Source organism: Melospiza georgiana, chromosome 13, assembly GCF_028018845.1.
Source record: "Melospiza georgiana isolate bMelGeo1 chromosome 13, bMelGeo1.pri, whole genome shotgun sequence".
In the NCBI taxonomy this organism is placed as follows: Eukaryota; Metazoa; Chordata; class Aves; order Passeriformes; family Passerellidae; genus Melospiza; species Melospiza georgiana.
The window spans coordinates 12,406,923-12,514,486 of NC_080442.1; the positions used below are offsets into that span (position 1 = coordinate 12,406,923).

At 41.5% G+C, this 107,564-nt stretch overlaps 1 protein-coding gene across 3 annotated transcripts; it reads right to left on the reverse strand.

The window, feature by feature from the left end:
• Positions 1-4,681: 4,681 nt before the first annotated feature.
• On the reverse strand, positions 4,682-101,057 carry ARNT2 (aryl hydrocarbon receptor nuclear translocator 2). 3 transcript variants are annotated; one of them, XM_058033298.1, is made up of 20 exons: positions 100,917-101,057; positions 76,382-76,493; positions 70,736-70,783; positions 67,702-67,746; positions 64,959-65,172; positions 62,908-63,121; positions 45,789-45,891; positions 43,762-43,827; positions 43,299-43,384; positions 36,197-36,273; positions 34,147-34,281; positions 33,284-33,358; positions 29,185-29,336; positions 23,319-23,391; positions 23,038-23,161; positions 19,484-19,583; positions 16,795-16,933; positions 14,186-14,351; positions 11,546-11,682; positions 4,682-9,222 (listed from the first exon to the last, which is right to left on the reverse strand). In XM_058033298.1, exons 1-20 carry the CDS (start codon positions 100,945-100,947, stop codon positions 9,124-9,126), a joined length of 2,196 nt encoding a protein of 731 aa, XP_057889281.1. In that variant the 5' UTR covers positions 100,948-101,057; the 3' UTR covers positions 4,682-9,123. The 3 variants fall into 3 exon arrangements, with proteins under 3 accessions (XP_057889281.1, XP_057889282.1, XP_057889283.1); XM_058033299.1 differs by lacking the exon at positions 100,917-101,057 and adding an exon at positions 82,436-82,609; XM_058033300.1 differs by lacking the exon at positions 67,702-67,746.
• Between the last annotated feature and the right edge of the window lie 6,507 nt (positions 101,058-107,564).

A 107,564-nucleotide genomic window follows, 5' to 3' on the forward strand; every position in this document is an offset into this window, starting at 1 on the left:
CTGCACACTCACAGCTGTGCCTGCAAAGCCTGCTGTGACCTGTGTGATTCAGCCATCAGACCTTCTCCTCCTCCACTGCCCAGCTCTGAGTCTGGTGAGGAAACAGAGGAAGCTGGGAACCATTTCAGTGGCATTTCTGGGCATAGGTGAGAAAAGTACCACTTTTACCTCAATTTCATAGGTGACAGGGAATCAACAAATCTGACAAGCAGCATTTAGTTTCTCAGAGAAACATTTTCTCTTCTGGATGTCAGACTTAAACAACAAAAAAATTTGTGCCTTCAGGGTATCTTTAACACAATTTTAGAACCTCCTGGAAGTCAGAGCTATTAATGGACTTGTTGCTGGAAGCTCAGCTCCAGTGTTTTAAATTCTCTCGATGGGAGAACAAGTACAAAACCAAGAGGAAAACAGGAATCTGTTATCTGATATTCCCACCCCTGCTCATAAAATTCTCTTTTTCAATGCTGGAGTCTTGGCTGGTGTTAAAGAGAGTCTTGTAAAATTGCCTTGACACCTTATCAACATTAGTACAAAAATCCACCCACCCTTCATGACACGGTGGTGCAAGGGACAAAATGGGGATTTTACAAACCTGTCAAAGGAAATCTGCTTCCAGGACTCGACAGTTCTGCAATGAAGTGTTGTGTATCTATAGTGATCTATAAATATCAAACATTACCTTTCACTGAATTCAGGTTTTTGCCTTTTAGTAGCCTTATTTATATAATTGACACTTGCTTCAGTGGGTTTGCTCCAGTATTTCATTACCAGCTGATATATCCAGGTCAGCCTTGGCAGGTTATTGCAGAACCCCACTCCCTCAGCAGGATCTGAAAATTTAGGTCAATTCACATAACTTTGATGAACCTTTAGAACTAAAATGATTAAAGTGACAACTTCCATTGATTCCCTGCTGAGGTCTCCGACCTTAAATCACAGAGGTCACAAAAAATATGTGAAGAATCTAAATAAACTCCTATTCAGAACTCCATTAGATTAAGCATCTCTGTGCAGTGGGGGGGGATCAATATGGCTTAAAGGAAGTGCACAATGCTTTATAGTTTCTCAATAATTAAAACTTCTCATCGGAATTTCACAAATTTCACTGAATACTTTTTTTTCTCAACCTCACCAAATGAGTTTTTAAACAGGCAAAGATAAGCATTTCAAGTTACCAAAGTATCAATTCTGCAAATTTTTCACAGAACTGCTACCATCTACTTTCAGGATTTCATAGATTAATATTGTTCAGTCAGAGGGCTTGGTAGTTTTCCGTGCCATATCAGAATGGATGTAAACATTCAGTGCTTGAGCTTTGTGGGTACAATGACAAAGATCCCTTCCTACATCACCAAATAAATCATCAGGCAGGAACTTCTCCTGACTACACAGGACAACCACGATGACACATGGGCTTGGTATTGAAGAGGCCATGACTCCTTGACACTGCACAAAATCACTGTCCCAGCCCAGCCCTTCTTTCACTATAGCATCATTTTTTCCATTTTGGAACAGAAGCTGAGCAGTCACACACTGGAGAGCACTGGGAGGAGGCCCAGGAATGCAATCCCACCTCTGCAAGCTGTGCCAAGGGGACACTGGGGAGGTGACAAGCTGGTGTTTCCAGGTACCTCTTAAGCAGGGGAGCTCCATGTCATTCCCATTTCCCAGAGCAGAGCATGCTGCAGCAAGCTGACTCCATCTGTCCCCACATCCAGGGACCAGCCTGAATTACCTTAACCAGCTCCAAATTTTCAGAATACTCTGCACTCTCTCGGTGCCTGGAGAAGGCAGCAGCAGGTAACTAAGCAGAAGAAGGATGGCACACATGCATTAACAGTCCCATTTTAAAATGAAATATAATTTAAATCAGCAGCACCAGCACTGTACAGTGTTGCCTCCTGATGACTTTTGCTCCAGATTATGTGAACCAGAAACAATGTAACATTTGTTTGAGTGTGATTTACATGAAGGAAGTTATCCCACAGCATTTACAATACCTCTGTGAGTCAGGCTTTGGTGTCCTTGGTCTGTCACATGCAGGAGGTGCTGAGGAGAGAGAAGGGCTGCTCCTGGAACAATTCCACTGGACAAACTCCTTCATTGAGTGGGCAGTATTATTACCCACCATCTGCCCCCTTGCACATGCCCTGCAGTGATTGCAGTGGGTTGTGTTTACAAGTGCCAGGGCAGTATCTTCTCTTGTGTGTTCTTTTAGCAAATTGGAGGCCTCAGACAACAAAGCAAACACCAACTCAGGTCTTCAAAATCCTTGCTCCTCAGTGGCAATGGGTCTGTCAGGCCAGTAATCCCAGTGCTAAATGGAAAATAACTATCCTGTGATTTTATTTGGTAGACTGAAGCCGCTTCCCATCGGGGAACTGCACTGAGCTCCCAGGGCAGGGCCATTAGCCCCAGCACAGCCAGGGATGGGCAGCAACTGGGGAGGCTCTGAGAGACACCCAAAACATGTTTGGGATGACAGAGTGCACCAAAGTAGCTCAACCTTGCACTGCTTCTTGTTTTCAAAAATGTTCCAAGTATTTAAAACTTCATCTTCCTAACTGGAAAGAGGTGCTTGCTATTTTTAACAGGCAGCAGCAGGACACCAAATGTTGGGGGATCTCTAACAAGGGGTGTGTGACTGGGGAAAGCTCCAAATCCACAATGGGGCTGTCCCCTGTCCCCAGGCTCTGTCTGCACAGCTGTCACTGCATTGGTGTGGGTACAGCCCTTACACTTCTGTCTGCAAAAGCCATGGCAATGCATTTCTGCACTTCTGCACTGTCCAGGGTGAGCCTAGCAGTGACATTTTTTTCAACTGGGTCCCAAATGGCACATTTTGTATATCAGTATTTAGTGCCAGTCTATAATTAGAAGATAATTTTTTCCAGAGCTAATGAAAAGATGCCCTAGCAACCCCTGGATATGATCCCAAGTCCATTAATACAGCTCAAGTGATTCCATTTCATTTTATGTGGGACAGACCACAAAGTTTGAAGAGAGATGCTGCCAAGTATTTTCAAGCAGGAATATGCTGAAACTTGGTAAAAAAGGATGGAAGAATTCATCCTGTATCTGTCCCTGTTATATACAACTTGGAGAGAAACAGGAAAAATTAAATGAGTAATACCTCCTGAACTACGATGGCATTTTGATCGAAATAAGGCTAAGAAATAGCTCTGATGGAAAAATAAAGAAAAATATATTTCTATCACCATAACGAAGACTCAACCTGTTGTAATGATTCCTTAGTGCCAGCTGATAGAGGCAAAGATGGTGAGTGTAGCAATACAATGAGCTTTAGCTGCATTTTATCCCTGCATGCAGCCTGGATGGATTTCTGCCATGGTGTCCTGCTGAGACCATCAGTGACCATCAGCCACCAAGCACGAGGCTCCATTCCACACCCAGCATCTCCAAACCCAGATTCCACACCAGAATCAGCACCTCCCAGCACTCCACACCCAGCTGTCACCACAGAAGTACACTTGATTTGGCACGTGAGAGCACAGCTAAGGATGACCCACACGAAGGGAGTGCTACGAGGGATCTCAGAACAGCCCAACCTCACTGTACCCTGCCTGGCATGGGTGCAACACCATTCTGTGTGTGCCTTTCTGTTTGGATAATGTTCTTCAAAAGCAACTACAAGCCTATTAAACTGCACCAAAAAGCAGTTTAAAGAGCTGCCAGGATGAAAGCGGCTGCACTTCCAAATGGGGCTCAAGGTCTGGCACATGCCTGCTCATCAGAGATGCCCTCACCAGCACCTGAGCAAATGCCAGGAGAACATCACTTCGTTGAAAACTCAATTTTCACAGCAAAACAGCACAAATGGCCCATTTTCACTGAGCAACCTGTGTCTCTGGGATGAACACAGTGAGCAGAGCCCAGCAGAGCAGGAGGGGCTGGTGGCTGCCTCAGATTAATGCCATCCCAGTGCCCCAGTTCCCTGCCAGGTCCCAGCAGAGCCCTAAAAATGGAGTATGAGCTGTGGAAACACCACCTACCCCAAGCCAGGAATGCAGGCCCTGGAGCACAGTGTCCTCAGCTCCTGCCATGGCACAGTCACCAGGTTCCTGGGTTCATGAGCAAGGTGAGTCCTGCTCACAAAGCATCAAGTAAACAAAGAAATAACAATATAAATGCAATGAGGACCCACAGTGAAAGGCAAATGTGCCTTACATAGGCAATCTGAAAAGGTCACCAGAATGTTTGTGGCAAGGATACAAGTATTTTTTTACTCTGAACAATGAGACCAAAAGGTAGACAAGGAAACCACTGCGATACCACCCCAGGGAGTGAATAAATACTGCCCCAGACCATGAATTAGCTCCAAACCAATTGTGCTCTAATGAAATCCTCTACAATACAGCCACCAATTCACACACCTCAGCATCATCAGTAGAACAGGCTGTTAATTAATGTTTTTCTGGAACACTTTTAAAAGTTGAGCTCTCAAACTATCATTCCTCTCCTGCTCCCTCTGGACAGCCTTTACAAGGCAGATAAAAGAGGAACATCCTGTCCCCAACCACACAGCACTGGAGGAGATTTCAAAGACAAAGATCAATGCCTCATCTTCTGATTTTTGGCATGGATCTTATAATTCAGGGTTATTTCTCACGTGACAATTCTCAAAAGCACATTTTACTTATTTACAGAAAGACAGGAATTAACAACAACTCATGACATTTTTATTTTAATGAAATTTAAAAAGGCAGTTATTAGTTATACATACACACAACTGATTCTGTACTTGTTAGTCATAAATATAGAACATTCAGAAGTACAAAATACACTTTATCCACAGCACAATTTCACATCAATATGAAGAGTTTAAACAGATACGTAACCAAGTGCCTAACAATGACAGAAGCCCATTTTTGGAGTTGTTTCCCTTTTTTTTTCCTTTCCCTTTCTTTTTAAAAGACCATTAATCTACACAAAGTAATCAGTGCCACAGTCATCAGTTTCATGAAATGCACTCTGGTTTAGAGTAGGAGAAGTCTGACCTTTTAAAGACAATTAGATGCCATCACCTTTTCTTTGCTCCATTATCAGCAACAAGCCCAAGCCCACATTCTCTTCTTCTCACAGTTAACAACTGTGAAAAATGGGGCTCTGGCAAAAATCACCTGAAGCCAAACTTGAGCACTGCCAAGAAAAGTGAAAATATCTGAACTAGAAATTAGTCCACTCGATACCTTGCAAACAAAGAGCAACAGCAGTATGACACCAATAAGGCATTAATGACAAAATGGCTGTATTATTCTTGAAAAAAGAGTACACCTATGTATAAAAATATATGTCATAGCAATTGGGTAAATCCAACACTATTTAACACTGTGCCAAAAGTAATTAAGAGTTAAAAAGGCAGTTCTGCAAGAAGTATTTACAGTTTCATACTGTACTTCAAAAGAAAAGAAAAGGCAACAAAGCTACAAATGGAACTATCTGGTTAAAGCATCACTGTAGTACTGCCAGTAGCACTTGTACAAGTAATGTGATGGAGTCTTGGATTGTTCTGAATAAATGAATATAAATATTTTAGTATCTAAAACTGTCTCAGTCTACATGTCTGCTCCTTGAAATAACTCACCCAGACCATCACTATTTGCAGTTTCCTGCTCCATGACTTTAAAACCCAAAAGATTCAGTTTCAAGAAACACTGTGTTTGCAACAGTTCAATCAGAAATCTCAGCTTTATTTCCAGCTTAGAAAAAAACCCACAAAAGGAATGAGAAATCCACCACCTATGAAATTCTGGAAATTGGAAGCCAAAGTGCCAACAAAGCTACACTGAGAGCACGTAATAAAAACATCAGCATTCCCAATGCACCTTGTAACTGCAGCTACAGAGTAAGCTAAGTAAGGAAACACAAGATACAGCACAGCCAAGGCTACACAGCTCTGTCAGCCACAGCACTGGGGGCTCTTGGGGAGGAGCAGGCAGGAAGGACACAGAGGGGCAGGGCAGAGCCTCACCTGCAGCATGAGCAAAGCCTCTCTTGCAGCAAAGCCTGTCCTGCAGCAAAGCCTCACCTGCAGCATGAGCAAAGCCTCTCTTGCAGCAAAGCCTCTCTTGCAGCAAAGCCTGTCCTGCAGCATGAGCAAAGCCTCACCTGCAGCAGTTCTGCCTCAGAAGCACCAGACTGCCAAACTCAAGGATTGCTCCCTCCTCGTGGCTGGGAATGGCAGCCCAACACCTCCCAGCTGGGCTGGGGGAGATGGGGGGCCAGGAATGGCAGAGGAGCAGGGCAAGGGTGGAAATGCCAAGAGTAAAGAGCTGGCTTGGGATGGCACAACAGAAACAGCTGACAGGGAAGACCCAAAGCTGGCACTGCCCACACTGCCCTGGACAGAGCAGCCATCACCTTCCCCATGCAGGAAGGAGCCCACAAGGTGAGGAGCAGTCCATGCTCTGATCCCTCAGGTGTACTGACGTCAAAAAAAACAACAAGAAAAAGAGAAATGTGCTTAAATTTCTTCTAACAGTGCACTTTGAACTGCAAAACCAAAATCTGTACATGGGAAGCCTTCTTCAGTAGTAAAAAACCCACAGCACACTGAGGAAGTTATCATTGCTGATGTCAGGAGAAAGAAAATGACTTTTAAAACCTTATTTTTAAATTGAATTCAGGAAGTAAAATAAACTATAAATATACTCAGAGCAGTTTGCTGGGTAAAATAAAACACAGGAACAGCACTTTTTAGCTGAATTCATTATTCACTTTATGGAAAAATTTATAAAAACTTCAGAAGAACTGACATTTATCATGTCAAGCACCTTCTGTGGAGAGACACAAACTGCTCACCTACTGCTCCCTCCCTCATAGGCAGCCACTTTCAAAACCCTGCACAGACAATGAGCACCTCACTACTGGTGCAGCACCCAGACACCTCTTAGAGACACCAGTGAACTTTACAGCAGAACTTCCTTTGCCTCTCCAATTCCATGAGCAGTATGAGGGGAAAGGGGGATGGCTCCAAGAGAATAAATATCCATGTATTTAAAAGCAAAGTGCATAAGCACATGGCTTGCTCACCTAAGATGGTATTTCCAGACCTCTCGGGGAGAAGAGATAGGAAGATTTTTGTTTGTTCTCAGTGTGATTTGGTGAGGCAAGTGCAGACCAGGAGATCTGAGGCCTCTCCAGTACCTCATCTAGAGATATACAAAACTGTCCTAAAAATAAAAGACTCCCTAGCCCCACTTGCACATAGGGTAAGAGACTGGTCCCAGATTTAGTGACAGAAATAGAAAGGAGGACTCTTCCTAGCTACTGAACACGACATGCAGATCTGGGAGAAGGCTGGGACAGCCCCAGCAGTGCCAGCCCTGTCCCAGGCCAGGCTCACCTGAACCCTGCCTGGCCAGAGCAGGGCCTGCCTGCCCCCCAGGACCTCACCCCAAAATATGGACTGTGGTGATGAGCACCCTGTCCCCACTCAGACACACCCCACAGTTTGAGAGGGGCTATGAGAAGGCAGAGCTCAATCCTGTGGAGTCTAAGAATGGCTGCACACACTGAGATCTTCTGGATGGGGGCTGCTCTTCCCTGAATGTCCAAAAGCTGAGGGAAGCTGCCCCTTCCTCCTCTGCACCCAACCTCAGAGGTTATGAACAATCTGCATGCAGGAACTTGGGGCTTTGTGAGTGATTCTTTGTGCTCCCATTCCAGAAGAAATGATCAGGATAAAATCCTGACAATCCAACCTCTGTAACTCATCATGCACATGAAATACTGAACAAAAAGATTCCTACCACATGTCTCATGAAGATATATGGCAGGTGACTCGCCCAAGAGGAAGGTGATTAACTTACCTCTGTGGAAAAGCATACAGCATTCAGAGCAGTCAAGAGTCCTCAACAAACCTGGTATGCTGAAAATGCCATTTTTAACAGAACAGGGTTAACAGAAGCATTTGCTTGGGAATCCAAGCAAAAATTCAAGTTATCACTGTGTATGCAGTGGACAATAGTCCAATCAATATCTATTACCAACTCACTTTAAAAAAATTATGCACTACAAAAGCATCTCACTGCTTGCAGCAAATGAGCTTGAACAATTTCCTAGTAACAGGCCACCACCTTCCACAGTTAAAATGTGAGGTTTCACAGTATAAAAAGTACTTCACAGAAAGGAAATGCAGCTAATATAGAAAATGCAATCTCAATGTGTTTACAGTCATCTTTTAAGAGGCAATATTTTTGGGAAAGCAAGAACAATAATAATTAAAGCAGCCAGTGAGAAATGTACAAGGTTATAGGCCTCAATTCAGTGCAAAACCAGACTAATAGCTTATGTAAGTAAATGTTTGTTCTGAATAGAGAACCACCTGAATTAAAAGTAAGAACACCTATGTGAAGTGATGGAGACCCCCACGATATTCAAACCCTTCACATACATCATCAACCTTTCCAGTACACTCCAGAATGGACCCTTTGTAAAGGCAAAAGAAATCAGTACAGGAAATCACTTCATACAGCACAAGATATACATAAAGTACCAAAATGTACACACATTCAAGTTTAAGTTAGAAAAGGCAGAGCTGAATCTTCTGGTAGAGAGAGGCCTACATTATGTTGCTTAATCTCAACATTTAAAGTGACCTAAAACCTACAAGAACCAAAGAAAACAGAATATTGTGTCTGCTTCCAGAAACTTAAGCTTAAAGCAAGGCATCGAAATTGAGCGGTAGGCACTGTAATGAGACATGACCTTACCTTTTCTCTGTTAGTCTTTGTTATTTTGTTATCTATTGAAAAATTACCATTCAAAGGAAATATTATGCATCATTCACATTCAAATATTTGAGACTCAGAGATTTTTTTTTAAAAAAAACAAGCAAAATTTTTATCTCTGAGGTAGATGACAATAAAATAAAAAAAAAAATGGAGCTGTCAATGAACACTAACAAGTGCTGGAGCTCCTCTGTTGGCACTGGTGCACCCCAAGGAGGAGAGAGCAAGCCCTACACCACTATCTGAAATGTGAGAAATGTGTCTTCTGGTTTAGTAGCTTCTACAGAAATGCAACACAGAAAAAGCAGCGCCAAAATTACACTGAAATGGCCTTGGAGTAGAAGAACTTCCATTTCTGCTTTGCAAGCTACTCGGAAAATGGTGGAAACATGCCCAGGTCAGCAAAATCTTCAATGTTGTAATTGCCAGTACCCTGTGTGGGATCCCCAGGCATCGGCAGCATGTCCTGCACGATAAGGAAAAATCAAAGTGAGGTCTCACTTGCCAACACATTATCCAGACACAAACTGTTTCCTGTTCATCTTCCCAGTGTAAAACCAGAAAAGGCCAAGTTTACATAAATAAGGTGAAAACCAGACCTGTGCAGAGGGCTGGGCTAAGGTTTATGTGCTACTTATGGTTTGCTGGAGTGTTTCTGAACAAGAGGTGGAACTTAAGCAGGGCAGAAGTTTTGCTCTTTTGAAATAAAACACATTTTCCTCCCACACTGAAACAGCTCCTCTTGGAATGGGAGCTACACATGGAGAGAAGCAAACTCTCTGGTTTCACTGCATGGGGAGTGTGCAATATCTCACACACTGGAGCTGCAGCTGTGTCAGGATGGGTTTGGGCAAGGTCTCACTTCCCACCAGCACTCTCTAGGTGAACGCTGCTCTGTGGAACACTCAGGACTAACATCACCCCAGCTAACAAGGTGCCCAAGCAGCTTTCATGGATGTACAGAGGCAGGAACTTCTCAGGAGTAATGGGATTTCGTGGTAATTGCTCTCACGTGTCTTGAGCCAAGTGAGGTCTCTGCAGGAGGCTTCAAAAAACACTCAACCTTTCCTCTCAGCTGGAGACTGCAGCCACAGGGAGAAGATATCCCTTGCTGGGAAAACCAGAGTTTACACTTGCTTTTCCTGTCAGTCTGTACAATAATAAACTCTTACCACAAAGCCAAGTCTTGCCAGGGATGGCTCAGTATCCTCACAATAAAACAAAACCAAAAAGCAAGTAAGAAAGCTCAAGGGATCTGCTCTGTGAAAGAACTGAGAGCTGCTGCGTACTGGGAAGTTCCTCCAAAATAAAAACTGATTAAAATCCATCCAAAATCTTCATAGCATCCTTGCCAATGTGGTGAGAGAGACTCTGAACATAGCTAGCAGTGTCTGAGCTGCCAGGGTCACCTTCGTCTTCTGACCAAAACTTGGACTCTTTTTGATGTTTTCCCACACTATCTCCCAGCCAAGGGGAAGCTGTAGCTGCTCCCTCCTGTCTCCATTTCCATCTCTGAAGGCATTTCTGCTGCTGGGGCCTCTGTGGCCAAGTCTCCTCAGGCACAGATCCAGCAAGGTCTCCTCTTGAGTCTGCCTCTCTCCCTAAGCCCAGCTAACCCAGGGCTGGCTTTGGGCACAAGCCAGGCAACTTCTTGGAGGCCTTTAAACTCATCCAAGTTTCTTATCCCATCCAGCTATTTCCCTAATGTCCTCCAAACACATGGTCACCTCCAAAGCTCTGCAGATGAGCCCAGCTCTCCTTTTATCCCATGGTCTTCCTTTCCACTAATTTCATGAGAAGTTTGTTAAGAAACAAGCAAGACGCTGCTTGGAGCCCCATGTCTCTTCTGGCCATCAAACCGTGCTGCCATCAGCTCCACTGGAATTACCCTGAATATCCCCTTGGATAGCAATTAACCTCTGCTAACACAAAGAAATGCCACAGACCAATCTTGCCTGGGCCCTGGGCTAAGAGCACACAGACAGGCAGCTATTCCAGATGAAGGGCTGTTGTTTGATCTTGTGTGAAAGCAATGGTTCATCCACACAGGAATATTCTCACAGCTCTTCTGCAGCGTTCTTGCACACGAGCCCAGTCTTGCAGGTGGATTTACTTTCCAAAAGACAAGGAGGTGTCCCACTTCTAAACCTTGCTTGGGGCTTGAACTGTCTTTCCTGCATTTATCTGCATTGTTTTCTTGTAAACTGTCTTCTTCATCTAATTTAAAAACCAGTTATACAAGGACAGATATGTTATTTGTCAACTTATGAAGTCCTACTCCATAGTAGGACTATGCTATCTGTAGTCAAGACTCAGAATTATAGTTAATTAGATAGCTGAAGATGATTGTTTACCCCCTGTCTGATATCTGACTGGGTTTAACCTTAAAAAAATATTGTACACTATCGTCTGTGCATTATCAGACTCCTTTCCTGCTTAAAGTGTCAAAGAGAATGACAGTGATATCTAATTGAACTTGAGATGTCAGAGGCAGGCACCAGGATAAGAAAGACACTCCACTTGGGAATACTTCATGGGTTCACTGCAAAAGATGGAAGCCCAAAGTATAGGGTGCAAAGAGAATGGAAAGCAGCATTCTACATCAGCAAAGATGCTGCTGTGAGGCAGAAACACAAACCACTCCAATAGCTAAGGACAGCTGGGAGCAGTGCAGGGCTGTGGCAGCACAGAGCAGCAGGGAAGGGCTGCAGGCCCTGCTGCACCTGCTCCTCAAGGGCCACAGCTCTAACTCAGACTGAGAGGTGATGAGAGGGACCCTCACTGCTCACCTGGAACACCTCGGTCTGGTTGGGCTGTGGGTGGGAGTGCTGCTCGCTGCTCTGCTGGTTGTGGTGCTGGCTCTGCCACTGCGACCACACCTCGGACGGTCTGCCCTGGAACTGCCCGCTGCTCTGGCCACCTTCAGCTGCAAGAAAAGGCACAAGTCAGGGAGCAGCTCCTCCAAAACACCTGCCTGCTCTGGGGCAGCATCCGTCACTGCTGGATTTGCAAAGGAGCCTTGGAGAAAGGCCCTGGGTGGCACCAGCCCTGCCAGGAGGAAGCTGGAGGGAGTTCCAGCCCCAGAGCAAAGCTCAGGGCCATGGCTGCACAGCCAAGAACTGCCCAGGGCAAAATGCACAGTGAGCCAGGCACTGCAAGACAATTTTCAAGCATCCCCCATCATTTTTTAATCAATAATAAGGAGTATTTTTCATTTAACTTAAAAACCAAACTTCACCATCTGAATGCTGTTTCTCTTCAAAACACTGAATTCTTGTGGAGCAGTGGCTGCACAGTTTGGTACTCATCTAAGAAGCATGTAAGCAGATCCAGGATTTTTTTAAGCAGATGTAGAAACAGTATGATCAACAGACAACAGACTTGCTGATTAAATACAGGCATTGCTGGACTGTCCTGTCCTCCAGTGATACATCTGCAAAGGGATTTACTTAATATGCAATTCATAACAAATTATTATTCTGTCAATATGGTGATACTTTGCTAAAAGTCTCAGGCCATTTACATTTGACAGAGTAGCATGAATAGTAAGGCTTCATTGTAAATACACTTTAAATGATGATTTCAAGGAGATTAGTTTCTTCTAAATGGTCCACCAGAAAAAAAGCATCTTGCCACACATTAATTTGGTTACCTATTACACATACATTTTTAATGAGTACAGTAACACTTAATCTGGACTCATTTTACCCTGCATTCCTACAGACTGCCACTGAATTATAATATTTTTGCATAATTTTCCATTCCTTAGTTACAGTATCTCCTTCTAAGAACTAGCATTTTAGAAAGCTTGCCACCAGGCTTATGCTTTTCCTCCAAATAGTTCTTCCTCTTTTTTCTTGTTAATGTTCTTCTCTATAAGTGCTCCAGCTATTTTTGCCTGTTTCCCTCTTACAGCAGAGTATCAAGCTGTGCATGTCTGGTTCTTCCTGATCACCAGCATCCTCTGCCAAGGGTGCCAAATTTCCTGTGCCAAACTTCCACACCTGTGCTATGCCAAGACTTTGATAGCCAGGCTCAGTTATGTCAAATCAGCCACTACTCACAGTTATGACTTCAGAAAATACAGACACACATATTTAACCCAATCCCTTTGGCCACCAGCTAAGCCATGCAAAACAGATAAATGGAAGGTTTTACAGGAAAGTAAACAGGCTGCAGTGATGCATTTCTATCACATCCCAAGTAGATGATTACACTTCTTCCCTCACTGACATTACCACAACCAGTAATTCAGCTGACTCTAAAACCCCTGCAGACATTTCAAGAGCCAAAATAAAATTCATCTAAGTTCCCCTTTAAAAGCAAGCTGCAAGTTTGTTTTGTTTTACTTCCCCTCAGAACAACACATTGAAATTAAGTGAGTGAAGCAAATGATGCATCTTTTCAGCAGAGCAGCTCCTGCCAGCCGGCGCTCGAAGCCGCTCGTCCCCGTCAGGGCTGGGTTATTAATAGCACCCAAACTGATGTAGGTCACGAGATGTTTCTCATTAAGTGAAAGGGTTCTTGCCAAGTAGCTTAAGCCTGAAATACAAGGCTGTCTCATAAACAAATGTACAATGCCTGGTGGAAATGGAAATGGAGGGAGGAATAAGCTGTGTGGGAAGAGCTCCATCCCAATGTCCTTTTTCTAGGCACAGGTCTGTGCCAGGTCTGTTCCTCAGGGACAGGAGCACACAACACACACCAGCACACTGCCACCTGTGCCTTTTGGGATTGCACATTATAATCACCCTCGGACATTTTTCATGGAATCCATGATATATTTTACTCTTGATTATTCTTCTGGAGGAGCGCAGAAACTTGTCAAGGGGTTACCTACTGGGTCACGGTCTGAAAGCCACCAAATTAGCACATAATGGGAAAAGAAAACCATTTCAAAACATGGCACCTACTCTGATTAGGTTGGTAGCACTGGGGGTACAAAATAAGTCCCATTTTCAGCCAAACTACAACGTGCAATCTCAGTGCAAGGGGATACCACTATGACGAAGATAAAAAATGAAAAAAAAGCAAATTGAACCAGTTGACCACAATTGAGGAGGATGGTTACTAGTCATATAAACAAATTTTGAATCTTTCAAGACACAGTTTACTGGCGAAAAAAAAAGTTCCCTCCTACCATAAAATGACAATATTCTGAAGTGAGTTGGATGTGGAGGAGATGGAGCATGGAGAGAACAAGTCAGTTCTCTCTCTCTCTCTACTCGGCAGCAGAAAGAAAAACCCTTTCACAATGTGGGCTTCCTGACTGACCCACCAAAAGAACAACAAAAAACAATTTTTACTGATTACATATTGGAAGATGATTAACCATTAATAAAAGATGATAACCATTAATGAAGTCAATGGTTAATGCTGAAGAGTTTAATTTCTACATGCATTTCTGCGTTACACCATTTAAAACTCACCAAAGCCTGCCCCTCGGTTTGCTAAGCTGGAGTAGGCATTCCCACTTGGAGAAGAGGTGGCTGGGCTGGACAGGGGGCTGTAGGATGATGGGTCAGCTGGGTAGGTGTGACTTGTTCCAATGCCAAAGGGAGATGACTGAGCCTTGCCAGACTGAGATGGAATTTGCTGAGGAACAAAGTGTAAAAGAAGAAAAAAGTTTTATTGGGGAACAGCACAGCAGAATCACTTTTTACAACATAAAGCAAAGACTAAACAAACTTTGCGGATATCAACAGGAATGTTTCCCCTGTCTCAGCTGTATTTCACTTCTGTCCAAGCCAGGTTACTGCTGCAGAAGGAATACAACAGACTATAAACCAACACCTACAGCTCTCCTGCTGATTACCTCACAGGTACTCTGTATCACAGCTATTTGGAAAACCAGGATTTCTTTTACTGCTATTATGAGGATTAATCTCAAACTCAACAGGTATGAAGAGTTCATCTTTATTTTCCAGGTGTGTTGATTTTGCAGTGCCACAGTGAAATCAGTTATCTGCATGGACACATGCAGGTCTCAGATGACCACAGTCTCCAGTGCTTGGGACTAAAGGGCCAAAGAAGTTTCAAAGCTAATGAGCTGCTTTCTCTCCCTGCCTATGAAATACAGGCAGCAGTTACTTTGCCTTGTAAAGGGTGAATCACCAAGTCCTGGTAGAAGGGAAGAAACAGTCTAACACTGCTTTAATTGGGCAGCTAAGTTAATTCAGAGGGACTAAAATCCAGCTTACTGTCATTTCACCTACATAATGGTTCTGTCAGAGGATCTCCCAGAATGTTACACAAGTGGTTAAACACTGCAGAGGCTGCTTTGAGACATGTACAACTGGTGCACTGGGACTAAAGGGAGTGAAGTGTTCCCTCCAAAGTCATGGGGCACAGACAGAATCTGACTATAAACCATTTTCCACATGATGAGTAAGTCCAGCAGTCCCAAGAAAAACTCACTGCCTAACCAAGCCCACAAACAAAAACTGAAGGTGATTACATCTCTGGGTATCTGTAATGATGAGCACTGTTACTGGCAATCAATGCATGAAAAGGAAGCTGCTCTTCCCTGGAAGAGAGGGACAGGGAGCACAATGAAGCCCTCACAATCCCAGAGGGAAAGGTCAGTGACCTGCTACACTCCTCAGACACACACAGCTCCATGGGTTGGGCAGCATCCACGCAAGGGCACTGAGGAAGCTGGCAGAAGTGCCCACTGAGCCCCTTCCCATCACTCCTCAGCAGGAAAAAATCCTTCACCAAAAGGGCTGTCAAGAACAGGAAGAGGCTGCCCAAGGAAGAGACTGAGTCACCATCCCTGGAGGGGTTTAAAAGATGTGTAAATGTAGCACCTGGGGATGTGGGTTAGTGGTGAAATTGGGAGCAGTGGGTTAACGGTTGGACTTCACCATAAAGGTCTTTTCCAAACTTAATGATTCTATGACTTTTGGGCAAATGCAGGGGAGCTGGGGGAGCAAAAGAGATCCCAACAGGCATATAACATGTGGAAGATGCTATTAAGTCTTCAGTTCAGTTCCAAGCTAAGAAATTGTATACTTCTGAAGGTTTCCACAATGGCAGTGAGAGCTCAGCATGTCACTTTTGCAAGGCTTAGCTACATCTTACTTTATTTAGGATGCAGAATTAATTCCAATTTCCTTACACTCACATCCAAACTCGGTTGACTTGGACAGAATTTGTACAGTAAGAGGGATGAGTAATTTGTTTTAGTCATTTTCAGCACCATCCATATCATTTGAAGAAATGTTGTGACTGGATTTCATTAACCAGGTGTGACAGAGAACCATGACGCTCTGGGGGCTGGGAATAATCAGTGATTAATGTGTAAACAATTCACTTATTGGAAATTCATTTAGTGATCACTCCAGCATGCCATTCCAGCCTGCCAAACAATGAGAACTCAAGAGGGATTAAGAGCAGCATTATTAAGACCAAATTAATCTAATATTATTTGTCTTTTGATAGAGTTTTGAACCATTTTTAACAGTTACACAGAACAAGAGGTGATTTTTGGGCTAAAGCATAGTGCATCTGATGGAGGTATGTGCTGTTTCCTCCAGCACACAGCAGTGTGAGCTACACTGGGCAGTGCTGCAGTGCTAAGAGAAGGACACCAGGCTGAGCAGCCTCTGCTCCCAGTCCATGCCTGGGTTTGCACCTGCCCCTTCTGCCCACCCTGATAATGGTAGGTAACACTGCAAGGTGTTAGTTTAATAGTGGGTGCAAGGTCCTGGCCCAAACAGATTAAATTCACAGGTTTAATACTACAGCAGAAGATCTGTCCTTCTTCCTTCATCCAGTGCACACATAAAACAAATGCAGGACAAGAACTTCCAGTGGGGTTTGGGTCAGTGCAGCCCCTGCCACCTCAGTGACCACCACCCCAAACCAAGAGCAGTTACACACAGGTAACACAGGTACACACACAGGTGTGGCTCACCTCCGCCCCAACCACAAATTAATGACCCTGAAACCATAAATGGGTTTACTAACACTTCTGTAAAAAGCACAGAGATGCAAATCCTCAATGCCCATGGAAATAAAGGACTAGAATGAGTACCTGTCCTGGAAATGGAGGGCGGTTTCCCGTCCAGGCCACCTGGCCCTGGTTGAGCTGCCGCGATATCTGAGTCAGGTTCTGCCCCGTTGAGGACGAGGACTGGATGTCGTTCACACCAGGCACATGCACCACAGATGAACTAAGGGTTCAAACACACACAGAGCCTCATTTGTAGGGCCTGTTCCCAATGCACAGATTGTATCTCGGATAAAGAAATACTGACAATACATTAAAGATAATTATTCAATCTGTCTTGGTAAGAAAAATGAGTGAGAATCGTCACAAAAGTATGAAACGTACTGGCATTCTAAATGTCAGTCCTAATAGACACAGCAGGCAAAATTATTTTGAATTAGACTTCAGTAATCTCTTGGAAAGGGCTTCTAAGAATAAATACAGTCCCACACATGGTGCATACACACTTAGCCTCACACCACTTTAACATTTAATGCATTAAAAATCCGGCTTGCAGAGAGTACTGCAGGTACTTCATCACAAATTTGGGCTACAAGTCAACAGTATTTAAGCATTTCCTTAAATGCCATTCTAAATGAAGATGAGCACAAAAGATGATACTTATAAGACGCTTCCTTATTTGTTTCCTGCCTAGGAAATGAAGAATTATGTGCTACATATTAAAAATAAGGGCTTTTAATTCCATTTTTCACCAACTGATGCTAAAGAAGAACAGGCAGTTATATACCCAAGCAAAACAATAATCAAGACAGGAAGTTAAACTCATTTAGTAAATTTGGAACACTAATAATAATAAAAAATGTATTTTTAAGGAACTTTTTTATATGTTAGCTGTTTCCTACTTACTGAATTTCACTACAAAGAAATACCAGAAATTAATTATAAGAAAAATTATATATGAAGCAAGTGCTCCACTTCACCATTTTATTTTCATGGAAGTCTTGAGCAATGGAATCTACACAACTACACATTGTGACTGTACTTTTATATATAAAACCACATTTTTTTACATGTCATATATAAATGAATAGAAATGAAGACAGCACACAAAACCACTTTTGTGGATCCACTGAAACAGCTTGTTCTTTTCTCCAATCCCATCCCTATTGTTTATTTTCACAATCTTACAGAGAGAGAAGAACGCAGATTGGGAAAAGAAGTAAACAAGGCTGAGCAGAGAGAAAAGCAGGGATCTGAATCCTTGGAAAAGGCTGACAGAATCCCTCCCAGAGTGCAAGCAGAACGTGGCAGGCATGTGAATATGGGAGTTGTTATTCTGAATTTCTTACTGCCTAAAAGCAAAGTGTATGTTCAGAAATTCTTTGTAGAGTTTTCTAATTTCTAAAAAAAATCTGTTTTATTTTTATTTTGTACTATCACAGAGTCTCCAAAGAGGGAAATGTAGACCAGAAAGTTCATCTAAATCTGGCTGGAGCACACAGCAGCTGCTGGGGAGGGCTGGCCCTACTGCCAACACCTCTCAGCTGGCCTGGCAAGCCCCATCACCTAAGGAGCTTGGGCTGTATCTGGAACTGCACTTTGAAAGCAGATTTCTGCAGAGCAGTGCCTAGAGGCTGCTCAGGCCCAGTGACTGAATGTACCAGGCTGGAGATTATACAGAGGACAGTGCACTGAGGGTGGAAGTGCTGGCAGAAATGCAAGCCATTACTTGGTGTAACAGAATAGCAGTAGGAGAAAGGCTACAGTTAAACATCAGGAATTAGCAAAGGAAATGAACAGAACACAAGCCAAACCCCCAGATGGCAAGTCAGTCACCCAGTAATACACAATATCCAATTAAAAGACATTTTAATTTACTCTCATATCTCTCCAGGTTATACTTGATTTTAATTTGACAAAACACACTCACAGGGATCTTACTTCTCTTCAGTGAGATTATTAGCAATTATGACTTTAGGAGCACATTGATTTAAATAAAATCAGTGTTTGCCAATGTTTTCCAGTTCGAGGAACTGGCAGGTTCTGAGTGGCTGCTCCTTCAGTTTCACAGCCTTGGCTGGCTTGAACAGGAGAATGGAACTCCAGTAAGACAGTGGTGATATCACAAGGCACTAAAGTCAACATGATTGCTGTTACCACACTCTCCAAAAGCAACTGGAACCTGTACTGCCAGCTGGTAGGCAATGACACACACTTAGAGGAACTCAAAAATGCCTTGGGACATTCCAGACCACCACCTTACATTTATTTGGAAGCTGCCTTAGAAAAGTATTGATGCCCCTGTCCCAGTCCATGGACCTGGGACCATGGATGCAGCATCCTTCTGTTCCCTTTAGTACCCACATCAATGTCCTTCAGCAGAAGCAGAGACAGCTGAAGTGCAAAACAAATCTTTGCACCCTCCCAGCTTGGTTGAATGCTCCTCAGATCTCTGACCCTGTCCTGTCACCTGTCAGAGTTATTTCCCTTCAGAAATTGTTGCTGCTCCTTAGCTTTTTTCCAATTACAATATCACAGCAAAAAGCACCTACTTACCAGCCAATATTTTTAAGAGAGATACCCAAATCATCTCAGCTTGTAAGCCCAGCCAAAATGGTGAAAGATCACCAGCAGTGAAGTGCACACAAAGTAAAATTCATTCATGTAAAGGAAGCTCTTGCACCTTGGGCTGGTTTTGTTTCCACAGGGGGACTGCAGGGGACAGTTCCCCTCGCAGACAGGGACTGACACATTTAAGACCTTCACCAAATACCTGAAAGTCTTTCCCGAGTGTCCTGGCTGAAATGGGCTTCCCTGGGAGTAAAGCTGCTGGTTCCCTGCTGTGGATGCAGAGGCCATCATTTTTTTATCTGCTGCAAGAGAAAAACACATCACAGAAAAATAATTAATTTAGGGGGTGAGATAAATGAAAGAAAAAATATTTGAAGACAATTGCAATGTATGCTTTTTTCCCTTCTTCAAGCTTCATGAAGAAGCCCTGTGGAACACATTAGCTTCAATGCCTGGTGGCACTGCCTGCTGATGTTGGGGTGACAACCTGCAGCCCCACCTGCATCCCAGGTGACACTTTGCTCCCGAGTGTCACAAGACCTGCACACCTGAGCTGAGGCAAGGCAAAACACAGGTCTGTTGTGGAATCTGCTGTCCTCATGTGGCTAGGGGGAACCATGAAATAGGATGGGGAACTATGAAGTAGGACAGAAGTACCCCAGAGGGGTGGAAGACAAATGAGTGTAGTGAATAAATTGCACAAAGAGATGCCATTAACTTTTACAGTTTACCCTTGAAGTGGCAACTGGAGATCAATCTCTAACTGAATGAAACAAGATTGGGTGAACAGCACCATTTGGTCCCTTAATTTAATTTTCTGGTACTGGATAAGTCCAAAGCTCAGGAAAATCTCACTACTGCTTCCCTTAAAATAATTTACAGGTCTGCTACACCACCCTTTATTCACCTTCTCCATCTCCCCTCCAAGTGCAACTCACTGATGGTTTTGCACCCATACGCTGCCAGGTACTTGACAGGCCTAGAAATCAAGTCTGCCCCCTCATTTTCCCCTTTGCTCTTTCCAGATTCCCACTCATTTCACAAGATGCTTTCTTGGACAAAAGGCCCACTCAACTCACAAGTAACAGAAGTAATTTTTAGGTGTTTAAATTTTTTTAAGCTTTCCCCAGCTTTTAGAGACCTCCTGAGTGTGACTCACCAAAGGCCTCCAACACACAGCAGCTCTTCCCTGTTACCTAAGTTGTTCTTACATTATGTTCCTAACAAGAACCTAAGCTTGCCTCTCAAAAGAAAAATGTCACCTCAAATTCCCTCACAGGAGCCTTGGAGAGTGGATGCCACTGATGCAGGCTAGCATTGCTTGTCTTTGTCATGTAGAAATCTCTAGAAATTCCTCCCTGGCTACCTACTGCCCAGCACAGAAACCAAGGCTGGGTTGCAAAACTGTGCTCTCATATTTAAAAACAACAACAGGGAGAAATGGGGACAAGATGTGGAGTAGGTTGTGCATATAGCAGGAAGAATTGAGAATGGATTGATATATCTCTGATAAGAAGGACAGATGAGTTTTTCTTTTTCTGCAGTAATGTCATTCTTGCATGAGAGAGATGCCCCATTTTCTAAGGCCACCCTTTGCAGGGAAACCAAACTCTCAGGGCTGGAAGAGACTGAGCCAAAATCCTGCGGGTGCTTTAGATATTTGAGAACAACTCACCAGAAAAATTGAGAGTGCCCCAAATGAACTGGAATTCCTCAAGTGGAGCAGAGTTGCCATGGCAGCTACCAGGGTCTGTGCCACAGGATGAGGCCAAGACAAAGGGAACAGCTAAACTAATAGCAAGCAGCTAATTCTCCTTCCTGAGTTACCCTGAATGCCCTTTAGCCTCTGAATCTGGCCCACATCTCTCCCAGCTGTATTCCTACCCAGGATTTTTCACACAATTCTCTGCTCTCACCTTTGCTACAGCATTGACTTTATTTGGTTGTTTTTTTGGTGAATTTTACCTGTTTCTCTCTAAACTCCACTGGTCAATGATGTCCATTCCCCCAGCAGGACGAGTATCTCCAACATTTCTGCCTCTTAACTGAATCCCTCTCTAAGAACTGCATCATCCCATGCTTCAAAACACTTGCACGAATTGGTGAAGCCAGGCTTCCTCTCCCAACCTTTGGGTTTTTAATGAAATTTTAATAGCAGCACTCTCCCTGTGGCAGCCCATGTTCTTACAGGACAAGATCAGGTATCAACATAAGGCAAATGTCTGGCAGGCAGCACACAGGCTTGTCAATATTGGTTTTGGACTGGGAACCATCCTTTATCATTCAGAGGAGACCTTGATCACAGCTCCCATGAGAAATTCAGAGAGGCAGAACGTCCCAAAAAAAGCACAGCCTGTAAATTGATAAGAATGAAAGGAGAAATGGCATTTCCAAGAACATAACCTCCCAGCTACCTCACAGCTTGTGACACCCTTAACCCTAACCCCTCCCCACAAACAGCTGAGAGCTGCCTGAAGAGGAGCCAGTAAGGCAGCCAAAAAGCAAGATGTTCTTGCTTGGAAAAACATATTCTGGTGTTTAGGTTGCAGTCTTGCTACCTTCTAATGGACCCCTTTTATGGCCCCAGCTGTTGACTCCGCTGTTCAAGCAAACAGAGAAGGATGAACAGGAATAGCAGAGCAGTCCTAGCAACAGGAGGACAGAGTATCAAGTATATATTGCAATTACAATGTCTTCTCCAACTGAAAAAGCCAATCCAGACATAAGAAACCAACAGCGAGGTCACCTTCCAACACCCCTGCAGTCAAACCCTGTGGGCTGTTTCCTCCCTGCACTGCATGACACTTGCACATTGATTTATTTAAAACAAATGTAAAAATTCCTCTTTTTCAGTGAGGACAGTTAAGAACAATAAACAATCAATGAGCTCTTCCAGAAGCCATGGCATTGGCTGGTTTCCTGCAGATATATTTCAGATGATGCCTTCAGCTGCCAGTCTTAGTGGTTTCTGTCTGTTAGGGCACCAGGCAGCACAGGCTGGGGCTGCTTTGGGACAGCTCCATCTGTCTGACTGACAATTTGACTGTTACCTCTTACAACAGGCTGGAAAACCCTTTGGTGAGGGAACCAGTAAGGACTCTGTCCTCACAGCAATTTCCAAGAAATATAGAACAACAAATTGTTCCTGAGACTCCTAGCAATCTTAAAAGACCTTGCTGAAAATTTTAAAAGTTGTGGGAAAAAGAGGAAGGACTCCTCACAACCAGGTAGCATGGCTGGAGATGCCTCAACTAACCAGAGAACAATTATATTGCTGGCAGCGTGACTCTGAAAACATTGATAGAAAAGCTGGTGATTTGATAAAGAACTGCAGTCTGTCTTAAGACTATATGGTAACTTTCTTGTCCCTTTTTAGAGAAATATTTCCTAATTTAGAGAAATAAATTTACATATGCTGTTTAGGAAAGAAAATAAACACAGAAATTAAATTTTCTGCTCCTGTATTTAACATCTAGGAGCACTGCCTAAGGTGTCCCTGTGAAATGAAAAGAGAATCAAAACCAGGCAGCTCTGGTGACAGTAAAGCCATCCTTCCCTCTTTGAATTTACTCCCTCATCTTTAGGGAAAACAGCAACTAATGACAATTGCTAGGAAAGGTCCCAAAGACTGATGCTGCTTAGAAAATTCTCTGCCATGCAGCAGTTTCTCTTTATTCTCTTGAAGCTGTGCTCTACACCATGTAACCAAGCTTATCACAGAGTATAATAAATTAAACATCAGGGACATTCACTTACAAGCAGTTATTCCAGCAAACATCTCAGCAAATCTAGGATCTCTCTCTTGGGAGAAGATAGCATCAGGCTTTTCCACAGACTTTCCACCCTCATGAACATTAGCTGGTATACTTGGAACAGGCACCTGTTGAGATACAGAGAGGAAGGTGATACCCTCTGCTGTATTTGACAAAAAGCAATTCAGGGACAGTCACAATGTACTTTTAGTTCTGCTGAAATGTGCTGTTGTTTTACATCTTAAATGACCAGAGGCACAAAAATAAAAATCTGAGCAATTTCACCTGAGATAAGTCATAGGATGACAGCCCATCTCTTTGATGTACTTCGAGTTCTGCTTGCTGTTGCTGAAGTTGTCTGCAAGGGAGACAAAATGACTTTCTTACAAAAACCAATTAAGATACAAAAAGGAATAGTCATGGTCTCCTATTTTACACTCCCAGTGAAATGTGTCTCAGGTGATTTACTAAATCCTTTCCTGTGAGATCCATCTGTTTTTACAGCTTTCTCATTGAGAAATCCTGCACCATAGGAATGCAACATGGCACAGGAAAAGTTTTGCTGTGATAGCACTGAAGTGGAGGTGGGTAAGTAATGGAGGATGGAACACAATCTCCTTCTAAAGGATTTAAAAATTCACTGTTCTTAATTCCTTGTCTTCCTCATGTTAATGATGAACACAGCAGACCCCCTCTCTGATTCTACTGAAGGAAACATTAAGCTTGCTCTCCAGGAAGATGCTTAATGACAGAACACCTCAGCAGCTGGGAAGTTATCCAGGTGTTCTGCACCTCTGATTAACAGTTGCTTTCTGTTGCTTGGTCACAACAAACAAAAAAACTTCTGGCCTGGAGATGCACAGGTTGAACACATCTTTGTGAGGCTCTTGGCTCAGTTAGCAAAGGTACAAAACCCAAAATTATGCTAGAGCTCAGAGATTACAACAGGATTGGACTTAAACTGACAACATACTTGGATTTGATACTTGTAAATGATCCTTGACAGTGCTCACAGTTTGTGTATGTTTCTGGCTTCCTTCTGAAGGAAAAAACTACCAAAACCCAAAAAGGAATTACACACCATGCATGCCTTTCCCCAGAGAGATGATGCTTGGGCAGGCAGGAATAGATGAGATTTGGCAAAACAGCAGGATCATGGAATTGAAATTCTGGAAAATTACAATGTATTTTTAGCCACAGGTTAAAATTTTAGATTTTCATCCAAATCTTCTTTTAAATTTTGAAATAGATTCAAATGCCAAGGGACTGAGAGACAAACTTGCAAAGTCAAATGACAAATTAGACACAAACTCGTGGAAACTTGAGGAATCACTCAAACAAGCCACTGAAGTAAGTAACACATTTTACTATCCCTTGAAGCTTTTCCAGGAGACACTTTGGTCAGTTTTTATGCTCCATGGCAAAAATCTGAGTCCTGCAACAAACAGCAGGTCGGAGTAAGTGGCCAGAAGCCTTCTGCAAGCCTTACAGTGTGAGAACACATAATACAGGGAATGATTGTCCTAGCAGTAACATGCAAAAAAAGGCAGTCCCCCAAACCATTAGAGGATTTTCCCTATTATTTTAGCAAACAGAAAATTCCTAAAAATTACCTCCGGAATGCAAAGGCATTCTTTGTTCACAAGCAGAAAATGCAAACTTCTCCAACAGAACTACAGGAGGCAATTGAATCGTGGGGAATCTATGGGGAAGTTTCTAAAACCCACCCCGTGGACAATAAACACCCATTAAACCCCGTCGTTAACGTGAAAGCTAATTACACTCTTTCATTTGTTTTTATTACCACCAACTCGGTGCATGTGTCAATAAACAGCACATTAGGCTCTCCTCTGTTCCTTATAAAGAATGTTTTCTTGATTCAGCCATATACATACAAATGAGCCAAACCAAACAGCACACACTCACTCGTTATTTGTTTTGTAGGCACTTCTCTAACTTAGTGCTCCTTCTCCCCTCTCTATCTTTCATCTCTAATACTCATTAAGCTGCACTACAATATAAACACCACACTGTGCTAACAGCACTGAACTTTCGGAACAACCACCCAAAATCCATTTCCTATAAAAACCAAATAGTTGGGTGTATCTTTACCAAACCCTGTGCAAGCTACACTGCACTTAATTAGGACTGAAATGCAAAGCCAGGGTAGCATCTTCTGTTGTTGTTGGCTGCTACTGCATAAATAGTTTAAATGGTGCTTGAAACTTTAAGAAAATGTGCAGCAATTCATGGAGCAATCAACCAGGGAGAGCTCAGTGCTGCTGCTGGGGCTGCTTCAGACCCTGCCATCCTACCAGCCCTTCTGACAGCCAGCAGAACAGGCTGAACAGCAGACAGGACAGGCAGGTCCCTTCAGCCACCCAACTGCTGGACAGTAAAAATGAAACACAACAAGGGATTATCATCACTTTGGGCAAAACTCAAAGTTGCCCTCTAACTGTGAACCCAAAATTTGTCCTTGGTTTCACTTTCAGTTTCAGGGGTCCAAGCAGTAAATGAAGAATTTCTTGGCTCTACAGTTTACCCAAGACAGCAAGTGAGGCACTGATTGGGTCAGCAGTGGATTCTGTCTGTACTGACCCACAGGTTCAGTATGAAACTGGGAAAACCCTTGGCTTGGATAAGAATGGTTCAGCAAATCTGAAGACTTTGACAGTTACTTCAAATCTACTTTAGTAAATACACATGGAGGAAAAAGGAAGACAGCGTGGAAGATCTCCTGACATTCGAGAGGATGTTAAGCTCTCTCTATGAAAACTGAAGTCACTGGTTCCCTTTCCAGGCATCAGAGGAAATAAAAATGATTTGAACTTTAAAATTAACAGGCTCTTTGGTGGGAGTGAAACAACAATCCTGCATCCTTACCAAGCTATTTTTATGTAATACAGGCACATGTGTTTCCTGCATCTGGTTTGGACAAAAGCAGAGTAGTAAAAGCCTTGGGGCTGTGGTTGTAAAATCTTCTTTCAGAAATTCCCAGTATGTCCCTCTTCTAGCCTAGAGCTTCAACTCAGCCCTGGGAAGGCTCTAACAGCAGTGTCAGACAGACCACAGATGACACCAGAGCGCGAGAAAGTCTTTACCACCACCACCACCACCAACTGCAATTTTATCAGCATTGCTGATCTCTTTAGTGTTTTGGCCCAGGAGAAGCCAGAGCAGAAAGCATCTCTCCCACAGGCTGATTCATCCAGCAGTGACCTGGGCCAGCTCACTCCAACACAACAAATCCTGAGACTCAGGGCAACCACAGGACTCATAAATTCACACAGTGCAGCACAGGACTTGTGGCTTCCAAAAATGAAACATCAGATATTCCACACAGCCCACAAAAATACATCTCTTCCTTATTTTGATGTATATACATATCAATATATATATATATATATATATATATATATATATATATATATATACATATAAGACCTTTATATAACCTGTCGCCACAACATTATTTGATTCAAACACTGCTCTGTCTGTATAATAAATAAATACTGATAACAATTATTTTTTCTCTTTGGAAATCAAATAGTCCCAACTACACAGGAAGACGTGGTCAAACAGGGGACTCTTCTTCACAGCCCAGCACAGCACAAATGTGAAACGTTAAATGCTTCATTTCTCCAGGAAGTTTCTCTTGGATGACTACACCCAAGTGAAACTGAGAGAAGTTTTCTTTTCTTTTTTTTTTTTTTGCAAAGAACTAAGTGAACATTTGAACCTAATTATTTCCTTATCCTTCTGTACCAAAAGCAAGTTTGGACATTTCACTGTGTGAAGCTCCAAAGGAGTATCTTTTTTTTTAAAAAAGGGGAAAAAAAGAAAGAAAGAAAGAAAAAAGAAACAGAACAACCAAACTAAGCCAAAAAATACCAGTAAAAATCAATGAATCCCGGCACAACTGGAATCACCACTGCCCTCTACAGTCTTTTGGGAAAATGCTGTTCACTGACCAGCTTAAGCTATTCCATTAACAACACACAGATCAGTTAAAAACTGACTTAAACCCCCTTTTTTTGGCTACATTGTCCTTATGATTTCATGCTGAATTTTTAACCACTTCAAGCCTGTTCTTTATGGGGCTGCCTAGGTTACCACCGTGATAGGCATATCAAATCTGTCTCCGTGGCCTCAGCTGGGCAGAGCAAGGCATGCCTGCCTGGTCTCCATGGGAAGCACCTTCCAGGACACAGAGCACCTTCCAGGTCCATGTAAGGATGGCCACACACAGCAGGGCTGGTGCCAAACCACCAGTCCCAGCAGCAGCTTAATGAGCAGCTGGAAATCACAGCTACACCATGACGTACAACTCTTCAGGGCAGCTAGGAAATCAGAAATCAAAACATGACCCCAAATGTGGGGGGAAAAAAATAGCCAGAAACAGGCAGGAACTGCTGTACTTTACAGTAAGTCCTCTTTGGAAATCTGAGAGCTGGGAGAGAATAAGGGGAAAACCAAAACCAGTCTAATAATGCATTCTTTCTACTATTCAAAAGCAGGAGTATAATGGGCTGTATCTTGCCCATTTCAGAACATTTTCAACATGACAGGAAAGAGGGAACATCCTCTGTCAAAGTAGCAGCAGGCAGCTTCCATATTAGGTCAGCATTTCTGGGTTGTTATTCAAAGCTAGCAAGAGAGATGGAAGCAGAGCCAGGAGCTGGCACAGTGCTATTCATCACAGGGAGGGCTGTGGTGCCAAGCTCAACTGTACAGGGCAGGCTCACAAAAAGCATTCCCAGAGTCAACACAACATAAGCCTCCAGCCCCACTTTTTCATCCGTGGCCTCCTGGGAACAAAGCACAATTAAGCCAGCCTGGGACAAACCTCAGAAGATGTTTTTTACTTTGCAGGCCTGTTTTTGCATATACAAATTATTTGAAAAAGTATTATGGGACAGCAGAAATGTGGAAATAGCTATTTTGATGCACAGTGCAGACAAGCTGTCTGATCTCAAAACACATTTGCCTGTTTTCAATGAGCTTAACTATTCAGTTTAAACCCAACTTTTTGGGTATGCAGAAAAACAAAAAGAGGAAAACAATTGTGATGCTGGGTTTCATGGAAGTGAATGCACAGCTCTTCCAGTCCAGGTATGAGCCAAGGCCAAAGAAGCAAGACAAGGAATGCCCAGAGGCACTTGCAAACCCCAGTGCCAAAGCCCCAGGGGTTTGGTTCTGCAGTGGAGCTCTCAGCAGGCACCTCCAGCAGCAGACTGCTCGTGCAGCATTTCTGATACATGGTCTAAGGGTGAGATCTCAAACTCAGTAATTTCCTCCCAGCTAAAGACTTGGCAAAAAAAAAAATCTCTGGTCAGACCAGAAGCAGATTTAGTTTTAAGAATAGATTAAGTTTATATTGGAAAGAAGAAACATTTATTAAAAAAAAACTCACAATATAAAGCAATCAAGGCCAGATTAGGTTCTGCAGTTACTGGCTGAGAACTCAGCAGGCTCCAAAAGCATCTCTGCTCAGTCCACAGAGATCAACCTCCACCATACTCTGAGTGTGACTTCCTCCCAAGAGGCCATGAAATGAAAGATTTTTGAAAATGTTAATTCCAAGGCAGGATGATTTCATTTTCCTCTTAAGATAAGGAGTTGGATCACCTCCATACTTGGGGATATTCTATCAAAGCTAAACTATCAGGAACCCTTCCCAATCAAACCTACTAGGAAATAATTCTGCCAGGTTCATTAGGTCATAAAATAGACACAGCTGAAGCAGAAGAGCCCAGAATACAGAATGGTATGAACATGGACATGGAATTTTCTCTTGGCTCAGGAGTCAGGCTAACCTTCCTCCAGTACCAGGACAGCTGTTGTGCTGCTGGAAGCTCTGCATTAGTTCAAGGCAGCCTGGACTGAGATCAATGGCCTTGTCTAATGACATAACAGATAAGTGACATTTCCCCCCAGTGCAGCCAGGCCCTGGAAGCACCACAGGATAATGACACAGAGAAATAGCTACACTGGGAGATCTCCTGATGCAGCAAAACCCTGTTACAGCCTGCGCTGTTAGAGAGAAACAAAAAGTATCTGTTAAAAAACTGGGATGTGCTTTACAGGGAAAAAGAATGGTTACAGTTCCTTCAAACCCACGGAGGGGAGCACCCAGAAAGGCACATACTTGACATTAGTGTTGGTGCAGATGATGTATTCAATCTCATCAGAGTAAGGGTTCTGAAACGTGAAGCTGCTGGTTCTGATCAGCATCCACTCCCGGTTCTTGGTGCGGAACCGATACATCACAGACAGGACCTGACCCTTCAGCTTCACCACCTGCAAAGCCATTTGGAAAGGTTAGTAACAGGAGATTGCTATCTGCTGTGCAAATGAACAGTCAACAGCAGCAACTGGTGCATTTTAAACTTGAATTCCAGAAAGCTACGGGGACAGCAGAGGAATTTTTAATTTGGAGAGAATACGCAAAATCCTATCCATGTTTACAGCTATCTCCTTCAGGATGAAATCCTCATGCTTTGTCACATAAAATGCCAATTTCCAGCCAGCTTAGAAAAAGAATACAGACTCAGGACAATCATCAGGTTGTGCTGTTATCCCAACACAGAAACTTTAAAAATGTTTTAATGTGCAACACTTATCAAGAGATTGACAGAAACCAAACTGAGGATCTTTTAAATGTTCATCTGTAAACCATAAGCCAATCACTGCAGCTAAACAAAAGCCTGCAAGAAAAGCCATTTTGAGGTTGACTGCTTTACTGCTTGGATACCCAGCTATACAATTAATATATGTGAAAAATCAGCAGCAAAATTTAGGACAATGCTTAAATACAGTGGTGTTTATTTTTTGTTTTTCTAGAAACAACCGGGGATTGGTTCCCCCCTACCCCAAACATATTAAAAGATTCTCTAGGATGGCAAATTGCTAACAAGAATCACTTGCTTCTGGCTTAAAAGGGTGAGCCAGTGTTTGAATGGAGAGAACACTGATAAGCCACTGCCCATTTTAACAGTATAAACTCCTTGCCTGCACAGGTTATGTGTTTGTAACTAAAAATTCAAATGTCTAAGTTTGGTAACTGAAGTTTTGCTCAAGTCAACAGCTGCGCACCAAGTGAGGATTAAGAAGCAGCCAACTAAAGGACATTCAAACCAATCTTCTCACACTGGCCCTGCAACTGCATTTCATGTGTTATCCAACAATCTGGGGTTAAGCCAGAAGAAAACTTCCATGGTTTCAAGTCATTCAGCTGGCACTTACCTGGCCTATCTCTGTTTATATTTTACAGCTTTTCCACCAGGCTATCTCAGGGTTGCCTCAAGGAAGGAAAGGGAAGGTCTACGGCAAATAAATACCACATCTTGTGGATTCTTAATCATTAACATCTGGAATTTACTTTTTATTAGCTATCTGCAGCCTGTATTCTCTAAAAGTAGAAGTCCCACTATTTACCCTCTGTCTTCATTGACAAGCAATTAGATTAAGAAAAATGTTCCAATCCTGCTTTTTTCAGAGGTTTGCACTTCAAATTAATCAACTGGATATGGGACTAAATGGAAAGAATGCAAATAGAAGACAAAACCTTTAGCAAAGCCCAGGAAAGCTCAAAAACATATTGAAATAAATGACTTTTTGTTGGTTTTGTTGGGGGTTTTTAATGCTTTAACAGGGTTTTTCTGAGCTCACTGGGCAACATTCTTTTATCAGCAGCTTTCTACTACCACACCCAGGGCAGAAACCACAGAGCTGGTGTAGAGTGTGCAATCTGAATAGTATTCTACTGGGTATCTAACAGCTGTATACTGGACCCTTTGATATTAACCTGTATTTGTTTGTCTTAGCCTTGAGACTGTCTTATTCTGGCCTGATTTTTCCCACCCTGATGAATGAATTTATCTTCCCAAGGAAATAAAGCTCTGAGATAGATACTGGCAATTGACCAAAAATTGCAAAACCCACCCTCCCTCCCTCCCTCTTCTGTTATGCACCAGCCTGGTTCTGATACTGTCAGCAAAAAAGAAGTGTCAAGCTTTCAGGTTTTAAGAAAACAAAAAAAGAGTTTATTTGGAATCACAGTTACCTTTTTAATTAAGAGATTTCTAAGTTCAAACTAACAATAGTAAAACAAATGGCAGTGATCTATTACCCTGAAACCCTGATTAAGCAAACAGTAATTTTGTAATAATATATAAAGCAGAGAGATCGCTGGTGGGAAAATCCTGAACTGTCTTAATACAGAGCACACAAACAAACAAGCACAAAAAATTTCAAAGCTAATGATTGAACTTTACTTTCTTATATTCTTCGGAAATAAAAACCACCTGGTGCAAAGCTTAACTGTTTACTTCAGTCTTTTATTGCATGATGGGAATAACAGCCCCAATCACACTGCTACTGTACTGAACAAAAATACATGCAAGAAGGCATTGCCTGCTAAGGAAACAACACACTATTTTCATAGATTGGACATAGACTGAGTGAGCAGGAACTTTAATTTCTAACTGCATTTTTTCCTGCTGTCTTTCTGTATGACCTTAAGCAAGCCACGCAGGTCCCTGATCCAGCAAATCACTTTCTGCACATGCCCAGCAGTGAGTGGTGACAGTGGAGTCCCCAGCAGCCGAGTTCAGGGGCACAGAGACAGCCTGATCTCCCTCGCAGTGAACACGGGCAGGACCAGGTCATTAACTGCAATGTTCATTAGCCAGCCCTGCTGAGACCCAGGCAACCACTGCAGGGATTCCCTGCAGAGGATGTCTGACAGCCCATTATCCAGCAGCTCTCTGTCACTGTCCCTTGGACAGATGAGTGGAATCAATCATTTGGGCACCGCTGACAAACAGCATATGTGTTCTCACTGCTCCTGCGCCGCTGATGCCATCAGGCAGCAGTGCAGGGAGCTGAACCAGCCCAAAGCTGGAGTCCTATGCGAAAGGAATCAGGGCCTCAGCCCTCCCAGCAATGCCAGCACCAAGGCAGCAGGAAGGTGGGGAGGAGGGCAGGCAGGAGAGAAGAGCTGGCTCCTGGTGACAGACCCTGCCAGGAGGATGCAGCTGCAGCATCACATCCCCAGCCAAGCTGGGGCACAGGAGATGTTCTGGATGTGGTGACCTGTTTAAAGCATTGAACTCTCACAGCCTGTAAATCAACATCTTGAATTTAAAAAGGCTGCTGTTTGCACTCAGTCTGCGCAAGGAACTGGAGCCACACTTGGCCATGGGGCTGTGACAGTCCCTGTTGAAGGGGGGATGGTGAGAAACAGCTCAGGAGCACGAATATCTGACACCATCTCCAACACTTCTGCAGAGACCATAACCTCAGTTTCACAATCTGTTCTAGGGGCACAGCATTTCATTGTTTTTCCCCCAGAGGCTCTGTCTGTGCATGCCATGCCTGAACAAACAGTTGGCTATACAAATTACTTAGAAGTCCCTTCATATCCCCATTTCACAGCTGAAAATACATCTCAGCATCCAATGCAAGATGGATCAACACAACTTGGTTGAGCTATTGGCTGTTGCTGGAAAATCTGGAGCCACTTAGATCAACTGAGCCTCAGCAATAGGTTAAACATCCTGTGCTGGGTGTTCTGGTGCAGCAGGAAAGGCACTGAAAAGCCCAGCAATAAGGAGACAGCTTGGGGAAAGCCCTGCTAATGCATGGCCCAGACCAAGCTGAAACAGCAAGCTCTGCAATGGAATAAATGTCACTGACTCAGCTGATGTAAATGTGGCCCATGGTAAAAATGAATCCAAACCAGTAACTCCTCCTGTATGTTGTATTTCCTTTGTTACTTCCCTGTACATTTCAATTTCTAACAGAGATAAAGGGCCAAATTACATGTTGATCTAAAGTGGTGTAACTCCATTTAGGTGCATGAAAAAGCAAATCATCTGTGCTAGCAGAGAACTCAGTTACAAACAATCCAGCACCACAGAGGGATGTAACTACTTCCAAATCAACAGCCCATCTTGGAAGATAAATAATTTTGGTTACCACTTAACATACGGAAATCAACACAGGCATCTCCAAAACAGTTCACTCTGTGCAGCAAAAAACCAAATATATAACTAGAAGATTTATTTCTGAAAATACTGTCAACCCCTCCTTCCATTTATTATGCAGCTTAACCAATTGATAACTGACCAACAAATTGTTTTGTATCTTGCCACTTATTCTCCTGCATAAAAATAAAATAAGATAAAAACTACTTCTGTGGACAAAATAATAAATTGTGGAACAAAAGGAGCAGGACACAGTACCTGTTGGAAGCTCTCTCGCAAATGGCTTTGGTCTTCAGGATGGCAGAATTCTAAAATATCTTTCCCCAGAAGATCCTAGAACAAAATATAAAGTTATGTAAAAAACCCAAAATACAACACAAATCCACATGTAGACCTACAAGTCTTTTTTGCAAACACAAGATCTATCACATTGAACGAGATTACTCAGTTAATCAGGAATCAATCATATAAACAAGGTTTGTAGGCATAATGCCCCATGTTTTTACACAAAAGTTGAAGTTATTTTCTAATACCTGTGAAATGGTGTCTTGAAAAGACTGACATCTGCTACTACAGCTCATTTTATGGCATTAATTTTTGTAAAAACACTTCTTATAAAGCAATTTAAAATAAAAAAAATATATGAATAAGCAAATGAACAAGGAACTACTTTTGCCTCTAAATTGCAACTGCTGGGAGTTATCTGAGGAAGAGCTGTGGTTCATTTACTATTCTACTCAGTTCTGTACTAGCCTCCTGTTCAGAGGAGCAGATGTAGCCTAAAGGAAAATAGATGCTGTAAATTATGTTTGCTTACTGTTCAAGAGACTGGCAGAATCAAAGGTCTACAGGACTAAAACTCTCTCCAAGCACTGTTAACTTTCTGTCACAGAAATGTCTTCATTGGAAAGCTGTGCAAGGTTCAGAGCACTCTGCTGTTAGAATTTTAATCAGATCTAAAGGTATAAACAGATACCCCACGCAGAGGGATGGACAGCAAAGGAAAACAAACAGCGTTCAGTGCCCGATGTATGAATTATCAGCTACAAATACTTCATGTTTTCACATGGCATTTTCTGCATTAGCTCCACCCATTCTCCACAATCCCAGTGGCCACAGACCTGGGGCTGGTAGCCAATGACACTGATGCACCTTGGGTCCACAAAGGTGATGACTCCATCCGAGTTGTGCCGGGACAGGAACTCCGTGGGGACCGACATGCCGTTCATGTCCATGCACACAGGAGAGCTGGTCACCTAGGGCAGGAGAGCCACACCAGTCACCCAGAGCCACGTCTGACACACAGCTAAAGGACAGAATGTGCTGGCACACTGCTAGCAGCTGAAGGAAGTAAAATAAAACAACGGCACTGATAAACGGCAGAACAGCTTTATTCCGGTTTGCAGGGCAAATATCTCACCCCATGGCATCTACTGAGGATTAACAGCACAGCAGAGAAACAAACACACCTTCCCAGGAAGGGGTATATACTGAGGATGCAAGTCCAGCTGGACTCATCTCACTTTGCAGCACATCAGGCATCGTGGATCCTATCTCTGTCAACCAAGAATGAATGACTTGCAGAGGACAGTGCAGTCCACTTATCTTAGGATAGGAAACCAACCCATTACCTAACCTTTCAGGTGACATGAACCTCACCTGAAACACCTACAGAATCTGAACCAAGTTCTCCAGAGGCTGAGGTAGGGGATATTAGACCAGGAAGTGGCTGCTCATAATGAAAAACACAGTTCTCTGAATACTTCTCAAATCTCACCAGAGGGAACTGTGTGTTTTCAGCTCTCTGCCTGAAATCTGTGCTCTCAGGCCACTTCATATCCATTCCATTTTTCAGTCTGAAATCTGTGCTATCAGGCCACTTCATATCCATTCTTTCCCACTGAAGGTGTAAAGGAGACCACTGATTTTTTTACATCTTCCAGAGCCATCTCTGCCAACAATGCAAAATGAGCAAAATCTCCTTCTTTTTGCTAACTCAGAGCTGATTAGCCAGCTCACCATATGCAAGATTTGAACTTGCTGCTAGAGAACAAGAGTTTTTAATTTGTGCACCCTGACTCCTTTCTGACTTAACCCACCACAGAGCTTCCTCCTGCCTGCCCTCACATACCACAATGGCTCCTCTAACGTAACAGACATCTTGACATTACTTGGAAATAATTTCTCTTTGGAAATTGTAACACATGAATCCCCATAACGTTCTTCTTTCCATTAGTGGAATATATTACTCTTAATTATGAAAGCATTATAAACCTGAAACCCATGCTGCAGTACTTGTGTAGCTCTGCCATGGCCATGGAGAGCCACTCTGCAGATGTGCTAACATCTGCAGGCTGTTCACCTCAGGTAAGATGGGTCTGGCCCCTGTGAAAAGGTCATTCCACCTTGTCAGGAGGAGTGATCCCCTCCTAGCAGATGGCAGTGAGTGCAGGGGATCATGCAAGAGGCTCAGATATGATCACCCATGGCAGGATTCCCAGACCAGGAAGATAAAAACTGTCCTCCCTGCTGTGGGGAAAGAGATTCACCATGGTTGCTTTAGCTCAGAGCTCTGAACTCTGCTCAGAAATGCACTACAACAATTGCAACCATCTGCACAAAAAGGAAGGAAAATTTTATTTTCCCAGTTCCTTCAGCTCACATCTCATCTGAATGCATAACACAATACACGCTGAGAATAAAGCTATGATTTCTGGAGTGCCTCTTGACTGCTTTATCTTCACCATTTTCAGGATAGCTCCTGCAATCACAGTTTTTCAAGCAGTTGATTAGTCAGAGAGTGAATGACTGGAAAAATGGCAGGGAGCATATCACTGGCTCTGGGGTCACTTTAACCCAGCACCTGCAGCACCACATTTCTCACCACCTCCAGCCCCCCAGCCCTACACACACTGAAGAGTGGCAGGTCTGTGCACACTCATCTTCAGGAGCATCTCTGCTGCTGTTACTGGACCAAGTACACATATCCAGCACCAAAATCAGTTTCATTTTGCCCTGCTGGTAGAAGTCACTGACTGCACAGACATCAAGACACTTTATAAACTGGAGGCATGTTAAAAGTTACAATCTAGTAGGAAAATACTTCATAACCACATCAGAACAATGATCATGGTTTCAGAAATAGTTTGTATATAGAAAGACTGGCATTACCTGAAGCCTTCCTATTGCCACGAGGCAGTATTTACTACCTTGTCCCACATCAGCATCTTCTTCTGGAATAGTCATTCCTGGAGTAAACAATGACAAATACTGTTATAATTAGGAAATTGGGGTAAACAGAGATGCTGCTGTCCTGGCTCTGTACTTTCCTAGATGCTCTAAATCTTACAAAATAACCTCATTTTCTTCTCTATGATTCAGTCACTATTTCTGGGTTCAGATCAGTTGTTCTCAATGCTACATACCTCACATGTATACACAGAACCCACAGCAGCAATTTTGGCTGCTGAAGACAAAGCAGATACTAAAATTCCATTATACACCAAGATGGACAGTAACATTTCCATGAGTGCTGCTCCACCAGCACGTTATGGAACCATGGCGTTACTTAACATGGTCAGTGAAGGCACACTATGTTCATTTTTCTTTGTGAATAATATTTTATAATGAGCCTTAAAAACAAGGCACAGCCTAAATTAATCACTAATTCTGTGCTCATATTGAACAGCTGGTTTTACTTTTTTCTATAATGGACTAAACCTGCGTGGCTACGTTGAAAGACTGAAAAAAATGCGGATGCTTTGCTAACACTGCTCTGTAACAGGAGTAACTACTATAAACACAGGAACAGCTTCCAAACATACATGTGTACTATTTTCCATCTGAGTGTTACACAAATAGGAACATTTAGATTAGCACTGTTTACTTGCTTGCTGGCTAAGCCTTGAGCTAAGGCTATTTCCCAACTCCAGCACTGAGATACCAAGTTCGTATAAAACTCTTGAAAAACGTCTTCCAGGAGTGACACCACTGACCTATTTTAAGTGATCTGTAAACTCTTTCACAAGGATTTTCAAGGAATTCAGTCATAACAGGCAGTGAATCATTTAAGAGGCACTTCAAAGCATTAACAAAATTAATTGCAAAGCAGCTACCATTTCAGAAACAACTTTATTTTGGAAATGTATAATCCCCAGTGTAAGCCAATCTTTGGACAGTCCAGAGGATGACAGCACACCACTTTCATAAATGACACCTCTGAAAAAGGACTAAAAATGCTGCTAAGTGAACTGGAGAAATCTCTGAGGATGTTATCTTGTATCCAAACAGTTGAATCTTATCTGACAATCAGTATCCAAACAGCATTTTACAGGTATTTTTTGGTCTTCACTGAACTATACAATAAAATAAAATACACCAAGTATGAAGGAAAACAGCCCCATACTTTTGTATAATATACTGAAACTTGTTCTGCAATGATTTCACAATCTGGGGTGCACAACATTATTTGCAGCCCCCTAGTGATAACTAGAATTTTATCAAAGGGAGCTTTAAAAAAGAGCAGCATTATTATCTCATCTAAAAAGTGCTGTTTTAAGGACATAACTGTAAGCATTCCAGTTGGATAACCTTAACCAAAAGATCCCTTTCAAATTGTGTTTTTCATTTGAGAAGGACACATTTAAAATATATTCCCCTGACCTCAAAAGCTTTTTCCAATCATTTCCTTAGTGGTAGAGAGTATTGCAAAGGACAGCAAAGATACAGCTGGACAGCTTCCACTTTGCATAATCTTTTTTTTCTCTGTAGCTTTCAACAGTGATTACCATTTTAGGAACTTGGTCCATACTTGCTACTGCTCAAATAAAATCAAAGTAATATCAACAACCTCCAAAATTAAACCTAGCTAAGAAACATTATTACTGATGTCACCCTGTTGACAAAGGGAGGCTGTTGTTCTAATTTTCATCTTTTTTTTCCCCCCTTTTGCCCAAGATGGATTATATTTGGTCTGTATAGCAAAATGGAAAATGTCTTACTTGGGTTATGCCACAAGACCCTCTATGAATAAAAATCAGTCTGCCTGGAATTAATCAATACATGACCCAGTGGATTATCAACCCCTTCCCAAAGTGCCTAGAGAAAAAATATGATAAAAAGATTTTCAGCTTCTCTGCAATACAGGTGCTATTACTGGCAGCATTCCACAGAGAGAAATTATTTTCTTTATTCTTTAGTTGATATTTTCAAAGATTCGGCTCTGGGTGTCTTTATTTGTAGATGAGATTTACTTTTGCTTTAGCACATTTCCTATTGAACACACTATGGACAGGTAAATGAAGATGTGAACTGCACTTCCTACCACTTTGTCCAGCTCTTAACCCAATGCAATATTGCTCCTTAGCAGCACCAAGTACCATCATTATCTCTAAAAAATGTTGTAAGAGCTTGGAGGAAAGCAGCCACGAAACTGACCTTTAGGGGGCATCAACAAAATAAACATCCTTCAATTATTCACATTCTTTATGTGTAATCCTGGGAGAGGGTTTATTTCTCAACACCAAATATACACCCCTCTAAAATAATAAATACAGTGCTGTGCTTGCCTGAGTTCACATCAACAACTGGCACAGCTAGGCTGCAAGTGAGCATCACAAATAGAATGCAATCAGACGTTATATTTAATTTCCAAGTGTCCTTTATACCAGCAAACAGTTTCCCACAGCACAACACTGTGTGTTGGTGTGGACAGAAAGAACTTTTTAGTTTCCCCAATGAGCTTCCAGTTGGCTCTAAAAACAGAAAAGCATATTCTGCTTTCTTCTGCATATTCATTTTCTGCTCTCTTTCTCTACCTTTCTGCCCCACACCTTCTGTGAGACACAGAACAGCGTTGGTGCGTTTATGGTTTTATTTCATTACACTAAAAAAGAACTTATTTATAATTCTTTAAAAAGATGGAATTTAAGTGTCCAGTGGTCGCTAGCAATCCCCTGATAATGTGTGTCTCCATTAGATTACTTTTGATAGTTACTTGCCAGGGAAGGAACTACACTGTGTGACTTTATCTCTCACAGAAAACAATGGAAAAAGGCTTTCACAAAAAAGGCTGTGGATAGCATACTAAGGATAAAAATCTCGTGAGAAGTCCCAATAAAAAATAAATTAACCACTCTTTAGAAAAATAAATAAAGCCTTAAAAAATGACAGCACTGCAAGGAATATTCAAGCAACTATTTTGTTTTGTATTGGAAGAGGGAGTACTTTGCACAAACGTTCAGATTCTGGCCAAAACTTTAAAATAACCTAACAGCTTTGGCATGCTGTGGTTAAGATGTTACCGTAAGTCTGACTTGGAAGACTAAAATGTTTCTTTTTTAACTAAAGAGAAAAAAAAGATTTCAACATTATCTGAATTTAACATTATTCTGTGACTCTTTATTTGAAGTTTCAAAATATGTATCTTTCTCTTTGCTTCATTATGTGCTTTTGTGCAAGATGCTGGCTTTGATTTCCAGAAAACTACCAAATTCCTGACAGACTTTATCTTCTCTCTCTACCAAATCTTATGCCACAAAAAGAAAGCAAAACAAACCTATTAGGAAAATATCATATGGACCAGAGAAGACTCATTTCCTTCCAGGAATGAGGTATATAGAGGGGAAAAAAATAGAAAATTAAATCTTGCTTAAGTTGAAAACAGGAAAAAAAACCCAGGAGAAGGTCAGCACTTCTCAGTTTTATGACTGGTTATGAACTTGAAGCACTGTCTAGGCTGAGGATCGCAAGTTCCATCTGAGCAGCTTTGCTGGGAACAGGGGGACAAAGGCTGGGAATGCTGCTCAGCCAGCCTCAAAACAGGGGTCCTTTTACCTCATTCCAAATAACCCAACCCACACTCTCATTATTTAACCAAACATACACCATGACTGGCTGGAACCTCCATCTGAGACATCTGACTGCTTTTTCCTTTGACTTCCACACCAAGTTTACACCTCATTTCTTGAGGCCAGCATATGGGGATACAAGTGTGTAGGTATCACATGCCTGGTTTTAAACTTGATCTTAATTTTACCTGTCTTTCAGGTGGAGAAAAATGAACAGACCCTTAACACACAGCCTGAGCTGAGGCTGTTTTGTCTCCCCTTTCTCAGTGAAGAAGGGGCTGAAGAGAGTCTGCCAGTACATGAGCCTTGCTGCTCCACACAAATGAGAAAAACCACAAAGGCAGGCTGGATGTGCCAGTGCTGTCATGTTGAACACAGACCTGAGCCATAACACAACAAACCCAGCCCTTGAATTACACCACCAGCTCTCTGTAGCTTATTCATTTTCACCTGTTTGAAGTACTCAGATTACTCCAGATTTGCAGACTCCTCCCTGCAGCAGCACTGTCAAATAGTCTATCCCACCAATAATGACCACAAAGCAGTTCTTCTCCTGATGCTTCTGTATCAACACTGATTTATTCAGTGTGGGACCAAAAAACCTGAACATTGGCCACAGACAATGCAATTCAACCCAGAAAGAGAAAATACCAAGTGCTAAACAAATGAGACTAAGTACAGATGAAAGGTATTTGATAATATTGTGAAATATTATCTTTGTACTGTATATTAGCTTATATTACTGTATATGCAGTGTGACATGTGCACATATATATATAAGCCACACTGTATGCTTTGAAAGAAAAAGAACTGGAGTTTATACCAGTGTCCACTTGGCAACGGAAAAATAAATGAAAATTATCTTTTTGATCACTGACTTTTTAAACAGTTGTGATTTAGCACAAGCCCATTTATTCCCAAGAATCCAGAGACCATGCAGGGCTTGCTGATTTCAACAAAGTAATTTTATTACAGGGTAGAGAAGCCTTGGCAAATTCCATTACTGCTGTAGTTATCTCATTTGCTTTGCAGATTATGGTGGGATTACCACTGGAAATGAGAACAAATGCAGTGTTGTTGTCACTTATTTACTCAAACATACAGGGGAACAATTCAGCCTATGGATCTTCCCATCAACTTTGAAAGTCAATGGATACATGACAACCACCAACACAAAGTGGGGAAGAATAGGAAGGCAAATAAACACTCATGAAAAAGGCCCTGATTCAATTCTGTGTGCCCTGGAAAAGGCACCCAGACATGACTAATAGAAGTAACAATTTGGATGGTAACATAAAAGACCAACGAAATTCCACATAAGGCTGTCAAAATCAAAAACATCCCTAAGGATTAGTTAGGAGACATTAACATTATGGAGGAGCACTGGGATATCATAAGGAGCACCATGTGATTTTGTGGAGTGGAGTAATAGAAATGGGATGAAATCCAACATTACTAAATGCATAAGCATGCACTTGGGGAACAGTAAGAGTCATAAGCTAAACCAACAGAAATAGGATGGAAATTGATATTACTAATTGAAACATCACACAATTCAAAGCAAGGTTTGAAGTTGACAAGTGAGAAAAAGGCAACCTAGAAGACATAAAAATTTGTATCAGATGTCTTAGGATGCCTGCAGGATGCACCACACAAAAGAGAAGGATGCTGTGTCCTACACTGCCAGACAAGACAGGAAATATTGTTTGTGTTATCCATCTAGTGATGGATGCAATCTCATCTGAAATAAGAATGTGTAGTGCCAGTGACCTACATTTTGAGAAGTGAAGTGAAAACAGGAATAACTGCAGAGAAAAGCCACAAGGGTAAAGAGAATGCATTCTGAGAATGGAAAGCAGAGGTGGCCTGGATTGTCTTTGCAAAGTCTAGGCTGACAGGATATAACCTCCTTCTGGAAACAGACCAGAACACTGGAGAGACACAGAGGCACTGGGCATGAAAACTCCCATTTGACTTCTAGTGAAATAAAAACTTCTCATGAAGTAATAAGCAGCACAGTTTTGGAAGAGTTGAGATGGGAAAAAGACCTCACTATTGCCAACTGGGATTTGCAATATGATTGATACCTGGCCATTGGTATGAAGATCCTTTTAATCCCAAGCTGCTGTCCTGCAGAACTGGTCACTGAAGGGCACACACTGCCAACATCAGGACCTAGTGCTGACATGAGTTCATGCATCTGTAGCTCTGTATTAGCAACATACACTCCTGAAGAGTCAGATCTCTTTAAACATCCCATAACATGAGGCAAGGTTCTCATTCAGGCTAGACAAAATCGTATTTGACCTACACCTTCTTGAGTGGACACCCCGTATATCAAGGTTGAATTCAACTGCATTTAGAATTACCAATAGAAAACTAAATCTTTTTGTAGAAGAAAACAAAACAGAAAAAAACATCAATTTTCAGAGCACTCTACAGACACTGTGCTCTCATACTTTTGAGAGAGAAGCAAAATTGACTCCTATTAAATCCTATTAGCAACAAGAGGGGCAGTTTTCCTCTGCTTCCGAAACCGCATTTCAGCAAGAAACAACAAGAAGTTCACATCTGCACACTGCTGTCTGCACACATTTGGTACAAACCACCTCTTAGGACTCATAATCCCTGGATCAATGTGATTTATGGCCATGGTGTACAGCCACAAAAGGGCAGGACAGCTCCTGGTTTGATTCTTTGACTCATGCCAGCAGGCGCTGTCACATCACAAACAACCTCTTCAACTCCTGCAAACGCCAAGGTCAGGTAACCCCACTCATCATGAGGTCTGGATGAGCTCCACTGTCTCCTCTTGGAATTTTTCAAAGGTAAATATTCCCATAGGTAATACTGAGTTTCAGCAGGTAAATGTTTTTCTCCGTAGATCAAAGCGGTATGCCAAGACTTGATTCCCAGAAAAACAGCCTCAAAACAGAATTTATCACAAATACTGAACATTCCCAAGTAACACCATTTCTGAGAACTTCCATGTGTCCGAGGTGAAATTACACATTTTCATACGAAGGTGCTGGCAATTCAGTACTTAAGTATAAAAGCAGTAACTGCTGTTTTCTAGAGGTACACAATCCTGTGCGTCCACCTTCTTAAAACGAGACCATTTTTATATTGGTTTATCCACATAAGTTGAAAACTTTTGGCCCCAGTTTGTGGAATCCTGCATTACTGGCAATTCCTACAGGTCCTCTGTGACAACAAAATTGAGAAGGGTGTCACAGGGAAAACAGGGATGCCCTGAGTGAGTACAACACCTGATTTATTCTTATTGAAAGCTGCTCAAGGTGAGCTTTAATCAGCCACCCCACTAAAACTCTCCCTGTTTTTCTAGCAGCAAGGAACCCTGAGCCAGGTTTTCAGCTCTCCTAGGGACAGTGTGGTGCACACAGTCCTCCACAAGGGATACAAACCTGCTGGTGGCCAAGCCTTGATATAGCCAGTGCAATGGACAACAGCATATTGTGCTTCACCTTCTTTCACCGGGCCCAGGCCATTCCTGAATGAGCAAGAAACACAAAAACATCACATTGACATGCAGAACAGCTTTATGCTTTCAAACTATGGCTACTAATTATTTACCAGTATTTGTAAGTTATGCTGGAAACACCCAAGAATCAACCTAGGGTTCTGTATTGCCAGCTCTGTTATGCTGCTATTCAAGCTGTACCTGTTTTCTGTAATATTTCTCTGAGAAGATTGATTCAGAGCTGGAGCTGGTGTAAGGCAAAGAATCTCAGTGACACATGCAGGAGATTTTGTTTGCAAAAGGATCCAGTGTGTACAGGTAACACTCCTGGAGTGGGCATTAATCCAGTGCAAATGAGAGGGCTTAGGGCAACTACAGCTGCTTTGTGGTAAATTCAGTAATAGTACCTGTATCTTTTTCTCATGGTGGTTATTCTGTTCAGAGGTAAATGATCCAGAGGAGCATTTCCACACCTAAAAGTGAATTGATATTTTAAAGAGCTCAAAAATGAATATAAATACACACGATAAAAAGACATTTTGAGATCCTTACTACATATATAAGAAGACAATAATAGATGTTCCTGGCAAAAAGTTGCATATTCATGTTTATGTAGGACATGCTGCTTCCACAGGCTGAGCTTTTTAGATGTGCTATAAAAATCTTCTTTATTTTAGCAAAATGAAAGAGACTAGAAAAAGACTCCCTTCCACACTCCCCCAGGATAAAGACTGTTTGAAACTGATATCCCAAGGGTGGCTAAAGAATAGACACACTTCAAAATGCCATGAAACAGGGGTGAAAACTAGAGAAAAATATGTCAGGCCCCAAATATCCACACAAACCAATCTCAGTGTTCCTGTGGCTGCCCTGGACAGAAAAATTCCACTGCCATACACCAGCTACAATGTCTGTGGACATTAAGATAATGTTTGCAAGATCAAACTATTTACACTGTCAACTAACTTTGTTTAACACTTGTTCATGTGTATTTTGTGATATTTATAAGTATGCCTAACTGTAAAATTTCAACAATCCATCTGAAGCTGAGTAAATAGTTTGAAGGGTAAAAGCAGTTCATTTTTAATGGAAAAATAATAACAACAATGAAAGAAGAAACCACAAGGAAGGTTCACATTATCTGAGGTCCATTCTTCCCAGAAGATTTTCTTTTTATTCCTTTAATTTTTTTTTTTCTTATCAGTCACTGCCAAGGAGAAGAAGTGAACAACTAAAATAAGATTTAGAAATACAAAAACAGTGGGGTTAGGGAAATGAGTAAAATCACTCTCATGCACTGGAGTTTATAGAATCAGGGTGCTAGGAAATGACTGCAATCTGAACTGTTTTGAAAGCTGGGGAATAACTGCAAACAGGACACTAGGCCTGGTTTTCTTTGCACAAACAAGATGATGTGCATCTTGGGAGGAAGAAAAATCAGTGTTCTCAGTGCTGCTCTGCTGGGCTCTATTTCTCACCCAGTTATGGGTGCAAAAGGTTCTACAGCTCTGAAGCCTGATTTCGCAGGTATAAAGTCCATAAACACCCTACAAAAGCACCCAAGAGCCATACATTCAGCACCCTCACAGGACTGGAAAAAATCCACCACACTACCAAAGTACAGGTACCTGTATTTTAATGTGCTTTGTGTGTTTCATTCTGTAATGAATTTTGCAGTGCTGTTATCACCATTTATACTGGACATAGCCTACAGATACAATTATGTACTTTCCCCTCCTAACCACAGAACAGATCTATTGCAATGGCAAAAGGCATTTTAGCCTGTTAGCACTAAAACAAGAGAAGTGCTCACAAGCTCCCCCCAAAAAAACACTGGACAGACAAATCTCTTTAAAGAAGCCCAAACAATGCAGGAGAAGCTGGAAAACTGCAAATCAAAAAACCCTCTAACAATTACTCATTTATCTAACATCAGCCAGTTGACATCTGGTTAATTCATACCAGGCTTAGGCTAATTCCTACATAGCTGGCAGGTTTGCAACTGAATTCTTGTTTATCTTTAAGATTCTTTTAATATTCTTGGTTTGCTGAAAAAATACACAGAGCTGGGTGTTCATAACACTTGCGAAAGCTTTGTTCCCAAGGTATCGATTTGAGTAACTTTACTAGAAAAGAATGGCTGAAATTCCAGGGGTGAAGCTGTTCTCTGGAAAAGTTCTCTGGAAAAAGGAACTTACACCCCACACTCATAAGAATAACTACAACAGAAATGAGGTGCTGTTTTGCTGGTTTGTCCATAAGGAAGACTAGTTTCAGTTTCACTCCAGTTCCTAAAGCAAGTATTCTAGAAATACTTCATGGCAGCGTGTCATTAGAGCTTTAGCTTGTAATCAAGGCCAGATTAGTGCAACAAAATGTTTTTCTAAGCTGAGACAGGACTGGAACTCTGATGGAGCACAGGGTAAATGCATACCTCATCCTGCAAATGAAGGAGCGCCTGGATCCCATGCACATTCTCATGGAGGACTGCTGGCCTTCCTTCTTTACTGTCCCTGTCTTCAAGTCCAGGATTCGTCCTAGAAAGGCCAGGAAGAGCAACTGGTGTTCAGTACATAAATTTAATTCCATTTATTAGAAACTAAGATAACAGGAAATTCATGAGCGGAATGCCATTAGCCCATTTAGGGGGAAAAAAATACCAACAACAAAAAAATCTTGATCCTGGTCTCAGAGGGGAGGATCAGTTATGTGCTGGTTTAACTAAATATTTCAGCAAAGCTGACTCTGAGCCACAGGAGTGATGGCTCTTTTCTCAGCTGGCCCAAGACCAACTTCCAGGGCAGAGTCAAGTGCCTGGAGGCAAACAAGGCAATGACAGCAGGCACAGCTTTTGACTTGCTCTGCTTGCTCCACTCTTTACCAGAACTGTGGATAAAGCAACATTTATCAGTCCCCTGACAGCTGCTGCTCTTTCCCTGTGCTTGTGCCTATCCAGAACACTCTCACCACAGCACCACCTCAGTCACAGCTGTCAGGGTGGTGCGATGCACAAAAGACCAAACTTTTCTCCTTGATGATGAGATACAGGATTTGTCACAACAGCCTTTGTGCTAGAGCCCTTTTAAAATTATTAAAAACCGACATGTCAAGAGCATTTCTAAAGTTTCTTTTCAGACAGATCAGTGAGATGATCTGATTTACCACACAGCAGCACAAGGCTGTGCAAGGTCCAGACCCTGCTCCCTACAATCCCAGAATCACACACCAGAGGCACAGCCTGGCAAAGGGATGACAGCCACCAAATCAACTCAAGTGAGGACAGGAGGGAGGGAATGCATGCAAAGGTATGAAGGAGGTAACATATTAATTTTTTCATTTAATACAGAAGATTGATTACTATAGACAGGTTCAGATCAGGGATTTGAGTATCAGGCAGAATCCTTCTGCTAATCTCCAAAGAACTCACAGAATGGATTTTCACATCTACAGCTCAAGCGCTAAGAAATGACTACAAAACCTAGCACAGACTAGAAATTAATCACTGGACCAGTTCCACAAGGCTCAAGGGCTGGATGCAGCCACAGAAGTGACAGTGGGCCAGAGAAATGCAGAGGAACAGCTGCCAGGCATTAGATGACAGCCACCAGTGCTGACAACACATGGCCATGAGCAAATCCACGTGTTTAAGGTGGGTATCCTTCAGTAACTGAAACTATGCAAGCCTAAGCCTTCACTGTGGTGCAAATAGCCAGGTTTACACAATGTAAGGCACCTACTCTGTCTGTACTGAATTGAAGAAAACATGCAGAACACAGTCAAAGTCTCCCACACCAGACTGACCTAAAAGTCTCTGTCCAAAAATGAAGTTCTGAAATAAACTTACTGCCAAAGACTAAGTTCAGAATTACTCTACCTCTAAATATTTACTTCCATCCATGATTAGGAACAACACCATTACATAACATTTTTAAGATAAAGAACTAGGCAGCAGTGTTTCAGTATTAAGGTATTCTCCAGGAAACTCCTTCTGGAGGAAAGTCACCCTGCCAACAGAAGGTCAGACCTCACTTGGTGTTATCTCCAAGGTATTCCTCAGATGGTTAAGAAGTCAGCAAGCCTGGGGAACAACTCCTAAAGGTGCTTCACTTTAAAGCACTGGGCTGTGTATTAATCCTGGTCTGTGATCCATGTGTGAGCTGGGAAGAAATCACAGCACATTTCCCAGCTCACCTGTGCTGACCCCACGATGCAGGATGCTGAAATTTTAACACACCTCCCTCCCCTGCACTGGACAGTCTGTCACATTTTCTACAGCCAAAGTCACAGTCTGTTTCCCCATGCCACCAACTAATCAGACAGTTTAGAGAAATAAAATACCATCAGGCAGGAGGGAAACTCATTCACAAATGAAGGCAATATACAATAAAGCACATAAAGACAGAATAGATGTGCAGGATCCAATGGCTGTCCATGTCAACAGGCCAGTCAAATCAAATCCCTAAAAGCAACATTCTCTTAGGGCAAAATAACTTTGTCATACATGCAAACAAAAGAAAAGTTGTTTTCTGTGAACTTTCTTTTTTCATTCCAATACAAATTCTTGAAGAGACACCAATATTAATCAAAAAGCACAGACAGTGAATGTAACTCAAACAGCTAATAGAAATAGAAATTTCTCTGGTTTTGTCATCCAAGAGCATCTATAGCAAAAAAAAAAAAAAAAAAAAAAAAAAAAAAAAAAAAAAAGATATTTCACAATTACGTGGCCACTAAGCCTAAAATTGCTGACACATGTTCCTTTGGCATGTCTGGAACCCCCAACAACAAAAGCCAGAGATTTTAAATTTAGCTTTTTGTTTGGCACTGTCTTTGAAATATGTACCAGATAACAAATAGAGTTCTAAATTTTGCCCTGACTTACAAAATCACTGCAGGGGGTATGTGAGTCAGAGAAATGTTTGCTGTACTGATATTATGACAAAGCTCTCTCTGCAGCTTGTTTCAATAGTCCAGGATGCATATGTCAACCTTGCAGAGCTCTAACAATACACTACAGATTCTGAAATAGAACAAGCGGTTTGTGTCTCATCTGCCATTAGAATCCTATGATCAAATTATATTTAAAAGAGGAAGAATTATAAATTAATCATAGCTAAATGTCGATATATAATTAATTATAGATTAATAGACTAAATCAAGCAAACTGACATAAATTGCACCTTAATCACACTGGCAGCTCAGCTGGCATGTCCTGGTGATAGCTCTGTCACAGAATCATAAAGTATTCCTGTGTTCTCTCCAGCATCCTTTGTGGTAAATGCTCATTTAGGATTCTCCATGGGACAAACACAAAGCACACGTGATGCTGAACTTGGAAATTACATTCTTATTAATAAGAAATATTCCAGGATGCTCTGACAACTTCTGCTAACTGAACAGTGCATGTGTGTAATTTTTTTTTAATTTCTCATTCTGGTTTCTTCAGAAGAGCCATTTAACAGCCCAGTGCCACCACCAGCTGGATCCTTTACAAGCTTCCCCATAAACTGTTAATTGCATGTAGCTCATTTTGGTGTTAAACTTTTCCCCTCTCCAGCTCCAGACACAACCCTGGGATGCAGCAAGTGCAGGAGCACTGCTGTGACTGACACTGCTGCCTTATTGCCCTTTACAGCAGCTGCACAACCCAGAGGAAACCAGAGTTTGCTCTGCTGAGAAGGAGAAAGCAAACAAATGAGCACAATGCTGATTAAAATGGGCGCATAAATCTCTTTGGCTGGTCTGGGTATAGTTGATAATTTGTTGAAATCTCCCCACTACAGTCCCCATCCAGAAGGCAGTATTGCTTCAACTTGCAATAAAGCAGTTGTTCTCCAAGCAGGAAACCACAGTGTGATCCAGGAACCTGACGTCAGCTGCTGTGACAGGAAAGGGCTGGCACACGGAGCTGAGGACAATGGGCAAGCTCATTATTTGGGTAGAATCAGAGAAGCCACATAAAGCTCTTACCAGCAAAGAGATAACATATTCAAGTACTGAGGACACATGCCAGAAACATTTCCTGCAGGGTGTTTTTCAAAGATGCTCTAAAAACATTCTCATGATGATCAAGGGGCAAATGCTCACTGTTGGCACTGATGTGTCCCTTGCGTGTGCAAACAGTGACTGGATTATTCACAAACCTTCTCGTTTTGGGGCTCCAATTCCTACTGAAAATGTTCAAACTTGTGTTCTGTGCTTGCAATGTTTTGAGATGAACCTGAGCCAAGGATTGGCCTGAGCCTACTGAAGTTCATGGGGTTTCAAATCTGGGAATTTGGCTCAAATCCACTTTCACACAATAGCACCAGCCTGTTAGAAAATTTTCCTCCATGTTTTTGCACTGTATGCTAAGGTTTATAGCCTGGTAATCAAACACAGTCTGTTCTTTTTACATTTTTCAGGTTTGGTTGGGTTTTTGGTTTTTTGTCTTTTTTTTTTTTTTTTTTTTAAATTCAAACCTCCATAAACTTCAACATCTAATTCTACCACAGATGCTTTTTTCTCTGCTGGATTCCCATTTCCTAAGAACGCTGCAGTCTGTCACTAGAAAGAAGGGTTGTTACATAAGCACATTCTTCTGCTGAGATTTCAGTCCAAGTTGAAATGGTTTGGTCTTAAACAACCCTACAGTGCCCACATCCAGTCTGCAGCATGGAAAAACCCAGCTCATGGATCTCAGAAGAAATTTGGTTTGGCCTGACATGCACAGAAATACTGCTGGCAAAGCACATGATATAATTCTCCATTTCCCTCAAACTCATCAGTAGATGGACTCCTGTCTTGCACAGAACCTGATAGGGAAACAGTCTGAATTAATATATGGACTCTCACCTTGACCTCAATACCTTCAGCAACCCAGCAAGTTTCATGTTTTAGATGATAATGTCTTGTCTTACAAAGAAGTAGTTAGATATTTCATAATTATTCTCAGCCACCGATTGTCCACATATTTCTTTCCAGGAAAAATAAAATAAAGGATAAACTAAGTTTGGTTTGGACAAGATAACAAAAGATGACTTTGTGTTCATCAAAAATACTCCACAGGCTTCTCAAGGAAGACAAACAGAACACAGGAATACTGCATCCAAAAATCCTTATAAAAACTAAAACCATCTTTATCTTACTATAAAAGCGGAAAAAGCAAGACCAGGATGGAGGAAATAATTAAAATAAAAACAAAGTGATGGTCAAGGTACTGCTGCTGCTGAACACAGCTCCAAATGTAAGCTCACCCTCAAAATGAAGGGTCAGAGAACAAAGGATTTCTGTGGTGATGTTCTGTATTAGTACATTAAGTCCTTAGAAATTAGCAGAAAAGATCTGCTTAAAAATTTTTGACCACTCTACAGTTCATAGAGAATCAAGATCCAGGTCACTGTTTGAGACAAACAAGTTAAAGAAGACAAGGTGAAACTCTTCTTGAACCTGCCATTTATCAGTTTACACATATGCACAGAGTACAGCTGAGCATTCACCTTTACACAACTGAGGTGCTCAGCTGACAGAGCTCTTCTTCAAAACAACAGATCCATTACAAATGCATAAACAAAATGTCTCCAATAAGGCTAAATAGCCTAAATTTGATCAATTTATATTAAATTATTCTTGATAAGCTTATGCCAGAGCAATTCTTCTGCATTAATTCAACAATTAAAAAAAATATTTACAATGTACGCCTCACAACTGTAAGGGATACAATTTTATCTCTTGTTTAGTGCAGCTCAGCAAGTGCTTTAAGCTCTATTAAGTGTAATAAATACACATCCACCCTGTGGATTTCAATATTAAAAAAAATTACAGAACACATTAAGAATCTCAACTGCTTTGCAAGCACAGCATTTGAAGACTCTCCTTCCAGGAACTCACATTTACATAAACCAGAAGAAGTTTGCGATATACAAACTTAAAAAAAAAACCCAAAACATGGACAGCCTTTTTTTTGCATTCTGGGTTTTATTATTTACATAAAGGCAAGGCTCATAAAAGCAAAGACCTACCATGCAGATACCCATATCAGAGTACTCACCAATCAGTGCAATAAAACTAATAAAACTGTACTGACAAAAAGTGCATCCCTCTGCCCCTTCACTGAGAGGAAAGCAAACCCATGAGCAACAGGAACAGCATCAATACTCAAAACACAGGTGAAATTAACACCATCCTGACTTAAAATTACAAACAAAGTGCAGAAGCACCAGACTGGCATCATTACCCAGTGCACCCAGAACCTGTGCTGATTTTTAGAGCCTGCCTCTCTTGCTCACATCAAGGTCACAGTGCAGCTCCCAAGGCAATACTCACTAAGCTGCTCTTTACTGTAACATTCCTGCTTCACATCTGTCAGAGAGTGAATGGTCTGTTCTCAGACTGCCTCCCCTGTGGTGCAGGAGCCCCTGGCTCTGCCTGGAAGGTGTCTGGTAGCACAGGTCATCTCTTACAGGTGCCACAGCCTTTATGGACCAGAGCCACCACTCCATCCCTGGCTTACAGCAAACTGAGGACGTGGCAGGGGTGAGCTGGGGGGACAATGACAAAAAAGGACATGCTCCTATCATGTGGAGGCGCTTGATGCAACCTAAATCTTCCATGATATTAAAATTATGGTCCTTTCAGAAGCTTCAAGGACCAAGAAGCACTGCAGGTGGAAATAAGGTCTCTGCACATATACTTCCCACTCTTGCTTCCCAGCTGGCCTGACTGTGCAGAGGATGGGACCTGCCCACATGGGATGGCACCCTGCCAGCCTGCTGTACAGCAGCACAACACCTACACCTCTCCTCTGCCACACGGGATTTTGTGCTTGGTAAATTCTCCACAAGAATGAAGCCAAGGGGACACTGCTGTACAGACATCCCTCAACAACACAGCAGAAGTGTAAAATCAGTCAGCTCACACAGCCTGGAACTGCACCAGGGACCACACAGGACTTCCCAGCTGTGATCATGCTGCACACATACCAACCAAGAAATTTGTGGGATGGCAGGGATAAAATGCAGTTGCTCTTGCTCTTTGGCTCCTGTTCCAAAGCTGGCACTGCCTTCCACCCAAATGTTATGAGACTGCTTTAGATCCCCCAGGCTGGGGCTTCCCTGGCCTCACGCGTTTGTTTTATCCTGCAGCAGGAAGCAGCCCCATAGCCCTGCCCCACTGCACACACCACTACAGTGCAGTACACTGATAAATAAATGTACTGACATAGAAAATAAATAACTGGCTTGGAGCATGGATTTGCTGTTAGCAGACATCCCAGCAGCTTCCAGAGGACTTTGACACCTTTACTGTTATTTTAAAGGTGAGGACAGTGAACCCAAATGAATGATTTCTCCTGCCTGCAGTCAGTCAGAAGCAGAGGAACAGGGTCCAAGCTCACATGACTGACAAGAGTTCTCAAAATGCTGTGGCTGTACATAAAAATACTCAACAATAATGCACAGTATTCTCAGTAAATCCATATAAATCTCATGACACCTATATGCTTAACAGGGCACAATCAGCTGAAATTTATGCTTCCAAGAGAAGACTACAGGCCAAATGTCCTACTTACATGCAGTAGTAGCCTCAGGATATATCAGTATAAAACAAATTAGCCCAAAGGCCACGAAGATGCTCAGAGGGCAGGAGCACCTTTGCTATGAAGAGAGGCTGGGAGAGTGAACTGTCCATCCTGCAAACAAGGAGGCTCTGGGGTGACCTTAGAGCCCCTTCCAGTGCCTGAAGGGAGCCTCCAAGACAGATGGAGAGAGATTTTCTACAAGGGCATGGAATACAAGGACAATGATAAATGGCCTTAGGCTGAAGAAGGGCAGGTTTAGATTAGACATGAGGAAGAAATTCTTCACTCTGAGTGTGGCAAGGCCCTGGCACAGGTTGCCCTGTGAGAGAAGCTGTGGATGCCCCTTCCCTGAAGTGTTGGATGGAGCTCTGAGAAACTTGGTCTAGTGGAAGGTGACCCAGCCCATGGCAGGGGGGGAGCATGGAATGAGACTCCAAGGTCCTTTCCAAGCAAAACCATTCCATGGTTATAAATATAAACCATCAAAGCTCGCTCTCCTCACTGGCCTAGCTTCTCAGGGGGATTACTTGAACCTCTCTAAATATGTTAAGGTTTACATCATCTAATTGCAAAAGGCGTTGTATAAGCATTAGAGTCAAGTTATGACATTCCTACAATAGAATGAAGAGTTGAACCAATCAACAGCAAAGTTAAAAAAAATTAAAAATAAGTAATGCAATTGAAATGCACCTATTTTTAAATATCTGTCTGGTCCCTACTTACCAACTGGAGACACTGACCCACAAGGGGGAAATTGAAAAGCTTTCTCACCCCCTCATGTTTTTCAATAAGAAACCCCTCATGCTACACAGTTGTTTGCTTAATACAACTTGTTATTACAAAAGCTCACGAGGCTGAAAGGTCCCTGCTGTGCCTGCCTTCATGTTTGACTAACCAGTCTGCATCATGTCATTCTCCACAGTGTTGGGCAAATATGCATCATTTTAATTAAATTAAAAAAGAAACTATGTGGGCTTTTGGAGCCTTGCTATTCAGTTAATTTTCAGGGACTATCTGAAGGGAAGGGATAGTGTTACAGATCACATGCAAGTCTCTTTGCTGATGGACCTGGAAAAACTGGACTTGAAACTGGAGCAAATAATTCAAAGCATATGTTGAAAGTTAAGTTATAACACACAAAAAAAACCCCTCAAGAAACCAGCCCATAAAACACTTTAACCAAATGTATTTTGACCTCTCAAGAATGGTTACTGAAAGTATGGGGCACATTCAGAATATTAAGTAAAATAGCTTACTAAGGCCCATACAGATCTGTAGACATAAATACACAGCATCTACCCGTGATCTCTGCAGGTGTTTTCATTCCCAAAACAAGTACCTATGGCAAAGTTCATGGCTCCATGATTTGGGCACTTGGGGTAGCCCTCCTGTGACAAATATCAGATGTACCTGAAGGAAAGACTGAGCTGGAGAAAACTATCACAGTAACACCTGTACAAACAGCTCCTCAAAAGACAGCTGGACTTTCTAGAAAAAGGGATGGAAACCCCAGAAACTCCAAAGCACCATCAGCAGACACTCCTAGGGCAGAACAGCTATCCAAAACAACACTGAAATACGTGATTTATTCTTTTACCATTCACAGCTGCATAATAAATCAATACACAAACGTTGTAAGTAGCTTCTAAACTAATCTATTTGCTTCACTTGGATGCTCAACAAGAAGCTTTACTGAACAGCCCTTTTGCCAAAAAAGCTTCAGCTCCTGGCATTCTATATTATTTGTACTTCATTATCAAACTCAAGGAACTGGGATTTATGCTTTGTTAGTAAATTCTAGTATTGTCTGAAATCTGGCTGCGGTGACACACTATTTGAGGAAACAATGACCACAAGATGACCTTGTAAGATCCATTGCTGTGGACAGAATTAAATTTAAACACATGAGAAGGGAAAGAGAGGGAGGAGAAAAAGGCTCAAGGATGCTGCCTGGTTGTTTTTACAGTCTACTTCTTTAGTTCAATTAAAATAAAGTGTGTGTGGCAAAACAGCCACTATAGGTTTTAATTCTTTTTTTTTTGAAGACTCCAGACATGCAAAAACTTCACATGCAAAAGTCTCCAAACTAAAAAAATAGAAAGAAGAATATTTGGAGACCTAAGTTCACATCCCAGGGACTGCAATAAAACAGATCAAACTAAAGAACTCTGCCCATGGACCATGTTCCCACTGGTTGTGAGCTGCTACATGGGAGGCTTTTCCCTCCACACAGCTCCCATCAGAGAGGAGCCAGAGGGAGCTGTGGTTTCAGCAAGCTCTGGGAGGCCAGGGCAGGACCAAAGACCAAGAAGTGCTGTCTTTGCTGCCACAGAGCTGAGCCTCAGCTAAGGATGGAGAGATGACAGCAGCACGGGATAAACCAATTTTATGGGTGGAATATCCCTACACACAAGGCACCCCTCCTCCCCACACCTCCCTAGGCTGCTGCTACTACAGCTCATCACCAATAATAAAATACTTCAGTGCCTTGTATTGACTTCACTGAGACAACACAACAGTGAAAGCTCCTGTTCCACAAGGCAGATGTTAAAGCTGCATTCTCCCAGCAGCTGCTGCCATCAAAGCACTGAAGAACCTGAGAGGGTTGCAGGTTTGCCAGTGCCAAAACCCTCCAGGCACACTTGGACTGTTTTACTGCCAATGTGTTAACCAAGGAAGTTGTTCAGGTATTTGTAAAACTCCAGTATTTTTGAAAGGGGGGAAACCCCCACTAACTCCATATATCTCATCGTGTTTAACAAAACAGAGGAGGTTGAACAAATATTGAACATTAAAGAAGTACCCACCACCCTTGAAACCCAGCAAGTGAAAGTGATCCAGTCCAACATCTGTGATAACAGACCCAAGAATGCAGCAGTTTCCAAATGGGAAATTCAAGGTGAAGACTGAATAGAAACAGCAGCCACAAAACCCACTTGCATGTGCATGTCCAAACACCTGAAAATTCACCCTAAAAGCATTCCCTAATGCTAATCAGGTGTAGCAAGTTTGTCTCAGGAGTACTAGGCTAAAGTTGTTTCCTTGTTTTGGTAAAAGCATGTACTGACCTCTTTAAACCACCATTATGATTACCAAAGTAATTTTTAAAAAATGCAATTTATTATCACTGGTTTTTCTTCCAGTACTATCCACCCAAATGGAATGTGTCAGCAGCAGGGAGACCACTGGGTCACTGTGTTTGTGTAAGAGCTGCTTTTGAACTGCTTTATACATAGTTGGCTTCTCCCAGCATCTGGGATTTTTCCTTTCCCCCCCAGAAACAGTCCTAAAGACCAAAGGGAAACAAAATTATCTTGGAATGTTTGAGAGATTAAATGTACCATACATTTAAAATATGATCATTTGAAAGTACCATTTTTTTGAGAGCAGACTGTTTCCTCTTATTTCTGTGTTACTCTCTAGTGTGCCAAAGGGCAGGAATGGCACTCTCGGATGCCCTACAGTCACAACTTCCTCTTTTCCTGCCCTAAATCATTTACTTGCAAACAGAATGGGGATGGAAGAAGCAGGACATTCATTTCCTCCATCCTGCATGTAAAAATCCTGCGGGCTAAACAGACTGAAGCTGAAAATCCACGAATTCCTATGCTTGGCACTGCCCAAGTTGTAAGGCCATCTCTGTCTGGCACTGTGACCTTCCTGCCATGAGAACAAGCAGTCTACAAAAATATGGGCAGGTCTTTTTCTCTGGAACAACAGCACAGCAGTGGGCTGCTGTGGATGGAAAGTCTCACATGTGAAACATCCTCTTCACTCTCAGCAATGCCAGTGGGACCACATAACTCCACTGAAAAACAGGTATCACATGATGATTTGGTAGTTGTCAACAACAAGGCAAAGCTCTTTCCAGATTTCACACTTAAAAGACAAAAAGATGCCTTGCCAAAATGGGCTTTTTCTACAGTAAAAACAGACTGGAACCTGAAATATGCTGTCCACATCAACCACTCATATACATTCTATACATGGCAGTATGTTTCAAGAATTGCTCCTTCATTTTCAGGGCAACCACAGTGTTGAAGCATCTATTTTCAGAAATCTCTGTTACCTTCCACTGCAGGTACAATAATCCTGACACAGCTGTCTCCAGCCCTCCAAGGAATAAAGTGGGGGCTGTGTGGGTATGTGTGGGTGGGTGGAAAATCCCATAAAAAACTGAGTCAAGTCTTGGACAGTTCTGCAGAGACATAAAAGAATTCAGGACATATCATGTCTATGGAAACTTTCCTCCCCATCCCACCAGCTCTGGTGTGTTGTTTACTGGGTGCCTGCTTGTTGTGATGCTTCATGGACATTCAGTGAAAACCTCTCTTGTATCCTGGGATAAAAAGCACAAGTAGCTATTAACTCTCTATAAACAAAATATTATACAACTCATTCCCCTACCTGCCCAGAGGCAACAGTCTTACTAGGTCAGTCACCCTGTACTAAGATGTTAAAATCAAAAATGCAGGGATCTGGTTTTAATTCTCTGTTCTCTGACTTTCCAATCTGCTGGGCTGGGCACGTTTCACAGACAGATGGCTCTTTAGGGTTCATGTACTTAAAAGAGCTCACAGACAGAAGTAAAAAAAAATAAAAATAAAGAAATCAAGTGCTGTCAGTTGAAACAGCCCTTCACACGCAGAGTACCTTTCTGATGCATAAACCTCTGACAAATGTGCTCTTCAGAACCAAAGGCTACAGAACAAAGTCCCAAGGGAGCTCTACAACAGCTTCTTGTTTAGTCAAATGTCTCAGTAAAAATATTCTTCCCCGAAAAAAAGGATTTTTTATTTCTTTTCATTTTTTTCCCAGAGAGTATTAAGAGCTCTGAGTCTCTGAGTAGAAAAGTATCAATCTTTGAGAAGTATCTTAATGTCTACAAAAGACAGACCTTCTGACAATATATTTTTGGTATAGAACTTTTGGCACAAATACCTGCAATAGACATTTTTACCCCATTTTTTTTAAATAAATAGGCTGATCCAATTTTAAAGTGGATGTGGAGAAACTAATACAGTGGTTTGCCAACAGAGTGCAGAACTCAACCCATACATTGTTTTGATAATATATTACTTTTCCATTAAATATGAGTTTTACTATTACTGATGATGACGTTTAAGGCAGAACTGGATTGCATTTGCCAGGACTGTGTTTCTTGTCATGGCTCAACTCAGTCTTTGAATTTCTTTGGAGAATTTTATATGTGAAGCCAAATGGGAGTCTCATTCAGCTCTTCTCTGTATCAGCTGGAGTTCTAAATAATTCAGGGAAAGTCAGAGTTCAAAACACATTTGCATTCACTTGGCTGGCTGTCAGTATGAGAACCATCCTCTTCCTTCTAAGAAAGATCATGCAGAAATCAGAGCTGGAAAACAGACATGGCAGCATAAGGCAGCTCACAGCACAAAAAATCCTGCACTGATTTTCAGTCCGATTATGTGCTGAGGAGAAAAGTTATCCCCAATTTTCTCTTTCACATGGTTATTTATCATCTGTTCAGTGCTGAGGAATGCCTTACTCTGCCTCTCCACTGGTGAGCCCCTGGTGTCTGGCCCTTCCCTCTTTCAAACTGAACAGTTTTCTCATTTTTACAATTTTACTCTATTTGCAACATCTGGATTTTGTGGCTGTGTCTACAAACTGCTTGGTAACAAGGGTTTGCAGCTGGAGAGAAAACTGCCAAAGCTGAAATCATCACTGCAAGACAACATGCTATTAGAAGGTTCTGTGAGACAGGCTCCCCAGACCAAATCTATGCTTGTATAGCATGGAGTGATGCTTCCACAATATACACAAACCACAGAAAATTGTCACACAATGCTTTTTTCTTCTCAAGAGATGCCTATCAGCTCAACTTTTGCTTGGTCAGTCACCATTTCCATCATCAAGTTCTACTTTGTCGCACTTAAAAAATATGGCAATAAAAGATCTTGCCAAGACTAAACTTGGCATACAAGTTCTGTCCAGAAGTAACCTCAACTAATCTTTGTCAGCTAGCAAGTGAAGTGACTTAGTCATTTTTAAATCACTTGAAAATGAAAGCTGTAGAGGTTCTGGTTCTCATAATTTTCACTGCTCTGCACTTTCAGCACCCCATAACAGTTCAGCAAGGACTCCTGGGGAACCCAACTGTCCTGGGGAGCCTTTGTGTCAGGGGTGGGATGGCAAATGCTGCTCCCTGCCTCTCCAGGCACAGAGGGTGGGGCTGAAGGGAGATGTTATAGCTGATTTCTATGTGCTGTGCTGCCTGCAGCCCAGGATTGAAGGTAACAAACCTGGTGTTTCCCATTTGCACCACTGGAGATGCTGGGTGCAGGAACGGGGATCTTACATCTCAAACACATCATGGAATCACTGGGAATATTTCCAGGCAACCATAGAGAGTTGTCTGTGCTCATCACTCTCTTCTTTCATGAACTACTTATGGAGAATTAGATTTGTAGAAATCAGTCTTGCAAAGTGCTCTGGAGCACTGCATTTTAACAGAAGGACAGTCTACTACAATACTCGCTCAGTCATTTTTTGGAAAGCTAATGTAGCAGAGGAATTCTTCAAAAGTGGCTTTGCTCTACACTTAATTCTAAGCTCTGTCTGTTCCCTGTACCATTAGATATTTGCTGTCTGCAGCTGAGAGGGTCTCGCTTGCACTGGGACTGAGCCTGCACCTGAACCCAACATGCCCCAAGCTCCACCAGTGCACCCTGACCACAAAGAGCTCTTTGCTAATGGATCCTCCCGTGGGATCTGATCTTCATCATATTTGAAGTGATTTATTTTGACATCTGCAGATTTTCAAGAACAAAGAGGGAAAATGAATTATCACTCTGAATATCTGCCCCATTCTGATTAATCACGCACATGACGCACATAAAAAAACTGGGAGCTCAATTTTTTGCCATCATCACGGCTCAGCTGCTCTTTTCTAGATAATTTCTAACTGTTCATACACTGCACAGTTCAGCTTTCCTGTTGCTACAATGTGTTAGCAATTAATGCACAATAAACAAGCAGACAATTGTTCTATTTCCAGGGAATAAAGTCTCCAAGGACACAAAATTAAATACAAACTATCCATCCTTCCCCATATCCTAAAATTTCAAGGAAGAGCAAGCAATTAACTCCCCAAACACACCACGTGGTTGAGGTCATGGTTAACAGACACTACAATTTAACACATATTTTACAGCTCCTGAAGTCCTGTCTTCTAACTATTCACTTTCTGCTTCTCCTTGGTGTTAGCACTCAGAAGAGTTTGAGAAACCCCATGATCAGGTGGGCCAAAGAGTGGTCTCTACCAAAACCAAGGGGTTTTAGCTGAGTTTAGCTTTCAGCAGGTCAACCCCTTGATGTGACTCATATGTAAGTACCACAGAAATGCCAAATGAGGAGAGGGTGAAATGAGGTGAGGATTGCATAAGCTGTGTGACTGCCAAAGAAATGCTCATGTGAGCACAGCCCCAGTCCCAGCCTTATTCCTGGGGGCAGAAATGTGAGCAGGAGCCTGCTTCCTCCACTGGCTTGTTCTCTGTCCCTCCCCATTGGCAGTGGCAGCCTCCCAAGTTCTCAGGGTCTGGAACAGCATCTCTGGGTAGCAGGACTGCTAAGAGGTGCTGGGAAACTCCCAGCAACACCACACTAATGATCAGCACTTGTAACAAGACAATTACAACCAAAGGACACTGCTCGGATCTGCTGCAGGGCAAATGAAGTTTCTCCTGAGTCAAAATGCTGTCACTGCTTTCCCAGCTCAAGGGCTGAAGGGGGAGGTTAGAGCATTGAGAAAATGGACCCTGAGAAAATGAGGAAGAGAGCAAAATTAAAAATCAGAACTTTCACTTGAAAATCTTTTCCCTAAGCAGATCCTGTGCTCAACAGCCAGACGTCACTATGAGATGAGGATGTTCTTACTGCCTGAAGTGAACTTCAGTCTGAGCAAAAAACACTAGATGCAGCTTGTGGTTTCCATCACTTTCAAGCTCTACACTGCCCTTTGTTCTGCACGAAACATGCCTTTGGAAAGCCAAGGAAAACTTGGTTTAATAAACACCAAATTAGAGGAAATGCATTTGCCTCCTTGACATCTTTTAAAATGTCACTAAGGCACATATTATTTCAGGTCACTGCAAGATTTCATTCAGTACTTGTAACAAAGCTGCTGCTGTCCATATGGCCTGTGCTACAGCAAGGGAAGTGTAACTGGCTGAACGGACTCTAGAATCACCTTTCTCCTAGAAAGGTATCTCAAAGGAGCACGAATGATGGTGCCTGATGTTTATAAACAAATTGAGGCTGGACTGACTGTCCTTATAGAAGACTGCTTCTCTTATTTTGCAGTATCTTGTGGAGTGGAAGAAATACAAGTTTAACAAATCTAGAACTTTCTGGTGGTTTGTATACTCCACAAACTGACAGAACTACTTGTAAACAAAATTACTGTACTTCACCAGCCACACCTTTAAAACAAAAGTATTTAAAAAGCTGAGCAGGCAACCCTGCTTTGCTCATGCTGGGCAAATGTTCAGCTGTCCATGTACACCAGATTTACAGGCCTTCTGTGTCAATCTGACAACTCCAAAAGATTCAGGCAGGGAAAAGATTTAGCTCTATAAATACTATTGAACTTCTCTTTCCACTGGCAACAGATCAATCCAGTGCAGAAGAAAAGCCCATAGCTAAGGCTGGAAAAAGTACAGAGTTGGGTTTTCAGAAGTGCTCTGCATTTGTCTAGTCCAGCTCTGGTTTGAGCAGGTTAAGTCCCATAACTGAGCACTTTTGGAAGTCAAAACATGACTGTTCACTGAGGCACTGGAGTAATTGCTTCTTGGACAAGATGGTATGAATGTTAAAATGTACTACAGGCTACATAATAAAAACAGAGGTTGTGCTCTTTTGCAAGTCTCGTGGCATGAAACTCAGCTGTTTTGCCCTGCACAGGTTCCCCTAACTGCTCACTTGGTTTCTTTCCATCTGGAGTTTCACCACAGAATTTTGCTTTGAGCTTCCCATTTGAATACACGAAAGCTCTGCCAAAACCACATCACATTCAAACCACAGGAAATCATGAATTTGGCACTGTTTTGACATGGAAGCTGTAAACAGTGTGCAGGTTCACTCAAAACTGGATCACTGTCCTTTGAGTTATGAAACACAACAAAACTTCCAGCAAACCAGGTCAGAAATCTTAACTACTAAAGCAAAGCGAAATTACGACTTCTGCAAGGATCAGGGGTTTTTTGAATATTATCTCCTACCTTTTTTCCTTCAGCTATAAACATAATACATGAAGAATAAAAAGAGAAGTTCCCTCCTTTCCAAGTCTGAGTTACAACACGATTTAGATAATTCTCACAGCTCTACCATACACATATCCTATTAAAGACAAGGTAGGTTCCTATTGGCAGCTTTGAGCATGAATAAGTGTAAAAGTCAGAGTTGTAGATATGAGTATGGTTTAGTTTTACATGCAACATGATAGGCAATCAACTTTCAGGTAACTTACACTGCTGCACAGGAACCTCATGATTAAAATCCAGTATATTTTTAGTTGCCAAACACTGGATTTTTTCCCTTCAAGATTCCAATTAGCAAACCACACGGAACTTGTATGAAAACAGAAAAGTCTGAAGTATGATTTTTGACTTCAAGTTAAACACTGCCCCAAAGAAACACATACTTGTCAAGAACTCACAAGTTCATTGAGGATGAAATGAAAACAATCTAGATTTCCAGACCAAGCCTAAGAACAATACAGATTCCAAACCAGAGTTTGAATGCAGAGCTACATGAAGGTGGTTTGACTGAAGTCAATGAATAGGAAGCAAAATGCAGTCACTCAAAAGAAGATTTACACTACTGTACTGTCTGCAAGAAAACACAATTTAATGTAGCCAAGTTTCACTTCAACCAGATTTTTACACCTGGCACTCTGACTGTCAGGAAAAGCTCTCCAGGGATCCTGAACACCCAGAAGCACACATCAGCCACTTCTGACCTGTCATGGAGTTTTCAGATGTACACAGTTGCTCTCGCAGCTTTTCCACATCATCTGGGTGAACCTGCTCGTACAAAGTGCTGCCAAACCACTCCGACTGCGGCTGGTTCAGCACGGGAGTCACCGAGTCCGACACGTAGATCACTCTGCCCGTCTCAGCTGCAACCACAAACAGGAACCCATCTGCAGCCTCCAGGATAAGGTGTTTCAGTTCCTTCCAAAGAAAGGATTTGATTAGAATGCCAGCGAGGAAAGGGAATTAAATATAACATATGTCACTGTCAGAAAATATTGTTTTCTTGTGATCTTACGAGCTGATCAAAACAGAGACAAAAATTTTCACAATACAACCAAACTTGCAGCAAGGCATAAATTGCCCATCTCAATAACAAGCAATGTTTTATTTTCTGTTATTGCCTTTCCTCTGGTGATCTCCATGCACTTAAGGAAAATAAACAACTAATACTCACTGCATAATCTGTGACAGGCATCTAACATTAAAAAATAAAAAGGTATTTCAGAGTACAAACAGAGGAAATGAACAGCTCTAACTCATGGCAAATTCATCCCTTAATTAAAAGTTCTGAATAATTTAGTTGGAAGGAAAGCAATAAGACTTTCTAGTTTGGTTCTCCCCAGCCCTGCTCAGGATGAGCTCTGTTTGTAAATTAAACAGTCAAGAGATAAAAGGCAGAAAGTGTAATGGGAATGAGGAAAGAATCCCCAGCCTCTTCTTCCATTAAGGGCCCTGAGCCACTACACAAGAAGGTTCTGGAGGTTTTACAGCTGTGAGTGTGAAGCCTCAGCATCACCCAGAAACACTCCCTTTCCTTAACAGAGCTTGAAACCCTCTCATGGCAAAGGATGACAACTACCACTCCAATTCCTGCAAAAGAAGCTGGAACAGCCCTTGGTGGCTGCAGTGACCACCAGAGCTTGTTAAGATCCTGCACCTGGAACTCAAACACCGAGTCTCATTCCAGGTGGGATGTCTCAGCAGGGTTGGTGCGCCAGTGGTAGGTATTAGCTAATTAAGGTGAGGATAAAAATCTGGCTAGCTATTAAGAAACGGATAACTCATCTCAAGAAACACTCAACAGATTACCAACTTCTGCTGCTTTGTTATAGAGAAAGCACACTGATCCTGAACTACTGACTGAACAAAAAACCTCATAGCACACCTGGCCACACTATACTGAAGATAGTATAATCAGCTTTCCACATTATTTAAAAAGATGAAAGCAAATTTTGTAATTCTGCAAGATTTAAAAAAAAATTACAATGAGAAGTGACTAGGGTGTGCCACCAGCAGAATGGCACAGTCCCTTCAGAAACACACTCCAGGAGAGCTGGAATAAGCAGTCGTGAGCACTGAGGGGTCAGCAGCAGCTGCTGTTTATCTAAGAGAAATAAGTATTGCCTCCAGCCATAACTTCCATGTGTAAGTGCTTAAATCACTTCAGACCACAAAAATGAACACTACACCCATAGGACTTCAAAGCAATGGAGGTGGTAGGAATTTTCAATGTGCTCAATAAACAAAGTTTTCGTTCAAGCACTGGGTGCATCTTCCCTCTTCCATCAAAAATGCAACCAAGAAGTACCTCAGCCAGGAGAGATGGGATTCATCTCTGTCCAGTTCAGCCGCTGGGAACTCCAACATTAAAACTAAACGATGTTTTCAACCTTCCTCTAATCCCCAGAGAGAGAGGCAGGTCTTTCCAGACTAATTTTTACTTATTTTAGAGAATCTCTGTTTGGATGGGAAGAAGCCAGATCTGAAGGTGAAAATTCCTTTCTGTGAGGCAGTGAGTACTTGTTTTTCAGATGGACATATCTCAATGGTAAGAATGCCAATTTGCTTCTCCAAAAAGAAAGATCTGTCATGGTGTTAAGATCAAGTCCAATCAGTCACAAAAACCTGTCTGTATTCACACTTTGGATACGTAACTGGCACCAGCTGCTACACTACAATGAAGGATCAAGCTGAGGCTCTACACCTTTTAACACCAAAGAAAAACAGGGAAAACCAACACTTTTGTAAATTCTACCTGTTCTGTAAGAAAGGAAGGCTTGTAAGCTCCATCAGTAGATTTGTTTCCAGTGCCCCTCATGGATTTCATGTGGGAAACAGCCATGCGAAGGATGGTCAGCTTGTCGGGCTTGCGAGCCAGGGCGCTGCACGTGGGCACCATGTCCGACAGCTCCGTGATGTACTGGGTCATCTTGTTCCTCCTGCGCCTCTCAATCTCACTGTGATTCTCCCTGAGCATTTAAAGAAACACCAAAGCAACAGGAAAGAGACGTGAGCAGTGTAAGAATCTCAACTAGAGGTAATGAATCATAATGCTTCGCACTTGTTTTGCTGTTTGCACCCCGGGAGAGTAAAGTGTTTTACAAAGCCAACCACTGTTATCCCTCCGTTTACAGACAGAAAATCCAGGCCACAGACAGATAAATATGATTTGCCCATAGCTGCGAAAAGAACCTGTATTTCTATTTATTGGCTTGTGGCCTTAATCTCTTAACCAGTTTAATCTCCTTCGGTTTAAGGACAAAAATGAAGTAGAAATATGTGAGGAGCTAACATCTGCCAACTTCAGTCAAACTCCCAGATTTGCTGTGGTGCGTCTCTCAGCTTCTCATAAAAGGTGCCCTTTAGAGGAACCTCTCACTAACAACTGGATCAAGTCAGCAGGAAATGTCAGCACTGACTTATGAAAAAAGCCCACTCAGTGACAACACAGATGCCAAACAATGCTGTTTGGAACACCCCACATCCCTGCAGGGAGTTACTACATGCCTGCAGGATCAGACTGCAGCACTGGGACCATATATGGGATAACAGTACATACCAAAAAAAAAAAAAAAACCCAATAAATAAATAAAATAAGTAAGAAAGACAGCAAGTAAACATCTGGCTTGTCAGACATAGACCGGAATTTATGTTCAGGGACAATTTAGCACAGCAGGGAAGCAACAATGACAGTACTTGATGCTGCCCCAAGTTGGGCTAGGCTGCAATGTTCTCATCCTTTAGAGCAATCATATGGCTGAGGTGGGGAGTCAAATTTGAGAAATCCCCAAATGGACACCCACCAGAATCTTTCAGAAATAAACATCTCAGAGTTCAGTTTTCCCATTCTGGAAATCACCACTGCTTGATCAGCATTAAGGAATCACACCAATATATACATCTGAAATGGTCCAAATGGACCTAGAATACTTCAGTGCCCAGCACTCTTTCTTCTCATACTGTACCTGTCAGGTGGCAGCTAAATACAAGTACACGACAGGTAGATGATGCTTCAGTTGTCAAAGCAGCATCTTCCACTGATTTCAATGAGCTGTGCATGGCATTGTCTTGTGGGATCGCTGGCTGATCCAACAAGATGTGACAGGTGATCACTTGGAGAGTCCACCAGCATTGACTGATGTGATAACACAACATTAAAAGAAACTGCAACAATCTTTGGAGCTGACTGTTGTGAAGACTGACATGAAAGCAGAAGCTAGGCTTGGCACACTTTTTGGATACTCTCTGGAATTAAGCCTTTTCTTAAAACGCAGGAAAGAATTGTATGCTACTTCCTGAAATAGAGGAACGCAAGTGCTTGCCCTGCTTTGGGTATCCTGCCCCTGCACATACAGGTGTTACATGCATGAGGCACAGTCTGCAGAAACAACACTTGTTAGGGTTACGTGCACAATTATTCAATTATTATTCCTATGCTTACTGTGTGATACGCAGAAAATCCAGCTATGCTCAGTAAATTACAGCCAAGCCTTGCCTGAGGTCACTCACTGTCCAGGACACTGTAATAGTGAACGTTTCATTTCACCTGGCTGAGGAACAGCCCCTGTGTGGGTCTGCACAGGTGTAGGAGGGAACGGGGGAGCTGGGTCACACACACAGCTGGTGTGACACTGCACATGTACACAGAGCACACGTGTGTACATGCCAGCTGGTACATGCTGATAAATATGGACACAGGGAAGATAAAAGCATTTTTACATGATGAAAGCTTGCTCTATGCTCAGCATTTTCACAGAAGCGGTGGTTAAGAAAAAAAGAGAGAGAGACAAAGAACAGACAGATTCAACATACATTTCACACTTGTACATAACACATTGTCTACCACTCAAGTATTTTAGTACTTCTGGACACTGAAAACAACCATTATAGAGACTAAACAAAGAGACTCTAAAACTTCCTGAGAGAAAAGGAGTATCCCAATAGTCCACTTCATTTATGATCTTAAAAGCTAGAAAGTAATAGCAAGTTAATCTACTGGCTGTGGAAGTGTTCAAGCAGACAATACTCCAAAAGTTTCCTGAAACAAGTTCAAATTTAAAGCCTTAAAAGAAAAAGAGGGGCTGTGCTTCTCTTCCAAAGTGTGTGTGTCCTAAGAGTCCTGGCATTCACAAACTTATACAGAATGATGTCCTAATTCTGCCATTTCTAACTTTGTTTTTATACAGAAATTATGAAGGGACATTAAATTTTGTGATACAGGGGAGCTGATCCAAAACCACTATGGGTTTGTATTCACGCAGTTTTGGAACAGCCAAAAGATCAGTATGAACAGCATCATATAAAAGAAAAATGGGGGAAAACCATATTTGACTTCTCTTTTTCCTACCTTTCCCTTCTGGTTTAGCACTACTTTGATCATCATCCCACCTAAAACAGAGTAACCATCTCTCTAAGCTAAGGCACACGTACTGAGATTTTTTGGACACGAACATCCCCCTCTTTTCTCTCAGCAGAAGAGCTCTACAGGACACGCCTACCTTGCAAACTTTTCCTTATCACCAGTGATTTGATCACCATCATACCTAGAAACAAAAGATAGTACATCAATCAGCAGGGGTTATGCATTGTGTGATAGCCAACATACAGCAGAAAGCAAAAAAATTCACAACTGCAAACCATTACAAATAACAGCAAGAAAAACAAGGGAATGAGAATGATACAGCAAAGAAAACACAGAGCCTGATCCAAGCCATGCCAATCCAGAAACTTCATTTGTATATTTAAAAAAATAGAAGACACATTTTCAGTGGATTTAAGCAAACACTTTGACATACACTGATTTCTTGGGAAACTTAACAAGCAGCACCAGTACAGAAAACACCAGTGAGCTTTTATCCACAGCAGGCCATGAAATATTCATTGCTGTGCTGGAAGTGAAGGGGCTGTATCTGTTCCAGCTTGCAACCACAGCTCCCTCCATTCAGCAGAGGGCACTGATGGTCCACAGATAACACAGGAGGGCAGAGACACGGCTGAAGGGTGATGCCTTATATAAGGGAAAAACTTCTGTAGGGACAGACACTGCACTGACTGTCCTGGAGGCTGGCAACAGGCAGGCAGGCAGGTGAAACTGCTGGGTAAACAGAAGTGAAATTTAAACTGGCTTAATTCCCTAGAAGTAAACAGGTACCTCACTCCTACTCAAATCAAGAGAAGTTGGATGCCCAGGCAGGTACGTGTGGTGTCTGAGCAGCACCTTTATGGAGGAAACCCAGACCAATGGGACTTTTGTCCTGTGGGACTAAAGCTTCACTGTTTCTGAAGCATTGTCCCAAAGACAGGCAGCAATGTGACATTTCAGTAAAAAACGACATGCTGCTCTTCTTTCTCTTTGCTAAAAATGCACTAATCATTTGAAATTGAATTTTGCTAGCATAGTTATGGAGAGACTCATTTGTTTGAAATGAAACTGCGATTTCCAAAACACAAAATGTATGTTTTGGAAAACACAAAAATAAGGTAATGGCTTTTCTAGAAGTGAAGACTATAACTGCTCAAGAACAGTTCAATGAGAATTTTATTAACATTACACCTCTCCAAAATGATGTAATTTGTTACAACAGACAGCCTATGAAGGTCCTATGTATTAGCTAAAAAAGTAATACAGCCTAAATAAGCATGCTTTCCTCTTCTAACAAATCAATAATGAAATTTTACTTTTTTTCTGTCTGAAATGAATTAAAACTAATTTTAGGGAATCCACCTATGCCAGTTCCTCACTCAAACAGTGAAGACAAAGCTTAAGCAAATCTTGAGCTGTATTTCTTTATGCTGTGCTCAACACCAGCACCCTCAGAACATTCAAGTGACAGCACCACTCTATTCCCCCCGACTCTGCCTGGAGAACAGACTGAGGCCAAGAAATTTTCAGCAAAAAGCCAATTGAATGAGGAATGGGCACATTACAGGGGAAGCACATGCACAGGCTCTGTGTGAGGTGGGATGTCACGCAGGGATAGCTGAGCTGAGCTGGAAGCCCTGAGCAGCAGCAGTGTGTGTCAGCTGCCGTGGGGCACTGTGCTGACAGCACTGCTCCTGTGCTCCCACCAGCCTGGCCCTTGGCCACTCATCCTGCTCTGCAATAGCTGAGGATGTTTTTGCCTCCAACTACTGGTTATCCCTTCCAGCCTCCCAGCTGAACTCTGCACAAGTGCTCCTTCAGGCACTTCAGTCAAAGCCAGCTGGGTTAGCCTCAACATTTAAACAGCAGCTCTTTGATAACTAAATAATTTTGACTGAAACAAGCTAGGTCATGTGAGTAATCTGGAGAAGGGAACAACTTGAAGAGGATGTCTGAATGTAGCCCTGGGTGTCTCTGCATGCTTCTTCTGTACTCTAAAACCAGAACAATCTGGGCTCTGTGCAGAATTTAAGACTTAGATTTTGATCTGACACCAAAAACCGAGTCTAAGCACAGCACAGCATACCTCTCCATTAAAAGCAATGGAATTACTGGCACAACCCACCATCAAATTTTGAAAGGCCAAAACCAGAATGGGGAAGGACCAACACATGGGTATCAATGTGCCCAGAAACCCTGATGCTTGTGCAGGCACAGCTCAGGTCCCATTCCTCACAAATCTTGTTCCCTTAACATGTGTCTTCTACCAAATATTAGGACCAAGCCCTCAAATCACCAGTTTTAACACAGGGACTGGTTCTATAAATGGCATCAACCAAACAAATGCACTGCTGGTCTTGTCCAGTAAATGATTATATGGTGTCACAGTGGATGTTCAGCACACTTCTCTTTCAGACTGGAATGACCCTGTTAAACCCTACAGTGACAGCTGTGCTGCAACATGGCTGCTGCTACAGAGCTGCAATTACAATTTGGATAATCAGCAGTTACCCACAGGCCTCCAAGTATCTACACCCCTCACTGCAGCTGCTTGGTTTCTAATAAAAAAATGCAAACAGTGTGACCAGGAAAAAAAAAGGAAAAGTGAAAAAATGGCAATGAGGCTTTACTGTTTATTTCTAGCTTTGAATATTCCATGTGAATTAACATTTTTTTGTCAATTTTTACTATTCAGTTACACCTAATTCAGGTACATAATGTAAAGTTCACTAACTTTAAAAAAACAATCCACCTCTACAATCTGTCAAATCATCTTAATAAGCAATTAACATCTGAAATAAATTAGAAGTGAAATTTCCTTTTCAGTGGCCAAAAGACAACTTCAGCAATGTCAAATAACCAAAGTCCATCTACAGCAGTTGAAATAATACGCTAAAAATCACAAGTTCTCTCATTTGATATAGCTCCAGAGTGAAATTGTGACACACAGGCTGTCAGCTTTATAAGCCAATAACTACATCAGGCAGGTTTCTGCCAAAATGCCTGATTTTCAGAGGAAGCTGATAAAAAGAGTAACTAATATTTGGGTTGAGCTGTTGGCAAGTTCTTCACCTGTGTTTATATTGATTTTCAAACATCAGTAATGAGACAGCTGTCTTTCCCCACTGAAAGAAATCAGTGATTTGGTCAACTCTTTTGTAAATGCTCACCTTGAAAATTTGCTGGGCCCTTCCCCATCTTCATCATCAAAGTCCATTCTGTAAAAGCAAGATTTCCAAATCAGCAATCAAGGCGTTGGCAATGGTGGCATGAACATTCAAGCCAGGTGTTCTCAGTGTTGTTAGATTTGTGTTTTGCCTGGAGGTGTTGAGGGCTGAGGATTCCAGTCTTGCTCATCCCCTCCAGGACCTAGAAGCAGCTCATCAGCTGATTTGTGTTCCAGAACTTCTCAAGGCTGTGGAAGAGCTGAGTTCTTCCTTGGGCCAAATCCCAGCCTGCCAGTTTGGCTCCTCCAAGGAACCACAAAAAGCAGAAACCTGTTTCTTCACTTCTTACACAAACAGACTAGGAAGATTATCTTCCTGATTTAGACATCTAAATAAGATTCCTGGATTAGGCAGAGTGAGTGTATCATAGATATTATCACTACAGTTATACAATAATATAATTTACAAAGCATTTTAGACATTTCTATACCTCTAAAAAAAGGTGGATAAATATTTATATCCCCAAATATAAAGACTTAACTCTGCCATTAGACAGTCCAGCTGATATAAAACTATGATACAATGATATTAGTTTATTTATTTTAATAAAAAATACATTAGTATAATATACAGACGTTGATCAATCACTCTTAATTTGTGTAGACAGGAAATTATAGTTTTGTTTTGCAAACATTTTTTCAGATTTCTTTAACTCTCTAAGCTTTCCATCCTTTCAGTGTAGTAAAACTTCGTACAACTAGAGATTCCATGTCTCTAATACTGTTCATATTAACAGGTATAAGTCCTATTAAGGGCAAAAACACTTCAAAGTGACAATGATATTTATCTCAGTATTAAAATGATTTCTACCAATGACAAATTGAGATTTGTATGTCCAGAGTGTGGGAACAAAGATGCAAAAACAGTCTAAAACATTAGCATAGAGAAGTGCCAGTCAGGCACTACCCTCTTAAATTCTTCTGAATTCTTCCTTCTTAAATTCTGACAACCAAGAGACTCTGGCCCATAAAAGATGTGTCTGAGTCACAGCAACCTCTGTACAAATGGAATGAGGGCAGCAAGTCAGCACAGGAATTGGACATGGCACTAGAAAAGCTACAATAATATTTTCCAGATGGTAACAGTGATTATTCATTTCTGGAGGAAGCAAAGAGAAAACCATTTTCCCCACAGAGCTTGAAGAAAAGCTGTGTATTTAACTTGCTAAGCTTTGATGCAATCGTCGTTTTGACTATAAATTACATCTTTGCTCACCTAATTAGCACCAAATCCGGTTCCAAGGTCCGTGATGATCCCTCAGCTGCCTCATGCAGAACAGCACTGACCCCCAGTGGCCTCAGCTCTGCCACAGGGCTGCAGCTAAGCCAGGACCCAGCTGCTGCTGGCACCCCAAATGTGGCACCAGCAGCCTGAATCTCCCTTGATTCCCTTGCAGCACTCCCAGAAATTTAACATTTACACATGTGGTATAGCCCAGGGTCTCCTCTCACCTACCTGCTTCCTCCCCACATGCAATAATGTGACATTCCAGAAAAACCTTCCCATTTATAGGAATTGGAATGTTTCTACCTGCACTGAAAATGCAGAGGTCAATGTTAAGGAGAGCTGTTTGTTTACAAGGGGAGGGCAGCACTGGGATGGCTCTCACAAAAGCATCACACCCTTACCTGGGTTTCACTGGCAGCTGAAACACATCTGAGAGAAACACCCAGTTTCAAACTGGGGGAAAAGGACTGCAGAAAAAAAATTATACACCTGTGGGGGAAAGCCTTTTCTTCAGGGATTTTATGAGACACTGCTTTAATCTGGGACAGATTAATTTTGTTACTCTTTTCCTTCCTCTCCAGTACGCTGAGATCACATGCCTTGGTGGATATGATTCTATGATTTATTTAGCTTCCAGCCAAATACTCCAGCTGAGTGCTAAGGGATGAGTTTTCCCCAAAATCAAATATTAGCTGTACTGCATTTAATCTAGTTTATTATTACTGGAATACAATGCAGGGAATTAGAGATGATGATAACAGCTTAAGGCTTGATCCTGCTACCTGCACTCTGAGGGAGTGAGGACGACTAACACAACTATTTATGATGGTTGGATATCAGCTTCTTCCTTTAGGAGATTCTTGATGGGTTAATATCCTCAGGTAACACCTCCCACATTTATGGTGGGCTCATCACAGCAGAATCTGAATGCATGGGGTATAACATCAGCCTGTACTAGACTAAGTCTTTAAATAATGACTTTGCTTTGTTAAACTACCCAAGCCCTTTATTTCACATAGAAATTGAACATAAATTTCATTTAAAATATCAACACTTTAAAAAAATGCAACAGCAAATGTATCTCTGTTCCAGCTTGGTTAATAACATATTTCCTAATTTCACTGTGCACAGTGAAAAAACTCTTTGAAACATTAAAAAAACCCCTCAGACATAAAGTCATTGATTCCAGTGTCCTGCCTGATCCACTGTGCTTTACAGCAAGGCAGAAGGAAAGGCAGTGAATCAGTTGTAACCTTTAGCAGAAAACAGCAGAACACGTAAAAATAATATTCCATCAACCTCCTCATACCCTGACAGATAAGATCTTCTGTTTAGATAGAATATACTGCACATTAGCAAAACAGTAGAAGCAGCCTCCCAGAAGACAAATGACATCATTTCAGAAGATTCAGAAAGACTATCTTTTATCTTCATTTAAAATTCCCATTAAAAAGAGGCTTTAAAAAAGAGCTGCACTATGCTCTTTTGTTTTGAAGAGACAGCATAAATCTTGTTTTCCTCTTTCATACTGTTCACATCAATCGTGAAAAGGCCTGATGCATGAAGTACTTATTAAAATGTATTTTCCTTAGAAGATGTGTGGCTACCATAAATACAGCAATAAAAATACTTTAAAAAATTAATTATTCTCAATTAGAAACATTTTCATAAAAAACACCCTACAAACCAAAATGCCTCCAACAAGGTCGACCTGCACAGGTTAAAAAAATTGACATGCAAGAGGATTGCAACACTGCAACACAATTACTATGTAAAATTCCCAAGAAATGTCAAAAGATGCTTGCCATGATTACACAGTGTACGGAGAAGGCAGGCAGGAATGGTCAGAAGCAAATGCAGCTGAGAAGCAGATGGGGATCTGTATTACAGCCTTTTATTCTGCACAAAATTGAGGGGTAGAATGGTGGAGTGAGGTCTCTTTTCCCCAGATTTTGATAGTTTTGGTTCAGAGAAAAGGCAAGACTACACCATGAACCAAAACAAAACCAATGCAACTGAAACCAGCTCATCCAAAAAACCCCAACCCTCCCTGTCCAAGTACAGACAGCCCAGGAAGGTGAAAGAGCCCCTTATCCTCTAATACAGCGAAGCCTCAATTAAAACCACATTAAATAAAGAACTGAGGGTGCATTAATATAAGATAGTCACTGACCACTGCAGTGCATTATCTTATGCTGTCACTTTTTTCTGTGAAGTAGCTGGTATAATTTATAGAAAGGAAAAATATTTTTCCAAGCTGTCAATGAAGCCAAATGCCGACACGGCAGAAACACTTTCTGGACAGGCAATGAGTTTAAACTGATCTACATTCAAGTCCACACAGCAATTATTCTGCCAGCTTGCCTCAGCAATTATGAAAAAAGAAACAATTTTCAGAGATAACCAAAACTGGGAAAGCTGGCTGTGTATGCTCGCTCCACTCCTTTATGTTTGACACAGAACACTCCTACAATGCCCAAGGACTGGGGTGTACCAAGATGTATCACCAGAACAGCAGCAAAAGGAACAAGTGTTAGTTGCAACTTTGTTCAAAAAGAAGCTCAGAGGAATTAGACACAGCAGGCATCCTTTGCCTCAAGGTCTGAATAAACACAGGAGGGAAAATAAAAAAAATATTACAAAAAAAAAATAAAAAAAAGCACTCTCAGCTCAGGCTTAGAGAAAGGCAATTAGTTCAGAGCTATGGTGCACAGATGAAATAACATGATCCAGGTAAAAAAGTGAATCTATACTAATTTACTCAGTGAATTAACATGTTAAAGACATTTGAATTAATTTGATTTTATGTTCCTCCCACCCTCCCCTCACTTCACCTTCTCACAAATAGATGACAATACTTAAAATGCAACAGATAAAGCATTTCAATTAATATCAAGTCAGTATTTAATATCAGAATATTTCACAGTCAGCAGCATCAAACCTTGCAACAGTAAATTGCAAACTGATATTCAGAGCTGACATGGTTTATGATCAAAAAAGAGATCAAATATCCTGCAACTCAAGTACAAAACCTTATCTATGTTAGGTAGCAATGAAAAGATGTTAATGCTTTGTCTTTTCTTTTGAGTGCAAGTTTAAAAAGGTTTTCTCATTGAGCAGCTTGAAAATAAAAATGTGATACCTGTCAAAGAGATTCTAGGAGTTTCTCAAACCAGTTTCATACAGTTAGCTCAGCATAAAAAGGGCACTCAGTGGGGGGAGATATTCAAACTCTTCTGCCCAAAGGAGCATCCCTCAGAACAACAATCCAGAGTGTTCCATCACACCAACCTCACTCTGCATTCGAGGCAAGGTCAACCTTCCCCCTTGTTAATTCACTCCAAGACTGGGACTCCAGCACTGCTGCTGGAGCAGACACAGAGCTGGCAACACACCTTGGTGAACAATCCCTAGAGCAGCTCTTGCAAGGAATAATGTCCTCATTAGGTGCTCACCAGGGAAGATTTCACTCACTGTTGATCCTGTTAAGCCCCACCACTGTCTGATTTAGGACTAAACATAAAACTAATCAATCTCTTTTGAAGAGACTCTCAGATCAGTTATCTCTGAGAAAGCATCATCCAAAAACCATTACTATTTGTGACCAACCTTTGATAAAAACAGGAGGGAGTTATTAATACTAGAGAGTAGTTTTCTGTTCTCAAGCTCTTGCTCCACTTTTCTCCTAACACAGAGAATTTCTATTACAATTTGATGTGGGCAACTACCCCTACACCACATCAGCCTCTGATGCTAGATAAAACAAATCTTCTTTAGCAGAGCCCTGAAGCTTGTGTAAGGGCTGAATTTGATACAGGCCCTTCTCCCAGAAGAAGACTGGGCTGCTTCCAGCGAGACCTAGAATATTGCTGTCCACAATCTCTGAAGAGTGAGCTCTCATGCTATCTCTGTACCTCGAACTATAAAGAAAACATCTTTAACAGGCCTCTCTTTAAGAGCTTCCAAGTGTAACCTTCAGATGAAGTTGAGGAAGTCTTCATGTGCAATCTTGCTACCTTTTTGCACTTGATAGATCGCTGTGAGATTAAACAGATATAGGCAATACACATTCATTATATCTACCACAGCCACAGGATCCAAACTCCTTTCTGGATGCTTTGCCAAACCTGAAAATCTTCTGAAACAAGCCAAACAACAAGCCATATGCAAGTTTGATCTTGCAGGAAGAACAGATGCATTGAAGAGAAAAACAAAACATCAGTGACTAATGTCATAATGCAGCTTACATAAATATAACATTACATAATGAACACACACATGTATTCAGGTGCATTTTGAGTTTTCTAATGCAGGTAATTTCCCATTTCAGACCTGAAAAAAAGGAGATGGCTTATGGCTTACCCAGAGCGACGCTTTCCTCCTCTGGAAGGCATGGATCCTGCCATCCTCACTTGTCCACTCGCCATGGGAGCCACTGGCAAGGCCACCGAGCCAGGAATATCTGAGGCCATTTCTGCAAGGCACAGGTAGGGGAAGAGGTGGGGGAAATCCCTTAATGCATTACCTTCAGAGAAACCTCTGCTGATAACATTACAGACAGGCCCTTGCCAAAACAAACAGAGAAAGCTTTCCTTTTCATTTCTAAGGAAAAGTAAAGCTCTCCTACTAAAACCCAGCAGATTCACAGATCCTTTACGAAAAGCCCAGCTAGGTCAACAGACATTATAGTGCCTGGGAGACAGAGAGAATTGCAGGTAGGTATCTCTGCAATTCCACTGACCTGATGGTTCTCATTTTAAGTCTCTAAGAGGCTGTCAGATGAAGGGCAACAACCTCCTACAACTGTTAAAGCCTTGTGCAGAAATGCAGAGCTGAATCCCCAAGGGAAATGATGCTGTGGATTATAGTGCCAGGGTACCAAGAAAAATAAAAATTCAAAAACTCAGTTTGCCAGAGAGCCAAGAGCTGAGAGCAGAGAAGAATTATCAGGTGATGCTGGTTTTTATTATTTATATTCTGGTGGCATTCAGAGGGCCAGACTGAACTTCGAAGAGTTCAAAGGCTTCCTGCATTTCTGTGTGTGTCTTGCAGAGCAGAATTGAGCCCAAAATCCAGGCTGATATTCATCCCTCTGCCAGGGCTCGAGGTACAGCCACAAGTTTAATCAAACCTCAAAACTCTGATGTGAGAAACTGCAAAAGCTCACCTTATGCAATAGTATTCAGACTTCTAATGGCAAGTACTTCTAAAGTCTATTAATAATAGTTCATTACACTTCAAAAAAGAAAAGTGGAATATAACATATTTATACCCTTTTCTTCTATCCCATATTAAGCATGGGATTAAGAATGTTTTTCCTCTTTATAACTCTTATAAACTATATGAGCAATTAAAACTTTTTTCTAATGCACATATACTTTATTCACTCTGGAGGAAAAATCTACAGTCAAAACATTTAATTATCTTGAAAGAAAATGCATCTTCCTTCCAACTTAAAAAAAAAAAAACAACTTGGCAAGGTATCTGGAGCTACAGCTAAATATAATTACTAATGGAAAGCAAATCTGTTTAAAAAATCCTGCTATTTTTTCCCCAACAGATAAGTATGAAATAACTTCAATTATGGAAACAGGAATCCATGTTCTTTCATTATGTCTGGAGAGCACTTCCATCTCTGCCACACTTTATACACATCCATTATACAACATTATGCATTTCAAATAATAACATTTTATCTGTTCACTGATTTCATGGATTTCTTCTAGTACATTTAGTTTTATTAACTCCTTTTCAACTAAAAAGCAACAGAGCAATCCAATATTTTTTAACAAAGTCTGCAAGGCCAAACACTGAAACTGCTGCCTATGCCCCCACACCACAAAGTTCCACAGTGGCTAAAGCTGCAGCTATGTGGAAACACAACACTTATGCACATTAGCATATCTGCAGACAAATAAAAGCATCAGCATGCAAACAACTGGTAAATCACTATTTCCAGAATAAGTACCCTTAGCTGTCTAATGCCCATAATTCACTCAGAACATTCTAACTCATCTCTCATGGGTAGAACCGAAGGGCATTCTGAAATGCTCTTCTCACTCATTTATTAAAGCAGATGGTAAAAACCACAATAAATCTACCTGCAAAGTGTCCCTGTCACTCAGAAACACATTTCAGTATAGATCATCAAGGAGATCAGATTTTCTTCAAGTAGTAACTGTAAGACAATTTCAGATGATCTCTTAGCAATATTTTAAGAGTAAGAACAATACTGTACTGTGATGAGAAACCTCATTTTCCTCAATCTAAACCAAAGATGATGAAAAAACACACCAAGGGTTGCATCCAAACCCCAAAACTAATTGTTTAAGGTAACTTTACAGCTCACCACAAAAAGGAAACAAAGCCCCCTTGCTCTCCTTTATGCATTCCATGCTTAGAGGTGCATCCAAAACAGGCTGAGCAAATCTCTCTCTGTAGAGCCCTTGTTCTCACCCCTGACAAGTCAGGGAGACCTAGACAGATAGTTTTGATCATTGTCCAATTTATGTGGTTGTAGATAGGCAGAATGAGTTGTTTTTCTGCACTTATTTTCAGCCATACATGTATGAAAATATAAGAGGGCAAGGGCAGCTATCAAGATTCAAGTACGAAGGACAAACTGAACGGTGTACTTCTTTTAAAGAGGGGAAAAAAGGTAAAAGGAATGGCCAAATCAGGGGTTCAGTTATGCCAGTGTCCAAAAACACATGAAAGAAACAACAGAGAAAAACACGTGAAAGAACAAACAGATCCAGTGTCTATCTTCCTATAAGCTGAAGAATTACTGTGTAGTTATCTTTATTCTAGAGAACTGCACATCAAAGAAAATAACTTCTTAGACAAATCAGCCTTCAGATATGTCTTCACAGTCCTGGGAGAATGAAACCAAGTTGACTGTGCCCTAGAAGGAGGTCTTAAAAAGTTTCCATTTCCAAGATATGAGCACAAGAAGAAAAAAAAATTCATCATTGGCACTCTTCCGCATGAAAGCTCATCTAAGAGGGAGGAAAGGCTCAAGCCCTTCAAATCACAGGACTTTCCATTCTGCAGCACTGTACTGAAGATGTGACAGATCTGCACATGTAGCAGTGTGTAAGACACCCAATTTACCCTTCCTTTTCAGAGCCTCCCATGCCAGAGACATCACCCACGGCGAGAGCCACTGCAGCTCTCATGAGGTGCTCGAGGTGCACATACACTGCTGAGAAAAGCAGTCAGCTTTCCAGGCTCTCTCTCCTGATACAAGAGAATGAAGAGTTGTGCTGATGGAGAAACCAAGAGGCTTTGGTCTCTGTTAAGCCACATAGCAAAGAAAGCAACTCCAAGGGAATGGCACCATGGAGCAGGGAACACCCTGAACCTGGCACACCGGGGCAGCAGTGGAGCTCCTCACACACTGCCCTGGTGTTCCAACAGTGACACCACAGGACTCCAGGGACACAGATGACAAAGTGATCTCAGTGCTCAGCTGCGTGTCAGGAGCTCTAAGCTGGATGGCTGTGCAGAAATGTAAACAACAGATCGTGGCTGGAAGAACTTAACTCACAAGAGCTGAAGGCTGAAAGAACATATGGATAGAAGAAGGAATGGATCTGAACTGCTTCCCAAATTACTTTCAGCTCTACTCATTCATGAGAATATAAAAAAAGAAGCAGATCTTGATGATATTTTTACATTTATAAAATATGCCTGGTGAGAAAAGTAAAAACGTTGACATCTTATCTCAAAAACAAGAGCCAACCTGGGAAGGCAGAGCCAAAAGCAAAATCTGATGGAACCATCAGCTGCTTCTCTGCTAAACATCTGTGAAGTTACCTGTCTATGGATGTTCTGGGAAGAAAACAAGGGAGAGAAGAAAAAATGGCATTCATAAACTGGAGTCTCAAGATAGAAGCACCACGGTAGAGAAGCATTCCAAGAAGCCTATTAGCAGAAACAAAACAAAAAAAGGAGCATGCATCATACACAGACCAAAGGAAAAAAATATCCTAAGAATGTCTTAAGAGTAGCTCACAATTCTTTAGAGTCACATAAATTTAGGGCAGTCCCAGTCGCTCTGCTGGAGCATAAATTAGTATGGAAGCCCAGACCTGCAGCATCAAGTTGGTTACAGATATATAAAACAAACAAACAAAAACAACAAAAAAGCCATGCTGAGTCAACAATCATAAAGATCATGTTTTCAGGCTTATCTAAACCCACGTCCAGATACACATTAACACTGATGCTCACAGAAGTGTTTCATCAGCAACAAGTGAAACAAGGGAAACAAGGTGTTCTCTTTCTGAGACTGAATTTTCAAAGAGTGGACTTCCCTTCTGCCAATGGAAATAAAACAAGTGTTGCTTACTTTACTCAAAATTAAGGCACAAACATAATTCTCAGGAAGTGAAACAAGGTCAAGCTGAACATTCATGAGAATCATCTGTAACCATCAAGGCAGAGCTCTGAACAAATTGCTTCATAATCTTTAAAAGGTGTTTCTTAGTGTCAAATAGAAATAATTTTTTTGCTGAAAAAATGCATGGAGTATTTCATTTGGAGGTTAGAGAGTTCATAGAGATCTGCCAAAGAACACAGAAATGTTATTAGAACAATACCCAGCACAACACTGGCAATCTTTAGTGAACATTCCTCCAGCTGGACAACACTTAGCAGCTCTTGTCTTATCACTGTCAGGTCTGGGAGCAGGCCAGATCCTGCCACTAATATTTATGTTCATCTTGGGGACCCCTGAGGAGCCACATTAATCCAGGAACGATGTAAAAGCAGAATTAGTCCCTCCATTTCTGTCCAGATTAATTCCACTGCTGGACATTCAAAGATTGGGCATTACACTTTACTTCAATGCCACATTTAGGTCGACCCCAAAATATTCACGGATGTTTCTGAAATAAAAGATAACCTGCAAATGCACATTAAAATACTGGGATAAAACACAGGGATTTATTCCCCCCAAAATCCACGTTTGTGTCAAGCTGTAGATCTGAAAAAGAAATAGCTGCTGTGCACTTCACAAAGCAAAGCACAAAGAGCAAGCTAAATGCTGCACAAGGATACCATGAAAGTGCATGAGAACCTCAATCAGAGCAAGAATTACTGAAAAGTCCAGCATGTCAGGATAAACTGGACTTCTCTTTTTTGCTAGGGAATTATTAAACCACAGCTCTCAAGCCCAAACTTTAAATCTTGAGCCCCACCCCAGATCCACTGCCTGAAATGCAGCTCTGTCTTGTCTCTGACACAGATTTGTGACCTGCTGAGGTGTCCCCCAGGGCAGGGCAGCTCTTGGCCAGGTGTCCTCACAGGGAGCATCACACAGCTCTGGAGATGGTGCTCCTGCTCTGCTCCTCTCCACAAGCCACAGCCATGCATCCTGCTGGGCAGCTTTGAAACGCTGTGAATGACAAGACTTCCTAAGTGTATCCTACAAAAGGTCCTGTTAATTACACAATTTTCAGCTACACTCCCTTGCCTAAACACAGCAGACATGGACAGGGCCAGGTTTAAACCCAAAGTCTAGTGGAGAAATGGCTCTGCTGACTCCCAGAGACTTTGAATCCCTGACATTATCTGTGAGGACCAGCTCCAGGTTTGCTATTCCGTGCCAGGGACCACTGAGCATGCTCTCCACAGGGCTCCTTTATCCTTCAGCATCTACTGTAAAAAACACAACTAAAGTGAGGTACCAACATCTGACTAAACAAGAGGAAATTCTACTTTTATCAATACAAATGCGACAGATTTCCAGCCACTAATCCACAGAATGGCTGAGATGTCAATCACTCCAAGTAAATGTGGATCTAAGGCTAAACACAGAATTATGAATGCTCCCAATCCCATCAACAGCATCATACACAGTGATTTCAAAATATTCTTTTAAATATTCTCAGAAAGCAGATTTCAAAAACTTCTTTAGAAACTGCATTTTTCATCACCCTGAAGTCATACGGGAGTTAGATGTATCTCAGCTAAATGGTTTTGATTGCAGTCAATTGCAAGGGGGATTTTCTGCCTAGCACAGAGACATTTAAGAATAAACTATATCATAGCTCTTACTTTAGAATATGCCAACAAAAATACGAAGCCATCATGTAGTCAAAAATATTTCACAGAAACACTAATGCTAAAAATCTAGCTGTATATTTAGTCATTGCTTTTATGTATTAACTACAGAGATTATAAAACACAGCTCACTCTCAAAGAATATAAAAAAGAAACCCCATTTTCATTGTTCCTGATAACTCTGTTAATGCTGTTTTACTTGCATTCCATTGCCAGATACTTTAAATAGACTCCACATCAAAAACATCTACTGTACAGAGAGGATATGCAGAAAAGCAAAAACATTCCTTGCCATGCTCTCGACAGAATTACGATTACAAATAAATCACAAAATACAAGAAATCCCACCTTTCAGGAAGACTCTTACAAAGATGCTATTTCTTTCCTATGAACAAAACCCTCTTGGAGAGAAATTTTATCCGCATATAAGAAGAGTCAGAAACCTCTGGGAAGAAATGTAGCAGCATTGGTATTCTGCTCAGAAAATGTCATCACAGATCTGTTTACCTTAACTGTGGACCATGATTCAGCCGGTGACAACCGTCTTGCATACTGATCAATTTATTTGCAGCAAAATTACTAACATTTTCTACTTTAACCATTTAGGTTCTGGAAAGAGCTACTGAGACAGGAATAATATAAAAATCCTAATTAACTAAAAACGTTCCCCTCCACCACAATGCCCTTGTGCTTTGGGGTGAGAGGGGGGCCCACCCCTAATCTTGAAGATAAATTAGGGCATATGGTGAGCAGTTGCTAGAGAAACGTTCTCTTTTTCAAAATGAAGATCAGAGCTGTATCCTCTGCCTGCATCACAGGTGAATGTTAAGCACACTCAGAGGGGGGGGAGATGATGAGATGGAGCTGCTCAGCTGAAGGGGCACTGTCTGCTCAGCAGAGACTGGGACCAAGCATTTTAGAGAGTGGCCTAACGTGTCCCAGAGGCCAAAACCAGTTACCTCACTCCCTGCTGTGACTCTGCACGAGATGCAGGGTCAGTGACACACCTAAACAGACTGGAAGAGCAAGTTTTGAAGCCAAAGACTGGTACCATATGCCCCACCAGTAGACTGGAAGAGCAAGTTCTGAAGTCAAAGAGGTGAAACCCTCTTTGGTACCTCCACACTTGACCGCTGTGTTCACACAAGCCATCCATGTGGGATGTCCTGGGATCTCACTGCAATCCACACCCTTTTGTGTGCCCCACACCACCTGGATGTGCAAAAGAAGGTGGGATGCAGACTAAGAATTGGAAGTAAGCTGTGACAAAAGAGACTTTTGGTCTACTTTAGGGGAATTCTTGCTGCAAGTGCTCAGCTTGAGGGACAATGTGAGACCAACCACTGCAGGATGAGCAGCCAACACTCAAAACTAGGATCCTCTGAAGCATCCAAAATTAGATATGCCATGCAGAAACCAGAGTACCCAAAAACCCCACTGTGGAAACATCAATCTTATCATCTGTAAAACCAAAAAATATTTCATACATTAGCAACTGATTTAGAATGATATTTTGACAGCACTTCTTATTTTAATTTCCAATTTTCATGTTAATCACCTTATTCAGTCCAGTCATGTTGGTAATTCCATTCATCCATATCTACCCTGTGGTCAAGGCACACAAATTTACAGAGACATTGTGGAGTAAGGAGAGGATGTGGACCACATTCATATTCACTGCCTAAATGACCAACACAACCCATATAACTGAATAAACTCAGAATCAATTAGCACAATCCAGCAGAAGCCAGGAGTCACACCTCTGCATCCACTGCAGAGGATGTTATAGACTAAAATTGAACTTGAAGCAACAGAGAGAAGAAGCACTTGCCAACTTAAAGTTAGGCTGGGAAGAAGGGAAAAGGTAGCTGCTTCTTCATTCCTCCTATCTTCCTGACAAATGACATTGCACCTTATGCCCCTGCATTTTCCCCTGGCTATTTTTCCACTTCTTATTAATAATTCTGTGTTATCTCTTCTTGACCTATTCAGCCCCTGACTGAGGTGAACTATTCTTTGTACTCTCTTTAATAAGCCAATGCATCCAACTGCTGACAAGTCCTGCCAAACTATGACCATTTACCTCAAAAGAGGTTGCTGAAATTCAGAACAGGGAGCAAAGGTTAAAAAAGAAGCCTTAATGGCTCCTCTTCTGAAAGCATCCCTCTAGTCTTGGAAAAACAAGAAACCCTCTCAGAATTAAAACAAGGCTTGGATCTGCACTGCAGAATGAAGGTGAAAACTGGCCTGAACCTAACTAAGCACTTGGCCTGCCTCTAAAATGTGATAATCCTGCCCCTTGCAGAGGTGGAACTCTAACTCAAGCAGAAAGACACCCAGGTCTCCACCACGATTATGATGGACTGACACATTAGAAGAAAAGTGCTTCTTAAATCCAGAGTCTGGAAGTGCATGAAGGAGTGAACCAGAAACAAACCCAAGGGCCTGAGGTAGACTCACATTGATAACACAACCTGAGCCTCCAACACTTGGCAAATGTCTCAGATATAAATAGTTACAAGTGGGAAAGTGCACATGCAAATCGGGCAGGGAAGTAGGGCAGCTACTAAAAGACCAGTTTACAGGGAGGATGAAAATCTGACTTGGAAAGGCTGCTCCAGGATTGATGTAAACATCATTAAAAGGAGAGAGGCAGGTGCTTAGTTTACACAAAGGGTCACAGTAAAACAGCTGATAAGAGCAGCAGGACCATTTAAGGTGTTTTAATGTGACCCTACCTGGTCTTCAGCAGCTACAGATGTGATAATGCAATCATACAACATAATTCCACACTTAATTGTCTCTGCATTAATGTGCCCTGGTTTTATTGATGTTATTTTGGCTGATCTTACTGACGTGTGGCAAAAGTGCCAAGCAAATCACCAAAAAACAAGGCTCCCCAAACTATGCATCATTTCCATTTGAAATGAATGGTGATGCTCCCTGCTTCTCTGACATTTCGTATTTGCCAAAAGTAACTGCATAATTTTAAGTTATGCGCAAGAAACAGAAGGTAACATTCAGTGTTATTTTCCATACTTTGTACTGAGCATCAGACCTAGCAAATAGCATATACGGCTGTTCTGTTATGAAAAACTGCCCACAGCTGACCCATTAATGAACTCAAACTGTGCAAGCACATACCCAGCCTGGGCAAACAAACATGAGGAAAAAAATAATAAACTCCAAGGACTTTCTTTCAAGTTTCTCAGACACAGATCATGCTCAGTCCATTAATTCTTCATTTAACAAGTCTGTTTTATTTATCTTGTTTTGGTTGGCACTCAATTAGAAATTCATGTACAGGACAATTTTTTGGACATGTACAGGACAACTTTTTCCCTTTTTAAAACAGAACACTTGCTGTATTTCATCCAGTAAAACATCAGGAAGTAAAGTGGAAGCTGCAAGACCAGCTAAAGGCACAACAATCCGGAATTAGGCAAAACACCTGCATACAGCCCTGTCCACAGGATTATCACTAATTGTTAAAAGGGCCTGGTAAAATTTGTTGCTTAATAAATATGCAAAGAGAACAATTTGAGAGTTACCCACTCAGCAAATTCAAGTTAAAAAAAATAATAACCCACATGGCCATACTATCAGTTTCACTGTAATTTCAGTTATGGATGTGTTTTGTCATATCTGCCTCTATATTTTTAAGATTTATTGAGATTGGACTTCAGTCTACACAGAAAGAAAAGCCCTCTCATCCAACCACTCCTCATCTCCTGCCTTGCACAGCAGCCCATTTTTGCTGGCCACTCTCATGACCACATATATATACTTACATACATATATATATACACACACACAGAGATATAGATGCATGTACACGCATATATACACGTGTATACATATATATGTAAATATAAATATAAATATATAAACACCAGAAGAGTTAAGCCTGGATTCCTTCTGCCACTGCATTGCTTGCCCCCCCTTGGTTATCACCCCAAGCCAGTGCACTCCTCAAAGGCAATGTCAAAGCATTTCAGCCACTGTCACACAATCCCACAACTTCCCCCTTCTCATCTTTCTTACCTTCCCTCACCCTTACTGTTTGTGCCAAGCTTTCCTGACCAATCACAACTATCTCTGGATGCCCCAAACTCCCTACAATGGGCAGCTGTGGATGCCAAAAAAAAACTCTATAGGATTTATGTAGTGCCTAGCTAAAACTGTGGAAAATAAATAAACATCACTGGCTGGCTGGAAGGTGGGATGGCAGCCAGGGGAAGCACCACACATGCTTACTCTGATTTTATACCCCTTCAAGCACCTGCTTTTGGTCAGTGCTAGAAAAGACATGCTGGGCTTAAAAATTTTACTTTCAGGACAAGACAGCATATTTTCACATCAGGAGCAGCAGAAGTAGCATTTCTTAAGTGAGTTTCTTCTACAAAGGTACAAAAGATAGGAAATTACTGCTATTACTTTATTTCACTAACAATAAAACCAAGCATTTTCCATTGTATGCCCTTGCTCTGGATCACTGATTATTAGTTTTATTACCACCGCTGCCATTTGTTCTTTCCTACACACATCATCTCCTTTTCCTTCTTCTATAATCATCAAAAAAATACTCGCAAGCAAATTTCCTTTTATAAATTCCTATGTAACTGGTTTATGATAAATAACAACAGCAGTAACTGCTCAATAGTTTATCCGCACTATGTCATCATTTGAGGCTTCATTTTTGTTCATTCAGCTTCAAACTATTTATTTAAAAATAATATTTCCACAATCTTCTATCAAGTAGTCTGGATCCTTACTAGCTATCTAGCAATTATTTTCCAGCAAGAGAAGCTGGTTTAGATTTCAAGCATTTTCAGTGCTTGATCACAAATCTATTTTGTTCATGTACAGGTTTAACTGCCAAATTGTGGAAATTATTTTGAAGCTTCTATTAAAATACTTGCAATGGTATACATAAGAAATAAAACTGAGATCAATACCGTGGCTCTCCAGAGTTTACAACATAGCAAGATGACAGCAGTCTAAACTTCTATCAACTAAATAAAATGTAGTCAATAGCTGTATAAATGCAAAGAAATAAAGCTAATTGCTAATAAATCTGTCCAGATTTATTCACCAAAATGGGTTTTAACTAGATGCAGATCAAGGGTAGCCTAGCTTCCCCAGGAATCCAATGTCTTCTCTTAACTATTTAATTTTTTCCTCTAACCAGAAATGCACAGAATTCACACAAAAGTCACTGCCAACATCACTTGTCTGTATTTTCTGTTAATTACAGAAGAAATCAGCTATCAGATTTCATGAGCATAAGAGGCAGTATTTATGACTATAACTTTTGGTTCAAATTCAAAGAAATTCGACAACATATTTCTTAAATAATGAGCAGAAACGTTCAAGTGAATTAATAAATTCTTGCTCTCCTCTTACAATTATTTAATAAAAATATTCTTATAACTCATTTTCACTGAGCACTAAGTTCACAGGTGCAAGCAGTTATATAATTCATCCTAAACGCTGAAATTTGAAAATGCTTGGAGCCAGACCAAAACACAAGTGTTGTCCCTGCCTACAACAGAGCAATCCCCAGCAGGAATCTCTGCAGGGATGGTGAGGAAGACCACGAAGGCTTTGTGCATCCTCCTTCTGAGGAAGTGGTGCCATCCCACCAAACCCAGCACGGGGTGACCCCAAGATCTGCCCTGCAAGCCCCACTGTGGTCACAGACCTTTGAGATCTTTGTGCTGATCCCACCACACCAGACTGAGACATCCACTCTTCATCTGCTGCACTAAACTTGGGAGAAACAGAGCCCGACGATAAAGGTGTAAAATGTGGATCACTCTGATTCAAATCATCCACCGAAAATTACTGACTCGTATCCTTCAAATGCCTTTATTATTTATTACAGAGATTTCTAAGTGTGCCTCAGAAGGGTCTGTTAATTTTAAATTTCATTCAGAACAGCAACTTGGGTTACCAAATACTTAATTATCAGTAAATTTACAGTGTCCTTGGGCACTGTTGGGTAATCAGAATGCTATTGTTTTCATTAAACAGCATCCTATTGATAGCATTGATAATGACTTCAGTTCTGCCTGATCAACAAGCAAATGATGCTTATTTGATGTTATGATAATTAATTAGCCTTTCAGGTGTTTTCACACCCCAATTCATTACTAAGAATAAGAATTTTTATGTGAAACACCTCAAAAGAATATCAGTATATAGAAAACACATTCTAAAAATAGGGTGTGGTTCAGTACTTTTTTCTTTTCTCACGATTTCTAATACAACATTCTCTGCCTCAAAACTGCAGGGGAAAAACCCCACATTTAACTCCTTTAAAAAACCCAGCCTGAGCATTGTAAATACTCAGTTCATTTTATGCCTGTCTGAAAAATCAAAGGAAATTTTATGATTAATTTTTTTTTCTCTAAAGACTGAAGAAAACAGCCAACCTTACTTCCCCATAGGAGCAAGTAGGATGAAAAAACATGACTCAAACAGGGAGTACAAGTGAACAGCCATTATTTCTCATTATTTCCCCTTGCTCAGTTTACAAAATACTGTAGTCCAGCCTTCAGACCGTGGAAAAGGGCTATGGTTAAGAAAATTCCAGATTCAAACTGAACTGAATCTCGAAAACCAACCAGAAAAAGAGTGCACCAGTGATCCCACAATGTTCACCTGGCACCAATCTGGATGTGTTCAGTTTAACTTCCTAACAAGGACAACCTTCACATCTGATGTCTTACCTTATCTGACACAACAACCCACATCAGCAGTCACCCTCCTTCTTGCAGATGAGTTTCCCAAACCCTGAATTTTTCTGCAAGCAAAAAACCCACATTATGTCAAATAAAGATTTTAGTGATTTTTTTACTTTTCACTGCCCCTTCACTTCTCTAAATGTTTTTAGAATATTCCTCCTTTTAGGTAATTTCATGTATTATATCTTTAGTATCTGCAAATTAAAAAAAAAAAAATAGAAGTTCACAAGCGTTTGGGTGCTCACAATGGCATTTGCTGTTGTTGTTGCTTTCTAGAATTTTTCATTCTTACATATATTCCAAATGGCACACCCCAATGTTATAGCATAAGGGAAACCTTCATAGGGATGTAGAAAATACTAAATACTACAAAGATCTGCTGTAAAATATTCCTTAGTGTTACTTTAAGTTTCCTACACTCCCAATAATTTCTTATGAATTTTGGAACACTTTTTTTCTGCTTAACTTCTTCCCAGAGCTACTTCCTGAACATATTTCATAGAACTGAATCCCATGCTTTCTTTTTAAAATCGCCAGTTTTAACATAAGAGAAATGCTGTTTCCAGGTAGGCTGTGCTACACTTTCTGAAGTGATCAGCAGTAACAGCCATGCTCTTGCTTGCTTTTTCAGAATTACAGAATACAAGATTTGCTGGATATTCTACCAGTGAACCACTAAAAAATAAAAAAAAAAGCATATAACAACAAAGCATTATTTTTCTATGTCCCCATATTCACATTAAACATGATTTGACATCCATTACAAGCCACTTGTTCCCAAAAGCATACAGACAGTTCTGTGCATACATCAAATGCAGAAGTGAGGAATGATACTGAAAAAACCCTCACTGTAAACAAACTGGATGTTTGTCAAAAAACAAGCTGATTGTTTGTCTGCAAATATTGACCAAAGTAAGGTTTTAGCTTTGCTATTTGCTGACTGAAGAGCAGCACAGGCAAGTACACAGGACACACAAGATTATTCTGAATTCCAAACCTGGCAATCAGGTTCCAGCTACTACAGGGACCCCACGCAACAAAGCAAACAACCAGTGGCAGTCACATGCATTGACCAGGAAATCACTGCAAATACTTTATCTTACATTTCAACATTAGGAAGAATCATGATTTCATTTTTGAGAATGTATTTACTTCCAGGGACAGCTCACTGATTTGATTTAAAGAGCAGTTTGAGTTAACCCACTAACCAAATACCCTCAATATAATACATTTTCCTGCTTTTAAATTTAACTTGCAAATGCACAACGAACACTTGAAAACTATCTCATAATTCTCACTCAGTGCAACTGTGTTTTTCATATAGTTTGATCATCTCTTTGGTCTATGAAGCAATATACATTTTGCTCTCAATCTTAATACAAACTGTAACAGGATAAGAATAAACTAATGCATTTTCAAATGCAAATTTAAGTGTCAAAAGCAACCATAAGACAACACGATGCAAGCTGTAAAACCTATATTAATACTTTAAAGCCAGTGGATTGTTGCTAGTTCAGCACTGAAATAACAATCTATCATATGTATATTCTGCCAATACACTTAAAAACACATTATCCAAATATCCTACCTACTTTGTAAAGAAAATACAAATTAATGATTATTCATGTGCCTGGCATAAATAATAACTGCTGTTTCCAGAGAGAAAGAAGCTGTATATTTTCCTTTTTCTCTCTCTCTTTCTTCCCAAAGGGAGGAAAATTTTTTGCTAATCCAACATAAAAGTGGTTGAAATAAAAATCTATTAATAAAACATTATCAATTAGTACATCACAATGAAACGCATTCTCTGCTTGTGCCAGCATAGGCATCTTACAAATATGTCATTTTTACAACTGATATATATGAAAAAAGCATCTCAAATTATGCAATCTTACAAACAGGACTTGCAAACCGGTGGTAAGATAAACGAAAACAAAAGTCAGATGACTTAATTGTGGCATGTGAATGTTATTTGTCAGTGATTCACTAGAAAGCCTGTAGTGAACCTGAACCCTGTCCAGGGCTGTACCACGAGCCTGCCTTCTTGCCCTGGTCAATTCTCAGACATGGGGCAGCCAGTGATTCATGAGAAATGTGCAGCCAAGGTGAAGCAGCCAGGAATCTTGCTGCACAGAGGCAATTTACTGTCTCTGAAATTCTTATTCCTAATTACCACATTCATTTTAAATTTAGCAATGACGAAAAGAGTATTTTGTCCTTAGGACCATCCTGAAAAACCCAGAGAGGGGCGTGGGTGGAGACACCATGAACTCAGAGCTGAGTTTGGATCCACCATCATTAACTCCACATTGAAGACTCAGAGATGGAGCCAAGGCTCCTCAAACCCTGCACCATGTACCACGTGCGTGCCCTTCCTAGAGCAAAGTGAGGATTGGCATGCTGCCCGTGTCTCACTCAGCTCTGCCAAGGGCAGAAAGGCTTTTGCACATCAGTAGATGAGGCAGAACCAATTCCTTAATGTCATATCAACCTTTTCATCAAAGTCGTCAGATACTGCTTTAGAGGAGGAATAAAGAGGCATGTGCCAGCTATGAGACTAATGAATGCCTTTCCTCCAGCAAAACATAATTCAGCATGAACTCCACGTTACTGTTCTTTCCACCCACTCACATATCTCCAGCTGATAGTACTCAACCAAAATGCCAACAAGTAAAACCACACACCTTTTAATTCAGCTACTGTACACCAGCACTAAGATTTCATTCCATCCCACAGCTGCCTAACCTCACACATTATTTACATATTTATGTGCCTCCTTTTTTTAAAATATGCATGGAACCTGGAGAGAGAAATACAGGTGACAAAAAGGAACACTTTGGAGAGCAAAGATATTGAGACTGGCAGCTTCCCCTAAAACATTAAAGACCATTATAATCCTCACCTCAGTCCCATTTACAGTTCAGAACCAAAGAGCTCTGAAGCAGAAGGAGAACACCACTAAAACAAAATATGATTAAGTTTTGAGTCAGGAAACACTTAGGAAATGTATAATGTTAGCTTGTCTGAAAAGTGAAAGAGTACCAAGATATATTTAAGCAAAAGACTAATACATCTCAGAAAGGCACATGTTCACTGAGTGTATCAGAAACAGCTCAGAGAGTACAGAAAGTCCAGGAACACTGGGGTTTTACTTAGAAGAAAAACAACCCAACATCTGTGATCATTCAAGAACCAAGTCTCAAGTATGAATAAACTACAAGGAGCCCAAAGACTCATATACACCCAAGTACTTCACAGAGATCATCAACAACAAAGAAGGAAGAAAATTCCCTATTGCTGTCTTATTCTGCAAGTATCCATAATGGAAATTTTACACTTAATTTTATAGTGTCTCTAATGGGCTATTTTTGTAGGGGTTCCATGTAGTCTGATCTAGAACATTTTGTTGTTAGTGAGAATCCAGTTCCAGAGAAATAACTTCACTTGGACCAACCCTAACTCACAGATGGCAGAGAATCCACAGAGACATTACACATTTTTAAGAACTCGTTTTGTAAAACTGGGAAATTTGGATCCTGTAGGCCTCAACACTTGGCATTTGGGGAAGATTGCTGTGTTCACTTAAGACATTCTTAATTCCAGCAGTCCACTGTCCCTTTGCTGGAGATGCAGCTAGAAAATTAGGACAATTTTCCAGTCCTCATAAGAGGGCTTGAAAAGGCTGCTATGCTTTTCATAGTGATCGTTCATTTACTTCAATTTCAACAATGAAAATGCATATTTCAAACCTTCACTAGTAAGCAAAAATACACAGCAACTGCTGTTCCCACAAAACTTATTGCATACCAAATAAATTTACTTTTTCTTTTTTTCTCTTAAACCAGAAATATTTTAGATGAAAACATAAAAAGCATAGCAGAGGAACCATTATCTCTGAAACACTGAACACAGTACCAATAAATTGCCATTATATTCCTACACTGAAAATCTCATTACAACAAAGGGAAGCTTTAATTACACAGCCTTTTTTCTATTGGTCAAACCACTACTTATTTACAGAAAATGCAAACCATTTTCAGGGTGGGACATCTAGATGCGGGGGGCCAGGGTATCTCTTAAAGATACTTTAAAATAAATTAAATCCAAGGAAGACACTGATGTGCCGTATACTGTGATAGAAATATGACTCACAGGAGTAGCCAACAGACTGACCAGAGATCAACCTCCATGGACTGATGCTAAATGAGCCACCTCTCAGTGACTGGGAACAACAGAAATTATCATTTCAAACCAAGATTTTCTAGCTATCACTACTTTAAGTGTTTAAAGCTGGGCTCAAAATTGAGCTAGGAACTTTGCTAGCAACTTCACTGGACACAACACAATGGAAATCCAGCTCAGCCATGGCCAGGCAGTACTAACAGCAATACATTTTTTTTGTCCATGAAGGGATGGAACATGATGCAGAGGGCAGCGACACACAGTAGCTAGTGCCTTTTAGTAGCTAATTTTATGGCTATAATCCACTTCCCACAGCTACTGTTACAATCAGCACCTCATTTCAGGGGCTGACTTCTGCCACATGTGAGGGTCACCCTGTGCTGGGCTGATTCACCACTTCCCAAGCTCAGCAAATGAAAATACCAGCCTCATACTCACAGGCTGGGCACCGCAAACTTGCCATGTAACTTCAGCAGCCTGGCCCTCCTCAGGACACTACTGGATGAGCTGCAGACATACCAGACACAGCCTGGTTTTACTTATTGCAATAGGATGTGGAGGTTGGGGATGCACTCTGCAAAGCACAGTTCAGAAAGGAGGAAACAATCTCTGTTCTCAAAAGAATTTAACAGTAAATTGAATAAAATCTGAGAGTGCTGCACAAGCTATTTTAACTCTTCTTGCATTCAAAATAATTAGTTCTATCCCAAGTTCTAAAAGCACTTCCAGTTCAGTTCAAATTTTCCATCCAGACATTACAAGCAATACAGTTTTAAAATATATGCATTTCAAGGGCATTTAACAGCACCCAGATGTCCACCTAGCTTCACTAATAGAAACAGCCAGCAGTAAACAAGTTCCTAAAACTATCTACTTGCATGGAATTGTGCTCTGGGTTAGTACTGGGAAAGAATTAGGGATAATTTTTCAAAATCAGGCCTGCAGGTTCCTTTGCTTTTACCTCTGAGGAATACAAATATGCAGTGTTTTTGTTCTTTGCAGCTCAGTGATTTACTGGCATGCCTCTTCCCATAAAATATTTGCATATATCTGAGAGTCAAACTGTTCTGATACATTCTGTGTTTGCCAGGAAGTGAACGCTTCACTTCAGTGTAACTGAACATTTAAAGAACGACAGGCACCAGGACAAATGGCAGCATAATTAACATACCAATGAAGAGCCAGTTGTTAATTACTATCCATTTTAGGCATTTTGTATGAGCAACTTACCTGAAAAGCCTTTCCATCTGCATGCTGGCAAAGCCAGTAATTAAACAATTCAACACCCCTTTTGCTTGATTAGAGAAAAAATTACAATTATTTTATATTATTCTACTTGTCACATGCAGTTGACATTTAGATGAGAAAAACCTGCAGCAGCCCAGATCTAAGCATTTGAAATTAATACCATGAGCTGTCCTTGAACAAAACAACAACACCCATCCAGGGCAGATGCAGGCTAATAGAGGCTCCTAATTTGTCACAGCTGATTACACCTCCCAGTACCTGCTGGGCTGCAGGGAGGCAGCACAGAAAAAGTACCACTTTTCTCTAAGGGGGACTTGAGATGCTCCCCACAGAACAAATCTGAATTCATAAGCTGTTGAAAGACTTGGGAGTAGCACCAGCACAATGCCAGGATTCATTTACATTTCAACAACACTGAGAAGTCAATACAAAGCTGAGCACAGAGAAAATACAGGAGTTACAGGAGTTGTGAGAAAGGTAGAGACACCTAAGTGTGAAAAGCAGGATGGAAACCACAGGACAGAAATAGCAAGGATAAGCAAAATGGAAACAAACGCTCACAAGAAAGAAAAAGGAAGCAGAAAGTTTAGAAGCATTCATCAATATGTAGAGTATCCAAAAGAAAGGATTTCTCTTTCTCCCTGTGCAGATGGCTCTGCTCAAGGAAGACCAGCGTGCTTTGGGTACAAAAAAAAGGAAATTACATCTATCTTGAAAACAGCTTCTAATTCATCACACATCGCATGACTACGGCCACTAATCCATGCCAACAATAAAACTGAGATCCATTTGAAATTTTGACTATCCAAAATAAACTCTGAATCAGCTCTTGCTAAAAAACTGTCATTCTCCGTTTCATCCTGCATTTTCAAACCACGTAATTTCTGCACATTAAAGGCCAGATCTTGCCAAAATCCTGTAACATTTTGTGACAAAGTAGTTCTTCTCAGAACAGACAGAAAGTGCACAGTCCATGGGGGTTTATTCCATCTATTCATTCTCATGTGGATTTTTATTTGAAACAATGGAAGATGTTGAAGGATTATTTTTCTCAAGTTCTTACTTTGCATCTATCTTACTTGAGTTATAATCAGAAGGCAAATAAAATGTACAAATGCAGCCTCATAAAATTTTTCTTTTCCTCCTTGACAGAATGATTGATACAGATGGGGTGACAGGAAATGCTTTAGAGCTGAACAAAGAAAACACTGTTAGCAAGAAGTAAACTGTACCAATGGTTTCTAGAGCAAGCACCCACCCACAATCTCTGGAATGTCACATTTTTGCCTGTGTTGTCCAGCAAATGCAATGTTTTGCATGAAATAAGTCGCAGAATGGTGAAGGAGCAGCTCTGAATTTGCTGATTTATTTCCCACATCACCTTTATTGAGCACAGCCCTCCAGCCAGAGGCAGCTGGGGTTGGTATCTGCACACATCCCTGCCCTGCCCAGAGCTGGCCAGACAGAACAGCTCATCCTGAGCTGATTCATCCATCCCCAAACACTGCTGGCCAGCCAAAGACGCTTTGCTGGACTGGAAAATCTGCCAGAGATCTCCACCAAGAGCCGCGATCTAAATCCCCATCTCTTAAACTCGAGACCCCTCTTTCTCTTTCCTACTGCAAATTTTAATAACATTGTAATTTCTTCAGGTAGCACTGAATTAACACATTTTCCATTCCTGCTTGTCAGTTCTGAAGCAGTAAGCCCCCCAAAATTACTCTGAGCGACACACATATCTGATCTTCACAACCATTTAAGTATAATCTCTGAATACATCTTCATAATGACAGCCCCATTTCTGTCCTCTTAATAACAATAATCACTACATCAACAGGGTTATTTTGCCTTGACTATTTTGAAAAGGCTATTTTTTTTTTCTTTTCTACCTAATCTCTATTGCAATTTTCCTTACTGCTAAGAAATATCAGCAACACCATATGGTATTACAGAAATCAGCAATATCTCTTTTGTTTTGCATTTTTATTAGAGGAATGGGAAAACATTATTCTATTGAAAAAAATATTTGGAACTAACCACAAGCTAGATATGCAAATTTCAAATAACTATTTTGTGATAGAAGAGATTAAATCTTCTGTATGACCTATACCTATATCTCAGAAATATAAAAATAAAATGGCATTTCTTCAATGCCAGTTATAGTACAGTTCACAGTCCTGAAGGACAAAACATTATCACAAAACAATTCAAGAGGCATTGGCATCTCATACCACAGTTTGACTGAATTAAGGACCAATTCTCCAGTACCAGAGCTATGAAAACACAAGAAGAAAAAGATCTGCAATGTAAACCTCCCATTAGCTAATGAGTATTCTAATTTTGAAACCCTTTCTTTAAACTTTATCCTAGAATGATGACTACTTTTTTGCATACCAGAAGCATCAGAGCTCATTATAACCTCCATCACTACAACACTCCATTTACTCCCCAGGATGCTGTTAAATTGATTTTTTAGTTTGCTGGATAGTCTTGTAATGAAGGGCTGAGCAGCAGCAATAAAACACAAATTTTGGGCTTGGAGTTGAATGTTTTTGAAATCTAAAACACTGAAGTAGATTCTTTTTTTTTTTAATCATCAATTTCAAAGCTATTTGAAAACTAAAGAAAAGAATGGCCAGATTGTCAGAAAGCCAGTTCCTTTTGGGAATATGAGCTGGGCAGCATCAAAAGAATTCTTCCACAGCACTCCATATCTTAGTAACTTCAGCCCAAATGTAGGACTGGGTAACAAATTATTTGGTTCTCAGAATATCTAGTTCAAATAGTAGACTGATTTCTGCCCACTTAACTCCCAAGTCAAAAAAACACATAAACCCCAAAAGCGCCTCCCAGAACCCAATGCACTGACCTAAACCAAGAGCCCAGATGCAAGGCTTACAAGTCTTCATGAATATGACAGAAAATTTGCTGTTAACTCATTAGTCTGAAAGCAAAGAGAGCTCATTTAATAGTATTTCTTTAAGTTAAAATGCCATTTTTTTTTATATTTTGGGTTAGCCATGGGCTGAAAGGACCCCTCATGAGCTGCTGTGGTTGCAGCAGCAATGTCCTAAGCCCCAGCAACTCCTCTCTCTCATACCACAACATCTCTCTACACATTTCTAGCAGATGCCCTTTGGAGGACATGTTCTCCATACCTTTGTATTTGGGGCTCTCAGCTTAAAAAGAAATCACTAAAAGGAGCTCTAAGGATTACATTAACAACTCAGTTACTTTTTTTTTCCCCAATTAAATATAAAAATACAACCCTAAGGATTTATAAAATTGTAAAACATCACCAAAAATGCATCCTGTGGGATCTTCCCTCTAAAGTAACTCTAAACTGCAAAATTTCATGATTTCTCTTGTCTTGACTTTTGAATTCGTGGCATTTTGGCAATACATCTGTGTGTACTACCTTCCATTCAGGGGTACCTCAGTGGGAAGAACTGAGAGGATGCCTTTCAGTTCATTTCTCATCATCAGACCACACCAGAAAGTTGCTGCTCACCCATCAGACTGAGCCAGACTGGAACTCAGCACCCCAAAACCAGCTGATGTCTCAGGAAAAAAAAATTCCTAAACTCATGAAGAGTTTTATGTTTTCATCCCACCCTGGCTAATACAAGAATCACCACTTCAAGTTAAGTAAAATCTGGACCCAAAGCAGCAACAGTTACATACAAAGTTTGCATTCCAAAAATAACACATTTCAAACAGACATGGCACAGAGTTACTGTGCTGCAAGCAGTAATATACAAAATGCTTGTAACACCTCCACAGCTTTTTTGTTCTTAAATCCCATTTAATATGCCAATCTTATCTCAGGAGGAAATAAATTAACTGTGATGCTTTGTGCCAATGCAGATGAGCTTCCCACACACCTGTATTGTTTCACACTTCAGTTTGTCACCCAGAGTACGAGAAACCAACCCAGCACTCCCAGCCAGACCTGCTCCAAGGCTGAGAAAGAGGAAGCAGCTTGTCCCACACAGCCCCTCAGCTGTGCCAGCTGCAGATATGCACCCTCACCAAAAAGAGCCATCAGTGAACATCTCACACAGCCCAGGGAGCCCACAGAGCTCCCAAATCTGAGCCACCACAAATTTGGTCCCTGACACTGCAGTTCCCGTGAGCCTCAGGTGGGAAAGGATGCAAACTGCTCCCACTTCTATGAACTTCCCAAACTGAAACTCTCCTTCAAAAAGATCTGTGGGAAAAAGGATAAATCTGCACCTCACACAACAGAGATGATGCTACTACAGCACTACATGGGTCTGCAGCAGGAGATCCCAAACTGAAACACTTTCACACAGTTAGAGAACACCCAGCTCTTCTCTCTCTGCTAATCCCCATTCCACTATCTAGAATATGACTAAAACCACATGTATTTGTATTGTGGTAGCTGCAAGTTAATGTCCTGCCTAAATTACCAACTGTTATTAGAACCCCAGACAATTGCTTAATAAAAATTTAATCATATTGTAATTTCTAATCATCATTAAAGATGCTTAACAAGTTAATCCTCTATTGTGCTCCCCTAACATTGCAGATCAGAAAGTCAACGGGCACAAGGTGGCACAGCTTCACTAATACTAATAGGGCTACTTTCATCTTACTCCAGCTGAGGATCTGTCCCCAAGGGAAAACAACAGGATTAAAATCATTTTGCTACAGATTTTGACTGGTTCTCTGCATTGCTTTGCAGTTATTAAAAAAAAAAAAAAAAAAAAAAAAAAAAAAAAAAGAACAGTGACAAATTATGATTTTAAACAGTTTTTTACAAGTGGAGGTATTTCCCACAGCTCTTTCTTCTGCTGTCCGTGGTAGAGCAAAGTCAGCACTGTGCTACAGATTGAGGATCTCCTTTCCTCACAGCTCCCCAGTTTGACTTCGCCCCAGTGTCTGACAACAACACTTCTCATGCTCAGAAAACGTGGGAGGATCATTAATGAATTTGTCTTTCAGCTCAGACCCGCTCCAGCCACCCAGACAGGAGCAGAACGATGCTCTGTAACCTCAGCCTTGCAGAAGGTGATCTTGGTTCCCTTCAAACAACCAACACCTTTCCGTAACCTTCCCATGGACCAGCAATCTGTGCTTCAGAGGGTTTGAGGACCACACTGCAGGTCAACTTCCACCGTGTCACATGCACAGAGGCGCACACAGGCAACACACTCGGCCCTTCCTTCCTCTTTTCTTTATGTTTCCTCAATAATCCCATTACAATCTCTCAATTCATCAAGCGGTCACGGGAGAACAATGGTGAAGCCCCGCTCAGAGTTAGGAGCAGCCCATGCATGCTGAACCTCCTGCAACCACATCCTTTTGTGGGTTCAGCCTCAGGCAGGTGGTACAGAGTGGGAAAGGCTGGTGCCAAAGGGGCTCTGCTGTAACTCAGCAGTTTCAGCACTGGCCTCTAAGCGGACAGGGCTGTTCCTTCAGTGTGTAGCTTGGAAAGCAGACAGCAGAATGGCAAACCAAACCCAAGGCAAAAAATGCTGTTTGTATCCTCCTCTGTCTGCAAAACTGATTGCACTGAGTGCACTCAGTGAAACTCTCTGTTATGATGCACAACATGGTACCCTGAAAGCTAAATGGTATTAATTTCATAACCCTCCCCTAATTGTTAATTTTCATTTAATATGCAGAATTCTGATATTAAAACCTACTCTGACTGACAAATATCAGTTACTGCTTACTGTACTGGCACTTATTGAACCAAATTCATTGTTTATATCATAATATTTACTTTCAGCATGACAACCGCACTACCAACTACAGCAGGATTTAATCTAATGAACAAATTTTAAACATTAGTTGGCATTTACTCAAGCAAGCCTTTAATTGTCAGAACTCAATCTGACTCTACAAAAATTGACACAATGCAAGCACAAATTAAAACAAGTAATACTGAAATTGACCTTTAATAGCAATATTCTTCCTTGGTACTGAGCCCAGTGCAAGATTCATCATCCCAATTATTTTCAGTGTCAGATACTTGTTGATGCACACCAAGTTGACCCAAGTCCATCTCCAAAATACTACCCTGGCCTTTCATCCAAACTCACTTTATTCCACCACGCACTGAACAAAATAGATGTTACATCTCACAGACACATAACAAAACGTCGGGGAATGCCTTCCCTCACGAAAAAACTGAATGGGAAAATGCTTGTAAGTTTCTTTAGTCAATAACTCTAGTACTAACAGCAAATATTTACTGCATCCTTCGGAAAGGAAACAAACACAGGGCACATGCCGAGGTGCCCTTGGTCAGTTTCAGCACCGTTCCGGCTCCAGGAGCCGACAATGAAGCTGCCAAACCAGAGGCAGGGAAAGCCAATGTTCCTACTCGTGCCCAGGGCAGGCACGGCTCCGCACTGCCCGTCCCCGCTGCTCTATGCCCGGAATGCTTATGCACCACTGTTCGTGTCTGCAGCGCTGCACCGAGCCCGGCAGCCGCGTCCCGAGGAAGCCCCACGGGCTCCCGGCTCCGCTGGCCCGGCTCTGCCCGGCCCGGGGCCCCGCGGGAGGAGCGGCGGGACCGCCCCGGGGCTGCGGGCACCGCGCCGGGCCGGGCGGGGGGAGCCGGCGGCGGGGGCGTGTTGTGCGGCGGGGCCACTTGGGGCGAGACGGCAGCTACTCACCGGGAGGGTTTACCGCCGCCGGCGTTGCCATCTTGTCTCTGAGAAGAATTAAGACAAATGCAAGAGGGGCGGAGGGATGCTCAGAGCAGCCCGGGGGAAGCGCGGGAGGGGCAGGCAGCCGGCGCCAGGGCGGGCGGGCCGGGCGGCGCGGGGGCGGCGGCTGCTCCCGCCCCGGGACCGGCGGCGCTGCCCGCTCCGTGCGGGGCGGCCCAAGATGTCCGATGGCCCCGCGCCGCCTCTGCTCATGCGCCGCGCTCAGTGAGCATGTGCCGGGCGGCCGCACATGTGCGCTGGGCCCGCGGTCGCCGCTGCCCGGCCGGGACCCCCCGCAAGAACCGGCGGGAGCCGCCCCCGACACGGCCCAGCACCGGCCGCCCCCCTCGGGGCTCGAACCCGCGGCCCCAGGGCGCGAACTCCCCTGAGCCGGGGGCAGCCAGCGCAGCCCGCGGGCAGAGGGGGCGCGGGGCCGGGCGTGGGTGCGGCCCAACGGCCCCAAAACCAGCGGGGAGCGGGCGCTGACCTCCGGCTCTGAGGGGGAGGCTGGGGTGCTCCGTGTCACCTTTAAACTGAGGGAGGGACTTGGGGTGCTGTCCATGACCTCTGGCATTAAGCGGGAAGGTTGGGGTGCTCTGTGTAACCCTTCAATTGAGGGAGGAGGTTGTAGTGCTGTGTGTCACTCTTAAGTTGAAGGAGGAGGTTGGGGTGCTATCCATGACCTCCAGCACTGAGCAGGAAGGTTGGGGTGCTCTGTGTCACCCTTAAATTGAAGGAGGAGGTTGGGGTGCCATCCATGCCTTCCTAAACTTAAGGGGAAGATCGAAGTTCAGGTCACCACCACCCATGGGCGGATGCCGTAGAACGACATTACTGCCATCGGTGTTGTCCCCAGATAATGACATCCCTTTTCCCCTGAGGTGACAAGGTTCTCTGGAAGATGGAAGGGCGACAGAGCCCCATGAGTTCACACTCATCAAGTGTACAAAAGTATGCAGGAATTCAGACGTTCTGTCCCCCTCCGGGTGGAGTGTATGAAGGGTACCATATTCCTCTAAAACCCTTGCTTTGGGTCGCACTGCACTTGCTTTCATGCTAAGTAGTGATAACTGAACAACAGATCCTTTGTAACTCAGCTCACATTTCAAGGCTTTGCATTGCAAACACAAGGACAAAAAATATACTTTCAATGAAATTGGAGATTGTTCTCATAATCTCATAAATCGGGTCTTCAAGGGGAACAACCCCCACTATCCCAGAATTAAACTGCAAGATTTCTGAAAAGCCACTGGGTGTAATAACTGCAGCAGTCACGTGTAATGTGTGTGAAATACTGGGGGAAAAAAATAATGAATTTTGATGGCTTTGTCATCCCACTGGAATGCTGCAAAAGCCTGTTAATCTTTAAATGCCTGCCCATGGCTGTGCTCAGTTGCCCTGAACAGCCCTGCACAAGTTGATGGGAGCAGTCAAGATGAAAAGTTGCAAATCAATCCCTTGCTTTGCCAAATGAGTAACCTGAACCAGTTTATCCATTAAGATGTAAATTGGCAGAAAGGCAGGGAAAGCATGGAGGCTGTGTTGACTCATTTCCTGTAGAGGAGTTTAATCAGAACGGCACTAAATGCTCCTGGTTATCTAGAAAGTTTGCTCTATCTTTGATTTATTGTGCCTTTCCCTATCAGATGTGGAGCCGTTTTCCCAAGCATCTTACTGCTTTAGTGCCTGCTGATGCTATAGGGTTTTGGATGCTCAGCAGGCAATCTTAATTCTTATCTCAAGGCATTTACCCTGCTAATACTAGACTCTTAATATCAGCAATTTTGAAAATGCAACTTATTTCTGTTCAGATAAAACATTGTGATTTGAGGTAGTCTTGGTCACAGTTTTTCTAGACCCTTACCATTTATGAGGAAGGCAAAATGTGGAGTGACTTTACCCTGCTGCAGAGTCATAGCTCAATTCCTTCAGGTTTCTGCAAATTCTGGTGTTCAGATTGCACAGGTAATGCTGGTCATGAAAGCTTTTCCGTGAGTCTCCATTATGTCAGGTTACATATGTGCATAAAGGTTAAAAGGTCGAGTTCCTAATAGTCTAATGATAGTAAAAAACCTTATAAAGCCAGAATTTATAGCATTAGGCACTTCTGAAGTGTCCTCTGAAGACCTTTACAAGTAATCAGAGGTTAAACCTTATCTCTCTCTTACCAGAAATGCACTAATATTTCTTATTTCGTTCCTATTTTAGTGATAAGGAAGCCTCCCTAAAAAACTGGAGAGATCTGACAGAGCACTGTCGTAGCTTTCAACAGACAGATGGAATAAATCCTACAAAGACTGAATATAAACCAAGCAAACCACTCAACTGCCTGTGCTGTCCCCTTGCGTGATATCCTGGGAGATGTTAGATTAGCCCCGAAAAAACACATTACAGGGTATTTGATATTGTGCTCTGCCTAAATAAGACCTTGGGGCTTAGAATGGAACAGGTTCTGTCAAATCTTCAGTGATTCAGACACAATTATGCAAAATAAAGCTGCTTTTCTTTTTTTGTTTGGTGTGAGCTTTGTTGACACGCTCTGTTCAGTTTCACACACAATTCTTTGTTCACTTAAATAGATTGAGAAATGAATTGATTTTCTCTCCTCCCCATCTTCTCTATCTTAATAGCCAGTATTAGCAGAGTCTTTCAGAATCCCTGAAACAATCCATAAATGAATGGAATTATTCTGTTTATCTGTAATACACTCCTTCCTTGCTATCTCATCCTGAGCCTTTCCAGATCTGTGGGGAGATACATAACACTGGCAACTGCTGTTCATAAAATTGTGTTCTGCTTGTGGTGGAAGTGCACGCTCTGTGTTTTACTTGCACTGTAATTTAAGGAACACGTACACAGCAAAGCAAGAAATCAATTTAGTTACAGAATGAATTCATGTTTTGTTAAGTCCATGCTGAGCTATGTACCTTGAAAGCCTAAATCCTGTGGAATGGGGCTCCTCACAACTAAAGAAGAGACAGAGCTGGACTCTACCCTGGCACTTGCAGAGAGATTAAGCAGGGCTGTATCAATATCAAGCACAAAATATGATGGACGTGCAAGATAGCAAAATGCAAACTTTTCACTGTTCCTGCGTCGCAACAGGGGGTGCGTCACCATTTTAATAAAATTACAAACAAGTGTTGACATCATGTGTAGCAACAGGAAAATAAACGAATTAAGAAAAGTGATTTTTATCTCAGTCTTGTTATTATGTACCAGAGAATGTCGGTTAGGTGTCTTTACAGTGATTGTTTCCAATTTAAAGGGCTATTACCACTGATAGCAGTGCTCAGCATTCATGTCTATTCTGTTTCTTGGCTGGAGAGGCAGAAATAGATCAGCTGAGCACTGCAGCACACAGAAACTGCTCCACATTAACTCCTTTCCTTGGCAAGCTCAGCGCTGTTCTGCCAGTTGGGAAAAACTGGACTTCTTACCTTTCTATGTGTTCATCCCATGATGTAAACTAGTAATTTCTAAATGGTTTTATTTCTTTTAAATAGAGGAAAAGTTAGGTCTTTTATTATTATTTCCTTTGAAAAACTGAAGTCTTTCCAAGATGGATGTGAATAAGTAAAAGACAAAAATCACAAATGAAAAAGGATATAAATTGAAGCAAAAGACATTTTACATTCGGTGTCAGAAATTAATAAAAAAGATCTTTGGTGTTTTTCACTAATTTTTGAAAAGTCCACTTTTATAACAACACTGCCAAACAGGTTCTGAAACTGTGAACTTACAGTTACCCCGCAGAATTTTCTTTTCTGAGCACATGAAGAAGTTAAGTGAAATTTCAGACACTTTAATCCAGCATAATCAAAACCAGTGACATTTTAATGAAGTCTCATACTTTAATAAGACCTCCCAGCTACATTCTTTGATCTGTGTTTCCATTGTAATTGAGTTAATATATTGCACCCAATTCATCCAAAGGTCTTTGATAGCTTGGAAGAGTATGATATATGTATATTAAAGCAACCTCATCCACCCAAGTACTTGAAACTGGAACATTATGTGCCCTTTTTAATTTGTTTTGTCACGTATGGGTGGCCACACTTGCCTAAATAAGCTATAGAGACAATGGTGAAATTTAAAACATGAACTATCATAGGAAGGTCTTAAAAGCATTTAAGGAAATTACAACCTTGTTCTTTAAACTATCCCATATAATTTAAGAGAAAATTGTATTCTTCCTATAAAATGCAATAAAATACCTCAATAGGAATGTGAAAGTTATATTAATCTCTATTCAGTCCTGCAGGTATAGAAATGTAATTTCTATGATGTTCTCTACAGCTATTGCTGTTAAATTCTGCAGTGGTTTTCCTTTAGGGAAAATGACATTGAGTATTAGAGAAAGCCTTCTAAAAGTGAAATGTGTGTGGCAGATGTCTCTTACCCAAGAAATTCAACTGAGATCAGACAAGTGTTCCTATGCTAGTGGAAGTATAGACCAGGAGCTAAACACCTGATAGACATCTTTTATCTCTTAATTTCATCTCTATCATTTTGAGCTTCTTCAAAGTTTGTATAAATTTAACCATGTATGAACAACCAAAATTTAAACAACAAAACTTGAAAATGAAGCCTCAGAGAGGAAAAGGTGGTGCAAGCACATTAACACATAACCTGTTTTATTTGCAGTGTTTACTAAGCAGACTTTATTTTATTTCCTGACATTAACCTCACTCTCTGGCAGAAGCACTGCCAACAGTAGGCATCATTAAGCTGAGAGAGGCTGTTGGTGGTTACCTCAGGCAGAACTGACCAAAAAGCATCTGGGAATACACTTTTCATGCTGCTTACCTAATTATATCCCTGAAATCATTCTGTAAAGCAAATGGGTAAAAAACCAAAATGGTTTAGAGAATACTGGTCTACTTACCTAAACCCAAGACATGAGCAAAAAGATATATCCCAGGAACAGCACTGAATCAGCAACAAAATCAGAACTAAGCAAGTCAAGCCTTTTTTTCCCCAAATGCCATATATCTCATGTTGAACTAAAAGCTTTTCCTTCTGAAGGGATGTGTTGCTGGTATACTTTAATTAGGATATAATGATTTAAAGCATGGAGACCTGTTGGGGACACAGAAATGGAGTTCGACATCAGTAGAGAGTCTTGAACATCTTTATCTCTTTTGACCTTCAGAAATAAGAAATGAAATTCTGCAGAAACAAAAACATGCACATCACTAGTAGCTCCAATAAGGTGAAGGCTTTTTCTTCAACAATTTTGTGTGACATCACTTACTCACTAGTGCTATAGTACCAGCTGGAGTAAAAGATCAGTCAGCTTAGTAAAAGCAAGCAATAAAACCAGAGCTGGGCTTTTGCAGGGAAAAGAGCCTTTTTCTCTCACTGCTCAGTGTGGGACCAAATTGCCTTTTTCCCAGATTGCTGCTGCCCTATCTGCTCTATTGCAAAGTCTGCAAATGTTGTAAAGTTTAAAGACTCAAATAATGCAACATCCACACTACACGTCTTGAAAAAAGTTTCTCATTTTTTCATCTCTTGGTTTGTGATTTCTAGTTTTTTAATATTTCTAAACTTGACCTATTTGTAACCAAAAAAAGATTGATATGTTCTGACATACAATAAAACCACTGGTAGAATAACAGGACATATTTACATTTATGACAAAGCTGTTTGAAAAACATACTTTAAGAACATGGTACATTAGAAAAATACTGCTGCTAAATTATGGGACACCTTTGCCTTGTTTGAAATGAGAATTTATGAAGAGTGTTTCAGTAAGTTTTAGAAATAACATTCTATCATCTTTACAGGGTTTTCTTTTTGCCATCAGAGAGATTTAATGAGTATCATAAGCTGCAAAGAGACTACAATGGCAGAAAATCTCTCACAGCTAATTGCAGCAAAACCATGAGTCCCATGAGACATAGAAAGCAACCTCTGTCCTAAGGAAAATAAGAAATTCTGAGGAATGTGGAGCATGCTGTGCTATTTCAGTTGAGCTCAGGGCAGCTAGAAAAAACAAATATGTGAAGGAAGTGACTGTCTGATATTTTCCCCCTGTCCTAATGCTAATTCTATTCTAATTCTTCTTTGTTTTCTTTAGCCCCTTTTTCTCCAGCTACACAAGATAATGATTTCCAAGAACCACAAAAGAGAACAGAAACACATGCATTTAATTGTCTTATAAATTGAATTACGATTTATGACGGTTTTTACATTTCACAAGTAAGATATTATGCAAATTTTCAGCAGACCCTTTTATTTAAAGAGCTTGCACAAAATATTTTTGGGAGCGTGCTACTTGATTTTATTTCTGAAACAGAAAAACTGAGCACATGTACCTGTGTCTCAAAGACCAGGCAGTACACACTTAATTATGTTCAAAAATCTAATCCCTGAATTATGGAATGCAGCATAATTAATTTCTGCATTAGCTGAAGGGTTCTTTAAAAGTGATGGAGTATCCCTTACCATATGCTTTATGGTTCTTGCAGTTGCATTAACAAGAAGGAACAACTGGATATACAGCCATAGATAATTTTTCTTTCCTGTCTATTCTTCCAGATCACCTTGAATATAATAAAATTCTTCTACCATATCTGCTAACATATATAAATAACATTGTGTCAGTAT

Excerpts from the sequence above, each read along its gene's own strand:
- ARNT2 (XM_058033298.1), bottom strand. The coding sequence starts at position 100,947 with ATGGCAACGCCGGCGGCGGTAAACCCTCCCG. Across the intron at positions 43,385-43,761 it reads ACCATGAGAAAAAGATACAG|GAATGGCCTGGGCCCGGTGA; the intron begins GTACTATTACTG and ends TTGCTCATTCAG. Across the intron at positions 14,352-16,794 it reads GCCCTCCATTTCCAGGACAG|CAAATTCCATCTCAGTCTGG; the intron begins GTACTCATTCTA and ends TTTGTTCCTCAG.